Source organism: Puma concolor, chromosome B1 (assembly GCF_028749965.1).
Source record: "Puma concolor isolate L17-30 chromosome B1, mPumCon1.1.hap2, whole genome shotgun sequence".
NCBI lineage: Eukaryota > Metazoa > Chordata > Mammalia > Carnivora > Felidae > Puma > Puma concolor.
Genome location: NC_141670.1, coordinates 207,749,292 through 207,872,310, shown reverse-complemented (window position 1 = coordinate 207,872,310; position 123,019 = coordinate 207,749,292). Strand labels below are relative to the sequence as shown.

At 47.5% G+C, this 123,019-nt stretch overlaps 2 protein-coding genes across 7 annotated transcripts; one reads left to right on the top strand and one right to left on the bottom strand.

The window, feature by feature from the left end:
* Positions 1-37,546: 37,546 nt before the first annotated feature.
* On the top strand, positions 37,547-81,872 carry PIGG (phosphatidylinositol glycan anchor biosynthesis class G (EMM blood group)). 6 transcript variants are annotated; one of them, XM_025921436.2, is made up of 13 exons: positions 37,549-37,850; positions 38,693-38,898; positions 47,671-47,880; positions 49,639-49,827; positions 50,747-50,888; positions 60,083-60,295; positions 63,740-63,957; positions 64,304-64,585; positions 65,954-66,411; positions 68,659-68,850; positions 71,831-72,140; positions 75,949-76,112; positions 80,680-81,872. In XM_025921436.2, exons 1-13 carry the CDS (start codon positions 37,697-37,699, stop codon positions 80,891-80,893), a joined length of 2,952 nt encoding a protein of 983 aa, XP_025777221.2. In that variant the 5' UTR covers positions 37,549-37,696; the 3' UTR covers positions 80,894-81,872. The 6 variants fall into 6 exon arrangements, with proteins under 6 accessions (XP_086561826.1, XP_086561827.1, XP_025777221.2 ...); XM_086705702.1 differs by lacking the exon at positions 37,549-37,850 and adding an exon at positions 37,857-38,213; XM_086705700.1 differs by lacking the exon at positions 47,671-47,880 and having other exon boundaries at positions 37,547-37,850.
* Positions 81,873-97,921: 16,049 nt separating this feature from the next.
* TMEM271 (transmembrane protein 271) lies at positions 97,922-100,015 on the bottom strand. The gene has a single exon (XM_086705699.1). The coding sequence runs from the start codon at positions 99,998-100,000 to the stop codon at positions 98,867-98,869; it is 1,134 nt and encodes a 377-aa protein (XP_086561825.1). The 5' UTR covers positions 100,001-100,015; the 3' UTR covers positions 97,922-98,866.
* Between the last annotated feature and the right edge of the window lie 23,004 nt (positions 100,016-123,019).

Genomic DNA, 123,019 nt, shown 5'->3' with positions numbered 1-123,019 from the left:
CCCTAACCCTAACCCTAACCCTAACCCTAACCCTAACCCTAACCCTAACCCTAACCCTAACCCTAACCCTAACCCTAACCCTAACCCTAACCCTAACCCTAACCCTAACCCTAACCCTAACCCTAACCCTAACCCTAACCCTAACCCTAACCCTAACCCTAACCCTAACCCTAACCCTAACCCTAACCCTAACCCTAACCCTAACCCTAACCCTAACCCTAACCCTAACCCTAACCCTAACCCTAACCCTAACCCTAACCCTAACCCTAACCCTAACCCTAACCCTAACCCTAACCCTAACCCTAACCCTAACCCTAACCCTAACCCTAACCCTAACCCTAACCCTAACCCTAACCCTAACCCTAACCCTAACCCTAACCCTAACCCTAACCCTAACCCTAACCCTAACCCTAGACCCTAACCCTAACCCTAACCCTAACCCTAACCCTAACCCTAACCCTAACCCTAACCCTAACCCTAACCCTAACCCTAACCCTAACCCTAACCCTAACCCTAACCCTAACCCTAACCCTAACCCTAACCCTAACCCTAACCCTAACCCTAACCCTAACCCTAACCCTAACCCTAACCCTAACCCTAACCCTAACCCTAACCCTAACCCTAACCCTAACCCTAACCCTAACCCTAACCCTAACCCTAACCCTAACCCTAACCCTAACCCTAACCCTAACCCTAACCCTAACCCTAACCCTAACCCTAACCCTAACCCTAACCCTAACCCTAACCCTAACCCTAACCCTAACCCTAACCCTAACCCTAACCCTAACCCTAACCCTAACCCTAACCCTAACCCTAACCCTAACCCTAACCCTAACCCTAACCCTAACCCTAACCCTAACCCTAACCCTAACCCTAACCCTAACCCTAACCCTAACCCTAACCCTAACCCTAACCCTAACCCTAACCCTAACCCTAACCCTAACCCTAACCCTAACCCTAACCCTAACCCTAACCCTAACCCTAACCCTAACCCTAACCCTAACCCTAACCCTAACCCTAACCCTAACCCTAACCCTAACCCTAACCCTAACCCTAACCCTAACCCTAACCCTAACCCTAACCCTAACCCTAACCCTAACCCTAACCCTAACCCTAACCCTAACCCTAACCCTAACCCTAACCCTAACCCTAACCCTAACCCTAACCCTAACCCTAACCCTAACCCTAACCCTAACCCTAACCCTAACCCTAACCCTAACCCTAACCCTAACCCTAACCCTAACCCTAACCCTAACCCTAACCCTAACCCTAACCCTAACCCTAACCCTAACCCTAACCCTAACCCTAACCCTAACCCTAACCCTAACCCTAACCCTAACCCTAACCCTAACCCTAACCCTAACCCTAACCCTAACCCTAACCCTAACCCTAACCCTAACCCTAACCCTAACCCTAACCCTAACCCTAACCCTAACCCTAACCCTAACCCTAACCCTAACCCTAACCCTAACCCTAACCCTAACCCTAACCCTAACCCTAACCCTAACCCTAACCCTAACCCTAACCCTAACCCTAACCCTAACCCTAACCCTAACCCTAACCCTAACCCTAACCCTAACCCTAACCCTAACCCTAACCCTAACCCTAACCCTAACCCTAACCCTAACCCTAACCCTAACCCTAACCCTAACCCTAACCCTAACCCTAACCCTAACCCTAACCCTAACCCTAACCCTAACCCTAACCCTAACCCTAACCCTAACCCTAACCCTAACCCTAACCCTAACCCTAACCCTAACCCTAACCCTAACCCTAACCCTAACCCTAACCCTAACCCTAACCCTAACCCTAACCCTAACCCTAACCCTAACCCTAACCCTAACCCTAACCCTAACCCTAACCCTAACCCTAACCCTAACCCTAACCCTAACCCTAACCCTAACCCTAACCCTAACCCTAACCCTAACCCTAACCCTAACCCTAACCCTAACCCTAACCCTAACCCTAACCCTAACCCTAACCCTAACCCTAACCCTAACCCTAACCCTAACCCTAACCCTAACCCTAACCCTAACCCTAACCCTAACCCTAACCCTAACCCTAACCCTAACCCTAACCCTAACCCTAACCCTAACCCTAACCCTAACCCTAACCCTAACCCTAACCCTAACCCTAACCCTAACCCTAACCCTAACCCTAACCCTAACCCTAACCCTAACCCTAACCCTAACCCTAACCCTAACCCTAACCCTAACCCTAACCCTAACCCTAACCCTAACCCTAACCCTAACCCTAACCCTAACCCTAACCCTAACCCTAACCCTAACCCTAACCCTAACCCTAACCCTAACCCTAACCCTAACCCTAACCCTAACCCTAACCCTAACCCTAACCCTAACCCTAACCCTAACCCTAACCCTAACCCTAACCCTAACCCTAACCCTAACCCTAACCCTAACCCTAACCCTAACCCTAACCCTAACCCTAACCCTAACCCTAACCCTAACCCTAACCCTAACCCTAACCCTAACCCTAACCCTAACCCTAACCCTAACCCTAACCCTAACCCTAACCCTAACCCTAACCCTAACCCTAACCCTAACCCTAACCCTAACCCTAACCCTAACCCTAACCCTAACCCTAACCCTAACCCTAACCCTAACCCTAACCCTAACCCTAACCCTAACCCTAACCCTAACCCTAACCCTAACCCTAACCCTAACCCTAACCCTAACCCTAACCCTAACCCTAACCCTAACCCTAACCCTAACCCTAACCCTAACCCTAACCCTAACCCTAACCCTAACCCTAACCCTAACCCTAACCCTAACCCTAACCCTAACCCTAACCCTAACCCTAACCCTAACCCTAACCCTAACCCTAACCCTAACCCTAACCCTAACCCTAACCCTAACCCTAACCCTAACCCTAACCCTAACCCTAACCCTAACCCTAACCCTAACCCTAACCCTAACCCTAACCCTAACCCTAACCCTAACCCTAACCCTAACCCTAACCCTAACCCTAACCCTAACCCTAACCCTAACCCTAACCCTAACCCTAACCCTAACCCTAACCCTAACCCTAACCCTAACCCTAACCCTAACCCTAACCCTAACCCTAACCCTAACCCTAACCCTAACCCTAACCCTAACCCTAACCCTAACCCTAACCCTAACCCTAACCCTAACCCTAACCCTAACCCTAACCCTAACCCTAACCCTAACCCTAACCCTAACCCTAACCCTAACCCTAACCCTAACCCTAACCCTAACCCTAACCCTAACCCTAACCCTAACCCTACCCTAACCCTAACCCTAACCCTAACCCTAACCCTAACCCTAACCCTAACCCTAACCCTAACCCTAACCCTAACCCTAACCCTAACCCTAACCCTAACCCTAACCCTAACCCTAACCCTAACCCTAACCCTAACCCTAACCCTAACCCTAACCCTAACCCTAACCCTAACCCTAACCCTAACCCTAACCCTAACCCTAACCCTAACCCTAACCCTAACCCTAACCCTAACCCTAACCCTAACCCTAACCCTAACCCTAACCCTAACCCTAACCCTAACCCTAACCCTAACCCTAACCCTAACCCTAACCCTAACCCTAACCCTAACCCTAACCCTAACCCTAACCCTAACCCTAACCCTAACCCTAACCCTAACCCTAACCCTAACCCTAACCCAAACCCTAACCCTAACCCTAACCCTAACCCTAACCCTAACCCTAACCCTAACCCTAACCCTAACCCTAACCCTAACCCTAACCCTAACCCTAACCCTAACCCTAACCCTAACCCTAACCCTAACCCTAACCCTAACCCTAACCCTAACCCTAACCCTAACCCTAACCCTAACCCTAACCCCTAACCCTAACCCTAACCCTAACCCTAACCCTAACCCTAACCCTAACCCTAACCCTAACCCTAACCCTAACCCTAACCCTAACCCTAACCCTAACCCTAACCCTAACCCTAACCCTAACCCTAACCCTAACCCTAACCCTAACCCTAACCCTAACCCTAACCCTAACCCTAACCCTAACCCTAACCCTAACCCTAACCCTAACCCTAACCCTAACCCTAACCCTAACCCTAACCCTAACCCTAACCCTAACCCTAACCCTAACCCTAACCCTAACCCTAACCCTAACCCTAACCCTAACCCTAACCCTAACCCTAACCCTAACCCTAACCCTAACCCTAACCCTAACCCTAACCCTAACCCTAACCCTAACCCTAACCCTAACCCTAACCCTAACCCTAACCCTAACCCTAACCCTAACCCTAACCCTAACCCTAACCCTAACCCTAACCCTAACCCTAACCCTAACCCTAACCCTAACCCTAACCCTAACCCTAACCCTAACCCTAACCCTAACCCTAACCCTAACCCTAACCCTAACCCTAACCCTAACCCTAACCCTAACCCTAACCCTAACCCTAACCCTAACCCTAACCCTAACCCTAACCCTAACCCTAACCCTAACCCTAACCCTAACCCTAACCCTAACCCTAACCCTAACCCTAACCCTAACCCTAACCCTAACCCTAACCCTAACCCTAACCCTAACCCTAACCCTAACCCTAACCCTAACCCTAACCCTAACCCTAACCCTAACCCTAACCCTAACCCTAACCCTAACCCTAACCCTAACCCTAACCCTAACCCTAACCCTAACCCTAACCCTAACCCTAACCCTAACCCTAACCCTAACCCTAACCCTAACCCTAACCCTAACCCTAACCCTAACCCTAACCCTAACCCTAACCCTAACCCTAACCCTAACCCTAACCCTAACCCTAACCCTAACCCTAACCCTAACCCTAACCCTAACCCTAACCCTAACCCTAACCCTAACCCTAACCCTAACCCTAACCCTAACCCTAACCCTAACCCTAACCCTAACCCTAACCCTAACCCTAACCCTAACCCTAACCCTAACCCTAACCCTAACCCTAACCCTAACCCTAACCCTAACCCTAACCCTAACCCTAACCCTAACCCTAACCCTAACCCTAACCCTAACCCTAACCCTAACCCTAACCCTAACCCTAACCCTAACCCTAACCCTAACCCTAACCCTAACCCTAACCCTAACCCTAACCCTAACCCTAACCCTAACCCTAACCCTAACCCTAACCCTAACCCTAACCCTAACCCTAACCCTAACCCTAACCCTAACCCTAACCCTAACCCTAACCCTAACCCTAACCCTAACCCTAACCCTAACCCTAACCCTAACCCTAACCCTAACCCTAACCCTAACCCTAACCCTAACCCTAACCCTAACCCTAACCCTAACCCTAACCCTAACCCTAACCCTAACCCTAACCCTAACCCTAACCCTAACCCTAACCCTAACCCTAACCCTAACCCTAACCCTAACCCTAACCCTAACCCTAACCCTAACCCTAACCCTAACCCTAACCCTAACCCTAACCCTAACCCTAACCCTAACCCTAACCCTAACCCTAACCCTAACCCTAACCCTAACCCTAACCCTAACCCTAACCCTAACCCTAACCCTAACCCTAACCCTAACCCTAACCCTAACCCTAACCCTAACCCTAACCCTAACCCTAACCCTAACCCTAACCCTAACCCTAACCCTAACCCTAACCCTAACCCTAACCCTAACCCTAACCCTAACCCTAACCCTAACCCTAACCCTAACCCTAACCCTAACCCTAACCCTAACCCTAACCCTAACCCTAACCCTAACCCTAACCCTAACCCTAACCCTAACCCTAACCCTAACCCTAACCCTAACCCTAACCCTAACCCTAACCCTAACCCTAACCCTAACCCTAACCCTAACCCTAACCCTAACCCTAACCCTAACCCTAACCCTAACCCTAACCCTAACCCTAACCCTAACCCTAACCCTAACCCTAACCCTAACCCTAACCCTAACCCTAACCCTAACCCTAACCCTAACCCTAACCCTAACCCTAACCCTAACCCTAACCCTAACCCTAACCCTAACCCTAACCCTAACCCTAACCCTAACCCTAACCCTAACCCTAACCCTAACCCTAACCCTAACCCTAACCCTAACCCTAACCCTAACCCTAACCCTAACCCTAACCCTAACCCTAACCCTAACCCTAACCCTAACCCTAACCCTAACCCTAACCCTAACCCTAACCCTAACCCGACCCTAACCCTAACCCTAACCCTAACCCTAACCCTAACCCTAACCCTAACCCTAACCCTAACCCTAACCCTAACCCTAACCCTAACCCTAACCCTAACCCTAACCCTAACCCTAACCCTAACCCTAACCCTAACCCTAACCCTAACCCTAACCCTAACCCTAACCCTAACCCTAACCCTAACCCTAACCCTAACCCTAACCCTAACCCTAACCCTAACCCTAACCCTAACCCTAACCCTAACCCTAACCCTAACCCTAACCCTAACCCTAACCCTAACCCTAACCCTAACCCTAACCCTAACCCTAACCCTAACCCTAACCCTAACCCTAACCCTAACCCTAACCCTAACCCTAACCCTAACCCTAACCCTAACCCTAACCCTAACCCTAACCCTAACCCTAACCCTAACCCTAACCCTAACCCTAACCCTAACCCTAACCCTAACCCTAACCCTAACCCTAACCCTAACCCTAACCCTAACCCTAACCCTAACCCTAACCCTAACCCTAACCCTAACCCTAACCCTAACCCTAACCCTAACCCTAACCCTAACCCTAACCCTAACCCTAACCCTAACCCTAACCCTAACCCTAACCCTAACCCTAACCCTAACCCTAACCCTAACCCTAACCCTAACCCTAACCCTAACCCTAACCCTAACCCTAACCCTAACCCTAACCCTAACCCTAACCCTAACCCTAACCCTAACCCTAACCCTAACCCTAACCCTAACCCTAACCCTAACCCTAACCCTAACCCTAACCCTAACCCTAACCCTAACCCTAACCCTAACCCTAACCCTAACCCTAACCCTAACCCTAACCCTAACCCTAACCCTAACCCTAACCCTAACCCTAACCCTAACCCTAACCCTAACCCTAACCCTAACCCTAACCCTAACCCTAACCCTAACCCTAACCCTAACCCTAACCCTAACCCTAACCCTAACCCTAACCCTAACCCTAACCCTAACCCTAACCCTAACCCTAACCCTAACCCTAACCCTAACCCTAACCCTAACCCTAACCCTAACCCTAACCCTAACCCTAACCCTAACCCTAACCCTAACCCTAACCCTAACCCTAACCCTAACCCTAACCCTAACCCTAACCCTAACCCTAACCCTAACCCTAACCCTAACCCTAACCCTAACCCTAACCCTAACCCTAACCCTAACCCTAACCCTAACCCTAACCCTAACCCTAACCCTAACCCTAACCCTAACCCTAACCCTAACCCTAACCCTAACCCTAACCCTAACCCTAACCCTAACCCTAACCCTAACCCTAACCCTAACCCTAACCCTAACCCTAACCCTAACCCTAACCCTAACCCTAACCCTAACCCTAACCCTAACCCTAACCCTAACCCTAACCCTAACCCTAACCCTAACCCTAACCCTAACCCTAACCCTAACCCTAACCCTAACCCTAACCCTAACCCTAACCCTAACCCTAACCCTAACCCTAACCCTAACCCTAACCCTAACCCTAACCCTAACCCTAACCCTAACCCTAACCCTAACCCTAACCCTAACCCTAACCCTAACCCTAACCCTAACCCTAACCCTAACCCTAACCCTAACCCTAACCCTAACCCTAACCCTAACCCTAACCCTAACCCTAACCCTAACCCTAACCCTAACCCTAACCCTAACCCTAACCCTAACCCTAACCCTAACCCTAACCCTAACCCTAACCCTAACCCTAACCCTAACCCTAACCCTAACCCTAACCCTAACCCTAACCCTAACCCTAACCCTAACCCTAACCCTAACCCTAACCCTAACCCTAACCCTAACCCTAACCCTAACCCTAACCCTAACCCTAACCCTAACCCTAACCCTAACCCTAACCCTAACCCTAACCCTAACCCTAACCCTAACCCTAACCCTAACCCTAACCCTAACCCTAACCCTAACCCTAACCCTAACCCTAACCCTAACCCTAACCCTAACCCTAACCCTAACCCTAACCCTAACCCTAACCCTAACCCTAACCCTAACCCTAACCCTAACCCTAACCCTAACCCTAACCCTAACCCTAACCCTAACCCTAACCCTAACCCTAACCCTAACCCTAACCCTAACCCTAACCCTAACCCTAACCCTAACCCTAACCCTAACCCTAACCCTAACCCTAACCCTAACCCTAACCCTAACCCTAACCCTAACCCTAACCCTAACCCTAACCCTAACCCTAACCCTAACCCTAACCCTAACCCTAACCCTAACCCTAACCCTAACCCTAACCCTAACCCTAACCCTAACCCTAACCCTAACCCTAACCCTAACCCTAACCCTAACCCTAACCCTAACCCTAACCCTAACCCTAACCCTAACCCTAACCCTAACCCTAACCCTAACCCTAACCCTAACCCTAACCCTAACCCTAACCCTAACCCTAACCCTAACCCTAACCCTAACCCTAACCCTAACCCTAACCCTAACCCTAACCCTAACCCTAACCCTAACCCTAACCCTAACCCTAACCCTAACCCTAACCCTAACCCTAACCCTAACCCTAACCCTAACCCTAACCCTAACCCTAACCCTAACCCTAACCCTAACCCTAACCCTAACCCTAACCCTAACCCTAACCCTAACCCTAACCCTAACCCTAACCCTAACCCTAACCCTAACCCTAACCCTAACCCTAACCCTAACCCTAACCCTAACCCTAACCCTAACCCTAACCCTAACCCTAACCCTAACCCTAACCCTAACCCTAACCCTAACCCTAACCCTAACCCTAACCCTAACCCTAACCCTAACCCTAACCCTAACCCTAACCCTAACCCTAACCCTAACCCTAACCCTAACCCTAACCCTAACCCTAACCCTAACCCTAACCCTAACCCTAACCCTAACCCTAACCCTAACCCTAACCCTAACCCTAACCCTAACCCTAACCCTAACCCTAACCCTAACCCTAACCCTAACCCTAACCCTAACCCTAACCCTAACCCTAACCCTAACCCTAACCCTAACCCTAACCCTAACCCTAACCCTAACCCTAACCCTAACCCTAACCCTAACCCTAACCCTAACCCTAACCCTAACCCTAACCCTAACCCTAACCCTAACCCTAACCCTAACCCTAACCCTAACCCTAACCCTAACCCTAACCCTAACCCTAACCCTAACCCTAACCCTAACCCTAACCCTAACCCTAACCCTAACCCTAACCCTAACCCTAACCCTAACCCTAACCCTAACCCTAACCCTAACCCTAACCCTAACCCTAACCCTAACCCTAACCCTAACCCTAACCCTAACCCTAACCCTAACCCTAACCCTAACCCTAACCCTAACCCTAACCCTAACCCTAACCCTAACCCTAACCCTAACCCTAACCCTAACCCTAACCCTAACCCTAACCCTAACCCTAACCCTAACCCTAACCCTAACCCTAACCCTAACCCTAACCCTAACCCTAACCCTAACCCTAACCCTAACCCTAACCCTAACCCTAACCCTAACCCTAACCCTAACCCTAACCCTAACCCTAACCCTAACCCTAACCCTAACCCTAACCCTAACCCTAACCCTAACCCTAACCCTAACCCTAACCCTAACCCTAACCCTAACCCTAACCCTAACCCTAACCCTAACCCTAACCCTAACCCTAACCCTAACCCTAACCCTAACCCTAACCCTAACCCTAACCCTAACCCTAACCCTAACCCTAACCCTAACCCTAACCCTAACCCTAACCCTAACCCTAACCCTAACCCTAACCCTAACCCTAACCCTAACCCTAACCCTAACCCTAACCCTAACCCTAACCCTAACCCTAACCCTAACCCTAACCCTAACCCTAACCCTAACCCTAACCCTAACCCTAACCCTAACCCTAACCCTAACCCTAACCCTAACCCTAACCCTAACCCTAACCCTAACCCTAACCCTAACCCTAACCCTAACCCTAACCCTAACCCTAACCCTAACCCTAACCCTAACCCTAACCCTAACCCTAACCCTAACCCTAACCCTAACCCTAACCCTAACCCTAACCCTAACCCTAACCCTAACCCTAACCCTAACCCTAACCCTAACCCTAACCCTAACCCTAACCCTAACCCTAACCCTAACCCTAACCCTAACCCTAACCCTAACCCTAACCCTAACCCTAACCCTAACCCTAACCCTAACCCTAACCCTAACCCTAACCCTAACCCTAACCCTAACCCTAACCCTAACCCTAACCCTAACCCTAACCCTAACCCTAACCCTAACCCTAACCCTAACCCTAACCCTAACCCTAACCCTAACCCTAACCCTAACCCTAACCCTAACCCTAACCCTAACCCTAACCCTAACCCTAACCCTAACCCTAACCCTAACCCTAACCCTAACCCTAACCCTAACCCTAACCCTAACCCTAACCCTAACCCTAACCCTAACCCTAACCCTAACCCTAACCCTAACCCTAACCCTAACCCTAACCCTAACCCTAACCCTAACCCTAACCCTAACCCTAACCCTAACCCTAACCCTAACCCTAACCCTAACCCTAACCCTAACCCTAACCCTAACCCTAACCCTAACCCTAACCCTAACCCTAACCCTAACCCTAACCCTAACCCTAACCCTAACCCTAACCCTAACCCTAACCCTAACCCTAACCCTAACCCTAACCCTAACCCTAACCCTAACCCTAACCCTAACCCTAACCCTAACCCTAACCCTAACCCTAACCCTAACCCTAACCCTAACCCTAACCCTAACCCTAACCCTAACCCTAACCCTAACCCTAACCCTAACCCTAACCCTAACCCTAACCCTAACCCTAACCCTAACCCTAACCCTAACCCTAACCCTAACCCTAACCCTAACCCTAACCCTAACCCTAACCCTAACCCTAACCCTAACCCTAACCCTAACCCTAACCCTAACCCTAACCCTAACCCTAACCCTAACCCTAACCCTAACCCTAACCCTAACCCTAACCCTAACCCTAACCCTAACCCTAACCCTAACCCTAACCCTAACCCTAACCCTAACCCTAACCCTAACCCTAACCCTAACCCTAACCCTAACCCTAACCCTAACCCTAACCCTAACCCTAACCCTAACCCTAACCCTAACCCTAACCCTAACCCTAACCCTAACCCTAACCCTAACCCTAACCCTAACCCTAACCCTAACCCTAACCCTAACCCTAACCCTAACCCTAACCCTAACCCTAACCCTAACCCTAACCCTAACCCTAACCCTAACCCTAACCCTAACCCTAACCCTAACCCTAACCCTAACCCTAACCCTAACCCTAACCCTAACCCTAACCCTAACCCTAACCCTAACCCTAACCCTAACCCTAACCCTAACCCTAACCCTAACCCTAACCCTAACCCTAACCCTAACCCTAACCCTAACCCTAACCCTAACCCTAACCCTAACCCTAACCCTAACCCTAACCCTAACCCTAACCCTAACCCTAACCCTAACCCTAACCCTAACCCTAACCCTAACCCTAACCCTAACCCTAACCCTAACCCTAACCCTAACCCTAACCCTAACCCTAACCCTAACCCTAACCCTAACCCTAACCCTAACCCTAACCCTAACCCTAACCCTAACCCTAACCCTAACCCTAACCCTAACCCTAACCCTAACCCTAACCCTAACCCTAACCCTAACCCTAACCCTAACCCTAACCCTAACCCTAACCCTAACCCTAACCCTAACCCTAACCCTAACCCTAACCCTAACCCTAACCCTAACCCTAACCCTAACCCTAACCCTAACCCTAACCCTAACCCTAACCCTAACCCTAACCCTAACCCTAACCCTAACCCTAACCCTAACCCTAACCCTAACCCTAACCCTAACCCTAACCCTAACCCTAACCCTAACCCTAACCCTAACCCTAACCCTAACCCTAACCCTAACCCTAACCCTAACCCTAACCCTAACCCTAACCCTAACCCTAACCCTAACCCTAACCCTAACCCTAACCCTAACCCTAACCCTAACCCTAACCCTAACCCTAACCCTAACCCTAACCCTAACCCTAACCCTAACCCTAACCCTAACCCTAACCCTAACCCTAACCCTAACCCTAACCCTAACCCTAACCCTAACCCTAACCCTAACCCTAACCCTAACCCTAACCCTAACCCTAACCCTAACCCTAACCCTAACCCTAACCCTAACCCTAACCCTAACCCTAACCCTAACCCTAACCCTAACCCTAACCCTAACCCTAACCCTAACCCTAACCCTAACCCTAACCCTAACCCTAACCCTAACCCTAACCCTAACCCTAACCCTAACCCTAACCCTAACCCTAACCCTAACCCTAACCCTAACCCTAACCCTAACCCTAACCCTAACCCTAACCCTAACCCTAACCCTAACCCTAACCCTAACCCTAACCCTAACCCTAACCCTAACCCTAACCCTAACCCTAACCCTAACCCTAACCCTAACCCTAACCCTAACCCTAACCCTAACCCTAACCCTAACCCTAACCCTAACCCTAACCCTAACCCTAACCCTAACCCTAACCCTAACCCTAACCCTAACCCTAACCCTAACCCTAACCCTAACCCTAACCCTAACCCTAACCCTAACCCTAACCCTAACCCTAACCCTAACCCTAACCCTAACCCTAACCCTAACCCTAACCCTAACCCTAACCCTAACCCTAACCCTAACCCTAACCCTAACCCTAACCCTAACCCTAACCCTAACCCTAACCCTAACCCTAACCCTAACCCTAACCCTAACCCTAACCCTAACCCTAACCCTAACCCTAACCCTAACCCTAACCCTAACCCTAACCCTAACCCTAACCCTAACCCTAACCCTAACCCTAACCCTAACCCTAACCCTAACCCTAACCCTAACCCTAACCCTAACCCTAACCCTAACCCTAACCCTAACCCTAACCCTAACCCTAACCCTAACCCTAACCCTAACCCTAACCCTAACCCTAACCCTAACCCTAACCCTAACCCTAACCCTAACCCTAACCCTAACCCTAACCCTAACCCTAACCCTAACCCTAACCCTAACCCTAACCCTAACCCTAACCCTAACCCTAACCCTAACCCTAACCCTAACCCTAACCCTAACCCTAACCCTAACCCTAACCCTAACCCTAACCCTAACCCTAACCCTAACCCTAACCCTAACCCTAACCCTAACCCTAACCCTAACCCTAACCCTAACCCTAACCCTAACCCTAACCCTAACCCTAACCCTAACCCTAACCCTAACCCTAACCCTAACCCTAACCCTAACCCTAACCCTAACCCTAACCCTAACCCTAACCCTAACCCTAACCCTAACCCTAACCCTAACCCTAACCCTAACCCTAACCCTAACCCTAACCCTAACCCTAACCCTAACCCTAACCCTAACCCTAACCCTAACCCTAACCCTAACCCTAACCCTAACCCTAACCCTAACCCTAACCCTAACCCTAACCCTAACCCTAACCCTAACCCTAACCCTAACCCTAACCCTAACCCTAACCCTAACCCTAACCCTAACCCTAACCCTAACCCTAACCCTAACCCTAACCCTAACCCTAACCCTAACCCTAACCCTAACCCTAACCCTAACCCTAACCCTAACCCTAACCCTAACCCTAACCCTAACCCTAACCCTAACCCTAACCCTAACCCTAACCCTAACCCTAACCCTAACCCTAACCCTAACCCTAACCCTAACCCTAACCCTAACCCTAACCCTAACCCTAACCCTAACCCTAACCCTAACCCTAACCCTAACCCTAACCCTAACCCTAACCCTAACCCTAACCCTAACCCTAACCCTAACCCTAACCCTAACCCTAACCCTAACCCTAACCCTAACCCTAACCCTAACCCTAACCCTAACCCTAACCCTAACCCTAACCCTAACCCTAACCCTAACCCTAACCCTAACCCTAACCCTAACCCTAACCCTAACCCTAACCCTAACCCTAACCCTAACCCTAACCCTAACCCTAACCCTAACCCTAACCCTAACCCTAACCCTAACCCTAACCCTAACCCTAACCCTAACCCTAACCCTAACCCTAACCCTAACCCTAACCCTAACCCTAACCCTAACCCTAACCCTAACCCTAACCCTAACCCTAACCCTAACCCTAACCCTAACCCTAACCCTAACCCTAACCCTAACCCTAACCCTAACCCTAACCCTAACCCTAACCCTAACCCTAACCCTAACCCTAACCCTAACCCTAACCCTAACCCTAACCCTAACCCTAACCCTAACCCTAACCCTAACCCTAACCCTAACCCTAACCCTAACCCTAACCCTAACCCTAACCCTAACCCTAACCCTAACCCTAACCCTAACCCTAACCCTAACCCTAACCCTAACCCTAACCCTAACCCTAACCCTAACCCTAACCCTAACCCTAACCCTAACCCTAACCCTAACCCTAACCCTAACCCTAACCCTAACCCTAACCCTAACCCTAACCCTAACCCTAACCCTAACCCTAACCCTAACCCTAACCCTAACCCTAACCCTAACCCTAACCCTAACCCTAACCCTAACCCTAACCCTAACCCTAACCCTAACCCTAACCCTAACCCTAACCCTAACCCTAACCCTAACCCTAACCCTAACCCTAACCCTAACCCTAACCCTAACCCTAACCCTAACCCTAACCCTAACCCTAACCCTAACCCTAACCCTAACCCTAACCCTAACCCTAACCCTAACCCTAACCCTAACCCTAACCCTAACCCTAACCCTAACCCTAACCCTAACCCTAACCCTAACCCTAACCCTAACCCTAACCCTAACCCTAACCCTAACCCTAACCCTAACCCTAACCCTAACCCTAACCCTAACCCTAACCCTAACCCTAACCCTAACCCTAACCCTAACCCTAACCCTAACCCTAACCCTAACCCTAACCCTAACCCTAACCCTAACCCTAACCCTAACCCTAACCCTAACCCTAACCCTAACCCTAACCCTAACCCTAACCCTAACCCTAACCCTAACCCTAACCCTAACCCTAACCCTAACCCTAACCCTAACCCTAACCCTAACCCTAACCCTAACCCTAACCCTAACCCTAACCCTAACCCTAACCCTAACCCTAACCCTAACCCTAACCCTAACCCTAACCCTAACCCTAACCCTAACCCTAACCCTAACCCTAACCCTAACCCTAACCCTAACCCTAACCCTAACCCTAACCCTAACCCTAACCCTAACCCTAACCCTAACCCTAACCCTAACCCTAACCCTAACCCTAACCCTAACCCTAACCCTAACCCTAACCCTAACCCTAACCCTAACCCTAACCCTAACCCTAACCCTAACCCTAACCCTAACCCTAACCCTAACCCTAACCCTAACCCTAACCCTAACCCTAACCCTAACCCTAACCCTAACCCTAACCCTAACCCTAACCCTAACCCTAACCCTAACCCTAACCCTAACCCTAACCCTAACCCTAACCCTAACCCTAACCCTAACCCTAACCCTAACCCTAACCCTAACCCTAACCCTAACCCTAACCCTAACCCTAACCCTAACCCTAACCCTAACCCTAACCCTAACCCTAACCCTAACCCTAACCCTAACCCTAACCCTAACCCTAACCCTAACCCTAACCCTAACCCTAACCCTAACCCTAACCCTAACCCTAACCCTAACCCTAACCCTAACCCTAACCCTAACCCTAACCCTAACCCTAACCCTAACCCTAACCCTAACCCTAACCCTAACCCTAACCCTAACCCTAACCCTAACCCTAACCCTAACCCTAACCCTAACCCTAACCCTAACCCTAACCCTAACCCTAACCCTAACCCTAACCCTAACCCTAACCCTAACCCTAACCCTAACCCTAACCCTAACCCTAACCCTAACCCTAACCCTAACCCTAACCCTAACCCTAACCCTAACCCTAACCCTAACCCTAACCCTAACCCTAACCCTAACCCTAACCCTAACCCTAACCCTAACCCTAACCCTAACCCTAACCCTAACCCTAACCCTAACCCTAACCCTAACCCTAACCCTAACCCTAACCCTAACCCTAACCCTAACCCTAACCCTAACCCTAACCCTAACCCTAACCCTAACCCTAACCCTAACCCTAACCCTAACCCTAACCCTAACCCTAACCCTAACCCTAACCCTAACCCTAACCCTAACCCTAACCCTAACCCTAACCCTAACCCTAACCCTAACCCTAACCCTAACCCTAACCCTAACCCTAACCCTAACCCTAACCCTAACCCTAACCCTAACCCTAACCCTAACCCTAACCCTAACCCTAACCCTAACCCTAACCCTAACCCTAACCCTAACCCTAACCCTAACCCTAACCCTAACCCTAACCCTAACCCTAACCCTAACCCTAACCCTAACCCTAACCCTAACCCTAACCCTAACCCTAACCCTAACCCTAACCCTAACCCTAACCCTAACCCTAACCCTAACCCTAACCCTAACCCTAACCCTAACCCTAACCCTAACCCTAACCCTAACCCTAACCCTAACCCTAACCCTAACCCTAACCCTAACCCTAACCCTAACCCTAACCCTAACCCTAACCCTAACCCTAACCCTAACCCTAACCCTAACCCTAACCCTAACCCTAACCCTAACCCTAACCCTAACCCTAACCCTAACCCTAACCCTAACCCTAACCCTAACCCTAACCCTAACCCTAACCCTAACCCTAACCCTAACCCTAACCCTAACCCTAACCCTAACCCTAACCCTAACCCTAACCCTAACCCTAACCCTAACCCTAACCCTAACCCTAACCCTAACCCTAACCCTAACCCTAACCCTAACCCTAACCCTAACCCTAACCCTAACCCTAACCCTAACCCTAACCCTAACCCTAACCCTAACCCTAACCCTAACCCTAACCCTAACCCTAACCCTAACCCTAACCCTAACCCTAACCCTAACCCTAACCCTAACCCTAACCCTAACCCTAACCCTAACCCTAACCCTAACCCTAACCCTAACCCTAACCCTAACCCTAACCCTAACCCTAACCCTAACCCTAACCCTAACCCTAACCCTAACCCTAACCCTAACCCTAACCCTAACCCTAACCCTAACCCTAACCCTAACCCTAACCCTAACCCTAACCCTAACCCTAACCCTAACCCTAACCCTAACCCTAACCCTAACCCTAACCCTAACCCTAACCCTAACCCTAACCCTAACCCTAACCCTAACCCTAACCCTAACCCTAACCCTAACCCTAACCCTAACCCTAACCCTAACCCTAACCCTAACCCTAACCCTAACCCTAACCCTAACCCTAACCCTAACCCTAACCCTAACCCTAACCCTAACCCTAACCCTAACCCTAACCCTAACCCTAACCCTAACCCTAACCCTAACCCTAACCCTAACCCTAACCCTAACCCTAACCCTAACCCTAACCCTAACCCTAACCCTAACCCTAACCCTAACCCTAACCCTAACCCTAACCCTAACCCTAACCCTAACCCTAACCCTAACCCTAACCCTAACCCTAACCCTAACCCTAACCCTAACCCTAACCCTAACCCTAACCCTAACCCTAACCCTAACCCTAACCCTAACCCTAACCCTAACCCTAACCCTAACCCTAACCCTAACCCTAACCCTAACCCTAACCCTAACCCTAACCCTAACCCTAACCCTAACCCTAACCCTAACCCTAACCCTAACCCTAACCCTAACCCTAACCCTAACCCTAACCCTAACCCTAACCCTAACCCTAACCCTAACCCTAACCCTAACCCTAACCCTAACCCTAACCCTAACCCTAACCCTAACCCTAACCCTAACCCTAACCCTAACCCTAACCCTAACCCTAACCCTAACCCTAACCCTAACCCTAACCCTAACCCTAACCCTAACCCTAACCCTAACCCTAACCCTAACCCTAACCCTAACCCTAACCCTAACCCTAACCCTAACCCTAACCCTAACCCTAACCCTAACCCTAACCCTAACCCTAACCCTAACCCTAACCCTAACCCTAACCCTAACCCTAACCCTAACCCTAACCCTAACCCTAACCCTAACCCTAACCCTAACCCTAACCCTAACCCTAACCCTAACCCTAACCCTAACCCTAACCCTAACCCTAACCCTAACCCTAACCCTAACCCTAACCCTAACCCTAACCCTAACCCTAACCCTAACCCTAACCCTAACCCTAACCCTAACCCTAACCCTAACCCTAACCCTAACCCTAACCCTAACCCTAACCCTAACCCTAACCCTAACCCTAACCCTAACCCTAACCCTAACCCTAACCCTAACCCTAACCCTAACCCTAACCCTAACCCTAACCCTAACCCTAACCCTAACCCTAACCCTAACCCTAACCCTAACCCTAACCCTAACCCTAACCCTAACCCTAACCCTAACCCTAACCCTAACCCTAACCCTAACCCTAACCCTAACCCTAACCCTAACCCTAACCCTAACCCTAACCCTAACCCTAACCCTAACCCTAACCCTAACCCTAACCCTAACCCTAACCCTAACCCTAACCCTAACCCTAACCCTAACCCTAACCCTAACCCTAACCCTAACCCTAACCCTAACCCTAACCCTAACCCTAACCCTAACCCTAACCCTAACCCTAACCCTAACCCTAACCCTAACCCTAACCCTAACCCTAACCCTAACCCTAACCCTAACCCTAACCCTAACCCTAACCCTAACCCTAACCCTAACCCTAACCCTAACCCTAACCCTAACCCTAACCCTAACCCTAACCCTAACCCTAACCCTAACCCTAACCCTAACCCTAACCCTAACCCTAACCCTAACCCTAACCCTAACCCTAACCCTAACCCTAACCCTAACCCTAACCCTAACCCTAACCCTAACCCTAACCCTAACCCTAACCCTAACCCTAACCCTAACCCTAACCCTAACCCTAACCCTAACCCTAACCCTAACCCCTAACCCTAACCCTAACCCTAACCCTAACCCTAACCCTAACCCTAACCCCTAACCCTAACCCTAACCCTAACCCTAACCCTAACCCCTAACCCTAACCCCTAACCCTAACCCTAACCCTAACCCTAACCCTAACCCTAACCCCTAACCCTAACCCCTAACCCTAACCCTAACCCTAACCCTAACCCTAACCCTAACCCCTAACCCTAACCCTAACCCTAACCCTAACCCTAACCCTAACCCCTAACCCTAACCCTAACCCTAACCCTAACCCTAACCCCTAACCCTAACCCTAACCCTAACCCTAACCCTAACCCTAGCCCTAGCCCTAACCCTAATCCTCTAACCCTAACACTAATCCTCTAACCCTAACCCTAATCCTCTAACCCTAACCCTAATCCTCTAACCCTAACCCTCTAACCCTAACCCTCTAACCCTAACCCAAACCCTAACCCCTAACTCTAACCCATAACCCTGACCCTGACCCTGACCCTAACCCCTAACCCCTGACCCCGACCCTGACCCCTGACCCCTGACCCTGACCCCTGACCCTGACCCTAACCCCTAACCCCTGACCCTGACCCTGACCCTGACCCTAACCCTAACCCTAACCCTGACCCTGACCCTGACCCAAACCCTATTGGATGAATTCCTCCAATAATTTCATATGGAGAGTCTTTCCTCACACTAGACCTAACAGTAGATAGACTATAGTGTTTTATTTAATTATTCATCTGAGGCGGGGTTAATACGTCTCAACATTAATATGCAAATCATTGCCCTCCTGAATCTGATCTGACAGTTACCAGAAACCCACCCCATATAAACCCTTGAGACATGATGTATTTAAACGATTGGAAGTAATGCAGCACGGGTTTTAACTCCAAAATGAAAGGTCCCCTCCTGGGTTGTATTATGTACTCCCACTATAATAGAATTAGATGCCTTTCTTCATGGACTCACATATCAAGAATTAAACCTGTACCTTGCTCACAGGAATTGAGTTTGGAAGCTGACACGTCTTCTTTTTTTATTTTTTATTTTACATCCAAATTAGTTAGCAGATAGTGCATCAATGATTTCAGGAGTAGATTCCTTAGTGCCCCTTTCCTATTTATCCCATCCCCACTCCCACAACCCCTCCAGTAACCCTGTTTGTTCTCCATATTTATGAGTCTTTTCTGTTTTGTCCCTCTCCCTGATCGTATGATTTTTGTCTTTCTCTACCTAATTTCACTTAGTATAATACCCTCCAGTTCCATCCACGTAGTTGCAAACGGCAAGATTTCATTCTTTTTGATTGCCAAGTTATACTCCACTGTATGTATGCATGTATATATAAACATGTATATATACACATGTATATATATATATATATATATATATATATATATATATATATATACACACACCACATCTTCTTTATCCATTCATCCATCGATGGACATTTGGGCCCTTTCCATACTTTGGCTATTGTTGATAGTGCTGCTATAAACCTGGGGGTGTGTGTGTCCCTTCGAAACAGCACACCTGTATCCCTTGGATAAATGCCTAGTAGTGCAATTGCTGGGTCATAGGGTAGTTCTATTTTTAGATTTTTGAGGTACCTCCATACTGTTTTCCAGAGTGGCTGCACCAGCTTGCATTCCCATGACATACCTTCTCATTCCTGTGAACCAGTGGAAGGCCTCGAATCTCTCTTCAAATGACAGTAATGGACTGAAGGAAAATTACCAAAGTTTTTTTATATTTAAGCTTGTCTTTCCCATAATATGAACCTTATTTTGTTGTGTTTTCTGGTGTCTCCCTGCCTGGTGCCAACACACCTTCACAGCCATAACTTCTAGAAGATAGGTGATCCTTTCTACTCAAGGAGGTTCATATATGTTGTCTACCTTGAATTGGCTGCCTCTGCCTGTGGTAACTCCTATAGATAAATACCTTCCCCAATTGACCAATGTTGACCCATAGGTAGGGACATCTCTATGCCCCTACTCAGCAGGAAGAAGTTACAGAAGATGAGACCTTCCACCCACAGCAACCTCAAAGATTTTGAGAGTCTAAATTGTCCAGGATGGAATGAAACAAAGGCAGAAGGAAATGGCAGATAAAATTAAATTTCCTTATAACCTGCAGCCTATTGGCAAATACTTGAGGCAGGTTTCTCCTGGAACTCCCTACTGTCTTAATGCTAATGTTTTGCTAGGGGGAAAAACAACATTAGCTTCACAATAGCTAGGCCTCCAATATCCTGGGAGCCTTCTTTAGCTTATGAAAATCTCACTGGAAACTTCTCCTGGAAATTACCTTCCTCTGCACTTTACCTCCATAGTATATAACCAGTCTTTCCTCATGGTCCTGGTGAAAGGGCGGGCCTACGCCAACTCCATCTTGTTCTGTGTCCTTCACCTTGACCACGCCTCCTCCCCTTGAGTAACCTCCCGCTCACCTGCCTAACAAGACTCGGACCCTTCCCCAGCCAATTGGCTGAGGCCACAGCCATTACCTCACCAACTGCCCCTAGGCCCCAATAAAACCTTTGTCCTTTTGAAACTCGCTCTCTCTCCCTGGTATCTCACCGCTGCGTCGGTGCTCGAATAAAGGCTCTTTTGCTTTTACATTGGATTCTGGCTCCCTGGCGGTATTTGGGGATCACGAATTCTGGGCATAACACTGGGAAGCTCTTCCTGTCTATGGGTCCTGTTCTGTGCTTTAATAAAATCAGCTTTTTGCACCAATTAATTAATTAATTAGAATAAAATGCAGACACAAGGGGCACCTGGGTGTCTCAATCGGTTAAGTGGTTAAGCGTCTGACTCTTGATTTACACTCAGGCCATGAACTCACAATTGGTGAGATCGGCCCCACATTGGGCCTTGTGCAGACAGCGCCGATCTCTCAAAATAAATAAACATTAAAAAAATAAAACACAAACACAAAGACCAATCCAAAAAAGTAGAAGTTTTAATTTTATAAAGTCCATGTTATCAATTTTTCTCTTTTTTGATAACATGGACTTTATAAAATTAAAACTTCTACTCTGATAAACCTTATTCAAACAACCAAAAGACAAGCCACAAACTGGTAGAAAATGTTTGCAAACCACTTATCTGATAAAGGATCTGTATTCAGATTGTAGCTTGATCCTAAACCCTAGCTCTCTCAAAGTCTTCTGCCTCTAGGTTGGAACCCACAAACTCCATTCATTCAGTCTAGTGCTCTCCCTAATAAGTCCTCTGGACAACTGGGTTCTCCTTGCATCTTCCACTGCCCCAGCCTAAATACATTAACCATTATCTCCAATGGCTCAAGTCTCACCGTAACTCCTATCTTCATCTCCTAAACCCTCATTCCCTAAACCATTACCACCTGATCCCACTAATCTCTCAAGAAATAAGCAATCATCCCCAAAACCTTATAAACACATACCCAATACTGTTACCCCCTCACCACCTAAACAATCACCCTCTCAAACCCCCTCACTCACCCTTAAACCATCACCCTCCAAATACTGAACCCACCAGCTCCCCATAGACCACCCACTGAACCTCCTACACCATCCCCTCACAAACACACACCAGCTCACCCCCTCATCCACTCACCCCCAAAAACCTTTCATCTCAAACCCAACAACACTCATTCCATCTTCTTCCCACGTCCTCACACAAAAACACCCAAATCATTAGGGCGTGTGACCAAAAAGCCATGTACCATAAACCCAAAACCATATACCACTAAATAATAGAATCCTAATCTGTAAAGCCATAATCTGTAAACCATACACCATGAAGTCTAACTAGATACCGTAAGTCATAGGAACAAACCATAACCATGATCCACACATCATGAACCAGAACCGTAATCACAACCAAAGCCAACGTAAATACTCATAGCAATACTATTTACAATTCGAAAATGGTACTAAATATGCAAACATACCACAAACGGTAAAGGAATACATAACATGGGGTAGATCCATAAACTTAAATGTTCTTCCAACATGTAAAGAAATGAAATACATTTGTGCAGCTGCTGAGGAAAGCTGAATGGGAGTTCCTCAAAATCTTAAAAATAGAATTAATTAATATACCTCAGGGTATATACCCCAAATATTTGAAAGCAGGGATTCACTCTAGGAATTCCCCCAAATTCATAGCACCATCATGCACAATAGTCAGAAGGCTAAAGCTGACCAAAGTGTCCATTGAAAGGTCAATGGGTGAAGTATACACAACGGAATATTGCCCCGCCATGCAAAGGACTAAAGTACTGATTCATACCACAATACAGATGAACCTTCAATTCACTATGCAGGGGTAATATGAATCAAAGAAAAAAAATATTATAAGATTCTACTTGTTTGAGATATCCAAAATAATCAAATTCACCTACAAAAAGTAAAATATGATTGCCAGGCAGAGGGGAAAGGGGAATGAGGAGTTAATTTAACAGGTAAAAATAAATGATTTTTAAAATGAAACCACAGGCCCCCAAATAAAGCCACTTATGTTAAGAGACCCATGTTAGCAATCCCAGACTTAATACCTAACCTAACTGCAATTTCACATACCCCCCCACCTCCAAGTAAACTTTCAACAGTCAAGCTGTAAAATGTGCTGAGTGGCCCCTTCTGTTCCCGTTAGGAGGGAAACTTTGCCTAAAATAATGCATCCTTTTTTCAATCCCCTCTCTACCTTTAAAAACTTTCCCCTCCCGGGGCGCCTGGGTGGCTCAGACTTCGGCTCAGGTCATGATCTCGCAGTTTGTGAGCTCGAGCCCCGCGTCATTGGGCTCTGTGCTGACAGCTCAGAGCCTGGAGCCTGCTTCGGATTCTGTGTCTCTTCCTCTCTCTGCCCCTCCCATGCTCATGCTCTGTCTCTCTCTGTCTCTTAATAATAAATAAACGTTTAAAAAAAAGAAGTTAAAAACTTTCCCCTCCCTGCAGTTCAAAGAAGCTCTTTTCCATTTGTTAAATGGAATGCTGCCCAATTAATGAATTGTTCGATGAAGACAATATAATCTTTTAATTATTAAGTTGCATTTTTATTAACAGATTTCACAGGTTTTTTTTTTATTAACAAATGAGATTGAATAGACCTCTCCTATAAGAATTCCAAATAATGGATGTAGATGTAGACGCTTGGCCATCCATCAAGGCGATGGGGCTAACTCCCCTCTCCTAAAGTGTGGGCTCCACATAGTGTCTTCCTACTCATGAACACACACCATACACACATCAGAAAAGAGTAACTTCATGGTGGGGAAGCCTGACCAACACTGCCTCAGCCAGGTGACCAACATTAATACCAACAGTGACCTTTATTATAAAGTGATGACAGAGCACTTCACCTCTGTGATCTGCTTCCTCAAAACCCATAACCACAGTCTAATCAGGAATAAAACAAGTAAATCCCAATGCAGAACTTTCTATAAAATGCCTGACCAGATCTCCTCAACACTGCCAAAGTCAGGGAAACAAGACAAGTCTGAGGGACTGTCACAGCCAAGAAGAGCCTAAAGAGACATGATGACCACATGTCATGTGGTGCCTTGCATGGGACACTGGAGCAGGAAAAGGTAGAACAGAGGGAATCTGGATAAATTATGGACTTTAGCAAATAATAACATATCAATATTTGTTCATTAATTGCAACAATTCTATAGAAAACTAGAAAGAGAGTAGAAATTAAAGGTCAAATAAAAGAAACCTATTGCATCAGACTAGAAACCTAGATAAAATGAGTTATTTCTCAGTAAAAATACACAGTAACAAAATTGACACTAATTAAGAAAAAAAACCAAGCAGACTAATTAGGCATCCAGGGGCCTCCTCCTCCTGCTGGTTCTCCTCTCACTCTTCTGGGGTTTTCCACTCCCAGGACAGAGAAGGAACAGGGACAGAGCTGTTCTGGAGCTCCTCTGAGCCCTGGCCCCACCCACTGTCTTGGTCTTCTCAGCCATGCCCAGCCCAGTGAGGACACCATGAATAGGGAGTCTCGGGGATTGTTGATTCTGATGTGTTGGCCAGTACTTTTGGATTGCAAGGGACTGGACACACTTACTAAAGTAAAATAAATTAACATTTTTAAATGGTGGGAAATAAACTAATACTTGCAAGCAGCAAGTTAAGAGTGGGTTTGAACCTGACAGGCCCAGAGGCTCACATCTCACAATGTGACCTGGACCCTCTCCAACCCTCCATCCTGTTAAGTGCCTTTGGGGTGGCCTCATTCACAGACACAGTCTCTCTCACTGCATCTGGGGCCTCCAGCAACTCCAGGCTGATACTCACTCACTGTCCATTCTAATGGGAAGGGTTTCTCTTTCCCTTGAGTTCCATGAAGAGTCATGGCTTTAGCCATGGCTGTAGCCTGAATTGGGTCACTGCCATAGACTCTAAGTCTACAGTTCTCTTTTGTCTAGCAAAAGAGTGAAGGCGGGATTAAAACGAGAGATGGCTAATGTCCAGGAAAAAGACAAAAGCCCCAAATAAGGATCCTTGCCTTGTATTTATTCAGATGAGAAGGCTTACAAATGTGATGGGCATGCACAAAGAGACAAAGAAACTGTGAACATGAACTTGAGGATGTGAGGGGGAAAAAGGGAGTCTTGAAGATATACAGTGCTTGGGGTTTGGATCGATATAAAACAAACTCCAGGTGCCGGGAAGATGGGGTAGATGGTTGTTAACATAAGGGGAAGAATCTCAGGGTTAACAAGACACCTTTTCTTTTGTTAACCATCTCGCTCCGGGCTGCTTTGCCTGCAGCACAGTGGTCCAAAGTCCAATTCACCAATTTACCTAACCTGGCCCTATTCTCCTATGAAAGCAGCTTTCTGCTATAGTACTAAACTTGGGGTGTTTTCACCCTGAATATCTAATCCCATTAATCCTATGTGTTGGGCACTTTTGCACCAATTCTATTTCAGGCCTTTGCCTTTCCCTCTCTATTTTGGGGGGTTCAATACCCCCTCCCTATTTTGGGGTGCCTTTGCACCCCCCATTCTTGGCACCTTTGTGCCTCCCTATTCTTAGAATGCCAATCTGTTTTTCCTGAACTCGGGTGTAAGCATTTTTCGACTTTGTGTTTCTTTATGTCCTGTTAACCCATTGGTGTAGGCCCAGGGAATTCCTAATCTTATGCCCCACAGGTCACATTCTCATCCTTGAAGCCATCAGAGCGTCCAGAGGATGGGGCATGGGGTTAGCTAGATTTGGATCAAATGCTCATCTTCAAGGTAGGTAGAACGTGGGAACTGCCTTCTGGAACTGTTTGTATGGGAGGCAGGTGATATGCAGTTCCCAAAGGAAAGCTGAGGTGCTGGACTTGGGCATGAGAACAGATGCTGGGTTGGTAAAGCAGCAGATTCTGCACTACTGATGGCTGACTGCACAGCTGTGGAATCTGAAGTCCAAGGAAGGAAGGGGTTTGCTTAGAGTCAAGGGCTACAACCACCCATCCAGTATTCTTGCCATTGTCCCATGATGGCAAAAGCTCTTCCAACTGCTGAAATAGCAACTTTGTTGTCAGTGGGAAACTCAAGGCTCCTGCTTTGGGCATTGGGTCCTCACATCTCAGAGATTAGAAGCCACACAGACCTCACTCATGACCCTGGGAGAAGAGAGCCCAGGAGACCCACCTGGCCCCCACATTCATCTCCAAAGAACAAACTGGCTCATTTTCCACTGTCTTCTCTCTCCTTTATAAAAAGCAGAGACTGGAGGGAGGGGCCAAGATGGTGGAACAGCATGGAAGTTTTTTTGCATCTCTTCCCTGAAATACAGCCAGATCAATACTAAACCATCCTGCACACCTAGACAACTGGTTTGAGGATTAACACAACAATCTGCATAATCTGAACCACAGAACTTAGCAGGTACATGGCATGGAGAGATGAACTAGGGGAGAGAAGCCGTGGAGGGCAGGGAGTTGTTTTTCCTTGCAGAGAGAGGACAGAGATGGGAGGAGAATAGGGGAAAGCATCCCTCCCTGCCTGAAAGCAACTGGAGAGAAAAGAAAGAGTACACAAGGGACTGAACAATAAAAGGGAGAAAGGAGAAAGGAGAGGGTTTAAATTCCATTAAGACTCTATAAATAGGGGGAGTGCAGAGTCTGAAACTCCACAGCTCAATACCTGGAAATGCTCTGGTGGGAAGGGTGAATCCCCAGGAGCAGAGAGCGAAGTCCAAGGGGTCCTCAGGCCGCTCGGGGAGAGGTGGTTCCCCTGCTGGGAGGACATTTGGTAGAGGCTGTGCGGCCACCCCACAGACAAAGGTCCCAGCAGACCCAGGAGAACAACCACATTCATGGATGCTGGAACAGGACATTAAGTGGGAAGCCTGGTGCCAGATGTGTGTTGTGATTTTCCATAATCCCTGAAACACTGCTGCTACATGATCACGTGAACTTTTTCTGGGGCGGACTGGCACCCAGCCACAGTCTCTGGGCATTGGCAGCAGCATGGTTCCAAGAATGTTCCTGGGGGCAGGCGGGCACCTGGCCATTGCTGGGAGACCCTCCCCCAGAAGGTAAGAATGGGTCAAAGCCACAGTCCCTCAGAAGTGAGAGGTTGGGAATCACAGCCGCATCTGAAATAAAATTAAGGAGGGAGGTGCTTCCTGGCAACCTGATGGCTTGGTCATGGGACAATGTAAAAGTGGGAGTGGACACAAGCTGGAGACAAAAGGGGTGCATGATTGCTGGTCAGGGAGAACAGAGTTCCAATACTAGAGACCGGGTAGCTGAGTGATGCCATTTTCACCCCTCCTGCGCATGCACATACACACCTACAAGCGCCACAACAAGCCACCCCAGTAAGCTAAGCAGTGCCATGCAGTGGAGAACAGAGCCCTTACACTAAGTCCCACCCAACTGGGCAAACCTCGCCCTTCAGGAACACCATAAGTCTCTCCCTTCAGAAACATCATAAGTCTCTCTGCCTGCTTAGTTTACAGACTAGAAAGTGCTTCATAGTTTGACTTCTAGGGGAAAACAATGTAATTTCAATCGTATTTCAGTCTGTTCACTCGTCCATTTATTCAATTTTTTTCTTTTTCTTTTCCTATTCTTGAATACAGAAAGAGAAAAAAATATTTTTATTGTCAATTTTTATTAAAAATACTTTTCCTTAATTTTTTCTACTATATTTTTACTTTTGTATAAATTTTTCAAATTCAATTTTATTTTCATCATTTCCCTTTATTCCATTTCATTGTATTCATTTTTTCAAATTTTCAAATGCTTTCCTTTTTTTTCTTTTCTTATCTTTTCCTTTTTTTCTCTAATCTAGCAAGCTCCTTTCAACAACCAGACCAAAAAACACCTAGGATCTAGCATCATTTATTTGATTTTGTGTGTGTGTGTTGTTTCTAATTTTTTAATTTAATTTTTTTACGTTATTAATTCCTTTACCTCCTTCAAAATGATGAAACAAAGGAATTCAGCCGAAAAGAAAGAACAGGAAGAAATGACAGCCAGAGACTTAATCGACACAGATACAAGCGAGACGTCTGAACCAGAATTTAGAATCATGATAATAAGAATACTAGCTGGGGTTGGAAATAGATTAGAACCCCTTTCTGAGGAGATAAAAGAAGTAAAAGCTAGTCAGGATGAAATTTTTAAAAATGCTATAACTGAGCTGCAATCTTGAATGGATGCCACCGCAGCAAGGATGGATGAAACAGAGCAGCGAATTAGATATAGAGGACAAACTTATGGAGAATAATGAAGCAGAAAAAAAGAAGGAGACTAAGGCAAAAGAGCATGATTTAAGAATTAGAGAAATCAGCAACTCATTAAGAAGGAACAACATCAGAATCATAGGGGTCCCAAAAGCTGAAGAGAGAAAAAGGGATGGAATGGTTATGTGAGCAAATCATAGCAGAAAACTTTTCTAACCTGGGGAAAGACACAGACATCAAAATCCAGTAAGCACAGAGGACTCCCATTAGATTCAACAAAAACTGATCATCAACAAGGTGTATCACAGTCAAAATCACAAAATACCTAGGCAAGGAAAGAATCATGAAAGCAGCAAGGTAAAGTCCTTAACCTACAAGGGAAGACAGATCAGGTTTGCAGCACACTTATCCACAGAAACTTGGCAGGCCAGAAAGAAGTGGCAGGATATATTCAATGTGCTGAATTGGAAAATAATGCAGCCAAGATTCTTTATCCAGCAAGGCTGTCACTCAAAATAGAAGGAGATATAAAGAGTTTCCCAGACAAACAAAAATTAAAGGAGTTCATGACCACTAAACCAGCCCTGCAATAAATTTTAAGAGGGACTCTCTGAGTGGAGAAAAGGGAAAAAAATACCAAAAGCAACAAAGACTATAAAGGACCAGAGAACACCACCAAAAAACTCCAACTCTTCAGGCAACATAATGGCAATAAATTCATACCTTTCAGTACTCACTCTAAATATCAATGGACTAAATGTTTCAATCAAAAGACATAGGTAACAGAATGGATTTTAAAAAAAAAGATCCATCTATATCCTATTTACAAGAGACCCACTTTAGACCTAAAGACACCTTCAGATTGAAAGTAAGGAGATGGAGAACCATCTATCATGCTAATGGTCGACAAAAGAAAGCTGGAGTAGCCATACTTAGTCAATCTCGACTTTAAAATAAAGACTGTAACAAAAGAGGAAGAAGGGCATTATATCATAATTAAGGGGTCTATACACCAAGAAGAGCTAACAATTGTAAAAATTTATGCTCCAAATGTGAAAGCACCCAAATATATAAATCAATTAATCATGAACATAAACAAATTCATTGATAATAATACCATAATAGTAGGAGACTTCAACACTCCACTTACAACAATGGACAGATCATCTAAAGAGAAAATCAACCAAGATTTGGGAGCGGATGGACTTAACAGATATATTCAGAACATTTCATCCTAAAGCAACTGAATACACATTCTTCTCCAGTGCACATGGAACGTTCTCCAGAATAAATCACATACTGGGACACAAATCAGCCCTCAACAAGTACAAAAAGATCAAGATCATACCTTGCATATTTTCAGGCCACAATGCTATGAAACTTGAAATCAACCACAAGAAAAAATGTGGAGAGATAACAAATACTTGGAGACTAAAGACCATCCTATTAAAGAATAAATGGGCTAACCAAGTAGTTAAAGAGGAAACTAAAAAGTACATGGAAGCCAATGAAAATGGTAACATCACAGCCAAAAAACTCTAGAACGCAGCAAAGGTGGTCATAAGAGGGGAGTATATAGCAATTCAGGCCTTTCTAAAGAAGGAAGAAAGATCTCAGATACACAACATAACCTTACACCTTAAAGAGCTGGAAAAAGAACAGCAAATAAAACCCAAAACCAGCAGAAGACAGGAAATAATAAAGATCAGAGCAGAAATCAATGCTATTGAAACAAAACAAAAAAACAAAAAAACAAAAAAACAGTAGAACAGATCAATGAAACCAGAAGCTGGTTCTTTGAAAGAACTAACAAAATTGATAAACCCCTAGCTAGTTTAATCAAAAACAAAAATAAAAGGATCCAATTTAATAAAATCAAGAATGAAAGAGGAGAGATCACAACCAATACAGCAGAAATACAAACAAATAGAAACAAGCAATTATATGCCACTAAAATGGGCAACCTGGAAGAAATGGACAATTCCTAGAAACATATAAACTACCAAAACTAAAACAGGAAGAAAGACAAAATTCGAACAGACCCATACCAGTAAAGAAATCAAATTAGTAATCAAAAATCTCCCAAAAAACAAGAGTCCAGGGCCAGATGGCTTTCCAGGGGAATTCTACCAAGCACTTAAAAAGAGTTAACACCTATTATCCTGAAGATGTTCCAAAAAATAGAAATGCAAGGAAAAATTCCAAACTCTTTCTATGAAGCCAGCATTACCTTGATTCCAAAACCAGACAAAGACCCCGCTAAAAAGGAGAACTATAGACCAATTTCCCTGATGAACATGGATGCAAAAATCCTCAACGAGATACTAACCAGATCCAACCGGATCCAACAATACATTAAAAAAAAAATTATTCACCACGACCAAGTGGGATTTATACCTGGAATGCAGGGCTGGTTCAATATCCACAAAACAATCAATGTGATACATCACATCAATAAAAGAAAGGACAAGAACCACATGATCCTCTCAATAGATGCAGAGAAAGCATTTGACAAAATACAGCATCCTTTTTTGATAAAAACCCTCAAGAAAGTAGGGATAGAAGGAGCATACCTCGAGATCACAAAAGCCATATATGAACGACCCAACACTAATATCATCCTCGATGGGGAGAAACTGACAGCTTTCCCCCTAAGGTCAGGAACAAGACAGAGATGTCCACTCTCACTACTGTTATTCAACATAGTATTGAAAGTCTTAGCCTCAGCAATCAGACAACACAAAGAAATAAAAGGCATCCAAATCAGCCAGGATGAGGTCAAACTTTCACTCTTCTCAGATGACATGATACTCTATATGGAAAACCCAAAAGATTCCGCCAAAAAACTGCTAGAAATTATCCATGAATTCAGCAAAGTCGCAGGATATAAAATCAATGCACAGATATCAGTGGCATTCCTATACACCCACAATGAAGCAACAGAAAGAGAAATCAAGGAATCGATCCCATTTACAATTGCGCCAAAAACCATTAAATACCTACTAATAAATGTAACCAAAGCAGTGAAAAATCTATACACTGAAAACTATACAAAGCTTCTGAAAGAAATTGAAGAAGACACAAAAAAAATGGAAAAATATTCCATGCTCCTGGATACGAAGAACAAATACTGTTAAAATGTCAATACTTCCCAAAGCAATCTATCTACACATTCAATGTAATCCCAATCAAAATAGCACCAGCATTCTTCACAGAGCTATAACAAACAATCCTAAAATGTGTATGGAATCACAAAAGACCCCCAAATAGCCAAAGTAATGTTGAAAAAGAAAACCAAAGCTGGAGGCATCACAATCGTGGACTTGTAGCCTGTACTACAAAGCTGTAGTCATCAAGACAGTATGGTACTGGCACAAGAACAGACACTCAGATCAATGGAATAGAATAGAGAACCCAGAAATGGACCCACAAATGGATGGCCAACTAATCTTTGACAAAGCAGGAAAGAATATCCAATGGAATCAAGACAGTCTCTTCGGCAAGTGGTGCTGGGAAAACTGGACAGCGACATGCAGAAGAATGAACCTGGACCACTTTCTTACATCATAAATAAAAATAAACTCAAAATGGACAAAAGAACTAAATCTAAAACAGGAAGCCTTCAAAATCCTCGAGGAGAAAGCAGGCAACAACCTCCTTGACATTGGCTGCAGCAACTTCTTACTCAACACGTCTCGGGAGACAAGGGAAACAAAAGCAAAAATGAACTATTGGGACCTCATCAAAATAAAAAGCTTCTGTACAGTGAGGGAAACAATCAGCAAAACTAAAAGGCAACCAATGGAATGGAGAAGATATTTGCAAACAACATCCCAGATAAAGGGTTAGTATCCAAAATCTATAAAGAACTTATGAAACTCAACACCCAAAAGCAAAAATAGTCCAGTGAAGAAATGGGCAAAAGACATGAATAGACACTTTTCCAAAGAAGACATCCAGATGGCCAACTGACACATGAAACAATGCTCAACATCACTCATCATCAGGGAAATACAAATCAAAGCCACAATGAGATATTACCTCACACCTGTCAGAATGGCTAACATCAACAACTCAGGCAACAACAGATGTTGGCAAGGATGCGGAGAGAGAGGATCTCTTTTGCACTGCTGGTGGGAATGCAAACTGGTGCAGCCACTCTGAAAAACAGTATGGAGGTTCCTCAAAAACTTTTAAATAGAACTATCCTATGACCCAGGAATTGCACTACTAGGTATTTATCCAATGGATACAGGTATGCTGTTTTAAAGGGGCACATGCACCCCAAAGTTTATAGCAGCACTATCAACAATAGCCAAAGTATGGAAAGAGCCCAAATGTCCATCGATGAATGAATGGATAAAGAAGATGTGGTATACACACACACACACACACACACACACACAATGGAGTATTACTCAACAATCAAAAAAAATGAAATCCTGCTATTTGCAACTACCTGGATGGAACTGGAGGGTACTATGCTAAACGAAATTAGTCAGAGAAAGACAAATATCATATGACTTCACTCATATGAGGACTTTAGGATAAAAACAGATAAACATAAGGGAAGGGAGGCAAAAATAACATAAAAACATGAGGGGGACAAAACATAAGAGAATCTTAAATATGGAGAACAAAAAGGGTTGCTGGAGGGGTTGTGGGAGGGGGATGGGCTAAATGGGTAAGGGGTACTAGGAAATCTACTCCTGGAATTATTGTTGCACTATATGCTAACTAACTTGGATGTACATTTAAAAATAAATAAATTATTAAAAACAAAACAAAGAGCAGAGACCAAATGCAAGAACGGTAAGTAAATTATTGCTCAGTGAAGCGGTGAGAAGCTCAAGGGTTATTCCACAGCACAGAATCCACACTTGGCAGGCTTTTCAAGGCCACAGACCTTGGGCCTTGCATGCAGCTCTCTGAGACCATGCAGTCTCAGTGAGAAACTGCCTGCTGGGAGACACAGTCGCTCCTATATCCTTGATTCTTAGTGAGTATGCATGTCAAAGGTTTACATTACAACCAGGAGGCCAAAGGACTGCAGGACCAGTCTGCTGGTCCTTGTGGCCAGGGCCACATTCTATGTTTGGAGGATCATTACCTCTCTTGGCAGGCTAGGAGGCACTTGTCTCAACCACACAGATGTTGGGAATGGAAATATCCCAAAGGGCTGACTACACTGTCCATGGACGTGTAAAATTGCCAGGAGCACAGTCGGCTCAGTAATTGGCCATGCAGGTTGTGGAGACCCAGACTGGCCTGAGCCGGAGAACCACAGAATGCCTGCCTGGATGATTGGAGGCCAAGGGCTGTCTATCTGTGACCTGATTGTCTACTGCTGATCGGTGGGATAGGATGAAGGATCCAGCTGGTGCCAGGAGATCCCCACCAACCCCCAAGAAGGCTGCACATGGGGGCTGATAGGCCACTGCAACCAGACATGTGTATCCATACATGTCCACCGAGGGCCCTTGCCAGTCAGAGCTGTGCTGGAACCTGGGGCTGCCCAGGCAGAGTGGGGCCAGCAGCACCCTTCCCAGGAGGGTGGATGGAAGGGACCTACACAAGCTCTGAGGCCATCCACAACTCTTGACTGGGGTTGAGTTGGATTTGATACAGTGGCCAGATAGATATTTCACTCTTCTTTTAGAGCCTAACACTGATGGGCAGAAAAGAATTGCTCTAGCTCAAACTCTAAGGCAAATGTCACCACAGGTGAGTTCTGTCCATCCTAGAGGTTCACAGAGATAGAGGAGAGATAGAAGATGAGGAAGAGGGTCACTCATACAAAAACCAAACCCTGACCCTGACCCTGACCCTGGCCCTGACGCAGAACATGAACCTGACCCAGACCCAGACCCTGACCCCAACCTAGATCCTGAACCTGACCTCAAGCCTGACATTGACCCCAACCCATGACCCTAACCCTAATCCTAACCCTAACCCCAAGCCCTAACCAGTTCTTTGGAGATAGCAATACTGTTAATGAGACTTTTAAGTTTTGCTCTTTTGCAAAAAGTTCATCAGCTACTTCATGTTTATACTGGCACTGTATCTTCCCAAATGCACTTGGATAATTCTTTCAGTGTGTTCTTGCAGGCTTCACTATTCTGCTTTCATGGCTTCTTTAAGCAGAGATGTCCAGGAGGCATGCATGACTCTGGGTTTGCCTTTGTAGGGAGAACCTTTCTCCCCTAAGTCAGAATAAGTGCCGATAAATATTTCAGTTTGCTACTTTCAGAGTAGAGTCCTAGTCTAGAACTGCCATACAATTTGGAATTATGTTACTTGTTCTGTTTGTATAATGATTTTTAGTTTTCTATTTTGTACCCTGTCAAACTTCTCAAAAACAATGTACCAAATAAGGTGATGGCTGGCTCTATGCTTCAAGATGATTTCCAGTGCTTATGATCTTGATAAATATGCACTATAGATGGGAAGTGCCTGAGCATTCTCCGTCCTGACCTTCCTTATTATTCAAATATGGCCTTAAGTGTTTTCCAACTACTATGCACTTTCCCTCTGATGTGTACAATATGACAACCAGAAAAAGTCCTTCCTGGAACTGAGGGACAAAACCACTAAATATGGAAAACCCTGACTCTCGATCAGCAATGCTTTCAAAGAAAGATCTTGATCAAAAGGGGGAAGTGTGAAAATCAATAAAAAATAAACCTCATTTAACTATAGACAACAAACTGAGGGTTGATGAAGGGGAGGAGAGGGGAGAGGAGGTGGGCAAAGGATGGGCTAAATGGGTGATGGTTATTTTTTTTAATTTTTTTTAAGTTTATTTATTTTTGGGACAGAGAGAGACAGAGCATGAATGGGGGAAGGTCAGAGAGAGAAGGAGACACAGAATCTGAAACGGGCTCCAGGCTCCGAGCTGTCAGCACAGAGCCCGACGCGGGGCTCGAACTCACGGACCGCGAGATCATGACCTGAGCCGAAGTCGGACGCTCAACCGACTGAGCCACCCGGGCGCCCCTAAGGGTGATGGTTATTAAGAAGGTCACTTGTTGGGATCAACACTGGGTGTTATATGTGACTAATCACTAAATTCTACTCCTTAAACCAATGTCACACTATGTTAACTAACTAGAATGTAAATAAAAAATTGATACTAAAAAAAAAAAAAAAAAAGGAAACCTTATTTAGAATGGAGTTGGAGGCCAGCAGGAGGAGCTCTCATGCCTTACAATACTACTTTAGCTATTACTTTCCCAAGGAGCAGTAGGAAAGTTTCAACCTGACCTGGCAACACCTCAGCCAGTGAGAAACGACTACACTTCCCGCTCCCAGTTTACTCCAATGGACTTTCTGTTTACAACAGCCCCTCACAACGCCTGCCTTTCCTCTACAAAAGAGCCTCTTCTAGTGTTTTGGTCTACCTTGCTGGTCTTCCATTGCAATTCTCTGCTATTTCTGAATAAACCTATTTTGGCTGGTAAAATAACTGGCAGTTTTATTTTTTAAAGTTAACACTTTATTTTGATTTATGTCTTTAAAAGCCTTATCTTCAAATACAATCACATTCTGAAGTACTAAGGGTTAGGACATCAACATATAAATTTTTTGGAAGGACACAATTCAACCCATAACAAGGACCCTTGTAAGGGAGGAGGTGTTTTTTGTTGTTGTTTTCTTTGGTTTTTCTTAAAAGTCAACAAAGTGTAGAGATTCAAAGCACAGGCTGAGTCAGATTGATAGCTCTAATTCTTGACTCTGTGGCTGTTTAGCTTTGTCACTTTAGGCATGCTACTTCAACATTTCTTTGTCTGCAATAAGGAACAATGACCAACTACTTTAAAGGGTTCTTGGGATGATCAAATGAAATAACTTCAACGGCTCGACCTAGTGCATGGCAGGTGATAAACCAGATAAACCCCAGCTGTTGTTTAGCAGTTATTAACACTCATGGTGAATGAGCACTGGTGAGAAGTTGGTAGAAACCTACAGTCATCCGAGCTTGAGGTGACAGACTTGTTTTAGAGACATCGCATGTAATGCCTGGAGACACAACCTGAAGTCTGTCTGGGGCATGGGAATGGGGTTTGGGTACACGCAACTTATCCGGGAAAGTTCTCGGAAGTGTTAGGGCGTGAGGAGAGCGGAAGAAGGCAACAGGGATGCAACCCCAGGAGCTGCAAGCACAGACTGCACCAGAGCTAACCTCCTCTGAGGCAAAGTGGCTGGACCTTGGCACTGCAACCTGTCAGGCACGGGCTCCGGGTGTGTGCGGAGCGGTACCCTACGGGGAGCTCAGCGGCCCCCAGCAGCCTAGGGCGATTCCCCAGAGGAGGGGGCGGCTATGAGCTACCGGTCCCCAGCACACACAGAAGCCGAGGACAGAGGCACCGTCCAGTAAGGGGTCTGGAACGGCGCCTCAACAATGTGTTGGAGTGTACTTGGCACAGGGACACCCTAGTCCAGGAAGTCAGCTTGACCTTCTCTAGGTCACTTAGCGATGTAACGGCGGCCCAACTTGAAGCCCAGCTCAGAGAAGGCGCCCGCTGCTCAGACCTGCCCAAGAAAGGTGAGGGTTCTGACAGCGAAGGCACCAGACTCAGGAGGCTGAGGTGACACACGCGAAAGCTCCCGGCAGGAGGAATGGCACACGTTAGGCTTTCCTACCCGCGGGAAACACACCCGACACCTCCATCTGGAAAGCGGAGGCGGGGCCTCGCGGGCGGGAGGGAAGGCGCAAGCGCGCGCGCCGGAAGTACTCGCAAGAGGACTCTGGGATTACCGGCACCCGGAAGCGTCCGGCTGTTTTGCATATTTCTGGCGCGCCGGCGGACGTGATGACGCCACGAGTCGCCGCCTGTTACGCGTGCCAGTTCAAGCTTGTTCAGGGGCTGCTCCCGGAAGCAGCCGGTGCCGAGGGAGACTCGGGAGGGAGCTCGCAATTGTGGGGGGGGGGGGGGGCACGGGTCCTGGCCCTGCGGGTGGGCACGATGCGGCTGGGCTCCGGGACCTTTGCCGCCTGCTGCGTAGTGATCGAGGTGCTCGGGGTCGCGCTCTTCCTTCGAGGATTCTTCCCGGCTCCGGTTCGTTCCTCTTCTAGGACGGAGCACCAAGCAGAGCCCCCAGCGCCCGAACCCTCCACTGGTACGGACCCCTCCCCGGCCGTCTCCGCTCCCCTGGCCCCACTTTCTCCAGAGAACCTTCCTTATGAGCCTCGCCTCTTGGACTTCTCGGGCTACCGGTGCTCGTCTCTTTCATTCTGGTCTCCACACCCAGGAGCCCCCTTTTTACCACCCCAGCCTCTTTCTGTGTCGTTTTGTGGCAACCACCGCTACTAGCCCGCCTCGAATCTCCTCCCTGGTCGCCGCAAAGAAAGCCATCCACACCCTGGTTCTTGCCTCCCCCCGGGTCTGCTCATCCAGCTAACACCCCCCGCCCCCTTCCCTGGACAGGCCTTTGGGTCACTCCCTTTTCTAGGCGCCTTTTTTGGTTAATAAGACATAACAGGTAAGATACTTGCTGACTCCTCGCGTTTTCTTCTATGACATTCTTCTAAGAGGTTGGTTTTTGTTTGTTTTATTCTCCCCAGTAGCCCTCACCTACCCAGCAGTACAAAAGGTTCTCCCGCTTGGACCAGGGCCACGCAATACCAGCCACTGACCATGTAAACACAATTTGTAAATGCTTCCCTATCTCCTACCTGCAGCACTGTTTTGAATCAGTCTCCCTAAAGGTCCAATCTTCAGGACCTTCACGAAGGGACTCCCCTTTTCCAGTATTCACCATGCAGAGGGCAATTTACTGCTTCATACTGGGGCTCTCAGTGTATTTGTCACCCCCGCATTGTCTACCAGTAACAGGTCCTTTTCTTTGGATTGAGGTAGGTAGATATGACAATATATATGGTGCAAAAGTAGATTACAAGCTGCTTGGACGCTAAGTACGGTTTAAAGTTCAATTTCCTTTTTTCTTTCAAACCTTTTTAGGAGCCAGTTCCAACTGGACCAAGCTCCCACCACCCCTCTTCAGTAAAGTTGTTATTATGCTGATAGATGCCTTGAGAGATGATTTTGTGTTTGGGTCAAAGGGTGTGAAATTTATGCCCTACACGACTTATCTCGTGGAAAAAGGAGCATCTCACAGTTTTGTGGCTGAAGCAAAGCCACCTACAGTTACTATGCCTCGAGTCAAGGTAAATGGTTTGACTTCCTTTGTTATATATGGGTTGATCTTTGGGAGGTTTGAAGGGGCTGTACTCTTTTACTTGGAGTCCCAATTTTTGCTAAGTAGAAGTTAGTTTGGTGTTGTCAACCTGGCTGGGACAATAAAATGCTGAAGAAGCCTCACAAGGTAGGCTAGAACTGAGACCTGTGATTTATATCCCCTGTCAAGTAGCCAAAGTTCACACTTCATGGAAAGCGTAAAGTATTTAGATCCAGATCATTCAGGTCAGCCTGATCCAAGAGCTAGTGTCCTCCTTGCTAACCTGGTCTCTAATTGTCAGTGGGTCACCTACATTCCAGAAAGGAGCCTTTAGGGTTAATCCAGTTCATTCTTTTGACTTTATAGATGAGAAAGCAAACTCAGATAAGTTCAATGACTCGTCAACAATTGTGGTATGCACAGTGATCAAACCTGCATGATCTGGCCGTTTCTAGTGTTTCTAGTGAATACCTGTTTCAGGTATTCAGCCTAGTGAGTGTGGCTTTAAAGCACATGGTGCTTTACCCAAGAACTATGAGTTGAAGAAAAAAAAAAAGTACAGCTTTATTGATTGGCTCAAGAACTGTTTATTAAGCAACTACTATGTGTCAGTATTGTAATGGGTATGCATTTGGGGGAAAATAGTATCTACCTTCATGGAGCTTTTAGTCACTTAGGAGAGACCTAGCCATTACACAAATGAGTAGACAAATTAATGTTCACTTTTAAAGTGTGATTAATGCATGATGAGAAAGAATGGGATGTGATGCTCCTTGCTGGGTGGGTTAGGAGGAGCCCCAATTTAGATTGAGGGTCAGAAAAGCCTGTCTGAAGAAATTACATTCAAGTTAAGCTGAGGATGAGTAAAGAGGAGGCAGCAGAAAGGGACAGAGGAGCTTAAAAGTTTGTGACTATGTTGCTAGCATGGTATAAAAGTCCTGGCTAAGCCTTACATCTATGGCTGATCATGTGACACGTCAATATTTGATGAGACGGAGCCACTTCTTGATTCAAAGCTTGGGGCAGCATTTAGTAGGTCCTCAGTAACTGTTTACTGGATGGAGAAAACAGCCTGGGATTGTAAGGATTAAAACCACATCTTTCATTGGCTCTTTTTCTTGAGTTTCCCACTCTCTGCCACTTTTGGATGTAGTGTGTCCGTCATTAAGCAATATTTATTGAGCATCTTCTGTGTACCACACAGTTTTAGATAAGAGGGATTCAGTGAGGAACAAGACAGCAAGTGCCCTATCCTCATGGAGCTTAATTTCTGATTGAGGGGACAGAAAATATGTAAGTATACAAATAAATAATCAAAGTTTCAGAAAGTGATAAGTGCTATGGAAGAAATCAGGGAGGAGAACATGATGGAGTGATGAGGAGTGGGAGGTGGGGAACACCTTTACTCAAGAAGCTCAGGAATGGTCTCTTAAGAGTACTCCTTCTGTTGAGCCCAGTCTTGTGAAAGCTGGAAGAAAAGCATTCAGGCTCCTTACCATCAGGAGCACTGTCTTTATCTGTTCTATCAGAAGTATGGAAGGAACCCGTTCCTCCTTCGTTCTGGTAAGAAAAGTATTACTAGGAATCTGAGCAGGTGTGTAACAAAATGTGTAAATGGGTGTGCAGACCTGTATGTGGGCCACTGTGGTTCTTAGGGCCTCCCGTCTCCAGCCCATTTGTGTCATTTCATGAAACCGGTGTTTTGTTTCATTTTGTCTGTTTTGTCTTCAGTCCTTTACAGGTTCTTGGTCCTCGTTCCTCATCAAGGAGGAGCTAGAACAGGAAGTCCATACTGGAGTTAGGGTTACACAGCTCTAGAATTTGGTAGGATTGGGTAGTGTTGGGTAAGGAGTGTGCCCCCTACCCTGCCTTCCGTTAGTGAAGGGACTTCAGTAATCTCAAAGTGTTGATGCAATTGTCACAAAATGCTGACCTAAATGACTCCAGACTAATGCCCCTCATAGCGTTTGGTCGTGTTAACTAATATGTGACTGCTTTTCCTTTCTTCAGGGAATTTATAGTCACAATAAGGAACAGGTACTGAACAACTGACTGCAGTGAGCACAGAGCACAGGCATTTTCTCATGTGCTGTCACAACAGCCCCATGTTAGGCTTCGGGAGGCAGGTACTGCCATCTTCTCCATTTTCCAGATGAGGAAACAGGCTTGAAGTGGTAAAACCACACAGGAGACATCAGAAACCAAGCCTAAGCCTATGTGTGTGTGGCTCCAGAGCCTCTGTTGGTCACAGTGAGTTTACACAGCAGTGCTGCCCAATAGAGTGACCAGGCCACATCCTCTTCCAGTAGTCTCTGCAGAGCCCTCCTTCAGTCTCAGAAGGCAAGAAACTACTATTCCCAAGGCCACAGCAACCACAGGAAGACCTCCAAGGTGATGTCAGGCTTGGGCTCTCACTTAGACTTCCCAGGGCTCTCAGCTGCCTGCATGCCTCCTGCAGGCATGCAGGAGGGTGAAGGGTACTAAATAGTCCCTGCCCTCCTTGAAAATGTCAGTGGAAACCCAGCCTAGTATGAGAAGGAGGCAAGTGCCTTATAAAAGCCCCTGGGAAAAAGATGGACAGATTAGACCACGTGGAAACAGAAAACCTTTATGTGGTGGAAGACACTATAAACTAAGTCAACTGACAAATGATAAACTTGGAAAAATCATTTACAGCTGAGATCACAAACAAGATGTTAAGCCCGTGATGTGTAAAGAGAATCTGACGGAAAACAATCCAGTGGCAAAGGATATAAAGAACCCCACAAAGGAAGACATTGAAATGGCGAGTAAACATAGGAAAAGATGTCTTTACTAGTAATCAGGGCAAAGCAAACTAAATCAATCTGTAAACCCAGTTTTTGTCTATCACGTTGTAAAAACTTAAAGATTGGTGATGACCTCTTCCTCACACGAAATGAGGTGGACAGGTACTCTCAACACTGAGCCAACCCCCGCACTGCCTGTCCAAACAAAGCAGCTCGTGGTGCGCTGGCTTAAACTCGGTGCTAACCCAGGCCTTGAGGCTACATGGTCCTGTCCCTGTTTACCTGTCCACCCTCATCTGAGCTGCCTTCCCTCTTGCTGTGTCATTCATCCACAAGGATCCCCATAGCTCTCCGTACCCCAAGTGTGCTGCCCTCCTTCAACCTTGGGGCCTTCACAGATTGCGGTGCTCCCCCTTGGAGAGCCCCACTTCACCTCCCTTCCCCTCCCCTAGACAACATGTCAGCCTTCAGATCTCAGCTCAGATGGCACTTCCATTGGAAGCTTTTTAAAATAAACGTCCATTAAAATGGTCTTGGTCCCAATACTGGATTACTTTGTAGGTGCTAAAAAAGAAGCAGCAGCAGCACCTGTGTGTTTTCTGGGGAAAGAAGTTCATGATACGTTAGCATTTGAAAAACAAAAGCAAGTTGTGGAATTATTTACATAGTTTGTTACCATTTTGGTAAAGTAAAATATGTACCTTTGTGATTGTACACATACAGGGAAAGGTACGGTATGATACTCCCCAAGAGTAACTGGTTACCTAGAAGCAGTAGGATTTCAGGGAGGGGGAGAGGCTCACATTTTAAAAAATAATTTCATTGAGATAGAATTTTCATACAGTGCAGCGCATACATTTTTATGTGCACAGTTTGGTGAGATTCAACAAATGTGGTATAGCCATGCAACCACCACCACACTCTGGACTTTGATCCGCTACCCCAGGAGTGGTGGTTGTTGCTGTCATTTTGTTGGTTTGTTGGTGTAATCACTTGCCTAAACTCTTTCTGTAGAGTGTGTCTCCTCTGGAGTGCACAGTAACGGGTATGCTCATTTTTGTTTTAAATTCTTGTGTTTTATTTTTAAGCTGGTCTTCTGAAAGGTTACCCCTTGGTGAGCATAGTTAGTGGTTAGCCAATGATTGTCAGAGGTTGTGCTTAAATACATTATGCAGTGGGCCTTCGACCCTTTCCAGGGCTCTGTGTATGGTTTGTTCTCACTGTTCAGGCACCTAGTAAGCCTGCCTTCTCACTTTCTGTGTGAGCAGTGCCTTTTGCTCAGCTGGAAGGAACCGGTAACTAGGCACTGTCTGATCTCTCCTGAGTGCACACTCAGCCCCGTGTGTGCATCCAGATTCAGGAATATGTGGGAGCTTACAGAAATATGCTATAGCTGTCCTTTATATATATTATAATTATATATATTATATATAATTTATTGTCAAATTGGTTTCCATACAACACCCAGTGCTCATCCCAACAGGTGCCCTCCTCAATGCCCATCACCCACTTTCCCCTCTCCCCCACTCCCCATCAACCCTCAGTTTGTCCTCAGTATTTAAGAGTCTCTTATGGTTTGCCTCCTTCCCTCTCTGTAACTCCCCACCCCCCTTCCACTGCCCCTTGGTCTTCTGTTAAGTTTCTCGGGATCCACATATGAGTGAAAACATGGTATCTGTCTTTCTCTGCCTGACTTATTTCACTTAGCACAGTACCCTCCAGTTCCATCCACGTTGCTGCAAATGGCAGGATTTCATGCTTTCTCATTGCCAAGTAGTATTCCGTTGTATATATAAACCACATCGTCTTTATCCATTCATCGCTTGATGGACATTTAGGCTCTTTCCATAATTTGGCTATTGTTGAAAGCACTGCTATAAACATTGGGGTACATGTGCCCCTATGCCTCAGCACTCCTGTATCCCTTCCTAGTGGTGCTATTGCTGGGTGATAGGGTAGATCTATTTTTAATTTTTTGAAGAACCTCCACACTGTTTTCCAGAGCGGCTATACTGGCTTGCATTCCCACTAAGAGTACAAGAGGGGTCCCATTTCTCCACATCCTCGCCAGCATCTATAGTCTCCTGATTTGTTCATTTTAGCCACTCTGACCAGTGTGAGGTGGTATCTCAGTGTGGCTTTGATTTGTATTTCCCTGATGAGTGATGTTGAGCATTGTTTCATATGTCTGTTGGCCACCTGGATGTCTTCTTTGGAAAAGTGTCTATTCATGTTTTCTGCCCATTTCTTCACTGGATTATTTTTCGGGAGTTGGGTGAGTCCTTTATACATTTTGGATATTAGCCTGATATGTTATTTGCAAATATTTTTTCCCATTCCCTCAGTTGCCTTTTGTTGATTGTTTCCTTTGCAGTGCCGAAGCTTTTTATCTCGAGGTCCCAATAGTTCATTTTTGCTTTTAATCCCCTTGCTTTTGGAGATGTGTCGAGTAAGAAATCACTGCAGCCGAGGTCAAAGAGGTTGTTGCCTGTTTTCTCCTCTAGGGTTTTGATGGTTTCCTGTCTCACATTCAGGTCTTTCATCCGTTTGGGGTTTATTTTTGTGTATGGTGTAAAAAAGTGGTCTAGTTTCATTCTTCTGCATGTTGCTGTGCAGTTCTTCCAGCACCATTTGCTGAAGAGACTGTCTTTTTTCCATTGGATGCTCTTTCCTGCTTTGTCAAAGGTTAGTTGGCCATACATTTGTGGGTCCAATTCTGGGTTCTCTATTCTATTCCATTGGTCTATGTGTCTGTTTTTGTGCCAGGACCATACTGTCTTGATGATTACAGCTTTGTAGTAGACGCTAAAATCTGGGATTGTGATGCCTCCCACTTTGGTTTTCTTCTTCAATATTACTTTGGCTATTCGGGGTCTTTTGTGGTTCCATACAAATTTTAGGGTTGTTTGTTCTAGCTTTGAGCAGAATGCCAATGCAATTTTGATTGGGATTGCATTGAATGTGTAGATTGCTTTGGGTAGTATTGACATTTTAACAGTATTCTTCCAATCCATGAGCGTGGAATGTTTTTCCATTTCTTTGTGTCTTCTTCAGTTTCCTTCATAAGCTTTCTATAGTTTTCAGCATACAGATTTTACATCTTTGGTTAGGTTTATTCCTAGGTATTTTATGATTCTTGGTGCAATTGTGAATGGGATCAGTTTCTTTATTTGTCTTTCTGTTGCTTCATTATTGGTGTACAAAAATGCAACTGATTTCTGTACTTAATTTTGTATCCTGCGACTTTGCTGAATTCGTGTATCAGTTCTAGCAGACTTGTGGTGGAGTCTGTCGGGTTTTCCATGTAGAGTATCCATGTCATCTGCGAAAAGTGAAAGTTGGACTTCTTTGTCAATTTTGATGCCTTTTATTTCATTTTGTTGTCTGGTTGCTGATGCTAGAACTTCCAACACTATGTTAAACAACAGTGATGAGAGTGGACATCCCTGTCATGTTCCTGATCTCAGGGAGAAAGCTCTCAGTTTTTCCCCATTGAGGATGATATTAGCTGTGGGCTTTTCATAAATGGCTTTTATGATGTTTAAGTATGTTCCTTCTATCCCAACTTTCTCTAGGGCTTTTACTAAGAAGAGATGCTGTATTTTGTCAAATGCTTTCTCTCCATCTATTGACAGGATCATATGGTTCTTATCTTTTCTTTTATCAATGTGATGTATCACATTGATTGATTTGTGAATGTTGAACCAGCCCTGCAGCCCAGGAATGAATCCTACTTGATCATGGTGAATAATTCTTTTTATATGCTGTTGAATTCAATTTGCTAGTATCTTGTTGGGAATTTTTGCATCCATATTCATCAGGGATATTGGCCTGTAGTTCTCTTTTTTTGCTGGGTCTCTGTCTGGTTTGTGAATCAAAGTAATGCTGGCTTCATAGAATGAGTCCGGAAGTTTTCCTTCCCTTTCTATTTTTTAGAACAGCTTGAGAAGGATAGGTATTATCTCTGCTTTAAATGTCTGGTTGAATTCCCCAGGGAAGCCACCTGGTCCTGGACTCTTATTTGTTGGGAGATTTTTGATAACTGATTCAATTTCTTCACTACTTGTGGATCTGTTCAAATTTTCTATTTCTTCCCGTTTGAGTTTTGGAAGAGTGTGGGTGTCTAGGAATTTGTCCATTTCTCCCAGGTTGTCCAGTTTGTTGGCATATAATTTTTCATAGTAGGCCCTGATAATTGCTTATATTACAGAGGGATTGGTTGTAATAAATCCATTTTCATTTGTGATTTTATCTATTTGGGTCCTTTTTTCTTTTTGAGAAGCCTGGCTAGAGGTTTATCAATTTTGTTTACTTTTTCAAAAAAAATAACTCTTAGTTTCATTGATCTGCTCTACTGTTTTTTGTTTTTGTTTTTGTTTTTGTTTTTGTTTTTAGATTCTATATTGTTTATTTCTGCTCTGGTCTTCATTATTTCTCTTCTGCTGGGTTTGGGATTTCTTTGCTGTTCTGCTTCTAGTTCCTTTAGGTGTGCTGTTAGATTTTGTTTGGGGGATTTTTTCTTGTTTCTTGAGATAGGCCAGGATTACCATGTATTTTCCTCGTAAGACTGCCTTTGCTGCATCCCAAAGGGTTTGGATTGTCATGTGTTCGTTTTCATTTGTTTCCGTATATTTTTTAATTTCTTCTCTAATTGCCTGGCCGACCCATTTGTTCTTTAGTAGGATGTTCTTTAACCTCTATGCATTTGGAGGTTTTCCAAACTTTTTCCTGTGGTTGACTTCAAGTTTCATAGCATTGTGACCCAGATGACACTTTTAAATGTTAGGCCTTTCTCTTACCAGAAACAGCACTGACCCCTCAGGCAGCTGTAAGGTTGGCCTTGCTTGCTTCCAACACATCCCTGGCATGGGACTTCTCTGAGCAGCTCCAGGTCAGACGGATCCCCATGACTGCTATATCGCAGGGGTATGTTAAACAGCACAGGGACTCACAGCTCTTCCTGAGATTCAGTAGTTTGTCTTAGATAAGAACTTCTCAATTTGTTTTATATCCTTGATGAGCTTTCAAAGTCTGGAAATGGTTGCTTTTGGCAGTTTGGTCCCGTTTATCATTGCTCTTGTGGGAGGAGATATGCCAAGCTCCTCTAGCATTCCAGAAGTCAGGTTAATCCATATTTGCATTTTTGGCTGTTAAAGAAGTCCTGGAAAACTTAGTATGCCTGTTGGCACTGTCCAGATTTCTGTTTATTTCAGTACATAGGTCCCTGGGTGCCAGTATCATGGGGTGTTGGATAACTCCAGATCGTAGGAGACACATGACCTGTTACAATGGCCTCGTAGACTCTATGCTAAAATGAGGGAGGTTGTTGACATAACTCTACATCAGAAAGGTATTGGCAGTATGCCTCGCCTACCCTTTCTTCCCAGAAATTTCAGTAGGGTGTGTGTGTGTGTGTGTGTGTGTGTGTGTGTGTGTGTGTGGAGCAGGGGTGTCCCACCAGCAACCTGGGCCAGTTAACGATGGGAATTCCTGAGAGTTTTTGCTTAGAGACTGCTTTCCTCCCAGGTGTGTGTGAGAAGCTGTTCATCCACTCAAGGTGGACATTAGAGTTGCTGTGTTGTAAGATCAGTACATGGAGTTTGCTCATCACACAGCAGATTTGAAGCTTAGGTGAGGACCTGACAGGTGGTTGAGTAAACAGATTTGTGTTTTCGATGCATAACACACTTTGCCATCTGCTTCAGTTGCTGTAACTCACGGCTTTCCTGTCCACCACTGTCATCCAGCTGCCCGCAGCCGCCTCCATCCTCCCATTGGCTGAAATACAACAAAGTCTTTGTGATCAAGTTTGCTAGCTTTGCCAGAACGTATGTGCAGCTTTCCCGTTTGTCTTAACACTGACCGACCCTCCAGTGTCGAGGATGCCCTAGTCTTATGCTTTCCTCTTTCATCCATAAAATGATTTTTGGCACCCCTTCCCTCACTGTGCTTTGGATTCCATGGTCTAAGTTCTCGAATGTTTCCTCCTGCAGGCACTGATGACAGGGAGCCTCCCTGGCTTCATCGATGTTGTCAGGAACCTCAATTCCCCTGCACTGCTGGAAGACAATGTGATCACACAGGCAAAAGCAGCTGGGAAAAGAATGATCTTTTATGGAGATGAAACATGGGTGAAATTATTCCCACAGCATTTTGTGGAATATGATGGAACAACCTCATTTTTTGTGTCAGATTATACAGAGGTCAGGTTTTCAAATAAGAAAATTTTGTCATGATAGATGGAGTCTGATATACTCTTAGAGGCAACATCATTTTGTATGTGACTTTTACCCTCTTAGAGGCAACACTGTTTTGTATGTGGCTTTTATTAGTATATTGGGAGTAGTATGGAGAGGTTGTAAAAATTGTCCATTCATTCACATAATCAGTTACGGCCCAGGGACATGAACCCTGATGCAGTTGTGATCAAAATTCTCTTGGAACAGCCAAGCACCTGTTGATGGGGGTACAGAGGATCAGGGCCAGCAAGGAGCCATTTAAGCTGAGTTTTGAGAAGTGAGTGGGGACTTCCCAAGTGGACAGAATGGCGGGCGCAGCATCTGTACAAGGCAGAGCCTGAGGACTCCGTCGCCTCTCTGGGATCTTTGAGGATGTTCTCCTGTTAGTGTGGTGGCATCCCCAGTGGGGAGGTGGGAGGACAGATGGTGAACTGGGCGGAGCCTGGTCCTGAGGGGCATTTCCCTGTGCTGGGAGTGCAGTCTCCAACAAGAAAGAGGGCATGATTAGTCCCGTAGTTAGAAAGCTGACCCTGGCTGAGACCCTGGATGTCTCAATCAGTTGAGCATCTCACTCTTTATTTCAGCTCAGGTCATGGTCCCAGGATGGTGGGATTGAGCCCGCATCAGGCTCTGTGCTGAGTGTGGAACCTACTTGAGATTCTCCCACCCTCCCTTTCTCCCTCTGCCCCTTTCTGCCCACTCGTGTGCTCTCTCTAAAATAAATAAATAAATAAATAAATAAATAAATAAATAAATAAATAAATAAATAAATTTAAAGACAGTTGACCCTGGTCAACTCCAGAGGGAGTCCCCATAGAGTAGAGGCACACCCACAGCCGCTCAATTTGCTGGGCCTCATAGAGCATCTGCGGTCTTGCTTAGGTTGATATCCTTTCCTGAAGTTGACGTCTGTAGATGAAGCAGTTACTGAGTTTTCTTGTCCTCTCTCTCATCAATTAGAGACCCTTCCCTTTGTAGTGACTTTTCAGTGGGAGGGAGGTGGGCCAGCTGAGTGGTCAGGGCTGACCAGGCTCACGGCTCTGTCGGTGGCTGCTCTACTAGTTGCCGAAAGCTGTATCTTTCCTCCCAGAACAGCCTTCTCATAGGACACTCAGCTTCACCCCAGAGGTCACCTGAACTCTGGCACCTGTGTGACCTGGTTATCTGCTTAGTGTTAGTTCACTCCCAGCATGGATCCTGCAGAATGTTTTTTTTAGAATAATGCTTCTCATTGAAATTATCTGTATAACGTGTTCTATCTATAACTTAGAAATGTGAAACAGTATTAGTAAAAGCTTAATCTAATGCTAATATTTGTTTTTTTTTAATTTTTTTAATGTTTATTTATTTTTGAGAGAGACAGAGACAGAATGTGAGTGGGTTAGGGGCAGAGAGAGAGGGAGACACAGAATCCGAAGCAGGCTCCAGGCCCCGAGCTGTCAGCACAGAGCCTGACGCGGGGCTTGAACTCACGAACTGTGAGATCATGACCTGAGCCAAAGTCGGACGCTCAACCGACTGAGCCACCCAGGCACCCCTTGTTTATTTTTTTTATGACAGCTTTTTCTGTTTGTTTATTAGGGTTTTTTGCTCTTTTCAGACTCTTAGTCCTGTTACCTAAAATAAATGCTTAGGTTTTAAAAGGACTGTATCACTTTCTCTTGGAGAGTGAAGATCAAGGGAAACGAGGAGTTATTCGTACGTACTTTTCCCCCTTTACAGGTGGATGATAATGTTACAAGGCATTTGGATAAAGTATTAAAAAGAGGGGATTGGGATGTGTTAATCCTCCACTACCTTGGGCTGGACCACATCGGCCACATTTCCGGGCCCAGCAGCCCCCTGATCGGGCACAAACTCAGCGAGATGGACAACATCCTGATGAAGATTCACACCTCGCTGCTGTCCGAGGTGAGGCTCACTGTGGAGCGCCGTGGAGTGCTAGAGTCACTGTGCCAGCGTCTCCTAGGAGAAACCAAGTTCCTGAAGTGGACTTGGGACCTACGTGAACGCCACGCCCACCATCATTCAGTTCACCTGTAAGCACAGAGCACAGGCTCAGCCTCCAGCAGCTCTGGTTTTGTCTGCCACTCACCTATTTAAGCAGCTACTAGTTCCAGAATGCCTTTTATATCATTGTTCCTGTCTGGGCATCTGTGGAGCTTATACTCTTGCCAGGAAGGACAAACAAGGGGCATAATAAATGAATACACAAGTATACTGGAAAGTGATTAGTGCCAGAGGAGAGCATAGGGCAAGAGGTGGGAACAGCATCTGAGAAGTTGTGATTTTAAACGGTGAGATGAAAGCAGCTGTCCTTCAGGACGTGTGAGATGTGAGCGGAGCCTTGAAGGGAGAGAGGGGCGGATACGCCATCTGTGAAGGTGCGTTCCAGGTGAAGAGGCAGCAGCGGTAAGGCAGAGCCTGCTGGGCAAATCCAAGAACAGCAAAGGCCCTTTGCTGGAACGCTGGGGCTAAGGGGCAACCCCGTTTGACACACAGGAGACAGGCCTGACAAGGAGGGCACCTTGGCTCTCGCAGCTCGGCAATGGCAAAGACAGAAACCAAGCTCAAATCCTCTGCCTTCGGAGGCCCTAAATGTAACCCTCCTGGGCTCTGTGACCTCCAAGTGATTCTGTTTGTTTTATTTATGGTACTCTTTGACTTTAACCCTTTGATCTTGTAAGCTCATAGGTTAAAAAAAAGTCTAACATGTTTAGAAAGAGTTACTATTTATAAAGTACAGCTAAAATCTAAAGTTTTTCCTTAACAAGAGCATGCGTTCTCCTCAGTCTGAATGCAACTGAAATATTTTTCCTTTGCATTGTAGGAAAGAGAGAATCTTTCACCCAATTTGCTGGTTCTTTGTGGTGATCATGGAATGTCGGAAACAGGAAGTCACGGGGCCTCTTCCATGGAGGAAGTTAACACCCCCCTGATCTTAATCAGTTCTGCATTTGAAAGAAAGCCTGGTGAGGATTTAGGAATGTTTACTATTTTCCTTTTTTTTTTAATGTCTATTTTTAAGAGAGTGAACACGTGTGTGTGTGTGTGTGTGTGTGTGTGTGTGCACGCAGGAGGGAGGAGGCGGGGCGGGGGAGGGTGGGTAGAGAGAGGGGAGGACAGAAGATCCAAGCAGGCTCCATGCTGACAGCAGAGAGCCCGATGCGGGGCTTGAACTCATGAACCATGAGATCATGACCTGAGCTGAAGTTGGACACTTAACCGACTGAGCCACCCAGGCGCCCCGGAATGTTTACTGTTTTAAAACCGTATTTTACGTAACTTCTTTCTATAGTCTGATTTTAAATTTAAAAATCAATTTTTGGAAGCTGGGTGTGTTTGAAATACCCTGAGCAATGTGAAGATGAGAAGTAGTGGGACAGGGTGCAGCCAGGGTTTGGAGTTTACATTTCTTACCCCAATTCTTATAATGCAGACATTTCTTGTGGAAATTTTGTTGTATGAATGTCACTGCCTGAATATCTGGAGGTGTTAATAAAAATTACCAGCAGCTTGGAGACATCTGAACACATATATGAACTAAAAGAAAGAGACGTTAGTAATTAAAATTTTTATAAACTATCCATCTTTGGAAACTATTAAGGGTCAGAGCAGGACTACCTGAGGGCCCATCTTTCAGCATTAAGACACCCAACTCTCCACCCCAAACACACACGGGCAGCTCTGACCCGTGCAGGCCGGCCTGCTTCACAGCCATCTGCCCTCCCTCACCCTGCACTTGAGGCTGGCCTCTGCCTCCTCGCTTTACCACACGCTCACCTTCGCCCACCAGGTATTTCTGAGTTGAACACTCTGGCTTCCTTTCACGGAATCCTTCCATACCATTTGGCACTTCTGACCCCTAGTTCTGGGACCTCCCATTTGTCTGGTTTTCCTCCTAACTCTCACTTTGGTGTCTAGTCAGCTGTCTTTCTTCTCTGATCTCCAGCCTCCAGACTGTCTACTCAGCTGCCTGTCTGACACCTCCACTTGGGTCTCCCACAGGTAGAGCAAATACAACAGCTTCACATCCTAATCTGCCCTCTCATGTTGCTCTGCCAGCAAATGGCACCCTCGTGTGATTCTTCCAATCGGAAACCTAGGTGTCTCTCTTCACCCTCCTTCTCCCTTGCTCCCCACATTCCAGACCATCCCCGATCTCCCGTACATAAAACCTTCCAGTAGCTAAACTTTGGGTCAAGTAAGTCCTACATGAGGTTTCTTTCCTACCTCACAGCTTCATCCTGAGCCATATTCATCACTATTTGCTATGTCCTGGCCTCTGCCCTTCCCATGGGTCCTCCAAGTGACAAGCTCTTCCCCACATGCCCCCGACTCTGTCGCCACATCAGATCCAGTCATCCTTGGTTTCATCTGACGTCAGTTGCTCATCCACGAGACTAAATTGCCTTCCCTCTGTTCATTTTTCACAGCATTCTGTGCATCCTTCCACCATTCTTTGCTTAGATTGTAATTGAAGACTTAGATGTGACGCGTGTAATATCTGCCTCCTCTCTGCACTTCAGCTATAGTCGGGCATGACCTGGTCTATTTTGTTCATTGGTACATGCCTGCCTTGGGCCTAAACATTTCCTGGTATATGATCAGTGCCAAAAAGAATTGTTGAATGAATGAATCTTCCACTTGCTTGAGGATTGGTTGGGGCAGAATCTCCACTGACTTCCTTCTGTCTTTTAATAGTGCTTTCTCCCCTCGGACATCTGACCCCCTAAAATATAAGTCCTTGGCTCTTGTGACCTGGGCCTTTCCATTCTAGGTGTCTTGCCTGCCTTCCAGTGAAGGCTCTACTCACCAGAGCACCAACTTCCTACACCTGACTTTCCCATACTGTGTACCCAAAGCAGGGTCCTGTGTGGCTCCCCTATACCTGAGTGAGAGCCCATGCCAGAAACAGTCTTTTCACTCATCCATCCATTGGAGGTACGCTGAGTACCTGTGGTGGGCCAGGCACTACACTGGACACTGTGGGCAGCCTTCACCCTCAGGGGCCTCGTAGTGTGGGGAGGAAGAGAGACAACCAAGTGGGTGGTTTTTATTGTGCATTGTTAGGTTATTGTTGAACTACAGCGTTGAAGTTTCGTCTTCAAGGTGGGCATTTAAGAATCTCCTTGGGAGGCCCGGCTGCGTCTTCAGAGCCAGGAGCAGTCAGGGCAGCTGCATGCGCAGGATGCCTGATAACTGACCGCAGTGCCAGCGGTGGGTGGGTTCCAAGCTTTTTGTTATCTGTACATTTGTTTCCGGAATGTAGTCTCATTATGCTGATTTTATGAGCCAGGACTGCGCTGTATCTAGTTCGCTCAGAGTCCGTATTAATTTTAGGACAGTGCATGTCCAGTCCCCCTGCCCCCAGCACTGCCCTTACACAACCGCTGATCTTTTTTCCACCTGTATAGATTTGCCTCTTCTGGACATTCATGTACATGGACCCTGTAGTACCGGGCCCTGTGTGAGTGGCTGTTGATTACTGAGCATGATGTTTTCAAGGTTCTTCCACAGTTGTATCCGGTGTCAGGATTTCACTCCTCTGTTTGGCTACATTGTTGTGCGGATAGACCACATTGTGTATCAGTGCATTAGCTGATAGATACATGGGTTGTTTCCACTTCTCAGCTGTTAGAAATAATGTTACTGTAAACATTTGGAAAGAAGTTGTGTGCACGGATGTTTTCATATGGTGTTGTTTTCTTTTGCCAATACAGCTTTGCCCCTTTGTCCCTCCTCTGTGCTGTTATTGTCAAATATGTTATATTTTTACATGTTACAAACTGAAGACATAACTGTATATGTGTTTTATATAATAGTTTTTTAATTTAGTAAGAAGGTAAATACGTTTTTATATGTTCTATAATTGTATAATTACTTTTACTGATGCTCTTTGCTTCTTTTATGGATCAAAATTATCCATGGAGTCACTTGCTTTCAGCCTAAAGAACTTCCTTTAGTATTTCTTATAATCCAGGTTTGCTAGCAATTAATAGTTTCTTTTTTATTTTGTTTTTGTTGTTGTTGTTGTTGTTGTTTTTACCCTGGGTGTCTTTATGTTGCCTTCATTTTTGAAAGATAGTTTTGCTGGATGTAAGACTCTTAGCTGACCATTCTTTTCTCTTCCAGTACTTTGGATATGCTATCCCACTGCCTTCTGGCCTCCACAGTTTGGGATGACACATCATCCCAGTCTACCTGGGCTTCCCTTCTCGTCTTTCAGAATTTTTTTTTTAATTTTTTTTAATGCTTAGCTATTTTTGAGGGAGGGAGGGAGGGAGAGAGAGAGAGAGAGCGAGCAGGAGAGGGGCAGAGAGAGAGGGAGACAGAGGATCCAAAGCAGGCTCCATGCTGACAGCAGAGAGCCCAATGTGGGGTTCGAACTCACAGACCATGAGATTGTGACCTGAGCTTAAGTCGAATGCTTAACCGACTGAGCCACCCAGCACCTCCCGCACTTTTATTATGCTATGCATGTTTTGTGTTTATGCAACTTGGAGTTCATTGAGGCTCTTGGATGTGTAGATGAATAGTTCTCATCAAATTTGGGAATTTTTCTGTTTTTCAGATTGTATATTTTTTTATCAATTTGACTTTAAATTTGGTGATTCTTCTGCCAGTTCAAAATCTGCTATTCAACTATGGTGAATTTTTCGTTTCAGTTACTATATTTTTCATTTTCACACTTTCCATTTGGTTCTTTATAATTTCTGTTTCTTTGTTGATAATCACTATTTGATGACGACATCGTCATCAGACCTTCCTTTACTTGTTTATGCATAGTTTCCTGGAGCTCTTTGTGCATATTTATTGTGGCTACTTAAAAGACAGTCAGTTACCTCTAGCATCTGGGCCCTTCCCTGGGAGGTTCTGTTGCTTTTCCTTCTGGGTTTTACTTTCCTGTTTCTGTGCATAATTACTCACAGTTTTCAATGAAAACTGAACATCTCAAATAATATATTGTAGCAACTCTGGATGCTGCAGGTCTGCCCACCCCCCAGCCCAGGCCTGTCTTCGTTGTCGTTTCCTTGTTTATTTACTGAGTGCCGTGGCTTGACCATTTCAATGAGGTCATCTCCCACAGCATGAAGTCTGCTGTTGCTCCTGTGCGGGGACAGCAGCGCTGGGGTGACCGCAGACTCAGTGGCGCTCTGTTGCTGTCACACCCAGCTGTCAGGCTCCACTCACTGCCAGCTGAGTGCCTTATTTTCAACAGTTTGTGAGAAATGTGCTTCGCAATCTGATCTCCTATTTGAGCCCCTTTGAAGGGTTGTTTCTGAGGCCGTTCTCTGAGGCGGTTCTGAGCCTTCTTGCTGTCTTCTCCCCAGGCCCTCCTCTCTCTGAGCACTCAGCTGGCCTGTGGCTGTCACGAAGCTGCCAGTCTCCTCTCAGCTGCCCACCTCCAAAGTCTCCATTGTTTTAAAGAGCACTCCTAGGTGTGAATTCACCACCTTCTGTTCCAAACAAAGTCAGTTCTTTTGTGGGGAGTTTTGCTCTGTTTTGTGGCCTGCCCTGGGCAGTTTCTCTGAGCCACGGTTTCTAGTTACGGGTGGTAACAACAGTCCCCTTCTCTTGGGGCTCTGTGTAGTAGCCTCTGGTCTTTCTGCTAGCCTCTTCTGGGGGCAGCCTCCACCCAGCAAGACTGGTGTAAGGGTGAGTGGGCCCCAGTACTGTCGGCCTTTTATGTCTTGCGTAGAAATTCTGGGTGAGGCTGGGCAGGAAAAGGTAGCTCCCAGCCGCTCAACTGCTGTTGAGGGTGTGCACTACACGGCTGAGGAGGATGAGCAATGCCGGCAGCCTGTTCCTCGCAGGGAGAGCACAGAGCGCTCCACAGAGCCCCGGGGGGAGAGGGAGCCCTGTGTTCTTCAGTGCACCCTCTCAGAGTAGTCTGTGTCCCACGGAGCTGCAGATGGCGGGGGGAGAGAGTGGGTCATGGTTCCTCAAGGGCCTCACACTCTCCCGTTCTTACCAAGCTTTAGATTTTCTTGAACGAAGGTTTCTGTATTTGCCGTATGCCCCCAGATGGTTTCCGGAGGCCATAAGTCATTGTGCTGCTGGTGGTTTTTATGCCCTTTACCAGTTATGCTTGTTCCCCTGGCAAGCTGACCCACAGAACTCCCCATGCCACCATTCCTCATAGGTCTTTGCAGGCTTATTTTTAGCCTACAAATTCATGTACATTTTTGTTGCTTGTTTTAATAATAAAAAAAAAAATCTTTCTCATGGTTCGTGAGTTCGAGCCCCGCGTCAGGCTCTGTGCTGACAGCTCGGAGCCCGGAGTCTGCTTCGGATTCTGTCACTCCCTCTTTCTCTGCCCCTCCCCTGCTCACACTGTCTCTCTCTGTCTCTTAAAAATAAATAAATGTTAAAAAAATGTAAAAAAAAAAAAATCTTAAGGCGTTTATTGATCTGAAAGATAAGCACTTTGGGATTGTGTGCCATGTGATTTCATACACCCCCAGCCTGCTACTGTCCACCCCCAGAGTTCCAACCTCCCAATAAAGAGAAGCACAGATCTGGGTCCATCCAGGGTCAGGGGGTCCCAGAAGGAGATCATGCTTGCACTTCACTTCCACATAGGGCAGATTGTCTCCCTCCTGCTACCAGGATGTAAACTCCATGAAGAGAGTACCACAGTAGTACCCATACTGTGTACCCAAAGCAGGGTCAATCTGCTTTGCCTGTTCTTTCATATTCTGTCCCTCCAGCCTGGAATACTGGCACATCGTGGCTGTCAGTATTTGCTGATTGAATGTGTGAAAGGTGGCTTAGCTGTACAGAGCATGTTGCTAGGGCCAGTGGACATGAGGCAGGTGGGAGAAGGCCTGGCTGCTGGAGGGGGAGAATGATTTTCTGAAATGTGTTTCCTTCTTCCATGAGATAAAACCCACTCTGTAATGTGATCTGCCTTGTATTAGTATTACAGAATTGCAGTTATCAAAATATTGCTGGCAAGAGCTAGTCACACTAATCAATGGAGCAAAATCAAGAGGTGAAAAGTAGACCCCAGTAGCATTGCATTCGGTGACAAAAGGTGGCATTTCACAGCAGTGGAGAAAAGACAAGGCATTCCAGAAGTGATGTCATGACCTTCTAGGAAAAAAAAAAAATTATGCTAGGAATCTACCTCATTCTTTAAACCTGTGTAAATCCCAGATCAAAACATTTCAGTCTTTTTTTGAAACACTCTTTATTATGTGAGTTTTCAGACCTGCAAAAGTAGGCAAAGCCCGCCACCCAGTTTCAGTGTTCACGGGCCGTTACAGCCAACTTACATCTTCCGTCCTCCTCACTCACTTTCCTCTCCTTTCTTGCTTGGAAGTAGGTCTCTAGAAGATGTGTGCTCTTACTTTCTTAATGTAGCACGTTTAAAATATAGCATTAAGTCCTTAATTCATCAAATGGTCAGTGTTCGAATCTCCGTCGGTCTCCCTCTTTGGTTGTTTGAGCTGAGATACCAGTAAGATCCACGCACTGAGATTGGTTGACGTAACCCTTTACACTCTCTTCCGTCTACAGGTCCCCGCTCCATCCTCTTTTATTTTCCCACAGTTTATTTGTTGAAGAAGTGTGGCTATTTGTCCTGGGAAGTCTCTCTCTACACTGTCTGCTAGCATATCCTCTGTGAACCCTGTCTGACCAGGAGGCAGCTTCAGATCCCGTTGGCTGGTTTTCATAAGGCTGTTTCCAGCAGGAAGCACACAGTGTCTGACTGTTCGCCGTATTGTGAAGCCAGTAGCCACCGATGACCAACTAGGGCCACTAATTCACTGGAGGTGGCAAACACAGAGATATCTCAATTGCATAATTCTTCATTAACTAGCCTGAATCATTCTGTAAGGAGAATCTTCCCCAATCTACTTTTGCGTACCTACCGGTACCATTTATATAACAGAAATAGGATTAATGATGAGTTATTCTTCCCACTTATTTACCAGTTTCAGACCAACGATTTAGTTCACTGTGATTCACTAGCACACTTCATCTGTGACCAGTTAGGGTTTTGTGTTGTTGTTGTTGTTGTTGTTGTTGTTGTTTAGTAGCATTGTGAACCCATGGATCTAAGCATATTTTGTTTCAATTCCCTATAAGTAATATTCTTTTTAATACTCAAATTGTGCCATCTTTGGCCATTAGGAGCCTCTGATTCAGATTAGCTCCTGAGTCCTTCCAGCCTTGAGGTCTCAAACACCTTAGTCTCTCTGAGAGTTCTGTTGCTCTCCAGTCTGAAAAGGGTTCCAGCCTCCCATTGCACAGTTCCTTCCCTGGACCTGGAATCGGCTGCTTTTCCAGGATTCCCTAGTTCTGTTCAGTGGACAGGGATCTTTGAGGACCACTGTCTGGATACTGGCTTATTTGTCATTTCTGGACAAAGCAAGGAAATCTTTTTAAGATAAAAATGATCTTGAGTTTCTATTGATACTTGCAATTCACATTCATTACTGTAAAATGAAAGTATTAGACCCTACGTCTTTTCTGTCTTCCTCCTAAGCTTAGAATCCTGGTTGTCAACGACCCTGGAGATGAGTATCACATAATGACCCAGAGTAATCTCGGAATAGCACTGGCACCACCACCAGTATCAGCACCAAAATCAATTTAAGGTGGGATTTTTCTTTTGGGTTTTGTTTTGCTTCAGATCCAAGCACTTAATATAAGAAAATACTAGAAGAAAAACAAATGAAAAAATTGGCGTAGTTAGTTCTTTCTAAGTATAACCCAGAAGCCATCAGTGGAGGGTGGTCAAGAAAAGATTAATATAGGGGCGCCTGGGTGGCGCAGTCGGTTAAGCGTCCAACTTCAGCCAGGTCACGATCTCGCGGTCCGTGAGTTCGAGCCCCGCGTCGGGCTCTGGGCTGATGGCTCGGAGCCTGGAGCCTGTTTCCGATTCTGTGTCTCCCTCTCTCTCTGCCCCTCCCCCGTTCATGCTCTGTCTCTCTCTGTCCCAAAAATAAAATAAAAAACGTTGAAAAAAAAATTAAAAAAAAAAAAAAAGATTAACATATTTGACCAAATCAAAAAGAAAAATTCTATACAACCAACAGTACCACAATGAGAGTAAAACCTCTGCAAACCCACACTACAGTGTCTGAGGTACTCCCACCAAGCACCACCTACCTCTCCTGGGTAGACTTCCCTGGTCGCCCCCTCAGTCCGCCTCAGACCTTCATTGTGGTTTCTGGGGGGTGGGGCTGGGTATTCTCTTTACAGATGAGAACAGTCTGACTGTGTTGAGTTCTCACCCAAGGCATCGGCTGGATGGTGGCAAAGCAGGAGCCTGAGCCCAGTGTCCCGATTGTCACACCCATTTCCTCTGCAAAGTTAGTAGCAAGGCAGACTGTTACCCGGGCTTGGAGCTCTTCAATTGCTCAGGCCACCAGTAGGCAGACGTCTTGCTTGTTGGAGCTGGTTAGAGAACTAGGCCTAGCTGAATCCACCCTCACTCTGCGCTCCCCAGCACAGGTGCCTTCTACTGCTCAGGAGCTGCTGAAAAGTCTGTCCATATCTCGGTGCTGTGTGGGCCTCTCTGAATCCACAGGGTAGGGCTGCCATACATCCTGCTGTCACCCTTGTTCAGGAGGTTGACTGTTGACCTCACCAAAGTGACCATCCCTCAGCATGTACAGAGCTACCTGCTGTCTCTGTGCGTATCCCGGGCTCTAAAACTCAGGCGGTACTGTTTCTTGTGTTGGTATCCCTCCTACATATCATACGCTACTTTGGGGAAGGCACCATGCCCACACGGGATGAGTATTTAGTAATTTATTGACATAAGAACCAGGAAAGTGCTTTCTGTATGAATCTGCATAGAATGGCTCAAAGAGATGGATAATCGGTTGTAGAAGGTCAAAGGAATGGGGGGCCTGGGTGGCTCAGTCAGGTAGGTGTCCCAACTCTTGATTTCAGCTCAGGTCATGATCTCTCAGTTCTGAGATCGAGCCCCATGTCAGGCTCCGCACTGGGTGTGGAGCCTGCTTAAGATTCTCTCTCTCTCTCTCTCCCTCCCTCCCTCTCCCTCTCTCTCCCTCTGCCCCTCTCCGATGCACACAAGACTGCATGTGCTCACTCTCTCTAAAATAAAAAAAAAAAAAGTTCTAGGGAATGACTACTATCTCACACATCTGAGAGCCCATCACTCAAACCGTTTTCTTTTCTCTAGGTGACATTAGACATCCAAAGCATGTTCAACAGACTGACTTGGCTGCAACCTTAGCAATAGGCCTTGGTCTGCCGATTCCAGAGAACAGCGTTGGTAGTCTCCTGTTCCCCTCCATAGAAGGGAGACCAGTGAGAGAACAGTTGAGGTTTTTACATTTAAATGCAGTGCAGCTCAGCAAATTGTTGCAAGAGAACGTGCCATCATACAAAAAAGGTAACTCAGTTAATAGACAACGTTTCCACTACACCTGGTGTTTCCTCCGTTGTGTGTAGGTCATCAGTCTTTGTGCTTCTGTTTTATTAGAACCCTGATGAACACCATTAGCAACACCCACAGATACAGTTATCTGTATCAAGTTCTTTCATTCAACAAATATGGAATTTTTTCACTAAGTTCCTGTTTGGCTGGGGGCTATTACAAGCACTGGAGTCACAAGGGCTCTGCCCTCATGGAGCTTACCTTCCAGAGGAGAAGTAGCAGTAGGATGGTGAGGAGTGCCTTAGGAAAAGGCTGTATGGGGGAAGGGATGGAGAATGCAGGTGGATGAGGGCTGTCGGGGCAGGCCTGGCCTTTGACACCGGGAGAGAACGTGTGGCAGATGCAGGGTTCTGCAGTGGGGACCTGCCTGCACCTTCAAGGGAGGACCAGGGGGACGGAGTGGCTGGAGCAGGGCGAACTGGGGCAAGGCAGAAGGAGATGAGGTCAGAGGGATAGGAAGGCCTTCTAGGCCCTGGAGAAGCTCTTGATGAGCTAGATGGGGAGCCCATGCAGCCGTTCGTGCAGAGTCTGAAATCTTCAAGCTGCATTGTCAAAGGCTCTCAAAGGCTCTCTCAGGTGCCCAGGTGGAAGGCTCTGCCTTGTGTGGTAGGAGAGTCCGAAGGCTCTCCTCAGTGAGAGGTGCCTCAGTGAGAGGTGGTGTGAGGGCCCAGGCAGTGGCAGTGCAGTCCAGAACAAATGGCTGTATCCTGGATATATTTTGAAGGTAGTGCAAGCAGGATTTGGTGATGCGCTGGATATAAGGTGCAGTTGAACCAGAGGCATAAGGAACAGCTTGGGGTTTTCATTAGAACAGTGGAAGAATGGAGTGACCGTTACTGAAACGGGGAAGAGTGTGGGAGGAGCAAGTTTGCAAAGCAGGGTGCTTGCCAGGTGAGGGGGTTGGGGTTGAGGAAGTCACGTAAATTAAGAAACTCAGGAAGGGAGGAGTGAGCAGCTATGTTGAGCGCTACTTAAGGTAAGCTAAAGTGAGGAACTGAGACTGGACCATTCATCTGGCAGGTGAGGTTGTCGGTGGGTTTGTCAGGAGCAGTGCGTATGGAGAACTGGGAGAAAACCAGGCTGGAGTGGGGACAGGGAAGGACCTGGGGCGTGGAAATGGCTGTTGTCTGAGGTGGGTGGAGGACGACACAGGGTATATTGCTTCTAGTTTTAAGCTGGGAAAAACTAAGGGGTATTGATACTCTGGTGGGAATGATTCAGATCACCCCACGACCATCTTTTCGTATGATTTATCTGACCATCAAGGTATATTAAGGACAGCGTGTTTGGTGCTGGGACTGGGGCTGGTTTGGGAACTTAGAGGAAGTCAACTCCTAGTTTGAGGTGACATTCAATGTGATGTTGGCAGCTTTTCCTACTTGAGATAGTGGAGTACTAGGAAGTATGGTGATGCTGATGAGTTTGCGCTGAGACGTAGACTGGCCTTGAGCTACTGGTGGACGACAAGCCCTGCAGGGACTAGTGGGGAGCCAGGTGTCCTGAATGGCTGGAGAGCCAGCCCCTGTCAGTGAAGAGGCCCCCAGTGAGCAACTGTGTGAAAATCTGGGTGAAAGTGAGACGGCTCTGGTGCACATTTCAGTCCCGACTAGAGACAGTGGTTACTTTGTTTTCAAAAATAACTTGTTTGGTAGCTTTTGCAAATTTGTTATTGATAATGTGTGTCCTTTTTCCTACACTAACAACCAGCAGAACCCCAAACAAAACCACAGCGCTGGTTGTTTGCTTATTTCAGGAGTAGCAAGTAGAGAGAATTAGGCACTGCAGTGGGCGTGGCGGGAAGCAGGCCCGTGAGATGGACTTAGGCCAGTCCCTGGAATGGGAGAGCATTCTTGGGGCCTTATGCCCCTGGGATGCCCTTTGTCTACGTCAGCAGTGTTTCCTGAGACAAAACTGGGTATGTGTCTGACGCCAGAATTGATTTCAAGGCCTTCCCTAACATCCAGCCCAATCTGATACAGCTTGCCCGTCGCTCCCCTTTCACTCCAGTGGGCCAGGCTTTTCTCGTCTCAAGACCTGTGCATGTGCTACTCTCATAGAATGGATGCTTTTCCCCACTGATCACCTGGTGGATTCCTGGGCCACCTTCCACTTCAGCTTCAATATCAGGCCTTACTGTTCCCCACCCTCAACCCCAGATTTCATTCAGTTTCCTCAGTGTTACCAAAAGTCTCCCATGTTCCCCCGCTTTCCTCCGTAGCATTTTTCACAATGTGCACTTCCATGCACGTGTGAGAACTCAGCTGGATCATAGCCCCAGGCAGGCATAGCCCCATGCCCCATGCCTCTGTGATTCTGGGTATAGACACCGGTGCCCCCACATCTCTGTGACTTCAAGGTGCGGGGGAGGGGGGGTATAACAATTAAGGTTTCCATCCTGGACCCAGACTAATTGAGTTTAGATCCCAGCCGTCACACCTGCCAGCCTGTGGGCTGGTGTCCGAGTGCCTCCCCTCTGCAGTGGGCATGGCAGTCATCCCTATCTGAGGGTTAGGGTCATGCCTGCCATCAGCACTTGGTCACCTGGTGCCTGCAGCAGCGGCGGGGCTGTGCTCAGGGTCATATAGCAGCCTTAACCCTAATCCTGAAAGGCATGGTTTAGACCACCTTAGAATGGCTCTGCTGGAGGTCGGAGGAGCACGTTAAATACCACGGAGTCTCAGAAAGGAAGTTCTTGCTTTTGCAGATGAGTTGAGTCACCGGTAGGTCTGGTCCAACTCCAGAAGGGAGCAAGGCAACTTCCTGACGCTGAGCTGCCTGCTGCTGCCATCCCAGAGGGGGAGCCAGCAGCAGTGGGGGCTGGGCTTCACCCAGCAGCTGTTCTGCCGGCCTAGCTTGGCGTTGGGGAGGATCATCTAGCCCGGCATCGTGGCAGGAGGGGTCAGGACTGCTGTCCCTTTCCAGAGAGGACTTGCAAAGAGGGAAACAGGTCAGAGATGGGTCCTCACAGTGTGTGAGCACTGGAAAGATTTTTAACACCGAGGACCTAATAATGTAACGCATTTCTGGGTTGTTTTTATATTGCACATTAAAGAAGAAGAAAAGGGTGGAGAGAGATCGGGAGAGAAGGGGGAGGAAGAGGAGGAGGCAAAACCAGGTGTAAAAGGTAGAGACAGGGGGGCACATGCTTCTGTCCCTATTGGGTGCTGCTTTGTGCCTAGGGCTGTAGCGGGCTGGCAGGATGTCCGAGGATTCGTGAGCATCATCAGCTGTTAGTTTCACTGAAGGCGTTGCTGGCCACCCCCCAAGGAATAATTCACCTCCATTAGGTCTCAGAATTTATGCTCGCACTATATGCGTGTGAATAAAGGAATACTCTGAAATGACAGATGCATCCTCTTGTCTGTGATTTGTAATGTAACCTTGTCCTCTTCTTGGTAGAGCCTGGGTTTGAGCAGTTTAAAATGGCAGAGAGGCTGCATGGGAACTGGATCAGACTGTACTTGGAGGAAAATACCTCGGAAGTCCTGTTCAACCTGGGAACCAAGGTTCGCAGGCAGTACTTGGATGCCCTGAGGACTCTGAGCCTATCCCTGAGCAGACAGGTGGCTCAGTACGACATCTACTCGATGCTGGTGGGGACCGTCATGGTTCTGGAGGTACGGCTGCTCGTGTGGAGTCACGGCTCGGCTGTTAAACTGATTTGATAACTCAGCCAGAATTTTGTAGTTTCAAGTGTATAAAACCCTTTTTTTCCTAAATGTGGAAGAATACCAGTTTCTTTACTCGTTGAACTTCCTCGTGGCGTGCCCTCGTGCCCAGAGTACTGCCAGGCGTCGAGTATGCGTGTGTTCTTGGCAGCTCTTTACAAACCGTGCTTATTGGGCTTTCTTCTTCGGTTCCCAACGTTTGAGCAGCTGGCACAAGGTCAGGAGGCAGGCTTTTTCTGAGCGGTTCTCTCCGAGCCCATCAGTCATGGACACTGCTGCTGTTTTTCTCCGCCAGGTTCTAACCCTGCTCCTGCTCAGCATCCCGCAAGCACTGAGCAGCAAGGCTGAATTGGAAGTTCCTCTGTGGTCGCCTGTGTTTTCTCTGCTGTTTTATTTGATGTTTCTGGTTCTTTCTGCTCTTCACGTCATTGTGTGCACCTCAGCTGAGAGTTCCTGCTATTTCTGTGGCCTCTCATGGCTGATGGCAGGTGGAGTGATGGTGTTGATCTCCGCACTGCTCTGTGCGGTTGTGTCTGCTCTTGCCAAGATGTTTGCCAGCGGAAGGCTCCTGAGCAAGGTAAGGCTGGCTCCCGCGCACGGGACGCTGTCTTCCTGGATCGGCCTTTTTCTCTTATCTCAGCTGATCTTTCATTCATCAGACACTGGTTAAACCCCTTGGTGTGTAACCAGGCAGAGTTGAGGAGCCCACACTTCAGGAGGGCCAACGTCTGAGCATCCTGACTTCAGACCCTCAGACCTGTGTTGCCAGGTCACAGGCCTCATTTCTTCATTGTAAACACAGGGTTCCTGTGACTCTAAACATGGGCTGCTGGTCACAGACAAATGGGCAGTTGACTGGTGGTGCAGTGTGAATCAGACATCTCTCAGAAAGTGTTTGAGCTCAGCCAAGGGAAGAACATTTCAGAGAGGAAGGAGTCAACTCATTAGACCTTCCAGAAAGGTCAGCAGGAGGCTGGGACCCTGTCCTCACCCTGCCCTCCTCAGGAGTCCATCCTGCCTCGTAAAGTGCAGTTTTCTTTTCAAGACTGATGTTTTCCTGTAGATTTCTTAGGGTCTTTGGCCTCTGACACCTATATTCGTGATCACGGTAGCAGTGTGGTGAAGCAGAGGTGGGCAGCCACGGTTGGTCCATGGTGCCCGGAGCCTAAGGGACCCAGGGAAGTCACTCCAGGCCCCCAGAACGATCAGAGGCCCTTCCCCGTGTGCCTGTGTCTGAGGAGCTGACGTGTTGTCGTTCATAGCACGCTTCTGTTCCCCCATTAGAACATAGCGTTCCCTCAAGCCATTTCGTTCGTTCTCTAGGCCCTAAATTAGGGTTCCTGGTATCTCTCTTTCTGTCTTATACAAGCTGTGCACGACCCATAGAGGAAACATTAAGAAGTTGTCAAATGACAGTCACGGAGTCCTGATCTTTAATCTTCAACGCGTTCGGCATATGGAAGGGTTGGTGCCGTGACGCCAACTTTGTTGTTTCGAGGGAATTGACCATTTTAATGAAAGCTTTCTGGATTTCTGGAAAATTCATGGAGAAATTAAATGTCTGGTTTGGCTGCATATATCCTGGGGGTTCTTTGGTATCAAGCAGCAGGAGCTGCCCGTGACCCCTGGAGGCCTGGGCCCTGAGGGAGAGGATGAGGGTACAAAGAGGGCTGGGTCCAGGAGCCAGCAGGGGAGCTCTCGGAGCTGCAGCACTGCCCAGACGGTGTGCGGCTAAGTATCTTTGTTCTCTTTGTCACTCAGCTTAGGACTTGCAGTCCAGGGTGACAGTCCCTCCGGAGCAGAGCAGGGGGTGCGTGGGGGCGTGAGGAGCCGCAAGTGCCTGTCACAGCAGGTTATGCTCTGTGAGCAAGAACTTTAAGTGCCTGGGGTGGGATTTGTGTAATTTTCGTGTGTTTCCCTCACGGAATGCATTTTCCTTTTACAGAATCCAGCCCATCCAAACTCACGATGGTCAGAGTTGGATGTTGTTATCTTGTTGGGGACCACGGGCCATGTGCTGAGTCTGGGCGCAAGCAGCTTCATCGAGGAAGAGCACCAGACCTGGTACTTCCTCGTTAACACCCTGTGTCTGGCTCTGTGTCACGAAATCTACAGAAACTGCTTTCTGGGTGACGACTGTGAGCCCCGGCGATGCTCGCACGGGGAGCGGGGGTTTGTCAACACTGCACCAGCGTTACAGGACGGGAGCATCGGCCATGACGAGCTAGAGCCCCACAGAGCATCTAAGAGCCCCACTTCCCTTAACACGCTCAGAGGCTGGGAGAAGTGGATGGCGATGGCAAGCCCCTGGGTGATACTTACCTGCTGCCGGCTGCTGCGGTCACTAAACCAGACGGGTGTGCAGTGGGCCCACCGGCCTGACCTGGGGCACTGGCTCACCAGGTGAGAGAGAGTATGAGCTGTAGCCTTAGGCCGGACCTTGCACGGCTGACTGGCCACAGAGTGTTCTTTTTCCAAATTCAGGCCTGTTTTTTATACTCAGGACGGAAGTGGTATTTGAGAACTGAAGAAATGGAAAAATAGACTGTAAGCCAGGAATTAATATTGAAAGATGGATTTATTTGAGGCTACCCTAACATGTTTGGGGTTTTTTTATTGCTGAGTCACCATAACTTTATATTTGAAAACCTTTGAGTTTTAAAATGACGACTGCAGCGAGGATATAGTTTTGTTACTTGCTGCCTCCTCGCCGACAAGGCAGGTCTGGGACAGGGCCATTCTCCCTCCGTCCTTCCTCCCCTCTCTCCCCACCCTGAGGCTGATGGCTGGACAACCTAGTCGAAAGTGTAGTGGATGGGGAGGATCACAGTAGAGAGAGGAAACTGGGACAGAAAATACTGGCTGTATTATATATTCTAATTGCCTGTCAGTGAAGAGTTAGAAAACTAAAGGAGAAGGAAGAGAACAGAATAAAAATTTATTTCCTGTCGCTGTGAAGGACTTGTATGAAAGTCGCCAGCAGGAAGGGGGCTCAGGACAGTGACAGACACATTCCTAAAGGAGGGAATGCCAACAGAAAGACGAGGGACATGCCCACCGTCCTAGTGATCGGGGAGCGTAGGGTCAAACAACGAGGTGTGATTTTACTCACAGCAGACACACAAAAGGAAGTGATAGAACGCAGTCCCGGCGAGCAGCAGAGGACCCCTGACCGCACACTGCCATGGCTCCAAGATACCTGTAAAGATCCATCACAGGCTATAAAAATCATCCCTCTGGTCAAATAATTCTTGTGGGAAATTTCTCCCAAGTGCTAACTCTGTTGGCAAACCTCTGGCAACCACAGGAACCACAGGCAGCTTCTTCCGGGTCCTGCCACGTGCCTGCTCGTTTTGTTTTTGTAGCAGGCCTGGAGAGAGATCGCTGGCCTGTCCCACCTCAGGTGAGGAAGCAGAAGCAACTCGAGACCTCTGCCTGAGCATGTGAGGTTGGGGCAGCTCTGGGACAGCCCAGAAGCCTCACTTACCTTTCTGGAGAGTTGAGGCACTGCAGGAGAATGTGCTGATCCCACCCCTGATGCCCCGCCCCCCTCTCCAGGGGCCACTGTGCCCACTCCTCAGTCTGGACCCTCCTCCGGCACATCAGGCCCGACCTCTTCCCCTCAGAGGGTGCCCCTTCCTGCATCACAGCTTTCCCCGTGCTGCTGAATTAGTCCTGTCAGTTCGTGAAGAAGCTGCAACGTGGCCCCATTTCTCCTTCAGAGGAGGGCTTCTTGAGAGGCATCTGAACTTACCTTCTTTATTGCTATTTTTCAGTTGTTACAATGAATAATCCAGGAGAGTGCATAAAACATCTAGTTTAAAGAGCGACAGCGAATGGACACCCAGGTGACCACCTCCCAGACCAAGCACCAGGGCAGGGCCAGGCCCCAGCACGACACCCATCACCTCCCGCCATCCCTGGGCCCATGTCCTGACGCTGGCCATATCTTTCCTCTGAGTCTTTTCCAAGTAGTTTTTCCACTGCTGTGTGTTTACCTTGGCAGGGTTAGTCACTCATCCACTTAACAACTATTGAGTGTCTGGCCTTCGTGAGTGTATGCTGTGATGAATGAAACAAAAGAATCCTGCCTTCCAGCGCAGCACTCACTGAGGTGACAGGATGGTGGGCGGGGGCCGGACGGAGACAGGGGCGCAGCTTTGCCATGACGGCTTTGTGCCCCGAGCCTGACTGCAAAGTCTCCTCGCCTGGGAACGAGCAGACACTCTCAAGTGAGTCAATCTGTGTTAATGAGGGAATGAGAGAGGATTGCGCCAGGACGTGCTGGTCTCCCGTGAGCAGGACGTATGCTGGCAAATACACAGTTTGCCCAGAATCTCTTCACCGGTGGTTGGGGGAACATGGAGTTGCCAGGGGAGCCAGTGGATAGTGTTCTATACAGGTCACTGCGCTGGCCAGTGCAGACCTGGTGGCAGGGACCATTTGTGAATGAGAAATGAGAGCCCAGGTTAACTCATTTGTCGCATTTTAAGAACCTTTGAATTTAAAGCACAACGATTTTCTTTTCTTTTTTGCTTTTCAGAAAAACCAGCTATTTTTAATACAGTTCCTAGAAAGCCACTCGGTGTAGATCCGTAACATCGATCGCTATACTTACTAGCGATTTGGGGATTTTCCGTTTCATTTCAGTTCTGATCATAAAGCTGAGCTCTCCGTTCTGGCCGCCCTCTCACTCATCATGATTTTTGCGCTGGTGCAGAGGAGGTGCTCCCTGACGTCAAAAGTAGCCATGGCACTTGGCCTCCTGGGTGTCTACTGCTACCGGGCAGCCATTGGAAATGTCCTGTTCCCATGGCAACGAGACAGCAAAGACATTTCCAAGTAAGCGTACTGGCAAATCTATTTAATGTTTTATACACTGAAACGTGCCACGCGGTCTTTAGAACTTTGGAATCGGTTTCTGTGAATCGTGATCTCAGCAGTTACTAGAGCCTGGACAAGGAATGCCTCAATAAACTGATTCTTTTAGTCTCTTTCCTTTGGCAGGAGAAAGACAGATAACGGAGTAAGGTCACTGAGGTTTATTTTTTACAGTAAAGGGTTCTCTAAAAATAAGAAACGGAAAGGATTCAGTTTTGCTCGGTCAAGAAGTAGTAACAGGAATCACAAAGAGGGGTCGCTTCCTATCAGTTGGGAAACAAAGCACACCAGAAAAGTCAACTTTCCCGTAATTTGACGGTGAATTCCTGGGGTGGGGAGGGGCCCCCCCGTGCTGACTGAGGCATAAATGCCACATTTTATGTGTCAAAAACTGGCAGCTTTTCTTTTTTTAAAGGCAATGTGGGGTGGGGTGAGCAGAGGCTGTTCTGGAGGTTGTAAAACGTGGTAAGAACTTTGAGTGTATCCAACCCTGTGACCTGGGCACCCTCTTATGAAATTTATCTCAAGAACAGAACCAGAGATGAGGCCTGGAACCAGGACACAGGCACGCTCTCTGAAAAATTATTTACAGGTACACAGAGTACAAATCAAGATAATTGGCCGACAGTAGTGGGATGAACCTCTGAGTGATGTTAAAGCTCTGTGCTGGGTATTGTGTTTTCATAGACGATGAGAAGATGTGGACCAGGAGGCTATAAAACTATCATATGGCCCCAGTTGATGAAGTAGATGCGTATTTTTTCATGTTTGTATGAAAGACTCAAATATGTAATTGGTTGTGATTAGATTTAGGACACAGACTCACAGGTGGCTCGTGATCTTCCTTTCCATGCATCTTCATTTTTTTATTGCTTTTCTAATCAGAGAAAGGAAAGCAAATGTTATCTTCTCAGAAAAGGTCAGGGTGTAAGCTGAGGGCTGTGGCCAGGCTGTGTGAGTGGCCAGGAGGCATGAGGCCCACCTGAAAATAGGACCTGCCAACAGTACGGGCAGTTGAAGTGATACCCAGAGCCTGGCTGAGGTGACGGCAGGGTGGTAGGCCTTCACCCGAGGCAGGGAGGTCAGGTAGGGGGAGGATGGTGTAGAGACATCTCAAAGGCTGTTCGCTTTGGAGTCTGAGACTCTGGGCAGATGTCAAGGCTAGATGTCACACTTGAGGATGTCCACAGGGCTGTCTAAATCTCAAAGCGTGATACGTGAATACATTCCTCGCTTCCTCTCAGATCGGTGCACCTAATTTCCTCCTCACTCATCTCAAGACTTGGATCACTTACCTTTCATGGACACTACAGCATGCACCTTCTTGGTGTTCAGAGCACAGTTCAATGCACCCTTTCACCACCCTTCACTGCTTGGTGTTCTGCCTGTAAAATGCCTCCATTCCCCACCCCCATCTATCCTGACTCTAGATCCCTCTCACTAAGAGATCTACTCCAGGTCTCGAACCGTGCGGGTTCTAGATTTCCCTAACAGCTGCTTCTCTCCATTCAGTCTGCTGCTGTCCATAGATATTCTAAAATACTCCCTTACATTTAGCTCCTGCCCCTTCTCCGCTGTGAGGCCCAGGCTTGCTGGAGTGGAAGGTCAGGTGGACATTGTCCTAGATAGCATTGAATGGTTTGGGGCAAGGAGATGAACCCCTTGAAGGCACCCACTGGTGTTCTCTTTCGTATTCACCACCCAGAATGCATTCTACCCCCTCTGATGACTCGGACCTTGGCTGATTTCTCCTTCTCTAACCCTACTGGGTCTGTCATCAGCTCTCTGCTTAGCACACCTTGGCCGTGGGGTTGCACCTAACCCTAGCTCTTTGGCTGCCGCATGGCCCTGTGGCTGGCGTCTACACACTAGAGGCACACAGCAGACAGTGCTTGGACTGGTCAAATTCAACTAACTGTGGTTTTAAAAAGGAATTTTTTTTAGGTGCACAAACCTTCCGAGGAAAATCTGAGATAGGAACATTCAGTTTTTCAAAACACGTAACGTTATTATGATAATGATTTCACTTAAAATTTTGTTTATTTAGCATTACTTTAAGTGGTCAGCTTTTCTAGTATTTATAAAATACTTGATGTATAGAATTTATTTAAAATATGTTTTAGGGATATATGTGTTTCATTAGATGAAATTTTTTGGTATGGTGTCATAAATTATATCCTTTACAAATAATTGTAAGTGAAGTGCTAAAATAATTCTCAATAATCCTTAACATTTATTATGTGCCAAACACTTTACCTCTGTTCTTTGGTTAACTCCCAGGAGAGCTTGTGAGGTGTAGGTACTGCTTCTCTTCATTTTAGGAATAATGAAGTGAGCGTCAGAAGCCTTAAGTAACTTCCCCCAGCAACAGAGCTAGTAAGTGGCAGAGCCCAGATGAACCTGGCCCTGCCCTTCTGCAGGCCCCACAGTGTTCTCTGCACCGTTGTGTACGTGTGCATGCGTGTGCATACGCAAGTACTCATGGTTGTGAGCACATCCAGTTGTATCTTAGCATTATGAACTTAACGGAAGTTTCTGCTAGAGCTTGACCTTATCCCGTTGCAGGGGTCTTTCAAATTAACCGTGTGAAGCCGGTGGGCAGTTTTCCTGGGACCCTACAAGTGATGGCTCTGGCCTTGTGCCAGGCCATCCTTGGGCCAGATGAATGGGACTCCCCAGAATTCCCATGAGTCCGTTCCATCAGAGATGTGCACAGAGAGAGGACAGGCCTGCCAGCCTCTGAGCAAGGGGAGTCCTGCAGGCTGGGATGCAGAAGCAGACACCCCCACTTCCACGGTGTCACCCAAGCGGGCGGGCACTATGGCTTCTTTAGTCAGCTAAGTGGACTCTTGGTTTTCATGGAAAAATATGTTTTGAGTCTTTCGAGCTGGTGCTAATGAATCAAACTCTTTTGCTTTTTTTTTTTTTTTTTTTTTTTTAGGGGTCTTATTGAAGCTCGTTTTGTTCATGTCTTTGTCCTGGGCATTCTGTTCACGGGCACCAAAGACTTGCTTAAATCTCAAGTCATTGCTGCAGACTTCACAATCAAGACTGTGGGTCTATGGGAGATATATAGTGGATTGGTTCTTCTGGCTGCTTTGCTTTTTAGACCACATAATCTTCCAGTTTTAGTATTTAGCCTCTTGATTCAGACTATAATGACTAAATTCGTCTGGAAGCCCCTGAGGCATGATGCAGCTGAGATCACTGTAATGCATTATTGGTTTGGTCAAGCATTCTTCTATTTCCAGGTAGGTCTTCATTGCTATTGTGAATAGAAGCCTATTAACTTTTTATGTCATTTCTCTTTTAGTTTTTCTCTGAGAAAGGTTACCATAAGTTGGGAAGTTAAAAAGGCTGTTCAGTGAAGGGACTTTCAGTATGGTGTGGGGGAATGATGCTTAAATTTCATGTGTATTTGATAGGATAAAATTCAGTGACTGACTTAAGACCGACCCCCTCGGTGTGGATCCGTGAGTGCTTAAGACGGTGTGTGGTTGTGCACTAGGTCTATTTACCGTGACTGGTTAGGGAGGCACTTCACTGTTCCATTGCTTTATCTGATGAAGTGATAACTGAAGTTTCTATTCCCTTTCCCCTGGCCATGCTGTTGGGTGTCTTCACGTGGGTATGAATCCCCCGGGGCCCCGTGGTCGTCACGTCTTCTCTCCAGTGTTAAAGGGCCCATCAGAAGCAAGTCCAAGCTGCCTCCAGGATGGACCTCAGTATCTGCCTGTGTGCTTGGAGCAGCGCCTGGGCAGGTGGACAGAGGGCCCAGCTCCTGGCCATAAAGGGACTTAGTTCCATCCCAGCCTTCCCACATCTCTCTGCCCAGTTCGAAGGGCCCCACCCTCAACCTAGTTGCTGCCTCTAGGACCCTGGAGGGTGGGCACAGCTCCCCAGCCTCCCCTGTCGGCCCTGTGCCCTCTGGTGGAAGAACTGTGCGCAAACCCCTGAGTGTCTCAGCTGTGTTTTCCCATCTTTACAGTGAGGATCCGTACTTCCTCTGTGAGCACCAGCTCCTCCCTCCTCTTCCAGACCCTGGGGACTTGTGTGGTCTGTGTGTCCCGATAGGTGGGCCTGGGCTTCTTCCCTGACCTTGCTATTTCTCTCCTGGTTTCCTGGTGCTCATGGCATCCCCCAAAGAGCAGCCCCCCATCATGGCTTTCCATCTGTTCCCTGAAGGCCAGAAGGGGGTGGGAGAAGTTCTAGAAATCCATAAGTCCTAGAGGATGTGACCTGACCCTCAGAACCCTTCCCCCCCTTGCCATCCGTCTCCCCTGGGGGACTCCATACTTCTGTCTCCAGTCCTGCCCTTGGGTGGCTTCCAGAGTGGCTGTCCCCCGCAGAAATGTGGGTAGCTGCAGCCCTGACACTGGTGTCCAGTACTTTTAAGCCACTTGGCGTCTGGCAGGCACCTGCTGCGCCCTGGTCTCATCTGTCAAATGGAGTAACTAACACCTCATCTCATCCTTGGCTGCTGCAAGGGTTAAAGTAGTGAAGAACGGGAGGCACCCTATATAGTAGCTCTCACTGCCTGCCCGTGTCCCTCAGGACCCGCAGAGAAGGCGCGATTGGAGTCCGTAGGACCTGGAGGGTGACCGCACTTCCCTGGAGTCGCTGCCCATCCCACGAGGTGCTGGTGGCTGCCCGTCAGTCAGCTCCACCCCTCACAGGCTGGGCCTCACGGTCTTTCCGTCGTGTGTGTGTCTCCGTGGTGTCAAGCAGCCACATTTCAAAGACCACAGCCTTTCTTAGCTACCGGTAGAAATATAGAAACAGCCCTGTGGAAGTGAGGGAATACAGTTAGCCCAGGAATTCCAGAACACCAGCCGGAAAGGGGGAAAGGACGAAGCAAGCAGCTGAGGCACCATGAGCCGCAGAAGAGAGAGGCGCGGGTCGGCGTCGGCCTCTGGATGGCACTTGCTCTGCTTTGTTGGCAGCGACACGCCTGTGTTAGGGCTCTTTCACTCTTGGCCATTCAGTGTGACTGATGTGTTGCTGTAGAAGGACTTTACATTTTTCTGGGCATTCCAGAAATGTCTAGGTGGCCCGTCAGTCTCATGGTCCTCTCTCTGTCTGAAAGCCATGCACAGGCCTGTTCCTGGTGGTGACCTCCGTCCGGGAGTTCCACTGTTGACAGTCCCCGCGTCTCTGACCGCGAGTGCCCTGGTGGGGAATGGGAATACCATCGCCATGGAAAATCGCCCGCCCCTCTCCCTTCTCCAGGCTCCCGGGTGCCATGCTACACAGTGAGCGTGTCTGATGGGCACCAGACGCTCCTACCCCAGGGGCACGTGGACCGCCAGGACTCCACACGGGAGCGATTTCGGCATATCCACAGATACGTCATGGTGCTCGTGAACTAGCCACACGGTAGACACTGCCGGCACGGGTGGGGAGACTCACTCGGGCTCCCTCTGAGCCGAGATGGAGAAAGTGGCTGCTGGCTTGGCACAGTGTCCTGCACTGAGGCCTCGGTGTCAGGAAGACTGAGGAGCCACGGTCACGCCCCGAGCAAGGAGACGGCCTCACGTTCAGTGTGCTCCTCTGTGGCATGCGGCCACTTTCCCCGGGTGGTGAGGAAGGAACACTGGTGATCGCACGTGGTACTGGTTCTCGTCCGGTGCTGCCTTGGGCAGTGGAACCCGCAGCAGACTGTGGTGTGTGCTGGGGGGCCTGTCCGCACGCAAACTCAGCACAGACCCTGTGCAGCAAGTCCTGCGGCACGTCGGATCCTGAGCAGCAGCAGTGTGGGTCTCCCTCGCCTCTCCCCTGCCCACAGCCCTTCCCTCATGGTCAGCTTTCCCGGGACAAGACCTACAGGCTTGCTGCCCCTCCTTCTTGCCCTCAGCTCCGTGATTCCTGGTACCCAGCTGGCCTCCTGGGTTCCCACCTGTTCACTGAGGGTCACAATGGCACCACATCAGGACTGTTGAGGACTGAATGAGTCGATGGAAGTAAAGCCCCAGAGCAGGCCGTCTGTGCCTTGGCTGCGATAACAGTATTGCAGTCAACCCTCTCTGGATACGAGTGAGTCGGCCTCAGTGGGATCTCCGGCAGCTTCCCAGCGTCAGATCCACTTGTCCTTCATCATGCCTCCCTTGCCACAGCACTTGGGACTCTTCCTCCCTCTGCTCAGCAGCTCCAGGGTCTCCCCGGTCTGTCGCAAGGGGCTTCTGAATGGGAATTACATAATCGCAAAGGCTCAGGCGGCCACTGGCAAAGTGGGCAAAGGGGAAGCTGCACAGGAGAGGTTGCTGTCCGGGGAGGGGCCCGCTGTAAGAGGGTGTCTCTGAGGTATCTGGGAGGTCTGCCAACATGACCCGGGGACCATCTGGAATGACGCAGCAAAGGAGGAGGCACTGGGCTTCCCCTGGCAAGTCTGTGAAGCCATGAACACCTGGCTGGAGTTGTGTCCTCAGCCATCAATAAGTGGTTCCAGGAGGGATCTTTGCTGGGCTGGGACAGACATTTGTGCGATCAAACTTATAAATGTCCTGAGTAGCTAAGGAAAAGGTCACCAGCAGTGATGAAGACTACAAGTAGAGAGAGGGACTGAATCTTAGGAGACCCTTCCCTTGGATGTAGACCCTACCCTTTTGTGCAAGATGAGCCATGCATTCGTTACCCACCAGGGTCTCGGATCCGACACGTAAGCTGGAGGCCAAGCCCCTCCCCCCCCCCCCCCCCCCCCCCAGTGGCCAGCGTGCCCTCTTCTTCCTAGCAGCAGCATTCACCCATTGAAAGAGCCATGTGGCAACACCACCTTCAGCCTCTCCTTGGCCACCTTGCCTCCCAAGACCAGGTGCAGCCCTCAGACAGGGTCTCTGTTGTAGGGAGGTCGGCGTGTCTGTCTTAAGTAGATAGATCTGAGGAAGGTTTGGAATTTTCCGTAGTTCATCGGCAGACGTATATTTGTTCCTCCCCACCTGGCGGCGAGGTGGGAAAGGAGTGGGCGGGCATCTGGGGCTCCTGGGTGTCCATGTCACTGTGACCACATGCAGCTTTCTTCGGTTGCTGGTGGCTGTGTCAGTGCTGCTTCTACCTGTGTTCCAGGGAAACTCCAACAACATAGCCACGGTGGACATCTCAGCGGGCTTCGTGGGCCTGGACACCTACGTGGAGGTCCCAGCTGTGTTCCTGACCGCATTTGCAACGTTCGCAGGACCCGTGCTGTGGGCCAGCCACTTAGTGAGCTTCCTGAGCTCAGAAACCAGCAGGTGAAGCTGTTCTTTGTCTCTTAGCACAAACCCTGATGGCAGGTCGGCCGTTTAAAGAGAGTACCTTATTCCAGATACAGGGTTCCAGACCCCAAGGGGCTAAAAGTCTTCATGCATTCTCCTTTCCGCAAATAAGAATGAACAGTCCACAGCATGTGAGCCAGAGGCGGGTGCAGGTCAGGTCTGTGGCCACCCGGGCCCTGTGTCGGGATGATGGGGAGGCCACAGGGGCAGCCAGCTTCTGCTGCTCTCTTCCAGCCTATACCAGGGTATGGTTTCCAGGGACCCTTCTCGGTTTCTTTGCTTGCTGGTGGCCTTATTGGCCACCCTTCGGGCACAAAGACAGGACATGCTGGCTCTCACCTCCAGGACCCCTGCTACAGAGGAGCCTGCACAGGCCTGAGGGGATGCCGTCAGTGGGCGCATACTCTGGGGCTGTGCCCTGCCCTGCCACCGAGAGGCCCCATCGGGCTCCACCTGGTGGCCCGCCCCTCTGGCCAGCCCACGGGGCAGCCTACCCCACCCTCCTGCCCACCATGCTCCTTCCTGCTTCCTCATTTGTTTATGCATTGGCCCTCCCAGAAAGAAGGCTTCATAAGGCAGGGGCTTCCCAGCGTGTACCACGGTAACAGCGCCTGGGTCCGGCCCGGCAGAGTGCAGCCTGAGGGGCATGTGGCCTGCCTGATTCTGCACTTTCCAAATAGGCCCAGACTCTCCCTTCTGTAAAACGGTGTGATGGTATCACCTCCTGGGGGGTGGGGCCTATGTGAGGAGTCCCACGGGTGCTGGAGGTGGTGTGAGCAGCCGTGCATCGTGTGTCGGGGCTCTCTCAGTGCCCCAGTCCCAAAAGCACCGTTGCCTTTCTTAAGCTACTCAGTAACACCCCACAGGCGTGGTCTCCCCTCTGAAAGCCAACGTCTGGCTGAGGTGCTAGACCAGCCCCCACATGCTGAGTGGGCTGTGGAACATGCAGGGCAGGCCCCAGAAGGACAATATTCCTGCCAAATGTCCCGCTGTGTCCCCAGTCCTACAGGGGGATGTCGCTTGGGGGAGGTTGAGGCCTCCTGTCCCTGTTACCCCTCTAGACCCCCACTCCTCTGCCCCCCCATTAGAGTGCAGCCCCTGCTATGGTGACTGCTGACCCATGTCTGAACTTCCCGGGACATGCTCAGGTCCCACCTCTCAGGACAGCACATACTTCATGGGAAGCCTCTCGTCCTCACCCCAGACCAGCTCCTGAGACTCAGGCCTCAGGGACCCTCGACTTCTGCCCCCAAGTTCATGTCCACGGGCCACCATCTTCTCCCATTCCACAGTCACATAAGGGGTGGAGGGGAGTGTAGGAGTGAGTGAGGTGATACCCTCTAGTCAAAGTTTAGAGCAAGAAAGCAAGTAAAGGCTTCACCTGTGGAGAGCAGGCTTCCTACTCCGGGGACCTTCTGGCCGCCCCTCTGAATTGCCACGGTTGATGTTTGGCTTCCCAAATGTGGGAGTCTCATTTCTCCAGCTCGCTCTAGGTTTCCTGAGGAGAGATGCCTACAAGTCAGTGTGTTTTCCTCGGATGCACACTTGGGGACCGTCTGTGGATAGTCACTGCTCGTCTGATGGTCAGCGCCTCCAAGCCAAGGCACTGCTGGCTGGAGCAGAGGCATGTGGGGGCCGCTGCACTGCCCGCGATAACCTTCAGGCTCTCGTGCTGCCTGTGAACCTACGTGGGCCACGAGACCACTACTGACCTGTTGGTTCTCTCCCTAGCAGGCTCCTAGATGTCTCTGTGACCAGGGTTAGGTTGGGTTGGGAGGCCTCGGTCCTCATCAGTGCCGTCATGTGTTGGGGACCCAGAGGGCCTTGAGTTGCCAAGACGTGCTCGCCTCTGCCTTGGAGAGCTTGACTGCCTTAGTGCACATGGCTCTGCTAAGCACACCATGTCTGGTCTGCAGACCAGCTGAACAGGTGGGCCAGGGAGGATGAGGGCCAGACAGTGAGAGCCTAGGCTTCTGTGAAGGGCAGCTTCTCTGGTGCTGGGATCGCAGTTTGATTTTCCTGACGCTTTTCATCTGTCTGTATTGGGGAGAAAAAAAAAAACAAAGCATTTTTTTTAAGTAAGCTGAAAGCATTTTAATCAACTGGAGAGTATTACATGACGTTTTCCCTAATTAAGAAATGTTTCTCTTTTATTTTAGAAAAGGTTTTGTTTTTTCTTTTTAAAAAAAATTTTTTTTTCAACGTTTATTTATTTTTGGGGGGACAGAGAGAGACAGAGCATGAACGGGGGAGGGACAGAGAGAGAGGGAGACACAGAATCGGAAACAGGCTCCAGGCTCCGAGCCATCAGCCCAGAGCCTGATGCGGGGCTCGAACTCACGGACCGCGAGATCGTGACCTGGCTGAAGTCGGACGCTTAACCGACTGCGCCACCCAGGCGCCCTGCTTTTTCTTTTTTAAAAGCTTTTACTTTTACATCAAGTTCTACTCATTGGTTTTTGGAGTTGTTTTGTTTCAGTCAATTAAGAAAACTAGAGCTATATTAAAATAGTAGAAAAAGAAAATATTGCTAGTGGCTCAGAAACCGGGCCCTGGGTGTTCATGACCCTTGGCTACAGGGGCTGGCTTCAGGTCTAGAGCCTGGTGGCATGGGCAGCCATGCTGAGCTAGGCTGTGAGGCCTTCATTCACTCCCTACAGTGCACGTCATCTTAGCTGAGGTTGTGGGAATGGTGACCCCCTGGATGTTGCTATGGAAGGAAGAAGCCAGAGTTTTCTAACTAGGTCATGTTTACTATGTGTGAAATTGTGGCAAGCTCCAGCTTCCGTGCTGTCTGCTCAAGAAGGGAGCAAGGTCCGCAGGCTCTTAGCTAAGCACGGACTCCATGGCACTCCCCAAGAGAGGGGTAGCAGAGCCATGGGCCACAAGTATTCATCCAGGAAGCTGTTCCCAAGAGTTTCACCGGTATTGGTGCAGTGGCCCTTGAGGGACGTAATGACATAATGCCTCAGGGCCCAGCTCCCTGGAGGTCCTCGGCCTAATGGACTGGATCTTCAGTGGGACCCGAGGTGCAGGAGCTCATGGGCTGGTGGCAGTAGCAGAGAGACGGGTCCGTTACTTGCCGAGCACATCACGGAGATGAGCCCAGAATGGCTGAGCCCCTGAGTCTGCTGGTGTTGGTCAGGACAGCTGCCCAGAGAAGGGCATGTGGGTGGAAGTGGTCACGATCAGTCAAGGGAGCTGGAGAGGAGCACGCACAAAGGGACGAGGCCACAGGATGGCATGCAAGTAGAAGCAGAGAGAGTATGTTGCCCGCCGGGGATGATGGGGCAGCTGGAGAATGCGGCAGGAAGGAAGGATGGGCACCAAGGCCCAAGACGGAGAACCAGTTAGGGCAAGGTGAGGGCACAGAAGGGGACAAGAACTGTGAGCATGAGGGGCCAGGCATCCTTTGGCCCTTGAGTGACTGTTTGGCTCCTCTCACTGGACAGTGAGCACACTGGGGGGAATCTTAGATGGCACCAGATAGTTGTTGCCTGGTCGACAGGCCCAGGGAGCCCCTTTGTGGAGCACATATGTGCACACACTCACTCCTCTGCCTCCCAGCCTTTGCTCTACACAGAACTCATTGCTCACCTTTCATGTCCAGACCCTTCCCAGGTTGAGCATGGCACCCCAAGACTCCCCTAAGCACACAGAGCATCTACTCTGGTGGGTGTGCTCGCTCCCCACCTGGAAGTCCAGTAATCCCAGGCCCATGTCCATATCCCCATACGAAGCACTGCTGATGCGAGTCCCACCCAGCGAAGATAGCTGTGTGTGTGATGAAGGCCACACTTCAGGAAGAGTGGCCAGCGGTGATGTGTGGCATAGGCTGACCACAGACGCTCATTGCAGTGTTTGAGGGGAGGCGTCAGAACGAAAACTTGTCTTCTTTTTTTTAATGTTTGTTTATTTATTTTTAAGACAGTGGGGGAGGGGGAGAGAGGGGGAGAGACAGAGAATCCCAAGGAAGGCTCCACGCTGTCAGCGCAGAGCCCAACGTGGGGCTCGAGCTCACAGACCGTGAGATCACGACCTGAGCATGTGCTTTGAGGGCTGCTCCATGTTTGGGCATGTTCTTCGCGGTTCATTTGCTTAGCAAACACTCGCAGGCCAGTGTCCCCAGACCACACCAACCAGATGCTTCACTGGGCAGCACAAAGCAGAGCTCAAAACTTGTATCTCATCCAGTGGGATTTTCTTTTCATTGTGTTTCATAATATTTGTGCTGTATAGTAGTACATGCACATAATTTTTAAACATAACTGCAAAAGCTGGAGGGCACTTTTCAAAACTATTCTTGCAGATTGTGACACTGGAGAGGGACAGGTTAGCCACCTGCAGCTGATGTCCCCTCAGGCAAGCTCCTACCCATCAGACTGACCAGATCCAGACTGGGAGGCCGGGGTGGGGGTGGAGGGCCAGGAGCAAGAATTACCACGGTCATTTTCAAAGTAAAAATACTGTTTGCTTTTATGTTCGTGCCTTATATGAGGCAGAAGTGGCAGGTACTAATCCATATTTCCCTTTTTATTAACAGTGGTTCTGCACTGAGTCATGCTTGCTTCTGCTACGCACTGATCTGTTCTTTTCCAGTTTCTGCGTATATCATTTTGGTGACATCCCTGCGTTACCATTTATTTATATGGAGTGTGTTTTCCCCAAAACTTCTTTATGAGGGAATGCACATCCTCATCACAGCTGCCATCTGTGTGTTCTTCACAGCCATGGATCAAACCAACACAAAGTCATAGGCACTGGGAGAACAATATATTTCTAAAGTCCATTCACTTCATGCATCTGAGTAGTGAAAAAGATCTGTTTAAATGCGAGAACGTTCTTAAAAATATCGTGAATTCTACAGAGTTGATGAATAGCTTCGGTTTCTTTCACTGCTATACTTGAATTTAGATCAAATAGTAAGTGATTTGAAAGGTCACTTTAAAGTAGTTTGAATATGAATCATGTTCCCTTGTTGACAGTAACTCCATAAACTTCTGAACTTCTAATTTCCTCTGACTCAAATGTATGCGTTACTGCGGCGTCGTGTGGACTTAAGAGAGCCCGGGAAGTCTGTGGGAGGAGGCTTACCCACTGCCGGCGTTTACGTCACAGAGCTCAGACCCTTCACTACCCTAGAAGACACTGGAGGTCTCGGGGAGCTTCGGTTATCATGGGTGGGTTTCATCTATCAACATGAAGACGTTTCAAAACCTAGTCATTGAAAAGAAAGATGTAAATTCAGTCCATGTTAACATAGCGTATTTTTAAGAAAAGTGACTATTTTTTTCCAAAAGAAAAATACGTACTGAGGAGAGTGGCATTGGTTCACGTTTTTGCAAATCTCTGTAGCGTCTGGTGGCTAGATTCTGCAATCATTCTTTGTCATATGTGTGTTTGGTTGAAGTAGTCACACAAATACATGGTTGGGAAAGGGGGGAGGAGTCTTCTTTTTCTAATCCTTGTGGATGTTCTTTTTCAGACTCCATTAAAACTCGACAAACAACGGTTTCTTAAAGGTTAACTGGAGAAAAAGCAAGTGCATGTAAAACAGGTGAAGCCCTATTAAGGTCTGCACCTGAGTTAGCAGTTACCTGGTTGAGAAGTTCTGGGTCTGTGTACGAGATAGTTGGGGGAGCTGGGTGAACTGTATGCGGAGCTTTCTGTACTATTTTTGCAACTTCTTGTGAGATTTAGACTATTTTAAAATAAAAGTTATTTTATAAAAGAAAAGATTGCAGTGCCTGGTTGGCTCAGTCAGTTAAGCGTCCAATTCTCAGTTTCGGCTCAGGTCATTCGTGATCTCATGGTTTTGTGAATTCAAGCCCCGCATCAGGCTCCATGCTTACAGTGCAGAACCTGCTTGGGACTCTCTGTCTCCCTCTCTCTCCGCCCCTCCCCCACTTGCACTGTCTCTGTCTCTCAAAATAAATAAACTTACAAAAATTAAAGATTAGTTGCAATGTGGAATCTGAAACTGTGTCAGTGAAATTCTCTGCTCCAGTTTATTAAAATTCACTGATCAGGGGCGCCTGGGTGGCTCAGTTGTTTAAGCATCTGACTTTGGCTCAGGTCATGATCTCATGGTTTGTGAATTTGAGTCCCCCCACGTCGGGCTCTGTGCTGACAGCTCAGAGCCCGGAACCTGCTTCAGATTCTGTGTCTCCCTTTCTCTCTGCCCCTCCCCTGCTCACGCTCTCTCTCTCTCTCAAAAATAAATAAACATTTTAAAAAACTAAATATATCTTAAACTATAGTCATCACACTGCACATTATATCCCCAGGATTTATTTTATAACTGAAAGTTTATACCTCTTGACCCCCTTCATCCACCCCCATTCCCCGCCTCTAGCAATCCCCCGCCTCGTTTTCTATATCTATGAGCTTTGGGGTTTTTTTTTGTTTGGGATCCCATATATAAGAGAGATCACACAGGATTTTTCTTTCTCTGACTTATTTCACTTAGCATAATGCCCTCAAGATCCATCTATGTTGTCGCATATGGCAATATTGTCGTGTGTGTGTGTGTGTGTGTGTGTGTGTACAAATATATGCCATGTTTTCTTTATCCATTCATCCATCAATGGGCACTTAGTTTGTCTTCATATCTTGGCTATTGTAAATAATGCTGCTATGAATCTGGAGGTACAGGTATCTTTTTGAGTTAGTGTTTTTATTTCCCTCAGATAAATACTCAGAAGTGCAAGTGATGGATTATATGGTTGTTCTATTTTTAGTTTTTTGAGGAACCTCCATATTGTTTCCATAGTGGCCACACCAATTTACATTCTCACCAACAATGCACAAGGGCTGCTTTTCTCCACATCCTCATGAACGCCTTCGTTATTTCTTGTCCTTTTAAATAATTTTTTAATGTTTATTTTTTTGAGAGAGAGGAAGAGAGACAGCATGAGCAGGAGAGGGGCAGAGAGCAAGGGAGACACAGAATCCGAAGCAGGCTCCAGGCTCAGAGCTGTCAGCACAGAGCCCAACGTGGGGCTCAAACCCACGAACAGAGGGATCATGACCTGAACCGAAGTCAGTTGCTTAACTGACTGAGCCACCCAGGTGCCCCTATTTCTTGTCTTTTTGATGGGAGAGTGTTTCTTAATGTACAGATACTTAATATTTAATTTACAAATATTTTAAGATTTTTTTTATCACTTTCTAAAAATTTTTTTTCTACTTACAGGTCATTTCCCACTTAATAATCCATTCTGAAAATCCATTGTTTCATGCTAAAACAGTAACTGGGGATCTATTTTCCATTATTTTAAATAGAAAACCATGAGGATGCAATTCATATCATACTCAAGCCCCCAATCAGTTTCCTAAAATGTAGCTACATATAGCAAAGTGTCTACATTTGCTATCATGTTAAGATACAAGATGCTTAAAATTGGTTCCTGGCCATCAAATAGTTAATATGGTTACGAACAACAGTTGCTCTGTGTCTTTTCTCCTAGATTTTAAAAATAGAAACTTAAAATCATTTTAAGCCTTTTTACCTCTCCAAAATAAACACTTAAAGCTATAAATTTCGGGGCGCCTGGGTGGCTCAGTCGGTTGAGCATCCGACTTCAGCTCAGGTCACGATCTCACGGACCGTGAGTTCGAGCCCCGCGTCGCGCTCTGGGCTGATGGCTCAGAGCCTGGAGCCTGCTTCCGATTCTGTGCCTCCCTCTCCCTCTGCCCCTCCCCCGTTCATGCTCTGTCTCTCTCTGTCTCAAAAATAAATAAACGTTAAAAAAATTAAAAAAAAAAAAAAAAAAAGCTATAAATTTCTCTGTAAGGTTTATTTTCACTGTATTTACAAAATTTCATATGCTGCATTTTTATTATCATCCAGTTTGAAATATTTCCTGCTTCACTTTTTGGCCTAGTAGTTGGTCCATCTTGATGAACATTCCATGTGCAATAGGAAAAGAAGAAAAACTGTAGTGTCAGCAATCATTTAGTGTGATATCTTATACCTGTTGATTAGGTCGAAGTAGTTGTCAGCCAGACCTTCTGCATCCTTACTGATTTGTTTGTCTACTTATTCTTTCAATTACTGAGAGGATAGCTACAATTTCTAACTATGATTGTGGATCTATGTGTTTCTCTCTTAGATCTGTTAGTTTTTGCTTCATGTATTTTGCGTTTCTATGCAATAATAATGAGGCAGCAAAAAAGATACATTAAGAAAACAGTTCCATTTCCAACTGCACACAAAAAAGTTACACACCGGGGCGCCTGGGTGGCTTGGCCGGTTAAGCGTCCGACTTCGGCTCAGGTCATGATCTCATGGTCCGTGAGTTCGAGCCCCGTGTTGGGCTCTGTGCTGACAGCTCAGAGCCTGGAGCCTGTTTCAGATTCTGTGTCTCCCTCTCTCTCTGCTCCTCCCCTGTTCATGCTCTGTCTCTCTCTGTCTCAAAAATAAATAAACGTTAAAAAAAAATTTTTTTTTAAAGTTAAACACCTACAAGTAAATTCAGCAAGGGAGGTGAAAGACCTGTACTCTAAGAATTGTAAGACATTGATAAAAGAAAGTAAAAACACAAATGAAAAGATATACCATGCTCATGGATCAAAATAATACTGTCAAAATGTTCATATTACCTGTCCCCAAAAATCTACATATTTAATGCAATTCCTATCAAAATATCAATTGCATTTTTCACAATACTAGAACAAATAATCCTCACATGTGTATAGAACCACAAAGGACCATCGGGTGCCTGGGTGGCTTGGTCGGTTAAGCATCCAACTTCGGCTCAGGTCATGATCTCGCAGTCCGTGAGTTCGAGCCCCGCGTCGGGCTCTGTGCTGACAGCTCAGAGCCTGGAGCCTGTTTCAGATTCTGTGTCTCCCTCTGTCTGTGACCCTCCCCTGTTCATGCTCTGTCTCTCTCTCTCTCTCAAAAATAAATAAAAACGTTTAAAAAAATTAAAAAAAAAAGAACCACAGAGGACCTCAAACAGCCAAAGCATTTTAAGAAAGACCAAAGCTGACATATCACAATCCCAGATTGCCAGATACATTACAAATTTATAATAATCAAAAGAGTATGGTACTGGCACAGAAACAGACACATAGATCAATGGAACAGGCTAGAGAACCCAGAAATAAACTCAAGCTTATATGGTCAATCTATCACAATGAGGCAAGAATATACAATGGGGAAAAGACAGTCTCTTAATAGATGGAATTGGGAAAACCGGACAGCTACATGCAAAAGAATGACACGGGACCACTTCCATACACCATACACAAAAATAAACCCAAAATGGATTTAAAACCTGATTGTGAGACCTAAAATCATAAAATTCCCAGATGAAAACATTGACAGTAATTTATCAACTGTAGCAACGTTTTCTCTGGTTATGTCTTCTCAGGCAAAAGAAACAAAAGCAAAAATAAATTGTAGGGACTACACCAACTAAAACATTTTGCATAGCGAAGTAAACCATCAACAAACAAAAAAGCAAGCTACTGAATGGGAAAAGGTATTTACAAATGATATATCTGATAAGGGATCAACATCCAAAAGATATAAAGAATCATACAACTCAACCCAAAAAAAAAAAAAAAAAAAAGGTTTTAAAATGAGCAGTGGGCTTGAACAGATGTTTTTGCAAAACACAAATACAGATGGCCAACAGACACGTGAGAAGATGTTCAACATCGCTAATCATCAGGGAAATGCAAATCAAAACCACAGTGAGATATTGCCTCACACCAGTCACAATGGCTAAAATCAAAAATACAAGAAATAACAAGTGTTGGCGAGGATGTGGAGAAAAGGGAGTTCTCATGCACTAGTGGTGGGATTGATAATTGATGCAACCACTGTGGAAAATATGGGGTTTCCTCAAAAAATTAAAAGCAAATACTGTACGATCCAGTAATTCCACTACAGGGTATTACACAACAAAGACAAAAAACTAATTCAAAAAGATATATGCACCCCTATGTTTATTGCAGTTTATTTGCAATAGCCCAGATATGGAAGCAACCTAAATGTCCGTTGATAGATGAATGGATAAAGAAGATGTGGTATACACCTCATGCTAGTCAGAGTGGCTAAAATGAACAAAACAGGAGACTATAGATGCTGGAGAGGATGTGGAGAAACGGGAACCCTCTTGCACTATTGGTGGGAATGCAAACTGGTGCAGCCACTCTGGAAAACAGTGTGGAAGTTCCTCAAAAAATTAAAAATAGATCTACCCTGTGACCCGGCAATAGCTCTGCTAGGAATTTACTCAAGGGATACAGGAGTGCTGATGCCTAGGGGCACTTGTACCCCAATGTTTATAGCAGCACTCTCAACAATAGCTAAATTATGGAAAGAGCCTAAATGTCCATCAACTGACGAATGGATAAAGAAATCGTGGTTTATATACACAATGGAATACTACTTGGCAATGAGAAAGAATGAAATACGGCCTTTTGTAGCAACGTGGATGGAACTGGAGAGTGTTATGCTAAGTGAAGTAAGTCATACAGAGAAAGACAGATACCATATGTTTTCACTCTTATGTGGATCCTGAGAAACTTAACAGAAGACCATGGGGGAGGGGAAGGGAAAAAAAAGGTTAGAGAGGGAGGGAGCCAAACCATAAGAGACTCTTAAAAACTGAGAACAAACTGAGGGTTGACGGGGGGGGGTAGGGGAGAGGGGAAAGTGGGTGATTGGCATTGAGGAGGGCACCTGTTGGGATGAGCACTGGGTGTTGTATGGAAACCAATGTGACAATAAATTTCATATTAGTAAAAAAAAGATGTGGTATATATACACAATGATATATTACTCAGACATAAAAAGAATGAAATTCTGTTATTTATGGCCTACGGGTTACTAAGTGAAATAAGCTAGACAAAGGAAGACAAATACCATATGACTTCATATGCAGAATCTAAAAAACAAAACAACAACAAAAACAAACAGACTCATAAATACAGAGAACAAACTGGAGGTTGTCAGGGTGGGGGAGGGGTTGGTGTAGGGGTGTGTCAAACAAGTGAAGGAGATTAAGAGTACAGACTCCCAGTTATAAAATAAATAGGTCAAGGGGATGAAAAGTACAGCATAGGGAATATAGTCAATATAATAACATCCAGTGACAGATGGTGATACTTACTGTTGTGAACATTACATAATTATTAATTGTTGAATCACTATCTTGTACATGTAAAACTAATGTAACGTATGTCAGCTATACTTCAATAAGAAAAATTTTTAAATAATTTTTATTTTTTAATAAATTTTTAAAATGTTTATTTACTTTTGACAGAGAACAAGCAGGGGAGGGACAGAGAGAGAGGGAGACACAGAATCTGAAGCAGGGTCCAGGCTCTGAGCTGTCAGCACAGAGCCCGACACGGGGCTCAAACCCACCAACCGTGAGATCATGACCTGAGTCGAAGTCGGAGGCTTAACCAACTGAGCCACACAGGCGCCCCTAAAAATTTTTAATGACTTTTAAACCTGTTATTAGACATGTATACATTGATATTTGTTATATCTTCCTGATATATTTACTTTATATCGTTATGAAATATACCTCTTTATCTCTGGTAATACTCTGTCTTAAAGTCTATTTTATCTGATATTAATACTGCCACGCCAACTTTCTTTTGATTAGTGTTTGCATATAACTTCTCCACCATTTTTATTTCAATCTACTGTGTCTGTATTAAAAATGTATTGAAGGCTCTTATAAATGCAAAACTTAGGTCCTGCTCTTCTAGCCAGTCTAACAATCTCTGCCTTTTAATTTGGAATATTTAGGCCATTTACATTGAATGTAATTATTTGTAGGTTGGATTTAGAGCTGTAAGTTCTCTATTTGTTTTCCTTTCTGTCACTGTTATTCTATTTCTTTCTTGCCTTTGAATTAATTTCATAGTTTTTAGTAGTACATTTTATCTTCACCATTGTCTTTTATTTTTTAAAAAATGACTGGCACTATCTTTTAGAATAGTTCTGAGTGTACAGAAAAATTCATTGGAAAGTGCAGGGAGTTCTCATATTACACTCCCCCACACATAGTTTCCTCTATTAACATCTTCCAGTAGTGAGGTACACTTATTATAATTGGTGAGCCAATGTTGATACATTATTATTAGCTAAAGTCTACAGTTTACATTAGGGTTCACTCTTTGTCTTGAATATTTTATTAGTTCTGAGAAATGTGTAATGACATGAATCCACCATTATATCATTTATCATTACATAGAATAATTTTACTGCCCTAAAAATCCACTGTGCTCCACACATTCATCCCTCCCTCCCCAAAACCCTGGAAACCACTGATCTTTTTACTGTCTCCATAGTTTTTCCTTTTCCAGAATGTCACACAATTGGAATAATACAGTATGTAGCCTTTACAGACTGGCTTCTTTCACTTAGCAATATGCATTTAAAGTTTCTCCATATCTTCTCATGGTTTAGCTCATTTCTTTTTAGTGCTGAATAATACTCCATTGTTTGGGGGCACCAGTTTCTTTATCCATTCGCCTACCGAAAGCACTCTTGGTTGCTTCCAAGTTTTGGCAATTATGAATAAAGCTGCTATAAACATCTGTAACTGGCCAGTGTCACTTAGCGAGAATTCAGCTCCACTTCCTGCCATGAAGATCTTGGGACACAGTGTGCAGCTACATGCAGGGAACTGAGAGGAGCAGGGTGAGATCCCTAATATTGGTTGTGCAGAGACCCACAGAGCCCATGTCAGGAGAGGGTGAGGACCCGGGAAGGGAGGCCTATATGAAAAGAAATCCTGGATTACTTGGCATGTTTGGACACATGAACATCATGTTTTCATTTTTGTCAAAAGCTGGGGATGAGTTGGCCACAGGTTCATGGAAAACGTCAGTCAGTTGTTAATTTCAAGGAAAACAAGAAAGATAATGAGGTCATGGAACACTGTATACTTCACCAGTGGATGATGTTTATGATCTTAATAAAGTAGAATACTGGTTTTGGGAAAAAAAAAAAATCCAGAACTATTGGCATTGTGAAGAGAAAAGGTCGTGCGTTGAGTTGGGAGTGCCAGGAGTCTATCCCAAAGTTCAGTAATAAGAAGTCAGTAATCACACCCAAAATGGGAATAATCAGAATAGCAGTGTACTCATTGTTTCCCATAAATACAGAAGCATATTACCAAAGAAAGGGCTGCTTATGGCGGTGGAAATACAGAGTAGGAGGGCAAAACGATAGTAAAACTGACTGAAATGATGCATTATTAGTTTGATTTAACATTGAAATATAGATGAGTGTAATTTACCACAGTAACAGATTAATCGAGAAAATAAATGACTATGATGATGAGAGAAAAGCACTGATGGAATTCAATACCAATTTATACAAAACTAAACTAAAAATAGAAGAAAACATACTTAAAATATTAAAAGATATCTACCAAGAGCCCAGGCAAGCCCCATACTTAATGACTTCAGTCCTGTCATCCCCACCTCTATTCAAGTTTGTGTTGGAGATCTTAGAAAGAACACTTGGGTGGTGGGGGACGCCTGGGAGGCTCAGGTGGTTAAGCATCGGGCTCTTGATTTTGGCTCAGGTCATGTTTTCACAGTCATGAGATTGAACCCTACATCAGGCTCTGTGCTGACAGCATGGAGCCTGCTTGGGATTCTCTCTGTCTCTCTCTCTCTGTCGCTCTCTCTTTCTTTCTCTCTCTCTCTCCACCCCTCCCCCAATAAGCAACAAAAAGCTTCTTTCTAAAAAAAGAAAAGAAAAGAAAGAAGAAAGAAAGAAAGAAAGAAAGAAAGAAAGAAAGAAAGAAAGAAAGAAAAGAGAGAGAGAGAGGTGGGGGGAAGAGGAGGGAGGGAGAGGGAGGGGAGAGGGGGAGAGGAGAGGGGACACTCCGGCCAGAAAACATGGCAGAGGGTTTGGAGAACAAGAAACAAAACCATCAATAATCACAGATGATATTGGAAATTGGTTATTAGAACTGAAAAGAAATGTTTGCAATGTTGCTGGGTACAAAATCTGTATACAAGATCAGTAATAGTCTTTAAACCAAACAAGTAGATAACGTAGTTTTCAAAAAGACAGCCTTGACAATAACCACAAAACTTGAAATGCATCTCAGGGAAAATCTGACACAAGTCATGCAAGGTATTTACAGACAAAAATATGGAGACTTATTGACAAACATATAGGAAGACCCAAACAAGTGAAGAGAGAGACTTACTCAAGGATGGGTGAACGGGCTCACAATTGTTGGGGTGGCATTCACCCAGATTAACAAGAAAATCCAGTGTGGTTTCGTTCTGCACCCCGGCAAGGCTCTGCATGCCAAGCGACAGTCTCATCTAATATGCATGTAGAAAGGGCCAAGAACAACGCAGAAGAAGGCACTGAACAATCAGTACAGACACCTCTCTAGTAAAGGGTGGAAATGCAAGTGAGGACACGGAGACACCATTTCCCAACAAAAAAGGAGAAGACAAAGCAAAGGGGTGCTGAGATGGGGACCTGGGGCCATGTGCTGCTGGGGGCTATAACTCTCTGAATCCGCATCTCCACACCACACGGTGCAATCACACATGGGTGTGGGACCTACGGAAACAGGAAGACAGGTAAAGCATTTTCCTTGCCCTGTGGACTATGAAAGTGAGAGAGGACATGATCCAGGAGTGACTTACTGCCATTTGTCCGCACAGTGGAATCAGTGGGACACAATGTGTCAGAGGAAATATGCCACAGGCACAAGGAGCACCACAGATCAATCTCAGACACATAATGCTGAGTGCAAGAAAGCATATTACGGGAAGATCAAATACAGTATGATACCATCATGTACAGTTTAAAAACATGCAAAAACAATACTGTATCCTGTGCATGGACACACACTTTTGTGGTAGAAGGACAAAAATATGGCAATGGTCCGTAACCAGCTTGAGTGAAGTGTGGCCAGAAAGACGAGGCGGAGGCTCTGGCTGCTCCCGTAATACATTACAGTTAATAGACGTTACCTGTATATATTTAAGAGTAAAAGAGAAATGTGGACCGAACATGGGAAACAACACTTTAAAATCTTAAAATTTGGGGTTTTAGTTTGACGTTTGATAGCAGCGCACACTGAATCTCAATGCTGATACGTGTGTGTTCTTTATATGCAACGCTTTGTGTCTAACATTTTCCTCAATCAAAATAAAAGAAGCATGCGAGAGGCTGCTCTAAGACTCTCCACACGCAGCTACTGGGCATTTGAAATGCAGCTGGTCCAAACTGAGATGTGCTCTATGTATAAAATACAACCAGATTTCTGCACTTAGCGTGGGAAAAAAAAAAAAAGAGAATGTAAAATCTCTCTGCCCTCCAGTTCCCCCAAGAGCAAGCACAGGCACTCGAATCAGGGTGAGTGGCAGGTTAGGGAGTGTGGGGCACCCTCTGGAACCCCCAGCATCTGGCCCAGCTGACAGTTGTTGAATGAAACACCGAATGAGGTGAGTTAGCAGAGTGCTGAGTTGAAGAGCTCGGAGGTGGGTGTGTACAGGGCACGTAGGACAGGATTCCGGGGGTGGGTGATGGGAGTCACTCAGCCAAGAAGGGGAAGATGTGAAATTTGTGGCAGAGGCTGAGTTCAGGGTCCTCAGGGACCCGGAAGAGGGACATGAGCAGGTGGCTGGTTATAAGCACCCAGGGGTCAGAAGGGACATGGAGATTGTCACACTACCCACCCTGTGCCTGGGTTTACAAAATTCCCACAAATGCTGCTTAGAAACAGAAAATTGGTCCTGCCTTGCGGCTGGACTGAGTTCAGATGGCAGTTCTCACGCCGGCTCTCACCTGGGCACAGAACCCAGTTCCCCAAGTCTCAGCTTTCCCACCTGTAAAGCCATCGTTTTCAAGATTAAAGGAGGCAGTGAAAGCAAAGTGCCTGGCCCATGCCAAGCACTCCATTCAAATTAGCCATTGATCAGGTGGTGCCCAGGCCACCCACAAAGATGATGGTGTGTGCCCAGGTGAAGTTTGAAAATGTCCAAAAACAATACTGTATAGTGTGCATGGACGGACCCTTGGAATCCCGGGGGCTGGCCTGCAGTCTTTATAAATGCTTGTTGGTTGGGCAAGTGAGGACAAGACCTCCGGCAGCTGGCGGGGCCGTCTTTCCCCCAGCCTCAGGCTGGACCGGGTCGGAAGAGGAGAGGGAGGCGGCAAGTGGCGGGCAGAGCTCATCCTGGGAGTGGCTCCACTGTGGAGAACCAAAGTCACGCACTTAGGGAAAAATAACCTGAGTTACACCAAATAGGCAACAGGGACCCTCAGGGGCACGCCCCCGGGGACAAGAAGGGGGAATACAGAGCAGACGCTGTGCTACAGGGGAATCAAGGGAGGTCTCAGCAAAGGTGATGTCCCAGCTGAGCCAGGACAAGAGGACACAGGGTTGGGGGACAGGGGACGGGCACTCTTACAGAGGCTGGGAGGTGAGAGAGCAGGCAGAAAGAAAGCTTCTAAGATGAGCAAGATGGAGGCTGACCCAATGTCCTGCAAAGGCCCTGGGGTAGAGGGGCCTACAGGGATTCCTGCCAGAGGGAGAAGGTCACCTTCAGAATAGCCTGGGATCCTGAGGCCTTTGTCTCCCAGAAGGACTGGCAGCCCCTCCCCACCTCCCAGGCACTGAAGCCACTCCTGCCCCAACCCTACACGGAGAAGAGAATGGCATGTGCCAGTCTGGATTTGCAAAATAATTCAGCTACTGTGGCTGTTACCTCAAAATATTTGCAAATAAACCAAATATAACTTATTTTCAGAAAGCATTTCCCCTTGGGCAATTAATTTTAATGTTTCGGCTTTTTTTAGAATATTCATCTGGAAGATCTATTCAGCTCCGTAAATACCCATGGTCTGATGAGGGCTCCAACGGCTTTATTCCCCAGCAGCACGTCCCAGGGAGGGAGTGCCTGTCCTCTGAGGTCCTGAGCAGCTAGACCCGCACAGAAAGGCTTGAAGGCTTCCTGCAGAAAAGAATGAGCAAACCACAAACCTGAAATGAGCTCTGCACTGAGTTCAAGGTTTGTCCCCCAAAATTCTGGTCCACACAGAGCGTGGCCTTATTTGCAGGTCACGCTGGATTAGAGTGGGCCCTAAAGCCAATGAGAATGTCTTTGTAAGACACACAGAAGGGCACCCAGAGACAGAGGAGAGGGCTGCACGAAGGCAGAAGCAGAGATTGGAATGATGAGTCTCTGAGCCCAGGAGCACCAAGGAACACCAGCATCCACCAGAGGCCGGGAGAAAGGTCTGGAATCGATTAGTCCTCAGAGCATCCAGGAGGAAGCAACCCTTCCAACACCTGGATCTCAGACTATGAGAGAATAAATATTTGCTGTTTGAAGCCACCCAATTTGTGGTACTTTGTGACGAAAGCCACAGGAAACGGATTTGAGCCCCAGGTACCTGAGGTGGTCCAGGCCCCCACTACCAGCCCCACACTTGGCTCCAGAGACACACCCTCCTTCCTCAGCCAGTCAGCACCACAGCTGGTTCTGCTGTCCCACTGCACACCCAGGATCTGATGTTTGCCACACTATTCATTCAAAGGGCCCTACCAGATAGGAGCCCCTCGTCAGACTGTCCCCAGGCCCTGATGGCTCACAGAGAAGGCTGCGGGGTCAGGCTGGGCTGGGTCCATGAGATTTTGCTTCCCTTCAGGAACAGGGCAGTTCTTGAAGGCCAGTTTCTTAGTAGGACAGCACAGTCTGTCCCGTGTTTTAGGGAAATGTTGCATCAGGAGTAGAGGCGAAGAAAGAAGTCAGGCTGGTGGTTTAGGAATAGGGTAAGGACCACAGCAGGTGCACAAGGTCAAAGCTGGGGCCTGAGTGTTGGGGAGAGGGGCGGGTGAGGTGGGGCACCCCTCCAGCAGCCGGGGCAGCTTCTGTCCACCCACTTACCTGTTCTGCACATTCCTGGTAGACCTGGCCACACTCAGGCACAGTCTTCAGGGCCAGGACAAGAGCCATGCAGAGACAAGGCATAAAGGATTGTTGGCACGTTTAAAGGAGTGTGTTGTGCTTTCACACAGATTTTATTGACCCTAAAGCGGCAAGACATATTATTGGCATTCTGTTGAGGATAGATGGCAGATGAAAAGGCAAATCAGAGATCAGGGCTTCTCTAGGTGAAATTCTCATGTGTAAATCGATTCCCCTCAAAACATGGAGATTTTAAGAAAACTATTAGAAACACGGCTCTGTGGTAGGAACCACCAGGCTTTCTCCCGCCACCCCAGGAAGTCCTTGGAGAATTCAGATTGGGGACATGACAATATATGAATACTATTTTCCTAGGTTAATTTTTTCCCATTTTGTTGGTGTTTTGTTACTGTGTTAAAGAGTGGCAAATCGGGGCGCCTGGGTGGCGCAGTCGGTTAAGCGTCCGACTTCAGCCAGGTCACGATCTCGCGGTCCGTGAGTTCGAGCCCCGCGTCGGGCTCTGTGCTGACTGCTCAGAGCCTGGAGCCTGTTTCCGATTCTGTGTCTCCCTCTCTCTCTGCCCCTCCCCCGTTCATGCTCTGTCTCTCTCTGTCCCAAAAATAAATAAACGTTGAAAAAAAAATTAAAAAAAAAAAAAAAGACTGGCAAATTAAGCAGATATTGGATCATCTGGAAAGTAAACCAGTTGACATTAGGCTGTGGCCTCTGTCTCATATAAAAAACAGGTACACAGATATATAAAGTTCGCACATATCTTTATGCCAGAATTCATTTTTCTTATGGTCTCTATCATTTATTAATGTTCTTTCTTGATGAGAAAGCAGTGATTTGAGGGTAATAATAACCTTGAGGGCCCCATGGGACAGCGTGGCATGTAGCAGCCCTTGCTCAGCGGGGGAGTAGACCTCAAGGTGACCCAAAGAGGTCAGCACCAACCAAGCTGTGGCAGTGTCTGCACAACAGGGACCCATCTAGGCACCTAGGAGGTCAGCCTGCCCCACAGCACTCGCACGGATGCCAGAGCACCTCTGATGTGGCTTGCTGTGCTGTGCAGGCATCCAGGTAAGGGGTCACCCCTCTATCTTCCCCGGCACGTGACAGAGTGTGCAGGCCTGCGTGGATCTCTGCACCGCGTGCCTACCCTCCACGCTGCAAGGGGACGCGCCAGTCTACAGTCGGGCCTCTCCAACTCAGACAGATTCTACCTGGACACCCCAGGCAGGGCTGCTGGCCTGGCCCTCAGTACTTCTCATGAGGCACTGTATGTGTGTGTGCTTGCGTGCGTGTGTGTATGCCCCACACAGTGTGTGTGTGCATGTGCAGACGTATATACGTGGAACGTGTGGGCACTTATTCCTACACATGCATGCATGTGCATTTGTCCTTGTGTGCACGTATGTTCACTCGTGTGTGCCTGTACTTTTGTGTGCATTCACGCACCCACACGTGTGTGTGTGTGTGTGTGTGTGTGTGTGTGTGTGTGTTTGTGCATGTTCAAGGCTTCTGCCTGAACTGTGTCCTGACACCAGCCAGGAGTAAAATCTTTATCACCAGCAGTTTGATCTTCATCACAAACACTATCTGACTGGTTTTTAAAATTAAATGATTAATTGACTTTCAGTCAAAACTTCAGTTGCATGGTTCAGATTTGTGTTGCCAAGGGCAGAACACCCCCTCTGACCAAAGAAAGTCCTGTAAACCCAGATGCCTGAAACCCTGGGAGGGCCTGTTTAGCAATCTAAGAAAACATGCCTTGTTTGGTGGCTACCCCCTGTGTTATCTTAGTTAAATTATTCCCTTAAAAGTAAACAATCTTTATGTTTAAAATAATAACTTACAAACTCAGCATTAAGTCATGTAACAATGCTAAAATGTGTTTAGTTTAATTCCGGTACTTTGTCATAATCATAAACTCTTGATCTGGCCTCCACCAGGCCAGGCGTTTGTTACTTATTATTCTGAGAGGCAGAGTAAGACCCATTTTAGGAAAGTTCCAGGAACTGGCACTATTTTCTAGAGCACAAAGAATCCATTTTAAACAACTAAAACTTACGGGAAGTAGAATGGACGTGAATAAGAAGTGAGGGCCGCGAGGCGGAGCCCCGCAGGGGCAGGAGTGGTCCCGAGGAAGTCACTCCTAACTGGAAGGAGGTTCAGTAGCTTCCTAATTCTCCACTCATTTCCCTGAGTACTGATCTTTGGAACAATGTGAGTTTGGGGAGACTTGATTTTATTTCCTCTCATAAACTCTAAAAAATAAAACCCTGGTATCCCACATCATTATATCAGCCTCAATAAAGTGGAGTTGACAATATCCGTGGAGTTAGACACACTTGCATCTTTAAAAATCTCATCTAGTCCGTTGGGCATGTAGAAGTTTGCCAGGGGAAAAGCAGCTGCCTGCACACCCCAGATGCTCCCTGCTGCCCTGGCCAGATGACCACCCAGATGGCATGATGCTCCTGTGGGGCTCCTGTGCTGGCCCCACCCACCTCACCCCCTTCTGCCTTCTGTTCCATCTCAAGAAATGTCTGAAAGTTGAGAGAGGTCACTGATTTGGATTGCAAATTTGAAAGATTCATAAGGCATATGACATTTTAAGCTGTGCAAACCATGTGAGATGAAACACTTCAGAAAACAAGAAAGGTACTGGGAGGTCTGACGTCTTGTGTCCATGCTGCCCACGTGTTTGCTCTGCTGGGGTGGTCCTTGCCTGGCGGCCTTCTGCAGGAACCCACCGTGTGCCCGTCTATCCAGCGCACAGTGGCCTAGCCACCTCCACTGGGTGAGCTCTGGGTGGTCAGCCCTGCAGCTGCCTATGAGGTCTCTGCTCCGGGAGTGGAGAGCAGCCCTGCTCAGGAAGCAGGAAACACCTGGCAATTCCTTCTTGATTTGACTTAGGTAGGTGGGGAAAAGTATCTTAAAAGCCACTTTTGCTGCCACTTATCACATTTCCTGCTTAGGTTGATGACCATCGGGCCGGTGGTACCAGGGCAGGTGATGGGCCGGGCTGCGAGGACCAGCGGTGGGACTAGTTGAGCCATGCCCTCAGCTTGGCTGAATCCCGAGGCTGAATATGGACCAGTATCTGAAGAGGCCTGTGGTTCAGAACCTACTAACTTGGCTGTGAATCATCCTCTTTCCTCAGGCAGCATCAACATAACAAGGAGATCGCCATGTTACACAGCAAGGATCAGGTGCTGACCGGCGACAGGTCCCCTCCACTCCTCTGCATGGAAGCCGGGCCTCCTCTCTCCAGCAGCCTCCACTGCAGCTGGGCAGCCCTGCCAGGTCCAAGCTGGGGTGGGGGCCTTGATTGTCTAAGTACAGGAGACTGTGGCTTTGGGCAAGGAACGTGGAGCTGAGGAGAGGTCTTATCCCAGAGCTGGCACCTGGAAACTCCACCTCCATCCCTAAATCCGGCTACTTTCCCACAATCAGAAGCGAACCCCTTTACGCTGCAAAGACATTACACATTATTTGTTTATTATCACCTAAAGTGTGGTGCTCACCACACTTTACCTGGCAGAGCACTGGGTGTGTCCCTACCTCCTTTGGCTCGAGGCACACACTATTCAGGTCAGGGTGGGGCCATTCCGCTCTTCCGCTACACTATTCTGCTCCAAGCACCTTAAGAATCATCGGCACACCTCCCTGGCGCCACAATCCCAGCACGTGGGGTTGTGCTTACCTTTTGCCCGAGACTCTGAGCCTGCTTGGCTCCCAGCCAGGCCACCAGACTGGATGGAAACGTATTTTGCCGTCACCGAGAATACATTTCATATTGTGCGGGTAAGCATCCTAAGGATTTAAAAGTATGACCTTCACATCAGTTAAGGCTATTTAAGGGGTGTATTTTAAATGAAATGCTATAATATGCAAAAATTACCAGATCACTGAATTAATCCACAGGAAAATAATCTTTGCCAGAAAAAAACTATGACTGTGATTTTCCAAAATAGGATTGGATTGTTCATATATACTAACCAAAAATAAGCTCAGCTTTGCAGTAGAAACCCCACCGCCAATTTCCAAAAAAAGAAACGTTTGGGACCTGGTACACACACAGGGAAGTTAACTGCAGGAAGAGGTTGGATGGAGGCAACCGCCCAGCAGAAAACTCCAACTCAGCGTTTGTCTGACCAGGTCCAACCACTGGCCCCAAAGCGGGTTGTGTGTCGACACCCTCTAACTCCAATTTGATGAATATCTCCAATAACATAGCAATTAATTTAATAAAGGAACTAACCAATTTTAAATTGCAATAAATTTACCAAACATTTTCACTGTTTATGGAGAGCTTTACAGTAAGAAAGTATCAACAAAAGCAGGCACATCCGTGTACAAAGTGTCGCTTGTTGGGTGCGTTTTCACTTCTGCCATTCTGCTCCTTCTGTCCTCTCGGCGAGGGTTCTTCCTCCCGCGAAATCACCCTCTCTTTCTGAGCTCTCACCCTGGACCGGACTTTGCCAAAGAGAAGTGCGATGGGGGCGAGGCAGCCCCGAAACATTTATTGTAAACTTTAAAACGGAATCCGGATACGAACAGACACAGAAAAGAAGAGAAACCTCCCAGACACAGAAATGGTAATACTGGAGGCCCAGTCTCTCGGCGAGGGGCCCTCAGCGACGCGAGGCCAGTCCACCCCTGAAGGTGCATCTCCGCGGCATGTCCACGGCAGGCCTGGTCCTCGCTCGCGGGCGGCGGGCGGTGGTCGGCCGGGGTGGTCGGCGCGCCGTCCGTCCGTCCGTCCGTCCTTCCGGGGAGGGCCCCAGGGCTCAGCAGGCCCGGCTCGGCTCCCAGGGGCGCGCGGCCTCGCAGGGCTGCCGGCAGCAGTAGGGGTAGGAGGCGTTGAGGTCGGGGTCCGAGGGCGCGTACCCCGGCAGCTCCACCGACGGGTGCCCCCCGCAGCACACCTCCACACCCGCCTCGTCGAGCGCGTGGAAGACGCCCACGTTGATGTAGGAGACTGCGTGGTGCGCCCCGAAGCCAGCGCAGTCCCCCGGGGCAGCCACGTCCGAGTCCTCCGGGGACAGGATGGAAGCGTCGCTCGGCCGCGGCTGCAGCCGCCGACCGCGCCGGCCCCGCCGGCCCCGCCGCGCCCGGGAGGCTGGCGGCTGCGCGCGGAGCCCGGGGCCGCCGCGGGGCCGCGCCAGGGCCCGGGCCGCCCTCCGTCGGCCGCGCCGGCCGCGCCGCGCCTGCGACGCGCGGTAGTTCTTGACGAGCAGGAGGCTGAGCAGGCCCAGCAGGCACTCGAGCGAGTTGAAGACGGTGGAGAGCACCAGGCCGCGCTGGTAGTCCTTGAGCTGGCGGCACTTGGCCGACGTGGCGCTGTCCAGGGTGCTGCGGGCGCGCGGCGCGCCGGGGGCCGGGCCGGGGGCGGCGGCGGCGGCGGCGGCGGCGGCGGCGGCGGGGCCGGGGGCCGGCGCGCGCGGGGGCAGGCAGTAGTGGGAGTACTTGCGCTCCACGAGGGACACGGTGTCGCCGTCGATCACGGCGCCCGCGAAGGCGCTGAGGACCCCGAGCATGAAGACGAGGACGCCGAGCAGCAGCAGGTTCTGGCTGCTCCCCGGCCCCGAGGGCCCGGCCGCGGCCCCCGGCTCTCCCGGCGCGGCCTCGGGAGCCCCCGCCGCGGCCGCGGGGACCCCGAGCCCCGGGCCCGGGCCCGACCCCGCGAGCGGCGCGTCCCGGGGCCCGCAGCAGAGCAGGGCGGCGCCGAGCAGCGAAAGGCCGGCGGCCAGCAGCAGCCCCGAGTAGAAGGCGCCGGCGGCCGCCCCCAGCCGGAACGGCTCCCCGCGCAGCTCCGAGCCCAGCGAGAAGCACTTGAGGCCGACGGCGGCGGCGCTGAGCGCGCAGGCGAGCAGGAGGCAGGAGGAGAGCGCGGCGCAGGCCCCGCGGACGCTCCACTTCATCCTCCGCGCCCGAGCCGGCCCGCACCCCGCGCGCCCGCCGCCGCCGCCGCCGCCCGCCGCCGCCCCCGCCGCCTGCGCCTCCTCCCGGCGCCGCGCGGCCGGACCGCCGGCCTCCTCCTCATCCTCCCGCGTCCTCCCGGGCCCGCGCCGCCGGCGCCGGAGTCCGCATCCTCCGCCTCCCGCCGCCGCCGCCGCCGCCGCCGCCGCCGCCGCGGCCCCGCGCCGGGAACCGATGCGGCGCGGAGGACCGCAGGGCGCGCGCGCCCCCTCCCCAGCCCGCGGCGCCCCTCCCTGGACGCTCCACTCCCCCCACCCCACCCGCCGCCCCGTGCGCCCGGCCCAGGCGCCGCCTTCCCCCGCCCCCCTCTCCACCCTCAACCCCCGCAGCCCCTAGGACTCCCCTCTGCCGCCTCCCCAAGGAGAAGTGACCCCCCTCCTCCCTCGCGCCTCTCCGCCTGCCTCCCACTCTCCCGGCCGCTCTGGGAACACGACCCCCCACCCCCACCCCAGGTCTTTCTACCCCGGACTCCTCTAGGGGCCCACTCCCCAGTACCTCCCACCTCTCGGGCCCCTAAGGCTGCGCTTCTCCCGCGACCAGGCTCCACGCCCACCACCGGCCTACCAGCGGCCTGGAAGCCTGAGGAAGTTGGCTTGGGGTGCAGGGAGAGGGGGAGGAAGGGAGCCCGGGTGCTGGTGGGGTAGGAGGGAGAGCCTGGGTGCAGAAGGGGAGGGGGGCCAGTCTGCGGGACAGGGGAGGGAGGAGGACAGAGGAAGGGAGAGAGTCCAGGTGGGGAGGAGAGGAGAGGGGAGAAGGGAGCCCAGGGAAGGGGTGAGCCTGGGTGCTGGGGGTGGGGGTGGGCGGGGGGGATGGGTGCGGGGAGTCTGGATGCCAGGAAAGGGTGGGCGAAGGAGATCAGGTGCTGCTGGGACGCTCCAGCGCACCCTGGAAATCGCCCGCTGCTGTGCGTGGGGGTGGGGGTGGGGAGAGGCGGGGAGGTGGTAGGGACGCTGCCCAACTGGAGGTGAAGCCTTGGACGTTAGTCTAAAAAAGCCCTGCTCCGGGATCATGCAGGAATGTCACCAGGGCTCGGGTGAGTGTGAGTTAATTTCATCAGAAGGCGGTTCACGGCCTGAGTGCCACGGTTAGGGGGAGGGGGCGGTAAACCGCCTCTTTCTGACCACCGGACCTCAAGGTGGGTGAAAGGAAGGCGTGGGGTGTGCGGGGCGAGGGGGGTGGCCTTCCCCCAGGCCTCTCCGGGCCCTGCATCCTCTTGCTGAAAGGCGATCTGGGATGGGACGTACTCTGGAAGGCCCTCTGAGGTCCCACCGGGCCGAGCGGCTGGGCCTGCGCCCGTGGTTCCTTCCACACCGTCTCCGCTGCTGCAGCAGCGAGGCCGGGGGAGCAGATGACTCACTCTGCCGGCTAATTGCAGCGTTAAATAACTTCGCGTTGCATCCAGAAGCAGGCGTGGCTGCAGCTAGGGGAAGAGCTGGGGGAGGGGGCGGGGAAGGCAGGGGTGCTCCGGAACACACCTCTGTTCCTGCCACCTACTCAGCAAGTTCTGGCCTGCGGAGACACCCCCCCCCCACCCCCGAGCTCCCAGCTTCGTACCCCTTCCTGCACAGAGTGCCTGTCCATGGGCGCCTGGTGAGCACAAGACTCCAGCGGCTCCTTGCGTCTGCGGAAGGCCGCACCCACATTCGCAGGGGTCCCTCGCCCACACCTCACGGACACCATCTGCCCAGTAACTGTGATATGAACCCCCCTTCCTGCGGCTCTCTGGACATCTGCGTGGGACTGACTCGAACCGCAGTAGCTGCGAGGAGAGGAGCGCGTTTCGCTGTATTTTTAGCAGGGAGTGCAGATTTTAGAACATCAGCTGAACCTCCTCGTTCCGTCCTCTCCTCTGGCAGGGTGCCTTGCCAGAAAAGTGGGGATAGTGAACCTTCTTTCACATTCATGGCGTATAGGTTTGAAAAGGACAGTGTGTAAATCAGCTTGTATAATAATCGTGGCACCCACGCGCGTGAGCGGAGTTGCCATGAGCTCACTTCCAATGATTATTCCGGTTTCCAGGGAGACGAGGTTTGCAGCCACCTCCGTGGAGAAGCATGGAGCAGCCCCTGCATTCCCCTTGCACGCCGCTGTGGCCAGACTGATGAGGCTCTGGGGGCAAAAGTGAACTGATGTTGGCTGGTCCTCAGCTCTCCCTCATCCTGGGAAGGAGGCCCCAGTCAGCCTAGGCCCAGCGGGGAGCGGGGAGGGGCCTTGCTGGAAGGCGCTGTGTGTGGCAGCTACCACTGGGTCAGAGGCTTAGGATTTGTTTTGAGATCTAGCCTTCCGTCTCCTCCAGTTCCCCTTCACACCCCGGCCCCGCCATCAGCCCTTCACTAGACACTTCCATCCCCCTGACCACCTTCCTGTTCCTTACACTCATCCTGCCTTTTCCTGCCACAGGGCCTTTGCATATGATGCTCAGTCTTTCTGTTGTATGTTCCCCTTGCCACATCCTCACCTGGCTTCTGCCTTCTCATTTCTTACATCTTAGCTTCACCTCACTAACTTTTGTTGGGTGCCTGCTGTCCTCCAAACACGAGAGTGTTTGGGTTTTCTTATTCAGTCCTTGCAACAAACCCTGAGGCAGGCAGCCCTGTCATTCTCGCAGAGGCTTTCCATGAGTACGTCAGTGACTTCTGGAGCCAGGGTTCGCCCAGGCTCTGTGCACCACCTCCCTACACCTTCACCTCTGTCCTCCCCACTGCCTCTCTGCCCCCACCACCCTGCCCCCCATTGACTCCCTGTCCTCCCCCTTCATTACTCCTCTCCCTGCCTCCCCTTCTTCTGGTGACCCCTCCCCACCTCCCTGCCTCCAGCCCCCGGCAGAGGGTCCCCCATGACAGGTAGGATCTCCTGGTGGTCTAAATGTCTGCCTTCCCCATCAGATTAGGAACTCAGTGCAGGCAGGGCTCATGTTCAACTTGTCCCCAGCTCCTCCCCATCAGGGCTCAGTCCTGCCCTGGTTGTGGGGAATGAGAGAGTAAGTGAGTAAGTGAATGGGTGGGTGGGTCGTCAGCTGCTAACCTCGGGTTGCTCTGTCTTGTGACAAAATCTAAATGTCTGCTTGGTTCTGCTCACTAGGAGACCCGACCAGGCCAACAGGCAGAAGAGGTGCCCACCTATGTGTTCAGGTAGGGGAAGGCTCTCTAGGAGGGAGCCAGAAGGGAGGAGGGAGCTGGCAGCAGGAGGAAAGGCAGAGACCTGAGGGGGGAGCTTGGAACTCTTGGAACTCCTGGAACTTCCAGAGAAGTTGGGGGCAGAGAGCAGGTGACCTGTCAGGAAGGGTACTGAGCTGTGCCAGTTTGGGACTCATCCTGAGGGTGGGGAGACCCTAGAAGGGCAGGAGGATGCTGTGGTGTGTGTTTTGGAAGGAACCCTTCCAGGCGAAGACTGGGCTGAGGAGATGAAGGCATGCAGGGGTGGTGGGAGTGTTTGGGGTGCAGGCGGAAGGGTGCAGCTCCCATCATGGTGCCCATCACATGTACTGCAATCTTCCCGATTTGCTGTTTGGCACTCAGCATATAGTCACCTGTCTTCCCGTCTGTCTACAGGAAGGAGGGACAGCAGTCTGAGGTCCCTGTTATACGGAGGTACCTTTTAGGGTGACCCAGTACCAGTCCCTCTCTCACAGGGAGGGCCTCTGCACCTGACGTGGTTTCTGACACCTGCAACCAGGAGCATGAATTGAAATGACCCATGCATATTTTGAATGTTCTTTTTTTTGTTGTCTGCTTATTTATTTTTGAGAGACAGAGAGCAAGTGGAGGAAGGACAGAGGTGGGGGGGTGGGAGGGACAGAGGATCCCAAGCCAGCTCTGTGCTGACAGCACAGAGCCCGATGTGGGGATTGGGCTCAAGAACCGTGAGATCATGACTTGAACGGAAGTTGGACGCTTGACCAAGTGACCCATGCACATTTCGAAAGCTGATTCTGTTGCTTTCCGGTGGAACCCTTTCCTCGTTCCCTTGCCAGAATCACCTGTAAAGCCCCTTCCCTCCCAGCCACGTAGCATAGCCAGAGGGGCCCCCTCAAGGGAGCAGCCATGGTCCACAGTGGGGTGATTTGGGAGGCTCAGAGGTCGGGCAGGGGGTCCACTCTGGAAAGAAGCACCACCCCAGTGAGCAATGACTTTAGACAGGTTGTTGGGGAAGGAAGAGTGACTTTAATCATCACAGAGCCCACCATGGGCCGCATACTTCCACAGACTGGTGTAGCATCTCCATGTGGGACACATCACTGCCTGATTCTAAAGACGGGGAAGCAGAGCCCAGAGATGATGACTCCAACTGCCTTGTGTGTTTTTCTGATTACAACAGTAATCATGTATCAGGTGAAGAGTATTTTCTTGATCACCTTTAAATTTCATTCTAATGTTTATGTATTTATTAGCATTTGAAATCCAGTCTCCTAGAGTATCGACTTCAGTTAATTTGGCTGATTCCAATGACTTCTTTCTAATTTGCTTATCATTTAAGTTTTCAGTATTTTTTAAAAAAAAAACTTTAATGTTTATTTATTTCTGAGAAACAGAGAGAGACAGAGCACAAGCAGGGGAGGGGCAGAGAGAGAGGGAGACACAGAATCTGAAGCAGGCTGCAGGCTCCGAGCTGTCAGCACAGAGCCCGACGCGGGGCTCAAACTCACAAACTGCGAGATCATGACCTGAGCCGAAGTCGGACACTTAACTGAGCCACCCAGGCAGCCCTAAGTTTTCAGTGGTTTTACCCTGTATCTTCTTAACTGGCTAAACACTCAGATTTTTCTTTTATTATTAATTCTCAGCCCCCTTTTTTCCAGGAACAATGAATACTGGTCTTCACTTATGGGTGCGTTGTGTGCAGTCATGTGCCCACTCTGCATAGGTGATGGTTCATCTGAAGAGCCCACTCTCACAAAGCCAGAGCCAGGGAGTTGTGGGAGACACAGGGATGCACTTTAATGTTATGTAAATGCTTTGATCCTGTGAAGTATAATAGATCCACAGAGAAATCCATAAAATAGCACGTAGCAGCTTAGTGACTTCTAAATGAGCATCCGTATACTTGCCACCGAGTCAAGGAACAGTGTTTCAGGACTCAAGTAGGTAGCATGCCTCTCCCCAGTCACTGCCTTCCCCCCAGAAAGGTCCTGCTCGCTTCATTTGAAACCATTTCCTTGCCTTTATTTATTCTTTTAGCGCCTAGCATGCAACCCTAAACACTTTAGTCTGGCATTGTGTGTCTTTTGAGCTTCATATAATGGAATTATAGAACATAATTGGTATATATCTGTCTTCTTTCATCCAACTTGATGTCTGTGAAATTTATCCCTGTTGTTTTATGTGTCTGTAGTTCATTCCCTTTTGTTGCTAGATACTACGCCATTATAAGAAGATGCCACAATTTATTTATCTATTTTACTGCTGATGAACATTTGATTGTCTATAGCTTGGGGATAGTGTGAATAAAGCTGCTGTGAACTTTCTTATGTGTGTGCACTGATGCACTTTGGTGTGCATTTTGTTGGATCATGAGTCATATATATGTTCAGATTTTGTGCCCTTTTTTACTGAGATACAATTTACATGCAGTAGCAATCAATAATTTTAAGTGTACAATTCCGTGAATTTAGACAACTGCACACAGTGTGTAAGTCGCCACCCCAGTCATGACGTGGGGCCAGTCCAGCTCCCCCCGAAGCACCTCCTGTCACTCTAGCTCCCGTGCACCTGCACATCTGTGTTCTGTGCTATAGTTTTAGGGTAAAATTTCATATACCTGGAGTCATAAAAGACATATTCTTTTGTGCCTGGATTCTTGCCTCTGGTATAATGCTTTGTTTTTATCCATGTATTCATATTGCTGAGCAGAATTCCGCCAAAATTTGTTTACCCATTCACAAAATGGAGGACATTACAGTTCTTTTTCCATTTGGAGCTGTTATGAGTAAAGCTGCTACTAACATTCACGTACAAGTCTTTTGTAAGCGTGTGTTTTCATTTCTGTTGCATACACACCTAGCAGTGGGATTGCTAGGTTGTATAGTGAGTTTGTATTTAACTTCATAAGAAACTGACAGACTTTTCCGGAGCGGCTGTGACATTTGACATTCCCCACAGCCGTGTATGAGAGTTCCATACCCTCACCAGATCCTGATGTTGTCACTGTCTTCTTAACAATGGTGACCATGCTGCTGGGTCTGCAGTGGTACCTCACTGGAGTTGTAATTTGCATTATCCTGATGACCAATGATGCTGAGCCTCTAATATTTCTTCTTTGGTGAGGTGTCTGCTCCCATGAGCTCCTAGGAAGTTAATAACTTATGGCATTTCATTTATCTTCTTTACTAAAATATCTTTCTGATTCTTTTGCCAGTTTTTAAAAATTGGTCTGTTTTCATTTAGTTGCGATGTAAGAGCTCTTTGTGTATTCCAGACACAAGTTCTTTACCAGATACTTGTGCAAATATCCTCCCTGTCGTGGACTCGACTTTTAATCTGCTTGTCATTATCTTGTAAAAAGCAAAACCTTTCCATTTGATGGAGTCTAATTTATTACCTTTTTCTTTTATGAGTTTTATCTAGGAAATGTTTGCCAAAACCAATGTCACAAATATTTTATGTCTTTCAACTGTTTTATAGTTTTAAAACATACATGTTTTCCATACATGGAATGGTCCACTTTGAGCTAATTTTTATGTGTGGCCTGGGGTGATAGTAGAGGCTTTTATTCTTGTGTGTGATGTCCAATTGCTCCAGCACCATTGCTGAGAATACTCACCTTTCCCATTGGACTACCTTGGCACTTGTACTGAAAGTCATTTGTCTGTAACACTGTGGGTCCATCTCCATGTTCCCAGTTCTGTCCCAGTGACCTATACGTCTGTCTTACACCGATACCTACTGTGTTTATTATTGTTGCTTCCTACTAAATCTGGAGATCAGGTGGTGTAAGTCCTCCAACTTTGTTCTTTTTCAAAATCATTTTGACCATTCTAGACCCTTTGAATTTCCAGATAAATTTTAAATTGGGGCATAACTGATTTGTTAGCAATGTTAAATTTTCTGACCCACGCACATGAGTGGCCTCTGTATTTATTTATGCCTTTATTAATTTCTCTCAATGTTTTACAGTTTTCAGTATACAGGCCCTGCACACATTTTGCTAAATTTATCTATAAGTATTTCATATGTTTAATGCTTTTGTGAAGGTTACCTTAAATAATGTTACATTGTCCGACTGTTTGTTACTAGTATGTGGAAATACAACTGACTTTTTAAAATTGCCTTTTTATCCTACAAGCTTGCTAAATCCACTTATTAGTTCTAACAGCTATTTTTGTAGGTTCCTTAAGATTTTCTAGCATAATCTTATCATGAGTAAGTAGAAAGAGCTTTACTGCTTCCCTTCCCACCTACATGCCTTTTATCTCTTCTTGCTGGGGTGCACCTGCTTGGCCCTCATGCAGAGCAGAGGTGGTGAGAGTAACATCCTTGCCTTCCTCCGGATCTCAAGGGAGATCATTTGGTCCTTCATCCTTCAGTCTGATGGAAGCTGTAGGCTTTTGTAGATAACTTTTACCTGGTTGAAATCTCCTGTTTGCTGAGAGTTTTTATCATGAATAGGTGATGAATTTTGTCAAATGCTTTTTCTGTTGTCATAATCTATTATCCTTTTTACACATAGTTGGATACACATATCCTTTTTGCATATTATTTTGTTGAATGTTTTTGAGTCTGTGTTAATAAGGGGTATTATTTATGGTTTTCATTCTTGTAATGTTTTTGTCTTGTTTTAGTGTCAGGGTGATGTTAACTTCATTAAAGGAGTTGGGAAATTCTCCCTCATTTTCTCTTTTCTGTAAAGGTTAGTATAAAATTGGTATTATTTCTTCATTAAGAAATACTTAAGAAAACACTTCCTTAAGTGTTTGGTAGAATTCACTTGTGAAGCCATCTGGGGTTAAAGTTTTCTTTCTGGGATGATTTTAACTATAAATGCAAATAAATTCAAAAAATTTCTAAAAACAATTTTAGGGATATTCAGATTAATTTTTTTTTTAATTTTTTTTTCAACGTTTATTTATTTTTGGGACAGAGAGAGACAGAGCATGAACGGGGGAGGGACAGAGAGAGAGGGAGACACAGAATCGGAAACAGGCTCCAGGCTCTGAGCCATCAGCCCAGAGCCCGACGCGGGGCTCGAACTCACGGACCGCGAGATCGTGACCTGGCTGAAGTTGGACGCTTAACCGACTGCGCCACCCAGGCGCCCCTCAGATTAATTTTTTAAATGAATGCTAATAGTTTGTGTCTTTCGAAGAATTTGTCCATTATATTTACATTTTTAGATTTGTTGGCATAAAGTTGTCCACAATATTCCCTTATATATTGTTGTATCTGTTGAGATTATTGTATGGTCTTTCTTTTTCAGTCTGTTAAGTTGGTAAATGACATTTCTCAAGTTTCAATATTAAACCAACCTTGCATTGGGGTGCCTGGGTGGCTCAGTCGGTTGGGCGGCCAACTTCGGCTCGGGTCATGATCTCACAGTTTGTGAGTTTGAGCCCCACGTCGGGCTCTGTGCTGACAGCTCAGAACCTGGAGCCTGCTTCGGATTCTGTGTCTCCCTCTCTCTCTGCCCCTCCCCTGCTCATGCTCTGTCTCTCTCTGTCTCAAAAATAAATAAAACATTAAAAAAAATTTTTTTTAATAAAAAAAAATAAACCAACCTTGCATTCCTCAGATAAATCCCATTTGGTCATTGTCAAGCAAGTAGCATCTGTTGCCTATTATCAGGAGGAGAAGTACAAATACTTCTGCCCACTACATCTTGGCATTGGAGTCACAAAAAAGAAAAAAAAAAACCCACAACACAGTCAAGTACTGAATGGAACAGGTTCACTCATAATAGAAGTCACAGACCAAGATCAGCTTCAGTGGTGAGTGTCAATCCTCCACGGCCAGTGAGTCCCTCCCAGTGGCTGATGCATGGCCAAGGACCTGCGTGCACCTTTCTTATGCTGCAGCAGGAAAACTCCAGCCCTCGCTGCATGGACAGATATAGCAGTGGACTGGGTCAGGTACCACATGGCACATACACTTATGCAGAACAATGGAGCACACACTGAATCTAAAACAAGGAAAGATATTCCCCCACAAGATGATAAGCCCATGGGCATTTAGAAGTGACTTTCTCACTTCCTCCCACATTAGCCAATGCCACAAGTCAGTTGCCTGAGGTCAATCGCAACGATGGAGGGGGTGGATCTCAATCCTGTTACCAGAGTGTTGGCCACTGCTTTAGGGTCCCAGCTGGGCAACAGTGTCTTATCCTGGCTCCAAGTCCTGAAGCCACCTTGCTTGCAGCTATAGTTTGTTCTGGGCAAACTGATCCTTCGAGCCAGACTATTCCATCAAGGGGCTTTTAGATCTCCCTCTTGGTCCTTGGGTCTGTGATCATCACTTGAGTTTCTCTCTCCCAGTCCTCTGTAATCACACATCTTCTCTGAATTGAGGAACTTGTCCTTTAGTACTTATTTTCTAATGCACTCCATCTATCTCTTCAGTCTCACTTCTCATGGTGAGTCCTACTCTGAGATTCCAGGCTTGAGACATGCCAATCTCCTTGCCCGGCTGAGGAAAGGGGATGAGGAGGGCAACGAAACCTATGGTAAACTCCAGTCCTCAATGGTGCCAGCAGTGCTTCAACCAAAGCCTGCCCCAGCAGGTGCCATTGGATGTTTATGGGACCCAATTTTTGTTCAAACATTCATCTTCTTCCAAGTAGCCCAGGGACAATGACCCTCCTGTTAGTTTGCAACCTCCTTGGGAGCTTCCCAGGTGAAATCGGAAACAGGTCTCCATATATGGAGGGCAGGGAGAGACCAAAGAAAGAGGCAATCTACTTCAGGTTGACAAGTGGCAGGTTTAAGAAGCAAGGGAACTTACATATGAGGGTTGTTTTGGGTGGGCACAAGACAAATAGATCTTCACATCCGCCTTCCGGAATCTTAAATGTTTACATAGAGGTCTTAACAGGATTCGGTCACATATGCCATCTAGATGATCTCAACACATTACTTTCTCAAGACTGTTCTTTGAACAGCTTCTGGGAATGGAGAAGTGAAGCAGAATGAACATTCCAAGGACAGGCGAGGGAGTGAGCAGCCTCCAATTACCCAGGTCCAACTCATGGGTGAACCAGCAGTCACGTCCTCTCAATCACCCCCTCCAACACCTCTATCAGCTCTGGGCGGGGCGGGGAGCTATGATCAAACTAAGCCAGAAGATAGCAAACATTTTCTGTCGAGAGCCAGATGGTAGGGGTGCCTGGGGTGGCTCAGTAGGTTAAGTGTCCGACTTTGGCTCAGGTCATGATCTCACTGTTTGTGAGTTTGAGCCCCTCATAGGGCTTTCTGCTGTCAGAGCAAAAGCCACTTCAGATCCTCTGTCCCCCTCTCTCTCTCTACCCCCTCCCCACTCACTCTCTCTTTCAAAAATAAATAAAAACTTAAATATATATATATATATATATACATATATATATATATATATAATTAAAATAAAAAGAACCAGATGGTAAACATTTTAGGCTTTGCAAGCCACATGGTCTCTGTTGCATGGGCTAACCTACAAGTAGCCTATTGTGTGAAGCCCGTTGTGAGCCACCTCTCCCTGGAGCACATGCCCCTCAGGGGTCCCTCCCCTCTCTGAGGTAGGATCTGACGGACTCTGACTTGTTGGGGGCCCAAGCTAAGCCAGTCAGCACATGGGGTTTGCTGGCCAGTGTGAGCACTTGTAGCCCTGACTGCCACCGCCACCAGCTGGGGATCCCCCAGTCAATGCTGAGGGGTGCAGAGCTGGCAGGAGGAGAAAAGCCAGAACTTGAGCTGCAGGGACCCCTGGTTACCCACCTTCCTGAGCTTAGGTTGTGTGAGATGCACATTTCCTCACTGTTTAAGGCAGTTCGAGCAGGTTTCTGCTACTGTCCTGGCTGCTCTGAGCAGGACCTCACAGCAGCATTGAGCACCCAGATGGCTGGGTCCCAGGTCACCATGCCCACCCCAGGGCAGCTCCAGCCTCATCTCTGAGGCCGCACCATGTAGCATTCACATCCCATATGTGCGGTGCTGGCAATGGTCTCTGGGTGGGAAAGCCTTGTCTCAGTGCTTGGATGGAACTGGGAGGCCTCCATGTGGAAGCTGAGCAGAAGCTCATGAGACAGAAGCAGAAGGGACAATAATGCACGTCTAAGATCAGGGCTGGCTCGGCCCCAGCAGTCATCTTCAGGGGCAAGCATGGGCTTGGGGTGTCTGGTATAGCTGGGAGACTGTGGTCTCGGAGGGCCAAGTCCCACTGGTTATCAACCCAGCTTTGTAGGGTACAAGAGCTGATCTTTAAGTAGCTGCAGTGGTGAATTTTATGTGTCACCTTGTCTGGGCCACAGGGTATGTAGATATTTAGCTAAATGTGATTTCTAGGTGAGTCTGTGACAGATTAGCATTTGAATCAGTAGACCCGGTAAAGCAGATGGCCCTTTCCAATGTGGGTGGGCCTTGTCCAACCCACTGAGGGCATGCACAAGACAAACACTGGAGGAAGGGAGAATTCACTCCTCTGCCTGACTGCTGAGCTGGGGCATCAGACTCCTGTATTGCATCCCTGGGTCTCCAACTTGTGGACAGCAGATTGTGGGACTTCTTAGCCTCCATAACTACCTGAGCCAATTCCTTAAGATAAATCTCCTTCTTGCTCCCTAACATATCCTATTGGTTATGTTTCTCTGGGGGTCCCTGACTAGTACAGTAACTGAACTTTGATGCACACATAAATAAAACTCTCGCAATGCTTTCCTTTGCAGTTACAGAAAAGCTGCTCAAATGGCTGGAATGACAAATTGTTAAGAGAGGGAAGGTTCCAGCTCCAACCCCCCCAAGTTCTTAGGCTCTTCCCTCCTCTGGTCTTGGCTCCACCCTCAGACTTCCCTTCCCCAAAACAGCTGCAGTTGGGGTAGGTCCAGAAGAAGGAAAGAACCGTGATTCCGCAACATGGGCCAGGAGCTCCCTTCTGCACCTGTAGCAGTTGCCGGGAAACATTCATCATGGCTCAGAGCTGGTCCCCAACCAGTCTGGCCAGAAGGCTGAGGCTCAGACCAGACAAACTGTGGCCCTTGGGCCCAACCTGGCCCACCACTTATGGGAGTCATCTAGGACTGCCTTAACCAAGTACACAAAGTGGAAGCTTACAACAACAGACATTTGTTGTCTCTCAGTTCTGAATCAAGACCAGAAGTCCAAGATCAAGAGCAGGTTCCCACTGGGGGCTATGAGGGGAATCCACTCCAGGCCTCTCTCCAGCCTCTATGGTGGTTCAGGCAATCCCCGGTGTCTCTTGGCTTTTAGACCACCCCTCCAATCTCTGCTTCCACCCTCAAATGGCCTTTTCCTCTACGCCTCTTCTTATAAAGACACCAGTGGTTGGATCTGGGGCCCACTCTAATCCAGTGTGGCCTTGTTTTCAATTGGTTACATCTGCAAAGACCTCATTTCCAGGTAAGATCACATTCACAAATTCCAAGTTAAAAAGCAAAAGGCACAAGTTAATTCACCACAGCTGCCTTTGTTGTAGTTTTTTAAATATTTTATTTATTTTTGAGAGAGAGAGAGAGAGAGAGAGCACCAGTGGGGGAGGGACAGAGAGAGAGAGAGAGAGGGAGACACAGAATCCGAAGAAGGCTCCAGGCTCTGAGCTGTCAGCACAGAGCCCGATGCGGGACTCGAACCCACGACCTGTGAGATCATGACCTGAGCCGAAGTCGGACGCTCAACCGACTGAGCCCCATCTTTGTTATAGTTTTGAAAAGGAAAGACAAGGCAAACCCCTGTGTTATGGAGGTGTCGCCCTCTCCCACTGCCCTCTCCTCTCTGAGCACCTATCCCAGGAGGCCACCGCTGGCAGTCACAGCTATTGGTTGGGTGAAGTGAAACCACTGAAGTTCTGTAGGCTTGAGAAACTCCACCTCTTCTGCCCTCTTCCCCTGGATGCGAATCTGGTAATAGCCCGAGCAAGTGCTCTGGCCACCCGGCCAGCACACGAGGCCTCTGTTCTCATGGAGTGCCATCAGCAACAAAGGGGGAACTCAGGGCTCCTCCATCCACTCTCCTGCCTGTTCCAGAATGGGGCAGAGAACAGGGCATCACTTATTCTTCTTCAGATCACAAACAGAAACATCCTAAATGTCCGTGGAAAGGAGATTAAATAAGCTATGGAAACTACATAATAGAATTCTGTGCAGTCACTGAAACTCGTGATGGGCAGGCTACGAAACGTCGTGTGTCCTGTGGTTTCATCACAGAACAATTCACATCGACATGCGTGCAAAGAAGGGGCAGTCTGGAGAGATCTGACACCATCAATACGCGTGAAGCTCTTGGGGTGGAAATGGCATTGGTGAGTGAGGTGTGCATCTCCTACCACAGACCCTTGACCTCTTCGCGGCAGGTGGAGGCATGATTCTGTCTCTGCATCTCTAGCTCTCCAATGACTCATGCTTTCCTATGTGGCTTCTACGTGTTCTATTTCGAAGGAAAAATTGCGTCCTATTTGGTGCTGATATGCTGGGCACATTGTGTCAGACTCACCCAGGCCCTCGCCTCTGGTCCACCTCAGCCACCTCCGACTGGTCCACTGGGCCCACCTGGTGCTGACCAATCTCTTGCCCAGGGAGGCCACCTTCCCCCCCTTAGCAGGCTTCTGCTGCTTCTGGCTGGGATGAAACACCACCCTCTCGTTTTCTGGATGGCTGCCCAAGAGGGTGGGAGTACCCCCTGCAGGTGTGGAGAGCTCCTTCCCCATGGGTAAACTGACCAGTGCCAAGCAGGAGACTGGACAGAGTAGAGAAAAATTCCCCTCCTTCTGCAGCTATTCTGAGGTGTGGTTTCTCTGCAAGCCTGCTGAGCTCCTAGGGTCCTCGAGAGCCAGGGCTCAGGGTGCTAGTGTGGATTTGCCCCAATCCTCCCCAACTCACTTTGTACCCACCCCCATTGCTACCTGGGATTGAATCACCCTTACAAAGTATTCACACTGTGACACCTAGGGGGTTCAGTCAGTTAAGCATCCGACTTCGGCTCAGCTCATGATCTCATGGTTTGTGACTTCGAGCCTCACATCAGGCTCTGTGCTGACAACTCAGAGCCTGCAGCTTGCTTCAGATTCTCTCTCTCTCTCTCTCTCTCTCTCTCTCTCTCTCCCTCTCCCCTGATCACACTGTGTCTCTCTCTCCTTCAAAACTAAATAAACATTAAAAAAAATTTTAGGGGTGCCTGGGTGGCTGTCGGTTGAGCATCTGACTTTGGCTCAGGTCACGATCTCACAGTTTGTGAGTTCGAGCCCCGCGTCGGGCTCTGTGCTGACAGCTTGGATCCTGGAGCCTGCTTCGGATTCTGTGTCTCCCTCTCTCTCTCTGCCCCTTTGCTGCTCATGCTCTGTCTCTCTCTGTCTCTCAAAAATGAATAAACGTTAAAAAAAATTTTTTTTTTACTTTTAAGCATTCACACTTTATCCATGCCCCAGGCTCTATTTTCTAGAGAATCCAGGAGTATAAGTTATATTTTCTGTATGCCCCAAAACTTAGTGGTTTAAATAATTTCATTTGTTCATGGTTCTGTGGGTCACTCATCTGGGTTGGGCTCAGTTGGGCAGTTTTTCTGCCAGTCTTGCGAGAGGTCACATTGTAGCCTGGTCAATGGGCAGTCGGCCTAAGATGACCTTTCTCATAAGTCTGGAAGGTGAAGGCAGCCCGTGGCTGGTTGGACTAGGAGACCTCAGCTGCTGCCACAGCTTCTACCCTTCCCCTCCCTGACCTGCTGCCCCTGGGGGTGGGCTCACCAGGGGCAACCAGTCACAAAGCCCCCAAGTTGCTCTCTGAAGCACTCCAGATCCTGCTGGAATGAGGCAAGGGACGCCCAGATCATCAGAGGGATGTGTGTTCCACCTTCTGCCCCCACATCTGCCCTCAGTTTGTTCTCTGTATTCAAGAGCCTCTTATGGTTTGCCTCCCTCTCTGTTTGTATCTTATTTTTCCTTCCCTTCCTTATGTTCATCTGTTTTGTTTCTTAAATTCCGCATATGAGTGAAATCATATATTGTCTTCCTCTGACTTACTTTGCTTAGCATAATCCACTCTGTTCCATCCATGTTGTTGCAAATTTCAAGATTTTATTGTTTTTGATCCCCAAATAGTGTTCCATTGTGTATATACACCACCTCTTCTTTATCCATTCATCAGTTGGTGGACATTTGGGGTCTTTCCATACTTTGGCTATTGTTGATAGTGCTGCTACAAACATTGGGTGCATGAACCCCTTTGAATCAGGGTTAGGGTTAGGGTTAGGGTTAGCTAAAGAGACTTTTTTCCACTGGATACTCTTTCCTGCTTTGTCAAAGATTAGTTGGCCATACACTTGTGGGTCCAATTCTGGGTTCTCTATTCTATTCCATTGGTCTACGCATCTGTTTTTGTGCCAGAACCATACTGTCTTGATCACAGCTTTGTAGTAAAGGCTAAAGTCTGGGATTGTGATGCCTCCCACTTTGGTTTTCTTCTTCAATATTACTTTGGCTATTCTGGGTCTTTTGTGGTTCCATACACATTTTAAGACTGTTTATTCTAGCTTTGACAAGAATGCTGGTGCAATTCTGATTGGGATCACACTGAATGTGTAGATTGCTTTTAATTTTTTTTATGTTTTTATTTTATTTTTGAGACAGAGAGAGACAGAGCATGAGCAGGGGAGGGGCAGAGAGAGAGGGAGACACAGAATCCAAAGCAGCCTCCAGGCTCTGAGCTGTCAGCACAGAGCCCGGCGCAGGGCTTGAACTCACAGACTGTGAGATCATGACCTGAGCCTAAGTCAGACGCTCAACTGACTGAGCCACCCAGGCGCCCCATGCTTTTAATTGACATTTTAACACTATTTATTCTTCCAATCCATGAGCATGGAATGTTTTTCCATTTCTTTGTGTCTTCTTCAACTTCTTTCATAACCTTTCTATAGTTTTTAGCATACAGATCTTTTACCTCTTTGGTTAGGTTTATTCCTAGACATCTTATGGTTTCTAGTGCAATTGTAAATGGGATCAATTCCTTGATTTCTCTTTCTGCTGTTTCATTATTGCTGTATAGAAATGCAACTGATTTCTGTACATTGATTTTATATCCTGCAACTTTAGTGAATTCACATATCAGTTCTAGCAGTTTTTTGGTGGAGTCTTTCAGGTTTCCAGGTAGAGTATCATGTCATCTGCGAAGAGTGTGATATGCAGAAGAATGAAACTAGACCACTTTCTTACACCATACACAAAAATAAACTCAAATGGCATGAGAAACCTAAATGTGAGACAGGAAACTATTAAAATCCTAGAGGAGAAAACAGGCAGCGATGTCTCCCGATTTATCTTTGACTTATCTTTGCCAATTTGTATGCCTTTTATTTCTTTTTGTTGTCTAGTTGCTAAGGCTAAGACTTCCAACACTGTATTGTGCAACAGTGATGAGAGTGGCCATCCCTGTCGTGTTCCCGACCTTAGGGGGAAAGCTCTCAGTTTTTCCCCATTGAGGATGATGTTAACTGTGGGCCTTTCATATATGGCCTTTATGATTTGAGTTATGTTCCTTCTATCCCTACTTTCTTGAGAGTTTTTATCAAGAAAGGATGCTGCATTTTGTCAAATTCTTTTTTTTGCATCTATCAAAAGGATCATATGGTTCTTAATCTTTTTTTTAAATTAATTTCGCATATCACATTCATTGATTTGCAAATATTGAGCCAGCCTGGCAGTCCAGGAATAAATCCCACTAGATCATGGTGAATGCTCCAATCAAAAGAGACAGGATATCAGAACGGATAAAAAAACAAGATCCATCTATGCTGCCTACAAGAGACTCTTTTTTTTATTATGAAATTTATTGTCAACTTGGTTTCTATACAACACCCAGTGCTCATCCCAAAAGATGCCCTCAATACCCATCAACCACCCACCCCTCCCTCACACCCCCCATAAACCCTCAGTTTGTTTCAGTTTTTAGGAGTCTCTTATGTTTTGGCTCCCTCCCTCTCTAACCATTTTTTTTCTTCCCCTCCCCCATGGTCTTCTGTTAAGTTTCTCAGGATCCACATAGGAGTGAAAACATATAGAATCTGTCCTTCTCTATATGACTTATTTCACTTAGCATAACACTCTCCAGTTCCGTCCATGTTGCTACAAAAGGCCATATTTCATTCTTTCTCATTGCCACGTAGTATTACATTGTGTGTATAAACCACAATTTCTTTATCCATTCATCAGTTGATGGACATTTAGGCTCTTTCCATAATTTAGCTATTGTTGAGAGTGCTGCTATAAACATTGGGGTACAAGTGCCTGGGTACAAGTACCCTGTATCCCTTGGGTAAATTCCTAGCAGTGCTACTGCTGGGTCATAAGGTAGGTCTATTTTTAATTTTTTGAGGAACCTCCACACTGTTTTCCAGAGTGGCTGCACGAGTTTGCATTCCCACCAACAGTGCAAGAGTGTTCCCATTTCTCCACATCTTCTCCAGCATCTATAGTCTCCTGTTTTGTTCATTTTAGCCACTCTGACGGCGTGAGGTGATATCTGAGTGTGGTTTTGATTTGTATTTCCCTGATGAGGAGCGACATTGAGCATCTTTTCATGTGCCTGTTGGCCATCTGGATGTCTTCTTTAGAGAAGTGTCTATTCATGTTTTCTGCCCATTTCTTCACTGGATTATTTGTTTTTTGGGTGTGGAGTTTGGTGAGCTCTTTATAGATTTTGGATACTAGCCCTTTGTCCAATATGTCATTTGCAAATATCTTTTCCCATTCCGTTGGTTGCATTTTAGTTTTGTTGATTGCTTCCTTTGCTGTGCAGAAGCTTTTTATCTTCATGAGGTCCCAATAGTTCATTTTTGCTTGTAATTCCCTTGCCTTTGGGGATGTGTCAAGTAAGAAATTGCTGTGGCTGAGGTCAGAGAGGTTTTTCCCTGCTTTCTCCTCTAGGGTTTTGATGGTTTCCTGTCTCACATTTAGGTCCTTTATCCATTTTGAGTTTGTTTCTGTGAATGGTGTAAGAAAGTTGTCTAGTTTCATCCTTCTGCATGTTGCTGTCCAGTTCTCCCAGCACCATTTGTTAAAGAGACTGTCTTTTTTCCATTGGATATTCTTTCCTGCTTAGTCAAAGATTAGTTGGCCATACTTAAATTGAAGAAGATATAAAGAAATGGAAAAATATTCCATGCTCATGGATTGGAAGAATAAATATTGTTAAAATGCCAATACCACCCAAAGCTATCTATACATTCAATGCAATCCCAATCAAAATTGCACCAGCATTCTTCTCGAAGCTAGAACAAGCAATCCTAAAATTTGTATGGAAGCACAAAAGGCCCCGAATAGCCAAAGTAATTTTGAAGAAGAAGATCAAAGCAGGAGGCATCACAATCCCAGACTTTAGCCTCTACTACAAAGCTGTAATCATCAAGACAGCATGGTATTGGCACAAAAACAGACACATAGACCAATGGAATAGAATAGAAACCCAAGAGACTCATTTTAGATCTAAACACATTTGCAGATTGAAAGTGAGGGGTTGGAGAACCATCTATCATGCTAGTGGGGGTCAAAAGAAAGCCAGAGTAGCCATACTTACATCAGACAAACTAGATTTTATTTTGCTTTTTAAGTTTATTTGCTTTGAAAGGGAAAGAGAGAGAGTGAGTGGGAGAGGGGCATAGAGAGAGGATCCCAAGCAATTTCTACTCTGTCAGCACAGAGCCCAATGAGGGGCTTAATCCCATGAACCGCTGAGCTGAAATCAAGAGTTGCATGCTTAACCGACTGAGCCACCCAGGCACCCCAAACTAGATTTAAAAAAAAAAATCAACATTTATTTTTGAGAGAGAGAGAGAGAGAGAGAGTGCAGGGGAGAGACAGAGAGAGAGGAAGACACAGAATCCAAAACAGGCTTCAGGCTCTGAGCCATCAGCAGAGAGCTCAATACAGGGCTTGAACTCACAAGCCATGAGATCGTGACCTGAGCCAGAGTCAGACACTTAACCAATTGAGCCACCCAGGAGCCCCATGTCAGACAAACTAGATTTTTTTTAATTTATTTATTTTGAGAGAGAGAGAGAGAGAGAGAGAGAGAGAGAGAGCATGAGGGAGGGAGGGGCAGAGGGAGAGGATCCCAAGCAGGTTCCACACTGTCAGCACAGAGCCCATTGCGGGGTTCAGTCCCACGAACCATGAGATCATGACCTGAGCCAGAACCAAGAGTTGCATGCTTAACTGACTAAGCCACCCAGGCACCCCAGACAAACTAGATTTTAAAATAAAGACTGTAACAAGAGATGAAGAAGAGCATTACATCATAATTAAGGAGTCTATCCATCAAGAAGGCCTAACAATTGTAAACATTTATGCTCCAAATGTGAAAGCACCCAAATATACAAATCAATTAATAACAAACATAAAAAAAACTCATTGATAATAATACCATAGTAATAGGAGACTTTAATACCCCACTTACAACAATGGACAGATAATCTAAACAGAAAATCAGCAAGGAAACAACTGTGAAAGACACACTGAACCAGATGGACTTAGCAGATATATTCAGAACATTTCATGTTAAAGTAGCAGAATAGGGGCGCCTGGGTGGCGCAGTCGGTTAAGCGTCCAACTTCAGCCAGGTCACGATCTCGCGGTCCGGGAGTTCGAGCCCCGCGTCAGGCTCTGGGCTGATGGCTCGGAGCCTGGAGCCTGTTTCCGATTCTGTGTCTCCCTCTCTCTCTGCCCCTCCCCCGTTCATGCTCTGTCTCTCTCTGTCCCAAAAATAAATAAACGTTGAAAAAAAAAATTTAAAGTAGCAGAATACACATTCTTCTCAAGTGCACATGAAGCATTCTTCAGAATAAATCACACACTGGGTCGCAAAGCAACCCTTAGCACATACAAAAAGATTAAGATCACACCATGAGTATTTTCAGATCCAGTGCTATGAAGCTTGAAGTCAACCACAAGAAAAAATTTAGAAAGTCCTCAAATACATGGAGGTTAAAGAACATCCTACTAAACAATGAACAGGTTAACCAAGAGATTAAGGGAGAAATAAAATACATGAAGCCAATGAAAATGAAAACACGATGGCCCAAACCCTTTGGGATGAAGCAAAGGCTGTCCTAAGAGGAAAATACATTGCAATTCAGGCCTATCTCAAGAAGCAAGGAAGGTCCCAAATACAAAACCATCCTAACCTTACACATGAAGAAGCTAGAAAATGAGCAGCAAATAAAGTCTAAAGCCAGCAGAAGGGGAATAATAAAGATTAAAGCAGAAATAAATGATATAGAAACAACAACAACAAAAACAGCAAACAGATCAATGAAATTAAAAGCTGGTTTTTTGAAAGAATAAACAAAATTGATAACCCCCTAGCCAGACTTATCAAAAAGAAAAGAGAGAGGACCCAAGTAGACAAAATCACGAATGAAAGAGGAGAGATCACAACCGACACCACAGAAATTCAAGCAATTATAAGAGAATACTATGAAAAATTACATGCCAATGAACTGGGCAATCTGGAAGAAATGGACAAATTTCTAGAAATTCACACACTACCGAAACTTAAACGAGAAGAAACAGAAAACTTGAACAGACCTGTAACCTGCAAAGAAATTGAATCAATTACCAAACATCTCCCAACAAACAAGAGTCCAGGGCCAGATGGCTTCCTAGGGGAGTTCTACCAGACATTTAAAGCAGAGATAATACCTATTCCTCTCAAACTGTTCCAAAAAGTAGAAATGGAAGAGAAGCTTCCAAACAGCCAGCATTACCTTGATTCCAAAACCAGACAAAGACCAGTAAAAAGGAGAATTATAGGCCAATATCCCTGACGTATCTGGATGCAAAAATTCTCAACAAGACACTAGCAAATTGAATTAACAGTACATTAAAGGATTCACTCACCATGGTCCAACACGGTTCTTACCCAAGGTTTGCCCCCCACCCCAGGCCAGCACGTACCCCAGACAGGTGGCTTCAACAGCCCCTCCTCCCACTGCCTCCAGCTTTGCACGTCTCCCTCTGTACCCCCTCCACTTAGGCCTCCGTCATCTCCCACACCCCATCCCACCCTTCTCCCCCTGCTCATGCGGGGATGGGGTACTCTGCAGCCTGCTGTCAACAGGATGTGCTGATGCCCATACCACATGCTTTACATCACCCTTTCTCACCCCCCCCCAAAAAACATGGCAAGATCCTGTTGGCCAGGAGCCAAACAGGAGCCCAGAGAAGCTGAGACACTGCCCTGAGGTAAGGCAACAGGTGAGAGCAGAGGATAGAGCCAGGGTTGGGGTGCAAGCTCACCTTCAGCTCACACGATGCCCCAGGCCCCACCCTGGGGTCAGAGTCTGAGGCATCTCCCTGCTCAGCCCACCCCCCACTTTGCCATCTGTCCTTTCCCAGTGGCAACCCAGCCAGGTAACACATCTCCCGTCGTCCCTCTGGCAAAACTCATCCTGTGGACACTCAGGTGCCTCGTGGATATGTCCATTTCTGCACTGCATTACACTTCTGCACTGGAAATGTAATGAGATTTCTGAGTGTGAACTCTGATTTTCACATCCCTGCCATCCCTCTTGACTGGTTAATTTTAAGCATAATGCTCCTTATGAAATTGCATCCTCCCCACGGTTTGGGACAAGACACTGGAGTTCTCTTCATGGAATAGCTATTTAAGACATAGTCCTTGTTATAAATGGCTCCCGGGGTGTACTTGGTAATTCTGAGATTCCACATTATGATGAAGTCAAATTAACAGGAACCTAGAGAGCCCGTTTGTCTTCGAACATCTCCCACGTCCATTTGTGGAGAGCTTACCCGTTGTGTCGGATGGGCCCTTGCACACGGGTGTACATCACAGGGATATCCACAGGCCCGCCTCGCGGGTATACCTCACCGGTGCGCCTGTCAGGTGTGCTCTGCAGGGGTGCGTCACAGGCGTCACTGACGGCTACCTCTCAGGCTCACCTTCAGGCATACCTCGCAGATGCACCTCGCAGACATTCATCGCAAGAGCATCTCGAAGGTGTGCTCACAGGCACAGCCCACAGGTGTACCTCAGGCACAAGCGCCCCTCCCAGGTGAGCTCACAGGTGCATTTCATAGGCTTGTCTCGTGAGTCTGTCTCCAACCGAATCAAGAGCCCACCCTTTCAGGGCTGTGCAGGGGCCCCAGGTAACATCAGTGGGTGTGTCAGAAAGTGAGACGAGGGAGGGCAGGAGCCAACCCAGAATGTGTTGCTGAGCAGTTGTCCTGGGGCCCCCAAGGTGGGCAGCTGGGGTATTTACACACAACCCCGTGAGTCACAGGTCAAGGGCTTCTCCAGGGGCGTTAACTTCTGGTGCCTCTGGGCTCCCACACCTGCGAATACTGCAGGCTCAGGGGCAAGGAAACCCACAGGTGAAGTGACACAGGTACCACAGGGAAGGTGCGGTGGGCACACTGTGTAACGGAGGGTTGGAGCAGGGCTCACCTATGCTCTGGGCTCTCTTCTGCTCCAACCCACCACCCCAGGTTTCCGGCTAGCACCCTGAGCTCCTCAGCCAGCCCCTCCTCTGCTCCCCACCCGTTCTGCCAGGAGCCCCCTCTGCTCCACCAACACTGAGTACATCGTGCCTCTGAGCCCATGGCCATGCCATTCCCACTGCTGTGACCCAGCCCTGCAGTTGCCAGACATAGATGCATCCCTCACCGAAGGGCCTCCCCTGCCCCAGGCAGGTAAGCTGCACATCTACACCCCATTTCCTCAGCCCTGCAAGGAAGGAGCCAGCTGGCAGGAGCAGGGTGCAGAAGCAGGGAGGGTTGTGCAGCCCTGAATGAGCCTCAGGATGGGGCGAGCCAAGGATTTGGGAAGCG

Excerpts from the sequence above, each read along its gene's own strand:
- PIGG (XM_025921436.2), top strand. The coding sequence starts at position 37,697 with ATGCGGCTGGGCTCCGGGACCTTTGCCGCCTGCTGCGTAGTGATCGAG. Across the intron at positions 47,881-49,638 it reads TTGTGTCAGATTATACAGAG|GTGGATGATAATGTTACAAG; the intron begins GTCAGGTTTTCA and ends CCCCCTTTACAG. Across the intron at positions 60,296-63,739 it reads CGTGCCATCATACAAAAAAG|AGCCTGGGTTTGAGCAGTTT; the intron begins GTAACTCAGTTA and ends TCTTCTTGGTAG.
- TMEM271 (XM_086705699.1), bottom strand. The coding sequence starts at position 100,000 with ATGAAGTGGAGCGTCCGCGGGGCCTGCGCCGCGCTCTCCTCCTGCCTC.